Source organism: Pavona decussata, unplaced genomic scaffold (assembly GCF_977016875.1).
Source record: "Pavona decussata unplaced genomic scaffold, jaPavDecu1.1 SCAFFOLD_276, whole genome shotgun sequence".
NCBI lineage: Eukaryota > Metazoa > Cnidaria > Anthozoa > Scleractinia > Agariciidae > Pavona > Pavona decussata.
In genome coordinates, this window is record NW_028145678.1 from 110,001 (window position 1) to 240,000 (window position 130,000).

Sequence of the window (130,000 nt, forward strand, 5' to 3'; positions counted from 1 at the left end):
CTCGTATTTTCTCTATCGTTCTTGCTGTAACTTGTATTGTCAAAAGACGGACTTGTCCTGGTAGTACAGCGACGCAGCACGAAGCCTGGTCCTCCTTTGCAATACAGCTTATATCCACCACCACCATCTCTCAGGTGAATGACCACAGCGGAAAACTCTTCACTCGGGGGTACCCCCCTCGGGCTAGTACGTTTGTACACCAGTGACTCTTCAGGGTATTCATCCCTCCATATTTGGTAAGTCTCACCCATCTCCAGAACAAATTGTAACAGGGCGCCATCAGTGCTTTCACCAATATGCTTAGGAAGATTGTCCGCTTCTTCGCTCTAAAAACACGCGAATAGGAAAACCTCAGCCGTTTTTGGATTGTGTTAGAATAAACTAAAATTGTCTATAATCATAACAAAATTGGACTAGAACTTGCGGAATTTCAACAACACTGAAGAAAAGGTTTGAAGATTGATTACCGTGGAAACCGGCGTCGCGACCAGCCCCAGCCCTCCCCCTAAGAGGACAATCCACAAGATATTTAACAATTATTGATCTTAGTGGAGGTGGATAGTGGTGTATATTGGCCGCAAGGCAAATCTGTATCACTGTTCGCCGAAACTGAGGTGAAATTGTTTTTAGTGAATACGGTGGATTACCAGCCCCAATGAGTGGAGTTTGAGTGGCCAATCAGAGCACTCAAAAATAAAAATACAGCAGAATGGTTTGATATTGTTAAAAAAAAATGAATTTAAAATGAACATGTGCGATATTAAAAACAAACAACGTTTGACGATAATTTGCAAATGAAATTCAGGACTTCGATTTAACGCTTGGGTTACACTTGAATGTGAGTGGGTCGTCCTTTACCCTCAAGAGTCAAGTTTTCTAGTTTTACAATCTTTGTATGACATTGTTGGTTCGAGGGTTTTCTCCCCAACTAGTTCAGTTTGCTAAAATGTCCATGGAAACCGGGGGTCATCGTCTTCAGAGTATTTTAAAGTTCGTTGAACGGCTGGGCATCGAAAATTCATCAAACTAAACTATAGCCTGCGAGAGCGGACGCCTTTCCGACGAGTGAAACAAAAGTCGGAAATGGCATCTGCTTGCGCAAAATCTAGATTAACTAATAATAAAAAAACATTTTAAAGAGAAAAGTCAAATTTACAGTGAAACATTTGTCTGCTGAATCTTCTGTATAAATGCGGCTGCAGTCTTAAATGAGGTAACCATAAATGCAAACAGTTCTTCGTAGAAAAGGGAGCCCTTGCACATCGGAGACACTAGACAACATGAAATGAAACTCAGTACTCAGTACTCAGTATAGCGCTCGCACACGCTTACCTGAATATCAGATGAATAACTCGTGTTCACAGCGATTCCTCTGCAGAGTTCATCAACAAAATTCGGTTCTTTGAAGCTTCCTTCTTTGTACTTCTTCAAGTCCTTAAAGTTCTTAGATGCCTTTTCTGCCACTATTCCCTCCACCACGCGTTTTCTGCTTTCAGACTTTTAAAAGAAAAAAGAAAAAGAAAATGCATTTGACTGCAAAATGTGGTAACGTCAATTTTTATACGTAATTTTTCCTCGGTAATCGTTTTTCAAATAACTTACTTAAAGCCGTTTTTGAATTTTTAATTAATTATCTGTTTTCATAACTTTAAAATTATCATTCACTTGTTTGTTTGTTTGTTTTTTCAAACCAACCCTAGTATGTTGTATAAAGCAACCATATTTGTTGGCACTTCTTGCGGACGTACTTTCGGTACTTACAAATTCATCCACTGTCTCGATACCCATAAGGCCAAGCAAAGTCATTTGTGATGTCACGTCCTCCTCGTTCTCCCACAGAGGTATTTTTGGTCCCGCTACAAAAGCGAAAAAAGAAAATGTCTTGGCTACTTATCATTATCTTGTCCTACCAATCTTATCAATCTTGCCTGACAAATAATGTAGCTTAATGTCATTGTTAATCGCCTTGTTTTGCCAAACCTAAATTAACTCAAAGCTTGTAACTTAGCCGTCACAATTTTATTTGAGAGCTTGTACAGTCATCTGCAATGGCTTACCATTAGGCCATCGTCAACATTAATTCTCTTCATTAAAAAAAAAAAAAACCCGCAAATATTTTGGCTAAATAGAAATATCTGAAAATCAGTGATACCTTTCGCGACGATCGTTATCGCCGCATCTTTCGCACCCTATTTTATCTTTTCTTCTTTTCTGGACAAAAAGATTCAGTTGCGCAATCCACTGAGATTAAGACTTACGGAAGAACATACTGCTAACTAGAGGGATTTAACATGCTAATAACCATATCACTTACCTAATTGTTTGTAAGCAAGACACATGACTTTCAATTGACTTTTTTCTTGCATGGTTTTGATGACTTGATCGATCCCGCCTGCATCCTCAGGAAATCTTCCAACAGTTCCGTCCTGCAGCACTATCCCTGAACACCGTCCGAGAATAACCTCTGGTGCTCCTTTGGAGTAAATCTTGAATCCTTCACCATCTTGGATCACTGTGGTCATCGATTTACGCTCCGCGGAGAAGTGGAACACCTTAACAAATGACTCCTCGGGATGATCTTTCCGTACGAAAGGGTAATACTTACCCAAGTCAAGTACAAACTGCAGGAGGGCACATTCCGTCCTGTCACCGATTTGCTTTGGGAGACACTGAGGGCCTGACATCTGAACATAACAAAACTGAGTTAGTGTATTCTTTTAATGAAAGAAAGTCAAACCACGTGGGAACACATGTCCCTTTGTGGCTATACGAAGGTCCAGGAACTATTCTTTGATATTTCATTTGATCCCTACAACTCCCCTCTCAGGCTATTAGCGCGGGCTGGTCTTTACAGACAGTCCGCCTCGTTTGTATGTGCCAACTGAGTGAGATACAGGTAATTCAAACAAATAAACAAACAAAAAAAGCTTTGCCGAAGATAAACAATGTTTTAGCTGGTTATAGATTAGTATTATTCTCCCACAAATCTTGAAAAAATCGGGAAGTAACTGTGCAATGAAAGCATGACACAACACCGTCTAAACACAGGGATAAGTTGATCAATGACAAAAATAAAATGCAATCAGTGTAAACAGGCTTATAAAGCTTATAAGCAAAAACAACAACCGCAACAACAAAAAAACAAAACCAAAAGGTGCATTTAAGGGACTTTTAGGAAAGAGATTATCGATGCTTCCGCGGAACGAACGGATTCTACGCCAATGAATCACCCGGAGGGTGAAAAATGTGGTAACGTCAACTGTGGTAACGTAATTATACTAACGTCAAACCTGCACAGTCACACCAGTATTAGTTTTCCTATTGTGTGTTCAACAGCCCCCTCCCTTGGCCCTTACCGAAATTAAATCACTTGCCCATCAGGGTAAACAACAACAACAACAACAACAACAACAACAACAACAATGTAACCATGGCATCCTAATTACTGCTGCTGGGTGTTCCTAAGTCCAAAAAAATTGGGTATTTTATCTTTTAGGGTACGTATAAACCACGACTGGAGACTATGTTTCGTAAACAGTCATTTTTTGCAGTTGCAATGAGTCTCCCCCCCCCCCCCTCCCTCCTCCTCCCACCAGGTACGTGAGCTTGACCTGAATTGGTGAAAGACCATCGCCGTTATGCACGTAACTTAGGCAGGTGCGACAAGAAAGCCGAAAAAATCCAGGCTTGAATAGGATTCGAACCCATGACCTGTGCAGTACCGATGCAGTGCTTTACCAAGCCCGGGTACCAGGCCAACAGGGGGCGACCATTTTACCAGTTCGTAATAAATCCGCGAAGGAATAAATAAGAGTGAATTAAATGAATAATCACAAAGGTGCAGACTTGGGCGTGAATTATTTTCAGGCTCTCTTTTCTCAACTGCCTAACTCAGTTGCGGACATACAAACTGTGATAGTCTTTAAATGATTACTCACATATTGCACTCTGCAATGAACTTCTTGCCTGGACAGGAATTTTTTTATCATGTTATTTTTTCGTCCAAAAACATTTAAAGAACTCAAATTATTGTAATTATGCTTACAACGACACGAAAGAAAATAAATAAATTATGTGGCGTGATCAACTGTCGTCTAAAACAAAAACGGTTAGGCCTCGGAAGAGCAGAGACCATAAAATTTTCTCGTTTGTTCAGTCAGCATATTTTAATTTCAGTTCTATTGTTGTGGCAAAACTTCGAGAATACACTTTCCACCATTTGTTGACGAGAAACCTTGAACGCTGCTGATCTAATCCAGACAAAGAAATCTAAAACGATTCAAAATGAATTAAAAGTTAATATTCGCGTTATTACTAAATGCTGAAGGGTTTAGCTACTTCATAATGTTATCACACCTTAATTGCAAAAGCAAACAAACATTATGGTAATTGTAGTTCTTGTGTAAATAATTTATAATCATCTTACCGTTACAAAGGAAGAGTAACTGGTATTGATAGAGATGCTATCACAGATTTCGTTGACTAGGCTGGAGGGAAGCTTGTCCTTGTAATACCTTGGATTGCCCCTGTAAACATTTGTAGCTAAATAACATTCCGCCACCTGTTCTTTGACATTCATCTTGCTTAGCTCAGTCAGTACTCCGGTCTTACCACAGCATATTGTGGTCAGATTGCCCATCTTCTCCACTGCATCAACATTCCTGACCAGTATATTGTTTGCGTGCATCTTGTCAATACAGTAAGATAGTGATATGGTGACGGCTAAGGTCAAGCCTTCTGGCTCAGCAATAATGATGATGACTATACCGAGTACTATTGCCTGCACAAACTCAGTCCAGTGAGCCCAATCATAGCTCTTGTTATCAAGCGAGTATGTTTGAATTGTGAAGCGCAAAATGATGATCGCAGTTACTAGTAAACCGAGGATTATACCTATAAGCCCTAAAACAGCCGAGGCTTTGTTTAACTTTCCTTGAAGAGTACCGCTCTCGTCAAACTGTCGGGGTTGAGGCCCGCTCTGAGCACCTTTCTTATACTCTTGCGTATCTTCTCCAACTGCAGTCACTAAAAACCTTCCACTGCCTTCTCTAACATAGCTCCCACGGAACACCAATGGGTCGTCATCTTCTCCTTTTACAACACTCGGCCCTCCATTGATGACAGTTTCATTGGTAATCATCTCATTGATTTGAGTAAGCACTCCATCCGCTGGGACAATTGCCCCAGCTTTCAGCACGCACAAATCGCCAACCTTGATGTCGATAAAGCAAATGTTCTCTTCTTTGCCACTTCTCACGACTGTGCAAACACGGCTTTTCTCGAGCCTTTTCTGCATAAGATAAAACTCATAATCTCGGAAATAGTCGCTAATGGCCGAAATCAACATGATGAAAACCACTGTACCGAGAATGCCGCATCCCTCCATCCATGCAGTTTTGGTCTGTTCAACTCCTCCGCAAATTTCCGGATGAAACCATCCTAGAACGAGAGCTGCAATGGCTCCCACAGCAAGAACAAGCAATATCGCGTCGGTGAGCGAGTAACAGAGCGATCTCGCAAAGCTCTGAGGTGGCTTGACAAGAGTACGAGATGTGATGTTTGTACCAAAAACTTCCACTCTGCTCGCGAGACCATCTTTGATGCCAATGACGCCTTTTTTGGTGGATGAATGCAGTCGTTTAGCGAGTCCGTTAACACCTCCAAGTTCTCGTTCCAGCCGATCTACTGCTTGTTTTCCTCTCGTATCCATCAAGCTCGTTAAACTCGCACGAAGTCGGTCGTCTGAGAAGTCCGGAGCACAGTTAGGTTTTTGTGGGCCGGCCATGTTGAGGTGTTTAGTTAGTGAACCGAAAGCGAAACTAACAACGACTGTGTTTACAAGGGATTAGATTACCGTCAATGTCACGAACTATAACCAATGTCTGACCAACTTTGAAGGCAATAATATATTGAAAGTGCAGTTATATTGCCCAAGCTTGTTTCTTTTTTCAGTCATGCGACAAGAAAGTTTTTGATACTTGTTTGGAGAGCACGAACCTTCCGAATCAAGCGTGATCTAAACCCAACTTTTTGCAGCGAGGAACGCGAAATAATATATTTCGTGATCTCGCCCAATAGCTAATTAAAATTGAAAAATGAAAACAAAAGAAATCGTCGCCATAGCAGCTCTGACAATAAACATCTTAAAATGTTTGGATGCAAACAACAAAAGTGCTCTCTCACGCTCCACTGAGTTCACCACAGGGAAACCTGATAAACCTACATCAACTCGTCCTAAAACACTTTGTTCCAGACGCTTTACTCATTTTAAAAGATTGTTTTACTGCATGGCATGGTTTATTTAAAGCCAAGGGTGAAAACGTAATAAAAGTGTCGTAAAAAATTCTACAATAATTGCTATTCAATGTACAGCAATTATTTTTTGACAGACGTCACCAACAATTGTCAACAGAACGGTACAAAATCAGATAGCTGCGTGTCAATATCACCGCAAATCACATAGGTACAGTTAATAGTAGGAACAGGCAGCTTCCAGAAGAGACACATCCTAATACTCGGCCGTGCTAACAGACGGAATAAGGGTTATATAATAATAGAATTTTAAATATTTTACTGTTTGTTGGCTTTTTTCAAATACAAATTCCATATACAGTATTCAAGCATCTGTGAAGTGAATGCGTTTTTGGCAAATTACGTCAAACAAATTCTTAACCCGCATTCTTAACATTGTGCAGTGCATTGTTCCATGGTCAGCGGTTGGCACTCATTTACAGAAATAGTCCTCGGAGAAAACAGTGAAATGTCTCCATACTATGCAAACAATTTTGTTTATGCTTTGGTTGCTGAACGTATTCGTATTCTCGCTATTGAACTGCAACAAGCTTGCACACGAGGCTTAAGCCGCGGAATCTTTTCAGATGCAAATATATATTATCCAGCAATAACCTCTATTGCAAGCTAACTCTTGAATGATGCAAGGACCACTTGTACAAACAGTAGCAAAGTGTAGCCGGATCTTTGTGTAGATCAAGATCAGCAATGTTGAATGAAACGTAAAATCGAATGCAAGGCTGATCGGACAGCTAAAATAATTTTATTGTCCAATATTTCAGTTAGACAAAACTAACCTTCTTCAGTGGCTGCAAAAGGTTACAACTAATGAAATGCTGGAGTTGATAAGTTCCCATATCTCAACTTTTCATTAGTTGTAACCGTTTATTTCCAATTTTTACTTAGCTTTTCGCAGACCTGAACCCGTGAGGTTAGTTTTGTCTAACCGAAATATTGCACAATAAAATTATTTTAGCTGTCCGATCAGCCTTGCATTCGATTTTACGTTTTATTGCGAGCTAGCCCGATCCAGTTCAAAACGGAGAATACAAATACGGTCTATTACTTACTGACAAGACTGCGATCATAAAGAATCGATCACAAGACAACGCCTATGATGAGCCACGACAGCACAGCGCTAAAGCCAGCAATATTGAGATTGTTAGCAATCATCTTCCATAGTGCTGGTATTTTGCGAGCTTTAAGAACAACAGGGAGGATTGGGGAGAGGCTACGTTCAAATTCATGGCCAATACTATTAGAACAACACCCACACATTTTTTTAGCAGACGTTTCCTTTTTATTTGCACCTTTGCAATATGGTTTTACGAAGCGACTGTTACAGTTAGACACGTCATACCGTGGCCACCCAACAAAATTTTTTTTACAAAGTAAGCCAACTTGTAAAAAAAAGTTTGTTGGGTGGTCACGGTAAGGCGTGTCGCACTGTAAACCATTTTAATGGTTACAAAATGCTTGACTTAAAAAAAATCAGAAATTCTCACAGAATTTCTATCTATAGTTTTAGCAGTTTTAACACTGAATTACAACATATCTTTGCAATTTAATATTATCAATCTAATAAGGCTCCTCAAATAGCCACGTCATAAACTTTTAAAGTTTCATTCTTAACCTAGAATAACTGTAACGCATCCAGCTAATCAAGCGATAGTGAACGGTATGTAAGTCACAGTGAAGTGTCATCCTCTATAGCAGACCCATTTGGGACTGGCTCAGACAGCCAGTCAAGGACATGGGTCTGTTGACTAGGAAATAAAAGTAATAAGAAATATAACGGTAGGATGAACTCCACATTTGCACGAGACGGGAACTCTTATTAAAAAGTGAGAGGGGCACTTATCAGAAATTACCAAAGGAACCCTAGATGCTAGTAATTTTTTTAAACAAGAAGTACCAAGGCAAACAGAGGGCACCCTTATTTACGACTAAGGGCTTTATTGAAAACGTTCCAGCTCATGTTTGATATCTCTGACTTGTTTGTTTCCTTTAAGCCGGTTATAGTAGGTATGTTCCTTTTGAAACTAATTCCCTAAGATGTTATGATAGTTTTTTGAACCCTTGATGTTACAACAAGCACCACAATCACTTTCACACAGGAGTTCTCTCTGTAACGTTGACGCGTATTAGTCTGGTTTTAACTGCAAAATAAGAGCGCGTTAAGTTTAACTGGCGGTTCATAAGGAACTTGAAACATTCAGCTTGAGAAATTTTTAACACCAAAAGGCAACTGAACGGGTCGGGAAAATCGCGAGACGCTAAAGACTTGTTTGTGTAAAGGACGTTCCTTTGCTTAAACTTCCACAAGAATATTTAATCAAACTTTGTACGTTGCAATAATCTGTTCATGTTGTCCTTCAGCAGCATGGTTAAAAATATATAAAAACTGTCGGTTCAATTGAGGCCTTACACTGCTGTTTAAAAACTAAAAACTGAAATCCAAGCTTTCGCCGATCGATCCTGATGCCGTTGATCGGCGAAAGCTTGGATTTCAGTTTTTAGTTTTTAAACAGCAGTGTAAGGCCTCAATTGAACAGTTTTTATATATTTTTGTACGTTGCAATGCGTTTTTGTTAACTTCTTATGTAACTTCTTACTGAACAAAAACAACTTTTAACCTTTAACTGTAGCATGAAAAGCAATAAATAACATACACAAAATCATGAATACTTAGCACTGCTGGGTTTATAGTGCTACAAGTAAGGTTAAGGAATTAGCACAAACAAGTAAGACCCGCTAGGCTAGGGTCATTTCACCTAACTCCTCTATACAGTCTTATTATAGAGGGCAGCTAGATTTAACTCAACACAAATACAAAGGACAATGAATTGAATGACTGAAGTAAGTTTTGACTGATTCTCATTCACTGACCGCACCGCCCTGTATTTGTCTGTTATGCCTCGCTGGTTGGTGATTCTGTTATATCCCTCTTAACTGAGCCTATTTCAACAATTCTGAACGGATTATTTTTGCTAATACAGAAAAACAGCAGTATTTCTAGGAAGTACTAATGTTCAGCTTTCATTTAAATAGGCGAGAGTTCAGCAATACGTAACCTCATCTTAGTTCATTTTTTACCACTATTTTTTACTTTTTGTTTTCATATCAGCTCTGGCCACTCAAACAATCTCAAACTAATGCTTCTGGAGCTACTCCATTCTTCACTCAAAGGCAGCAATACAATTCCCAAATAACAGTTTCCTTTGATGGTTTGGATTGAGACTGTTCTACTATTAGAAAACGAAGCTGATTTAAGGATGGTGCCTACTAATATCAAAGTTATTTTGCGCGGTTTATGACTACATGGGAAAAGCAGATCTTAGAGAGGGCTATTGGAGATAATGAAGCAACAATAATTCTAAAACATGCCAAAATACAAAACAATGTATGGAATTTTGTTCCCAAATTGAAGCTTAATTATCTCTGAAAAATGTATGGTTGCCCCAAATTTTCTTTTTGGATTCCAATAACCCTTGCCAAGATCTGCTTTTCCCGCGTAGTGTTTTAGCAGGCACCACCGTTATGAAACCCGACTTTCTTGGACAATCACGAGATGTGAAGAATGTATGCGCAGTAGCAAAAGTAAGCACCGTCCTTAAGGCCAGTATGAATGCAACAGAATCACCAATATAGAGTGACTTTGAAGTACTACCTTCCTTAAGTGCTAGTAAATCTTTACTCAGTGAATGGAAGCCTCTCTTCATTGACTTCAGCAAACTGTGGTTCTGATGGCAAATCCTCTACTGGACTCAGCAATGATGCCTTTATTCCACTATCCTGTTGAGCAAAAAGACCAAATTTTTCAAAATGATTTTTCAATTCTATTAAAAGCCTGTCTGTTCATTTCCAAGGCATCTTAATTAGTGGTGGGGGGGGGGGGGGGGCAGGAATGCATACCACATAAATCCCTAAGGTGGACAACCCCAGGGAAAAAAGCCAAGGAGGCCAAAAACAACAGGGTAGAGACCTGTGGAATCCAAACTGGGAGAGGTGTGTCTAATGTGAGGTCAAGCTCAGAACAAGAGAAAAGATTGAGAGAGACAAGTGATACAGTGCACACTTCCTGATTACTCTACCCATCAAACCTGCTTTTTGCCCCTTTTTCAACAAGGTTACAACATTTCCTCCATTTCTTCCACTCCTTTCCATCCTGGGTATCTTGCTTGCCCCCTCTTTTCCCAACACCTCCCCCTTCTATTTCCCTGGGTTCTATCCCCCTAATTTATGTCTGTTTAGAGCTTCAAGCCTGGGTGGCTAAAAACTACAATTTTGAATACTCAATGATCTCTGGTAGCCAGGGTGACAATCCATTTGATCTGAACTCAAATATCCTTAAGTTTCAGCTTGTGTAGCAACCATTTCCTTAAGTTTTGCTTCCACACCAACTTTGCACAGCAAAACCTACATTGACACCTGCTACACAAGTAATTGAGCTATGTACCGTCTGTTCAACACGGGAGCAGCTCCTGATGTAGGCAATTCCTCTTCCTTGTGGGACGCCTACAGCAACACAGCGAAGTCCACCAGGAACAACATTTTTAGGGATGGTGAAGATCACCTGACCCCAGAGGAGCTCTGTGAAACCAAGAAACAAGCACCACATCCACTGATCCCAATCCATACCAGCCACATGGAATGCTGTATCAAAAAACTGCACTATGATGATCTAGGCAAGGTACAAAAAAAAAAAAAACAAAAAACAAAAAACAAAAAACAAAAAAAACACTAGTATGTTAAGAATAACAAGTTTCTTTTCCCATACATCATCAAACTGTAACAATAATAGCCGGTTTAAACACTTGAGAAAAACTCAACAAAAGGCAGAAATAGCCAGGCTTTAATGAAGTAACAGTACGAAAAAATGACTTCTAAGATATGCAAGGTTTTTCAAACTCAAACATCCAGTTTCAACTCAAGCAGGACTCCATCTGTGCTGACCACAAATTTTGATAAATTTGTGTTTCCTTGTTAACTACTTACTTATTTGTCGCAAGTTCATGATGCTGAAATACCAATTTTTATTTTGGACACACACCTAAACTCTGCACCTATTCGTGTGGACCATTCATACACTGATACAGCAATGGTGATGGCTTTGGTCAGAAGAATGCAACCAACACCTGAAGGATTTATATCTTTTATATATACCTCATTTTTATACTGCTTCTTTGGTGATAAAATAATTTTTTGTCAAATATTGTGAAATGTCAGCACACTCCTTACCCTACCCCCACATGGGGACAGGTGGGGTGGTGGTACAAGAAAATGCAAATGTTTCAAACTTAATTAACCCTTTAACCCCCAAGGCAAAACGACATTTTCTCCAGATCCAAGACTACAGACTCAATGTGCATGTATGATATACCATCTTAAAGCTACTCATGAATGTAGTTTATAACTGATATAATTATGAATGAGAAAAGTTATGGCTTTGAGATAAATGGCCTTAAAACGTAAAAATTTTAAAGTTCAAAAACGTCCCAATCCTTGTGTATATTAGGTATACCTCTAAACTATAGCTCATTTTGCAGCTCTCAACACGTTCATTAATGTGAGAGATGTACTAAGACCCACAACCTCTGGGGGAAAAAAGTTGAAAAGTTATGGGGGTGGTCAACATATCACATATGGGGGGGGGGTTAAGATTTTATCCTTTTAATGAGTAGATCTTCACAAGATCATCTCTGTGTCAAAAATTCATAGAAATCTGTCAAATATTGAAAGAGTTATGGAATTATGTGCCAATTGGCACTCTTGGGGGGTAAAGGGTTAACAATAATAATAGGCAAGACTGAAAAAATCCACATCAACAGCAATACCTGCATGACAGCTTGTCCAAGCCATATGATCAGGAAAACATAGTTTTTGTGGATTCCAGTGAACACATTTCTTTCCTGGAGCATTCGTGCATTGATTTCGTTAAACAGTTGCATAAACACAAATGTTGTGAACACGATAGAAGTGTGCTGGGTTGGCATGCAAAATGTGTCAGAATGGAAGCCATCTACAATGTCAAACAAATCATCCCCCTTGAAAATCAACAAAAACATAACAACCAGTTGGTAGATACTGTGACCAATCACATTGCGAAGCAAGGTACGGGAGATTAGAGGCTTGTGACGACCGTATGGTTTGTACTTAAGTAGGTCATCAATTGGGATATCTCTTGTTAAGGCAAAGCAGGCCAGTGTGTCCATAATCAGATTGATCCACAACAGTTGTGTAGCTACCAGAGGACTCCTCTAAAAAAATAACAGCAAACTCTAGTTAGGCAACTTGATGGCATGTTTTCATTTTTTATAACTGAAGGATAAGATAGGATTTCATCAGCATGTTAAGGCACCTACAGTGTATTTCAACAAGCATGATAGACACTCCACCCAGCCTAATCACAGAGGAACGTACACAGATCACTTGCCTCTCCTACAAATTCAGCATGATGAGGCAGACGAGACAAGGCCAGCAGAAATGGATCTGACCTGATACAAGGTGTTGAGTACAGCCACTATAAGCTAAACTAATTATTTTATTGGTTGGTAATTTAACTTGGATTCAAGCTCACAACCTGCAAACCATTTGGCAGGCTGGCAACTAACTGAGCTAGCCAGTCAGGGCAGGGTTTAAATGCCAAAAACTAATGTTAGGAAATGCAATTGATAGAAATTTGTTGACGAAAATATGTGTATGAAGAGAAATGTACAAAGTATATTCATTTGCGAAAAGTGCAAAAAGTGAAAAAAAGTTATGATTATGCAGCTAAATGTAATTTAGGCTAACTTAGACTAGTGCCAATGCTGGTCTGGGGTGTTTGGGCGGTCATGTGCATCTGGGGTCTCATACGGGGTTTTGCAGGGCTGACATGTAGCGTTCCAGCTCTGTGAGCATTGAATCTGCTTGTGGTATGCTTTTGATTTCCCTCCCCTCTGTTGTTCATGATACGTATGTGGGTTGGTAAGTATCTCCACTGATTCTATCAGTATGATGGTGACTGGGTGGTTGCCACTCTCAGGGTTGCCATGGAAACCTGCATGCTCTGCTTGTTGCTCGTATCTTGCCTGGCGCCATCTTCTCCTCTTAGGCACTTTCCCCAAGCTCATCTATTGGAGATGAGTTTAATTGTACAAATTATACCAGTATGTAATGTTGTGTAAGATCTATGAAAAACGAGTGAGTTGTTCTAATAAACTGTCTTGAACACCAAACAGTTGAGTTCACCGTCTATCAGCACAATACAAATTAATAACACAATCTTACCCCCACAATGCAAGCTCCAATTATAACCACAATGACAGCAACCCAGCACGCTGTGAACTGAAACTGCAAGAACTTTAGGATTGTGTGGTAAATATGGCGGCCCCACTTGATGGCATTTACAATGCTGCTAAAATCATCATTCAGGAGAACAACATCAGAGGCTTCCTTAGCAATATCTGTTCCTGCAACACCCTGCAAACGTTGGCATCAAAATGTGTTAGTGTCAGTAGTAACCTGAAGGACACAAAGACTTTCTTTTCAGGTTTTCAAGGAAATAATATTCATCAAAAATACCTAGTAACCATTTTGATTTATTGCTCATTCACACTGACTCATGTATGAAAGAAAAAATAATGTATTTGCCATCCTATCCTAAGCCCCAGCCAAATTATTTTTTTGCCTTGAGTAAATTTGAGAAATATTACCGAATGTTGGAAAAGCTAAAATAAAATGAGACAGGTCTTATTCATAAAGCTAACTATCAAGGCTTATTATGTTTTTTGGCACACATATTGTTGGAGAGAGCTTTCATTCCAAAATAAGGGAGCAAATTATTGGAGTCAATGAAGGTATGAAATCAAGGAAAAGTAGACGTAACTTACATAGCTTTCCACCCTGTGAACCAAGTGAAAGATATGGAAAAAACAACAACTAACCATTGTGAATCCCACATCAGCCATTCTTAGGACTGGTCCATCATTAGCCCCTGAACCTGTCACAGCTACAATCTCTCCAGCAGGTTTGATATGACTCTCTATCATACCCTTAACCAATGTGAACTTATCTGATGGCTTTGCTCGTGCAAGGACACAAAGCTTGGGCCACATGGCATTGAACCGTTCAGCATTAATCTAAAACAAACAAGAAAGTAAAAAAATATATATAATGAAATAATAATAATAATAATAATAATAATAATAATAATAATAATAATAATAATAATAATAAAACACAAGACAAGGGTAACCCTACAATCACAGAATGTTTATAGAAATAAATAAACTGCAAACTGCTCCAGAGCAAACTCTAGAGCAAATGAATAGGTAGAGTGGGGATGGGATGGCTGCCAAAAAGTATGCACTTTACTTTAAAATTCCCACTTTTAGAGAAAGGAGTACATACACAAAATACATCTTGTACTACAGGATACAATTTTGTGGATGTCCCAAACATGGCCTCTGTCAAAATATTTGGAGGGGTATTAGGACCACTGACTTTTATCATTATTTTGTTTAATTTGGAAAACCAGCAAATATTTTAATTTTGGTAATGAAATGGATATTAGGAGTTACAATTTAATCTATATCAAACTAACTATAGGTACTTAAAGCAGAATAAGCAGACTTAAATTATGAAGATTTATCGAAACAAATTTGTAAACAAATTTGTGATAGTTATATAAGATAAACGATAGACTGAGTAGATTCATCGTGTCTTTAAATTTTGACAACAAATGAACAAAACCAAGATCTCAAGTGACAGTTATATTTCGGGGTATAAACTATACCATCATCAGACTAAAAATGCATACAAAATTAGGAGCTTAAATAGTTACACAAGGTATACTCAAGAGAACAGGCACAGTTCCCTGCTGGATTTTAATCCTTTGTTACGTGATGGCGATTGGTGCTTGATGTGGAAGGCCTCTTTATATAATAGCAGATTCCAATTGTCGTCGTAATCTAACGTCGTGGTGTTATTCTGAACTACATTGATTGCATATTCGTTGTTGCCGGAAATAGTTGGTGTAGTGATGTTATTTAAAGTATCCAGTAAATTAAATAAATTATGGATAATGGTTAAATGTTCGCACGTGCGTAGATGTTTGTAAATTGCACTCTCTTTATCAGTTACAGGGTGTTCATGCGTTCGGGTGAAAAGAGTTCTGTCAGTTTTGCCTATGTATGATGACTGGCAGCCGGGACAACTCAATTTGTACACGACGTGCGATTTGCTTAAAAGTGGCACTTTGTCTTTGTTGTTGGTGTAGAAACACAGTTTTGTGGTTTTCTCGGGTACCGGTATTCTGATCTGGGTGTTTGGGTTGGATGAATCTACTCGGTCTATCGATTATCTTATTTGTCCTGAAATTATAATCAGGTTCTGGCTTTTGGAATAATATCCGAAATACTGATGAACAAGCATACAAGTTAGCCGTCACATTTGAAAGGCTTAGCAAGAAGTTACTGTCAGCGGAACTCGCTTTAAAGTTCCTGTACTGTTGCCACGAGGAAGATGTCCATCCTAAATTCACTCGCTGGAAGAATCTCAAGACGAAAGATAATAAAACGAAACATTGCTGCTACAGAAGAATCCTTTTCGACAAAATCAATCACAAAATCAGTCTCGTCAAGCAGTTAAAGAATGACACCATCTCTGCCGAACGCAACCTATCTCAAATACTGTGGATGAAAAGATTTATCATCAAACACGCTATCAGTAATTAAGTCAAGAAGAAAAAAAGATTCAGCTCCGCCACCAGAAGAAGTTCCAACAGCTCCTCTCCGAAAAACATCGCTGGAATGGGACCCAACCAAACCCAAACAAGCTTGTATTCAACCTAACTGATGTGGAACTAACCAACGATCAATATTCCGCTCTCCAGTTTGGGCTGAAACATGACATCGTGATCGCTCCTCGTGAGTCAGATTTGTTCGCCTCTGCGGAATCCGTCTGGGAACAATTAACTCGTAACAGCTTACTAAAGAATAATTTTCACTCAATCGAACGCGCCAAAAACGCCATCCGTGCCTTGACTTTTAACATCCTAGACTTTGATCACAAGCGTATATCGCAAGACAACAAGCAGATAAAAGTCTTCAAGAAGCTAGTGTACAAACCACCACTGCTATTTTAAAACCAGATAAAGGAGGTGTAGTCCTGATCTGCAAAGATGACTATATGAAATCAATGAACAGTCTGTTTTCTGATCATAGAAAGTTTAAAACCATCAACAATAATCCAACCCATCATCGCCTTACCACCATCCAACGATATCTCTGCACCCTTGTTAAAGGTGGCGAACTGGACAAAGACACGTACAAGAAAATCCACCCACGGAATGCTAGACCCGCTCGTGCTCATGGCCTTCCGAAGATCCACAAACCGTTTGATAGCTTACCAAAGTTCCGCCCTAAAATCGACACCACGGACAACACACACTACTCAGTCAGTAAATACATAAGCAAACTCTTGCAGCCACTCACCCAGAATGAATTCACTTTAAAGGATACTTTTGATGCAGCCAATCGCATCAAATCAATGCCTCCAGATCTGTTTAATTAAGGCTACAAGATTGTCTCCTTCGATGTGGAATCGCTTTTCACGAACGTTTGTCTCCAACGGACTTTCAATATTATTTTGGACAGAATCTTCAATAAGAAACTGAACGACACAAACCTCAAGAAATCTAGGCTTCGGAAGCTAATTTTTGACACCTGCACCAAAACTATGTTCTTGTGCAACAACAAATTATTTGAACAAACTGATGGAGTCAGCATGGGTGGCTCTCTTGGTCCAGTATTGGCTAACATTATTATGACGGAGTTTAAACAGACAGTCATCAAACAACTCATTGACCGAAAACTGATAACATTCTATTGTAGATATGTTGATGATACGCTACTCCTAATTAAACCTGACATGATCAATGTAATCTTAGACCACTTTCATAAGTCTGACAAGAACATACGCTTCACTTACAACTTGTTTGAAAACACCACCCTGCACTTTCTGGATATTAACATCTCACCCAATGGCATTGGAATCTACCGTAAAGACACCTTCACTGGTCAATACACCAACTTTGACAGCTTCATTCCTTGGCGTCAGAAAATTTCCTGGATTAGAGCACTGGTCGACCACATCCATAGAATATGCTCACCCAATATGGTTAAATTAGAATTAAAACAACTAAAAAAGATCACCTCGTGGAACAACTTTCCATCACACATTGCTCACTCGCTTATTCGCCGCTTCTCATCTAATGCCCTCAACAAGAACCACACAACGGACAACAACACAAAGACAAGGATGAGCCTGTCACCATTTGGCTTTCTATTCCCTATATTGACGAGAAAACGTCACAACTTCTTCGTTCCTTTAAACGAAAGCTGTGGAGATGCTTAAAAAACCCAAACACCCAGATCAGAATACGCGAGAAAACCACAAAACTGCGTTTCTACACCAACAACAAAGACAAAGTGCCACTTTTAAGCAAATCGCACGTCGTGTACAAATTTAGTTGTCCTGGCTGCCAGTCATCATACTGTTACATAGGCAAAACTAACAGAACTCTTTTCACCCGAACGCGTGAACACGCTGTAACTGATAAAGCGAGTGCGATTTACAAACATCTTCGCACGTGCAAACATTTAACCATTATCCATAATTTATTTAATTTACCGATACTTTAAATAACATCACTACACCAACTATTTCCGGCAACAATGAATATGCAATCAATGTAGTTCAGAATAACACCACGACGTTAGATTACGACGACAATTGGAATCTGCTATTATATAAAGAGGCCTTTCACATCAAGCGCCAATCGCCATCACGTAACAAAGGATTAAAATCCAGCAGGGAACTGTGCCTGTTCTCTTGAGTATACCTTGTGTAACTATTTAAGCTTTATTTGAGAAAGTCTCTGGACTAAAGCTAAATGTCACAAAAACTGAGGCAATGTGGATTGGATCTCTTCGGAAGTGTGAAGAAGAACTTGGAGTTAAGTGGCAGAAGTGTGTGAAATTTTTAGGAATTTTTATTACTTGTGACATACAACTTCTTGTCGAGAAAAATTTTAAACAGAGATTAAAGAAAGTTAAAAATACATTGAATCTTTGGAAGTGGAGAGGCTTATCACTTCATGGTAAAGTAAATATCATTAAGACATTGTTACTCCCAAAAATGATCTCCGTCCAAAGTTATTAAGGAATTCAACACAATGGTATTCTAGTTTTTATGGAATGGGAATGATAAAGTCACTCGTCGGGTAACGGACGCACCCTATGAATTGGGTGGTCTTAAAATGATTGATTACGAGAATATGATTGAGGCATTGAGGTTAAGTTGGTTAAAGCGGATAGTTGATGTAGACTGTACCGGCTTTTGGAAGTCCTACCTAAGACTCCTTCTAACTAACCAAGGTGGATTTTTCCTTATTGAATGTAACTATGATGTGAAGAAACTAAATATTTCTTCACCTTTTTACTATGAACTATTACTGTGGTGGTCAGAGCTAAGAGACATTGGTGATCCGGTTAATAATCACAGATACATCATCTGGAACAACAAAGAAATTTTGATTGAGCGGAAAAGCGTGTTTTATAGACAGTATTTTGATCATGGTATTAAATACACAAAAGACAAAAGACAGGGATTAACAAAGTCTAATTTCCTGACATGGACAGGTCTAAGACAATCAATTCCACAAAAGTTACGCACATCAACTTCACCTAATTTTAAGGTGGGTTCTTAATTTGGAAACGTTTCAATGCCGCGATTGTTACAGCTATTTGATAAAACATGTATATGAAAGGCCTAGGAAATGGGTGAGGTTGGGTGAAGATTTTGATTTGGGAGATGACCAAATTTCTGACGTCTACCTGCTACCGATAGGAGTTGCAAATGAACATTATATACGCTCCTTTCAATATAAGGTTTTAAATTATTTTTTTTGTACACAAATGATATACTTATAAAATAGGCTACGTTTTAGCCCTCAACTGCTGTTTTTGCCATGAGAAACTCAAAACTCTAAGTCATATCTAATTTAGTTGCTCTTTTTCAAACTCCTTTTGGAACGAGGTTATTGCTAACATTTTAAATAAGCTTTGTGGGTGCAGATGTCTCGTTGCATCAAGTTGTTATTGGATTTCTAAAGGAGGAGATGGATCTGGTTAATTATATAATTATTCTAGGTAAAAACTTTCTGTGGACCTGTAGGTGTAGGAACATAAACCCTTCTTTCATCCACTTTAAGAGAATTTTGCTTGACAAAGACGAAACGGAAAAATACATAGCTTTTAAACAAACAAAAATGAATATGTTCAACAAAAAATGGAAACCATTTGAGGACCTTATTTTATTTTAGGCAGTTAAATTTTTCCATCCTTATTGTGTAACATTAACTTACCGACCAATTATGTAATTGTACTTTTCGGTGTCAAGCCAAGAATTTTAATCTATCAATGTTATATATATACAATCTGTCACAAGCATCAACCGTAGATAGTAGTCTTCGGGTAAAAATATACTAATCACAATTGAAGACAACCAGTGTTTTCTTTAAAGCCTATAATTCGGCTGCATTGAACAGCCTTCATCAGGGCTAAAACAACGGTTACAAATCCGTGCCATTACTATTTTAAAGATAACTGTATACAAAAGTATGCGTGAACTAACGCCTGTAAATGTGCGCGTGCGATAACAACTATAAACTGAAGCGTTCTAGCGTCTTGCACGCCTATTTTGGACCCAAAAAAAATCATCCGTATTCAAACCATACGGGCTCAAAGTATTGAGCCTGTATGCCCATTGTCCCTCCTTGTCTCTCAGATCTTCTATCTTGTTGACTCTGTCAATTAACTGTATTTTCATATCATGCAATCCATTGTGTCCGTCACTCCAAAAATGCCTATACAACAAATCATCTTGATCTCGCTGAGCCTGATCTAAATTTCTGTGGCGCCTCATTCTAGATTTATGATTATTAAATCTCGTTCTAAATTTTGTGGTAGTAGATCCAACATACTGAAGTTTACAAATCTTACATGTCAACAAATAAACTACATTTGACGAGTTACAATTAAAATTATAGTTAATAGAATATTCCCTTGCAAAATCAGTGCGCTTAAAACAACTGCTTTCATCTAAATAGTCACATACTTCACATCTAGTTGATCCACATTTATGTGTACCACATTCTCCACCCTCTCGCTGTCCGCCTTTTACTCTCGCATGAACTAGATAGTCCGCCAAACATTTAGGTCTCCTGAAAGCTATCATAGGAACATCAGCTATGGCTTCTTTGCATCTGTCAGATGACTGAATGACTGGATGTACGTCTATTAAAATCCCTCCGATGTTCCACAATCCTGGATGGTATGTAACAGTGAATGGCACCCGTTTATTCCTTTGTCGTTGTTTGTCCCGTAACACCCCTGACCTCGTTATCCTCCTCGCCCTAGCTACTTGACCCTTCACGAACTTCCTCTTATATCCTCGATTCACCAGAAAAGTGATAAGATCTGTTGCTCTTTTCTCAAAATCGCATTGCTGTGAACAAATTCGCCTTAAACGCATGGCCTGAGCAAAAGGTATGCCCTCTTTCCACGCCTTTGGATGACAAGAACTAAAGTGCAAATACTGATGACTGTCAGTTGGTTTAACGAACAAATCCGTCTCCAGCCGTCCATCATTCATCACTCTTACATCATCATTCATCACTCTAACGTCTTAAAACTCAATTTCACTCATGGACCATTTAGAAGTAAACTTGATGGTATCATGCGCATTATTCAGATAATCAAGAAACACCTTAAGCTTTTCCTCGCCTTCCGTCCATATGATAAAGATATCGTCTATATATCTCCACCAAGTATGAGGTCTAAACTCTGCTTCCCGCAATAAACGACTCTCCAGTTAATCCATGAAAATATTTGCATATGACGGTGCCATCCTTGTCCCTATTGCAGTCCCCAATTTCTGAACGTAGTGCTGTCCGTTAAATTCAAAATTGTTACTTTTTAACACCATATCTGCAAAGGCGACCACGTGAAGCGATCCTTCCCACTCTCCACGTTGTAAATCCTGAGAATTGGAAAGTGCCTCCCTTATTGCTTCCAGGCCTTCATTGTGGGGAATATGGGGGTAAAGTCCAACAATGTCGATCGTGCATAATATGACATTGTTCGGTAGCCCGCGTACCTCACCAAGCTTTCTTAAGAAGTCATTAGTGTCCTTAATGTAGGACTCTATTTCAGGCACTAAAGGTCTTAAATGATGATCCACAAACTGAGATATTTTCTCAGTGGGTGCATGATATGAAAATACAGTTAATTGACAGAGTCAACAAGATAGAAAATCTGAGAGACAAGGAAGGACAATGAGCATACAGGCAGGCTTTTAGCCAGGCGGCCGTCCAAAGGACGGCCACTTCTCAGAAATGGGAGATTTTCGACGGCCTGTTTTGGGCGGCCATTTACGAACTTCTGTGCTTAATGTAACAAAACATTGTCTATAAATTAATAAAACTTACATTCCTTTTTGCTCTCAAGAGTTGTTTTAGTGTTGCTGTCATATTTTTCTTCTATATTAACACTTTTTTTTAGCGAGTTTCCTTTCTGTTTTGATAAAATGAATCAAAGTTGAGCGAAGCGATTTCACAGGCAAAGCCGCTGTTCAGTGATATTGGCTTACCAAGTCGTCTCCAGGCTACTTTGCCGGCTGCTATAAATAAATACGCGCGTTGGTGATTAGTTATGAGGATATACGTCTTGTCTACGCCGGATTCCAATTGAAGACGTCCACTACGAGGCAGCTAGAGTAACTTTCAACCATCAACTGCAAAGAATATAAAATCCAAATAACGCACAATTTAGGCCCATAAGCAGTTCAACAGTTTAGGCCTTATATTGGTTTATTAAACTGACTTACAGTTGTAATTGAGTAGATTTGTTTTCTTCGAAAAGGTCTTAGGCTTTGCACTACCAATTGTCTGAATGTAAATGATGACTACACAACACATAAATTTAAGTTCTTTACTGAAAATAATAAAAGATGTTGCATTTCTGAGAATTTGGGAGACTGGCACTTGTAGACCAGAATGCAGTTCGACCAACAAAGCCACGCATATCTGTTCTTTCGTGTAAATCATGGCTTGACAACTTCAAATTTCAATCACTCTTCATAACAACTGGAGCTCCTTTCCCAAATATAATTCAATCTTAAACAAGGTAAGTTGAGGAAAGGATAGATTAGTAAAATTATCAAGGAAAAACAGCGGTTTAATAGGTAAATTGAAAGACGTTTACAGCTGTCAGAATCGCGGAAATCACATCTAAGAGGCTTCAATTTTTCAAAATTTTCTGGGAGAGCATGCCCTCAGACCCCCCTACCAGCATGGCGCCTGCGGCACCATGCTATGAAGGCCCACATAAAATTTGGACTCCCACTTTCAAAATCCTGGCTAAAAGCCTGCATACAGGCTCAATACTTTGAGCCCGTATGGTTTGAATACGGATGATTTTTTTTGGGTCCAAAATAGGCGCGCAAGACGCTAGAACGCTTCAGTTTATAGTTGTTATCGCACGCGCACATTTACAGGCGTTAGTTCACGCGTACTTTTGTATACAGTTATCTTTAAAATAGTATGGCACGGATTTGTCACCGTTGTTTTAGCCCTGATGAAGGCTGTTCAATGCAGCCGAAATATAGGCTTTAAAGAAAACACTGGTTGTCTTCAATTGTGATTAGTATATTTTTACCCAAAGACTACTATCTACAGTTGATGCTTGTGACAGATTATATATATAAATCAACATAAATGAAGGTACACAAATTGATGGTCCTGTGTAAGTCACCTATATTTCGGCCAGATAAACCGGCCCTCATCAGGGTGAATGGCCGTAAAGCGCATTACACGCCACTAACGTACAAGTTACAATTTAAATTTAAAGCGGTAGCGTACAAGCGCGCTACGTAAATTAACGACTCAAACTGTAAATTAAGCAGCTTAGGCGCGCTAAAAGCAAGAGCGTGCGCAGAAAATACAACATGGCTTTATGAGAGACTGACCATTTAGTTTTTACGCTTTCGCGTACACCGGTTTTGGCTATAAAAGAAATCACTTTCATTGAGTCCATGGGGCTTTAGGCATTTAAGCCTGTATGCCCACTGTCCTTCTTTGTCAAGAAGATCCTTTTCATTGGCCACCTTGTCTATAAGTTGCGCGCTTACATCATCAAGACCATTGTGGCCTGGGCTATTAAAGTGTTGATAAATAAGATCGTCTCTTAATTTCTCATTAACTAGGAGTCTACTATGTGCTCTAATGCGACCTTTATGATTATTGAAACGCAAACGGAACTTAGTACTCGTTGATCCTACGTACTGAATGCCACACACTTTACAATTTAACAAATAGATAACATTATTAGAGTTACAATTAAGCTCGTAATCTATTGTATAGGTCTTTTTAGTGGTGTTTGATGCGAAACTGCTCCCAGTGGTGAGATGCGTGCAGACCTGACAGCGTCTTTCCCCACATCTGACGGTTCCTGGTGGCTGGCACCCTCGAGAACGTGCTGGTTTTAGTCTCGCGTGAACAAGATAGTCTCCTAGACTTTTGGGCCTCCGGAATGCCACCATGGGTACATCCTGCACTGCTTTCCAACATTTGTCAGAGCAGTGCAGAAGTGGTTGAAGGTCTCTCAGGATACCGCCAATATTAGGTAGATTGGAATGGTATGTCACCACCATAGGAAGTCACGTGTTGTTAATTGCCGGAGGGCGTGGTGTTAATGCCTCTTCCCTAGTTTTGGATGTAGCTTTCCTTATCTGTTCCCGCACAAATCTTTCTTGATATCCTCTTGCCACCAAACTTTTTCTGAGTTCATCGGATCTTTTATTGAAGGCTGCCTCTGTAGAGCAGATTCGTCTTAATCTTAGTGCTTGAGCATATGGAATGCCTTGTTTGCACCCCCTGGGATGACAAGAAGTGTGAAAGAGATACTGATGTTTATCTGTCGGCTTTGTATAAAGGTCCGTCTCAATCTTGCCTTGGTTATTGATAACTTGAACATCCAAATAGTTTACTTTCTCTTTAGACCAACTCCACGTAAATTTGATGGTCGCATGCGCTTCATTCATGTAGTTCAGAAATTCGATGAGTTCCTGTTCACTACCTGTCCACATCATGAAGACGTCATCAATATACCTCAACCATAGATATAGTTTGATCCTTGGCTCAGAAATTAGTGTTCTTTCTAGTCTGTCCATAAACAGATTTGCATAGGCAGGCGCCATTTTAGTACCAATTGCCGTCCCCAGGATTTGCAAATAGTGGTTGCCATTAAACTCAAAGTTGTTGTTCTTAAGAACCAACTCTGCCAAGTCAACAATTAGACTAGTAGGTATTTCCTGATTCAGTCTACCATTTAACGCGTGTCTTATAGCAGCTAAGCCCTCATCGTGAGGTATGTGAGGGTATAAACCCACCACATCGATTGAAACCATAATCGCACCTTCTGGGAGTCTGTCAATGTCGCCAAGTTTATGAGGGCAATCATTCGTGTCTTTGACATATGATGGGATAGAAGCTACCAATGGTTTAAGGTGATAATCTACGAATTCTGAAATCTTTTCTGTCAGTGTATTACAACCCGAGATAACTGGTCGGCCCGGGCAGCCCTTCTTATGCAGCTTTGGCAGCAAATAAAACCTTCCTGCTTTCCCCGTACTATTTACTAACAAATAGTACAGAGCACTGTCACTTATACTTCCCTCTTCATGTGCCCGTTGAACCCTATTGTTAACCATTTTAATCATATCAGTATTTGGATCTTTATCCAATGTCACATAAACCCCCACATCACTTAGCTGACGTATAGCTTCATTGATATACCTTGCCCTGTCCATTAACACTACAGCTGATCCTTTGTCTGCTTGTTTAATTACGATGTCATCGTATTTTCTTAAATTCTCAAGGGCTTGCTGTTCTTCCCTTGTTAAATTCCTATAAATTTTTGCTGTAAGGTTGTTCTCAAAGATCTTTTACAAGTTACAATTTAAATTTAAAGCGGTAGCGTACATGCGCGCTATGTAAATTAACGACTCAAACTGTAAATTAAGCAACTTACGCGCGCTAAAAGCAAGAGCGCGCGCAGAAAATACAATATGGCTTTATAAGAGACTGACCATTTAGTTTTTACGCTTTCGCGTAGACTGGTTTTGGCTATAAAAGAAATCACTTTCATTGAGTCCATGGGGCTTTAGGCATTTAAGCCTGTATGCCCACTGTATTGCTTATAATTGTATTACTTATAATTGAGAAATGTTCGGGACTAAATTGTAATATCTAAGGTTTTTTTAAGTGTTAATAAAGTTGTTAAAAAAAAACTATTTAAGCTCCTAATTTTGTATGCATTTTTAGTCTGATGATGGTATAGTTTACACCGAAATATAGCTGTCACTTGAGATCTTGGTTTTGTTCATTTGTTGTCAAAATTTAAAGACACGAATCTACTCGGTCTATTGTTTATCTTATATGTCCTGAAATTATCATCAGGTTCTGGCTTTTGTGATAGTTACCTTTCTGTCAGGGTCTCTGATGTATTTATTGAACTCTTCACCATCATACATGAGGCTTTCCTCGTTTGGTTTGATGATGCCACATTTGACTGCCACTGACCTAGCAGTAATGGCGTTATCTTCAGTCACCATACGCACAGTAATCCCAGCCTTCTGACACTTCCATATTGCATCAGGCACCTGGAAAAACAGCATAATTTATTAATTACAGAACATACCAAAATCATCTCAAGTTTCCTTGCTTAATCTAGAACAAGGTGGGCTGATCTAAAACCAATCCATTTAAATAGAAGGCAGATTAAAAAAGGAAGACTTTCTGGATCGAAAGGTACAATTTTTGTCTGAAGCAACAGGGCATAGAGACAAGGCTTAAAATGTATTGCTAACAAAAGACATCATTACAAACAATTTCCACCTAGAACCTGCCAATATTAGGATATGCTATAACATCAAAAGCACTGTACATGGTCTCTAACTGGATCTTCTATGCCAACGATTCCCTGGAGTGTCAAGTTTTCCAGGATCTCACTCTCTTCATTCCTGTCCAATATTCTTTCCACATCTGAAAGAGACAAGAAAATTCAAGAAATACATTTTCACATCAGTTAGGTTGAATACAAAAAATTATTTGTTGTTTGTTTCTCAAAAATTTTTAAAATATGCAATCATGGGGTATATGTAACCGTATGTATAGTTCAATGTTATGTTTTAAACATTTGTGTTGTCTGTATATTAAATGTTAAATTTGTGTTATATCAAGGCTCTATTCAAACTAGCTATGCTAAACTGGATGATCCTGTAAAAATATTGATTTAAATAAATAAATAAATAAATAAATAAATAAATAAATAAATAAGAAAACTAGAGTAGACACTCTTTTAAATGCCTAACCAAAATTTCAAGGAAAATGGTCTCCTAGGAGCAGTGATCACCTGCCATAGGTAATAAATATTGCCTGAAGTAATACCACTATAAAACAGTGTCAAGGAATTAAGTGGTAAAATAGATAGGTGGTGACTTACGATAATCAGTTATTAGGATGACCACTTGGGAATGTATAATAGTTGTTGATTGTCCATTTTTTATCAACCTTTTCTGGTCTTAAGAATACTGATTAACAATCTAATTATTCTTCTGTCCCCTGATCTTACCATCAGATGAGATATCCTTTGTGGTAAGACATAGTAAATGTAACCCCTCATTGTTCTGCCATGGTTCAATCACGTCCCTTGAAAGATTTTCCATATGTTCCTTAGTTAATTCCATTGGCTCCCCTGAGGTCCCCACAATAGAGGTGCACAGTTTCAGCAGCACATCAGCAGCTCCCTTGGAATAAACCTTGAATCGTCCCTCTCCATCATTTACGATAGTTGTCATGCACCTGCGATCAGGAGTGAACTCAAACACCTTGATTAACTTGTCTTCAGGAAAGTCATCTCTCCATGTCTGGTAATACTCTCCCAACTCAAATAGATACTGCAACAGAGCAGCATCTATCCTATTTCCACCCTGTTTTGGGATGTTATCTTTACCGTCCTCCTACAAAAGAATCAACACACAATGTTAGATATACATTAGAGACTGATTAAAAACTCATTCAAGCCTTTCATCAACTATCCCAAGTATTTTTTAATTATTTCAAACCCTGTGTTCAATATACATTACAGCTTAAATTATGAAAGCTAGCAAAAACTGAAAAAGAAAACTCTTTGTGACACTGGCATAAATTAAAGAGTTATATTTTGTCTTGTCTTCCTCTACTGTTTTTCTCTGCACATCTTCTACCTTCTTGAAGGCTATTGCAATTCTATGCTAGCCCATTACCACCCGTTAACACTACCAAAAATGTTCAGCCTGACAGTGGTCATATTACATAAACTTTGTTTGAATAAATTAGTTCAAACAGAAAACAAATACTAATATGAAAGAGATCATTGGTCATAATAATAATACTAATACTAATACTAATAATAATAATAATAATAATAATAATAATAATAATAATAATAATAATAATAATAATAATAATAATAATAATAATAATAATAATAATAAAACACAAGGCAAGGTTAATCCTACAATCACAGAATGTTAATAGAAATAAATAAACTGCAAACTGCTCCAGAGCAAACTCTAGAGCAAATGAATAGGTAGAGTGGGAATGGGATGGCTGCCAAAAGGTATGCACTTTACTTAGAAATTCCCACGATTAGAGAAAGGAGTACATACACAAAGTACATCTTGTACTACAGGATACAATTTTGTGGATGTCCCGAACATGGCCTCTGTCAAAATATTTGGAGGGGAATTAGGACCACTGACTTTTATCATTATTTTGTTTAATTTGGAAAACCAGCAAATATTTTAATTTTGGTAATGAAATGGATATTAGGAGTTACAATTTAATCTATATCAAACTAACTATAGGTACTTAAAGCAGAATAAGCAGGCTTAAATTATGAAGATTTATCAAAACAAATTTGTAAACAAATTTGTGATAGTTATATAAGATAAACGATAGACTGAGTAGATTCATCGTGTCTTTAAATTTTGAAAACAAACGAACAAAACCAAGATCTCAAGTGACAGTTATATTTCGGTATAAACCATACCATCATCAGACTAAAAATGCATACAAAATTAGGAGCTTAAATAGTTACACAAGGTATACTCAAGAGAACAGGCACAGTTCCCTGCTGGATTTTAATCCGTTGTTAAGTAATGGCAATTGGCGCTTGATGTGGAAGGCCTCTTTATATAATAGCAGATTCCAATTGTCGTCGTAATCTAACGCCGTGGTGTTATTCTCAACCACATTTCATATTCGTTGTTGCTGGAAAAAGTTGGTGTAGTGATGTTATTTAAAGTATCCGGTAAATTAAGGTGGCTGAACACAGTATGATAATGATAATGATAATGATAATGATAATGATGATGATAATGATAATAATAATACAATATAATAACAGTACAATAATGATAGTATCAAGATCTTGCAAGAGAAATTCAAAGAATGTGAGGCATGAGGTCAAAGGTGATTCCGGTGGTAGTGGGAGCATTGGGATCAGTACCATTGAGGTTGAAGGACAATCTGAGGGTCATTGATGTGGGCATTTCTGTTAAACTGATCCAGAAACGTGCATTGTTGGGGTTGACAAGGACCCTTAGGAAGGTATTGGAAATTTAATAAAGGGCGTGTCTTGGTCTCCCGAGACAACTTGTTGTTGCCCGGAGCCAATGAAGAAACCCAGCTTCAACATTCTTAGCTGTGTGAATTCACAATAACAATACTACTACTCATGGTTTTAGATAATATTCATATCCCCTCCAAGGGAGGGCTGGGATAGGGGACAAATTCCAGGAAAAGAATAGGGGGGAGAGGGATTAAATTAGCTTTTAGACGGTCTGAGTTACTGACAGAGTCAGTTGAAAACACAGAAAGTCACATCTATTAAATATATTATTGTGTATTCTATGAGAAAACTCTCCAAGAAAGCTATTCCTGAATTACACCTGAAGAAATAAAATAATATCACTGAAAATCATTTGCAGTAAAAATTAAGGTGATTCCACTGAATTGCATTGCGCATCCTTGCTGCGAATAATTTTTCGCGTCATTTAGCGTGCGCACGCACAACATTGCGGGATTTCTTTGAGGTTAAGCTTGGCAAGAAAATAAATGGTCCTTTTCTTCTAAACGAGCACGGTGACCCCCATTTTTTATTCAACGAAATTAAAGAAAATACGACTCTCTAAGCCGATATCCCAGTTTCAATTATTTTTCATTATTCAATTTTGAAAAATTGTTGTGGAATCACTACTATGATCAATTTTGGATGTTTCGCGGGAAGTGTACAACAGCTTGAATGTCCCCTATTATGCTATGGGATTAATTTATTTAGCCACTTTATGGCGTTTTACTACAAAGTTACAGTACCATTATAAGAAAAATGCTAGTATTTCATTGTCAGTACTAACTTTCTGGAAGTAGTGGGCACTTCTCGCTGAAGACTAGCTCTGTTAATATTGAGGTCACATGCCTAGAAAATAGTGAGATACTACAGCCCTCCAAGGTGAAAACAAGCACGGTGACCCCCTCTTTTTATTTTTCTGATGAACTAGATGTACTTAACATCTGAAGAGATTTTCAAAAAATTCTCATTACAAACGTTCTTTCGATGGAATCACCTTAAACAGTTTTCCGACATAATCAGTTAGACCACTCTCACGAAGTTCACTTTGACCGTATTATAACTACCTTATTAAAGGAAATTAACAATGCACTTTATTAGCACGATTTTACAAAATTCGCGTTAATTTAATGTATCTTGAATTAATGTTGATGTAAATTTAATGCACGCTATTTTAAAACATTGTTATTTTAAAGCACCTTTATTTCATGACAAAACCTTATTACTTCATGACTCCTCTATTGGATCTTCAGGGTCACTATCTTTTGAATTGATAGGGTCTAGTAAGGCTTCAAAACCAAATTTTCGGCTTAAAAAAAAACTTAGAAACACCCGTGCACTTGTCTTGGAAAGTTTTATTGATGTAAGCCAAAACGCAGTTTGGCATTCAGAAATGTAAAGTACGAGTTTGCAGAATTATGAAAATCGCAGTAAATAAAGCAAGTTGCTTATCAAAAAATTTGTGTTGATTTTATGCATGTGAACCAAACTTTTGAAAAATTCATGTTAATTTGTGTAACATAAATTTTCTTCACATTGTCAATGTGTTTTGCTAATTTCCTATAAGGTAATAATATTTTTAAAGCCTGTTTGTTTAGTCTTACTTTGTTTAAGCTATGGTAGAATTGGAATAACAAAGATCTATATTAATTAAGCTAAGTTGAATAATTGAACATTTTAAGATAAATATTCACAATAATTTTTAGAAGTTACCTTGTCACAAAAATTAACATTAACACTTAACAGATAACTATATTTACTACTAAAACTTAGGCAGTTTCTGCCTCTCAAGCCCTTGAACTATGCAATGACAATGGATGCCTAAAGAATATTCTAGAGAATAACAATGCATGCATAATTTCATCTCTTTTTTCCGTATCATGTAAAAGGGCTAGTTTCTTAAGCTATAATTCAGAAAAAAAAAAACCAGCAAATAATCCGCGATAACTTTTCAAAAGTAACACAGATCGACGCATTCAAAATGTTTTGCAGAATGTGTGAGATAGGAATTGGCATAAAAAAAAAGGATGAAACCCTTCAACAAAAGGGCAAAATGCCAATATCATCCTAAAAGGGAGTTCAAAAACACAAGAGCCACAAAAATCATAAATAACACCCACTGAGGCACAAAATGATAGAACTGTAAGAACAATGCTTCATTCCTCATGTAGTTCTTCAAAATTAGCCATATGATATTTGGGATACTGCAAATCCTTTTGTACCTTGCAGAATACTAAAATAAAATAAAATAATATGTAAAGTTTGATCAAAACATACCAGAATTTGTGAAAAATAACTTGTGTTGATGGAAATGGCCTTGCACAGATCAGTGAAGAGTATTTTTGGAATACTGTTTTTGTACTGCTGTGGTTCTCCTTCATACAGCTGTTCACCAAGGTAGCTCTTTGCCACCACCATGCGGTTCTGAGTCAGCACTCCTGTCTTGTTACAGCAAATGTTTGTTATGTTACCCATCGTTTCTAACATGTCAACATGTCGTACTAAAGCCTTGTCATGGTACATTTTGCGGACACAGAAGGCCAGCGATGTAGATATCACCAGGGATAGTGCTTCTGGGACAGCAATGATGAGAACAACGATGCCAATGATCAATGCTCTTATGTACTCATTGACATGGCTTGGATGAAAGCCTAATCCTAGTGTTGAGAAAGTATCAACACTGAAGCGGATGATTATAACAACAATAGCAACCACTGCCACAAACACACTTATACGGCCAAGCGCAACTTGAGTCTTGTTAATCTTCCCCTGCAGCAAAGCATGGTCTTCCTTGTGTTCGAAGGTAATGGCATCTTCATCAACATCATCTGGTTGGTCAGGGAATGCTGGTTTAAATGAAACAATCGAGGGTGAGGTAGGAGACGGAGCTGTAGTCCTGTGCAACTGGGTGTTAGCTCCCACAGCCATCACTATCATCTTACCACTTCCATCCACGACATGAGTGCCGGCAAACACCAGCGAGTGCATTTCCTTGGGTAGCATCATTGTTTGGCCTGTTAAAGCTGACTCATTAACAACAAGGCCGTTCTGATGCACAATGATTCCATCAGCAGGGATAAGAGTTCCGACATCAAGCTGACACAGGTCTCCTACAATGACATCCTTGGATAAGATTTCTGATGTCTTCCCACTGCGGATGACGTTCACTTTGCGCTCTCTGTTGATTTTGGAATGTAAGCTACGGAAGTCAGTTTCTTTCAGATAGTCACTGAAAGCTATCAACAGAATCATGACCACCACAGTGCTGATGATGCCAATTCCCTCATACATAGCTACAACAAAGGTGTCATGGCCTTCACACTTCTCAGGATAAACTGCACCCAGAATAACAGAAATCAAGGCTCCAATAAACAGCACCAATATCACCCAATCTCTCATGGCACATAAAAGGTAACTCAAGATATGTTTACGTGGATTTAGAGGAATGAAGTTGCTTCCAAAGATTTCTTGCCTGTGTCTTATAGCCTCATGTATACCAATTATTCCCTTGGTGGACGAGGTGTGAAGCTCGTGTATGACGTTATTAACACTTCCAAACTTTTCAATAATAGCTTCGTAACCCCTTTTGTCACTCAGTACATCAACCAGCTTTTCCTTCGGGGCGTTCCTGAGGTCAGGGAGAAACCTCGCGTCTACCTTGTCAGCCATGTTGGAAAAAGACCGTTGAACGTGCTAGAATCTAAATGGTGAACGAAAATCACAAGCACAGCGTTGAATAAAGAAATGCTCTCTCTACGACTATACCTAGTTTAGGGCTCGGCGACAATAGGCTTAATATATATAATAGGACTATTGTCTTCGAAGGTTGATCTGTTGGGGCTGATCACCTGATACAAAAGAAATAGAAAGAAACAATGAAAGCAAATTTAAAAATGATTTGTGACGCTCTAGCTATTTCAGCTTAATTTATGCGAGGCAAAAGAATTAATTTTCAGCTTTATAAGCTTTTGCAGACAACGCCTCGTGGGCGACTTGACTGTTTTGTAAACACATCATGTATCAGTAACGACAAAAAATTAACAAGATTGTTGTCAGAGAAAGGATTTACAACCTCAAAAATCTAATACTTGGCTCATACAGCTGAATGACCCTTAAAATCGTCGCCAAACTGTTAAACACTCACGAACTCTGACGAAGCAATAGAACGAAACTTGCAACAGTAAAGCTCGGTTGGTGGTTACTGATAATAAATTACAAAGACTTATAAAAGGAGTTTTAATGACTTACCTTAATTTCTTGGATTTAGTTGGACCGTTTTCAACACACACAAGACAGCGTGGCAGTACTTATTCAAGAGCTCTCGTTGTTTTCCCGAAAATTCGTTCGCGCCCTCCTGCCCGGCCCCTTCCAAAAAAGCCGAGGAGAGACTAGGTACTAACATGTTTGCGTTTCTTCCCGTCGTTTCTTCAGCTTCAGGCAAAATTTATGGGAAAAAAATGACGAGTCCGATATATTGCACGTTTGGTTTACCAATGCTGAAAACATACTTGTTTTAAGATTAAGATCATTTTTTTTTAAGGCGTTTCATATCTTGCTTGCGTGACAACAAACTCTGACGTGACAGATCATTTTTTCTTGTTTATATGCAAATCACGCAATATACTCATCTGATACTCAAGGATGTTCTTTATGTACCCAGGAAACCAGATACAGTGTATACCATGTTTTCCTATTTTCTCCAGACGGAAATTAAACACAACTTTTTTTAACTCTCGCATTTATTGACAATGGGGACTTAGGCAGTAGATATTACTGGCCATCAAGAAATTAAAAAAAATTTCAAAAAACCATAATGCGGAACTGCGTGGCCTGGGCAGGAATGCACGGCCATTTAAATTTGAATCAAACATTTGAAACCTTAGTTATTGTTGTTGTTTCTTTATTTATTTATTTATTTATTTTTTATTTGTTTGGTAACGCAGTCAGTCAAAGCCCGAAGTGTCTCCATCAACTATCCCCTTTACAGGCCAAAGTATCCTACCTTCGAACAGTGAAAAATATACTCCACGGAGTGTGGGCACGGCCGCCATGTTGGAGGACTAAAACAATAGAAGATATTTGCATAAAAATATAATATATTTCCCAAAGGAAAATCATTGTATTGTTTCGGTCCTCCAACATGACCGTCGTGCACACACTCTATTTGACTAAAATGGCTGTAGTTATACCCTTTTAAGATAGGGCATGTGACGGTTGGGGAGCGGATATGACTAACGTATTAAACATTTGGTCAACAGATTGTCCACTAAAGGAGAACATGGCCGAAAGAACGCGCGTTTGTAAGGGTATTGTTAGAATTAAAGCTCTGTAGCTTGTGGGGTCGAATAAAAAATATACACAGTAAAATCCTCACACCCTTGATCCTATTTTGAAATTCCCTATATATAATTAAAATCCGCGTGTCTAAAATTGGATGTACTGTACAAACTCGTGTTCGGAGACATTTTGCATGGGGTTGAACTGGGATTCCTTATGGAGGTCAAGAATCTTAATCAATGGGAAAACTACTAACCAGCGTAAAAGGTGCAGAAATTAGACGGACTTCAAGTTTGGTGATAAGACGGAGAAAGAAATACAATCTTGGGGAGGTAGATCTGAGAGTCTGTTAACGCTTTTATAAACTTTTATAAAAGTATTTTCACACGGGAATCGGTTCCGGTCCCAAATGGAACCGTCACCCCGTCCCACCGCAATTCTGGCTTATACGCTCGTTTTCAATAACAGGGTTATCACGCACGAGAATAGAAATGCTTCCCTGACTTTTCACTTACTAGAAACAAATTTTCACCAAACTAAGCAATGCCAGCGATGGCGCACAATTTTTTTTAACTTTCCCAACAAGGGAACCTAGTGGCTGAACAAAAAATAGAAGTCCCTAATTCTTTTAACCAACTTTGGTAAGAAATGTTAAGAATAGTAAGAAGTATTAGAGATAGAAAAATAAAGGTGTTACAGTAAAAATCCGCATATAAGAACCTAGTGATATACGAACCTACAGGCTGAAATTTGGCATTTAAATACCCAAAAATATAAGAACCTGTTCAGCCTGGCAAAGAAAAATAGGTTCTTATACAAAAACAATCACTCCAATTTTGATGGCTTCTGACAAAGAGTTATTGTGTATATGTTTTCTTTGATTTATATTTGTTTGGATTTTCACTAGAAATATGTTTTCCATAGAGCTACAGTGCAACAAGGCAAGCATTTTTGTTGTTGAAAATACAAGTGCTAAACCATTTTTTATTAGTAGTACAACTACGACAACCTCTGAAAAATAAGAACCTATTAAGAACCTAATCAGCCGGAATTGTAAAAAACTACCCTAAAATATAAGAACCTGTTCAGCCTGACCTCGAAAATTCTAGGTTCTTATACTCGGGTTTTTACTGTATTACGAATAAGGCAATTACCCATCCCTCAAATGGGGAAGCCATTAGTCATTAGTACACAGGGCCCCTTTGATAACAAGTGCCGTTAGCACGATGGGTTATCCTGTCCAAATATTCCTCGTCATCATCAAAACAGGCGCCCGAGGCACGTAAACAACCTTGTTGCTTTCTGCACCCGATTGACTGGTAAAAACAACTGAAATCTAGCGCGAGCTGTTGTTACAGTTAACCTTAGTTAACTGGGGCCAGAAAACGCCACGCAGCGTTCAAGCAGCAGGTTTATATTATCTTTGTCCCCTGTCAAAGTTTTGATGCCTCTTCCTCCACTTGTTAGACGGTAATGGCTATCCACCTTTTCATGCTGTTGTTCCGTCTTTCCAAAATAATCAAAGGTTAATTTAAGCAAAACCAAGACAAAAAAAAAAGCAATACATTTACATGTAACCACTCTCCAAGCCCAAGTTACGCTGCTGATAGCAAAGCGAACCGAACTCGTTGTTTATTTGCTGCCGCTTCAATTTATGGCTGGACTGCTTCAAAAATTGGACCTGTTTTTTTTTGCGGGTCGATTGGGACCGCATAGCACTTCCATGTTTGAACTGAAGGACTACCGGGTACAATCTTTTGGAATCGGTCCCGTGTCTCAGTTCTCACTACACTTCTTTTCTCCACCCGACATATGCACTAAGCAACAGTCGGCTTCACACGCACACTTGCCACAGCATCCGAACATGGGGCGGGGTGATGCTTGGCGTGAACAACAAGTCTTGTTATCGTTTAGCTTCAGGTTGTTACGAAACAACGTGTACACAAACTTCCAGTAAAAAAAAAAAATGAAACAAAAGAAACTATATTGAGGTTCTTATGTACAATTAATTCCTTCTGTTTGATTCCCCTTAGCATCGGAGGCAAGTCAGAATTTTAATACATCGAAATCGGTCGAAATTCTGTCATTGTCCAAATCGCGTTTTTGTTCCGCCAAAGGCAACGAGTAGAAAATAAACAAAGCAACATGTGCAAGATTATAATCACCTTTATTAAGCTCAATGAATCCAAGCTCCCTACACTAATTCTTTTTGGCTAACTTCATATTTTTATCTATAATGCTGAAGATCCTTATACAGATGCTAATCACAAGTGTTACAAACACTTGACTTTCAAAACAAATATATATCTGTGAAGACAACTCAAAATTACTCGTGTGGAATTTTGAATTTAAAGCCTTCAAAATCATGACACACATAATAAATAATTACTAAAAATAATTCTCAACCATGACAGCTTAACATGGAATGCCCGTTTGAAATGAACTTTACCAGAAATACTAACGTTTAGGTATAACTGCACCCTAGTTACTGGTGATGAAAAGCTTACAATGGGACCGCTTAAATACAAATCAACCAGAATTTCTTAAAGAAGCAGATTTCCAGTTAGCCTTAAGTAAAACCCAGCACACGGATGTTATTATATTGTGTAAGCTTCATCAAATTATCCGAAGTGATAGACATCATTGTCTTTTTTTATAGCAACAAAGCTTCTACAAAAAGCAGCATTTGCAACCCTAAAACGAGGTCAGCTGTCACGTGATGGGGCAATTTAAGAGGTCAGAAGAAAAACTTGACCCTATCACAGCCCAACACTCCCCTGACACCACCACTAACCGAAAGCTGTAACAAAGTCATAGAAGGTAACAATGTAATGTACACTGGCAGAAGGGTCGGCATATAAAAATGAAAATAAAACAAAAGGAGAAAATGATCCTAATTCAGACTGTGTCAGGTATTGTTCACTTTAGTCTGTAGTTTCAAAACAAACATTACACGATAACCATTTCCCTGTCTTTTCCACTACTGAACTTGGGAAAAACGGGTCGCCCGAACTTAATTCTTGGCGCGTTGGTACAATTTTTGAGTCGCGGTTTGTCGTAAGAAAGATTTAACCAATTTATTTGATTTTCAGCATCCTACGTGGAAACCGTCTGATTTTTACGACAACTATCAATATCATCAAGCACAAGGGTTTTCATTGCAGTTGAAAAGCGGGCAGTTACAGTTACTCGTCTAAGCGGCTTTATTTCTCCTCAGAAAGGGAACATGCAGTGTTGAAAACTGGCAAGACATTTCGATGGATGTTTTGTAATGGAAAGGTTGTTTTGGAATACAAAGGCACAAATATGTGATAAATCAGATGTACACAATATAATTAATTTCAGGTCGTATGCAGCACAAACGTGTCCTTCTTGTAACGCTGACTATTTGCCGTTGGTTTCCGATTATCACGTTGCTTTCAAGAAAGCTTTGGGTGGCATTAAGTCTTGTACTTCAGCTAACACAAAATAGCATAGCATTTTCTGAGTAAATGTAACCAGCACTTTGTGCAGCGAGTTGTATGAGACTTGCAGCTGTAAGGCTCATTTGATGAAGATAGGAAAAAAAATATGTTGTTGGCTTTCAAAATCATTGGCATTTATTAGTAAAAAGGAGGTTTAAAAATAGCCCGGCATCTCAAACATTTTGCACTAACAAAAAGACAATTAGCATCGTCGTAAAATTCCGACAGTTTCTATTTAGGATACTAAAATAAGAGAAAACCGGTTTAAGTCTTTCTTACGGGCCACCTTAAACTTACAGTTTTGTTATGCAAATCCCTGGATATTGCCACTTTTATTTACTCCACGAAAGACAACTGAACACAAGTGACAGAATTTATACACCTGATGAAACAATGAGTTGATAGTAATCCATTGCCAATCATGTGCCCAAGGATATGACCATGTGGTTCACAGCAGAGTGAAACATATCAAAGTAGTAATCATCAAGGGATTTGTAACTGATACCTTTTGTTTATAGATAAGAAAACTGACGAGTGACAAAAGATTCCCAGCAGATGACGAATCAGTTTCGACAGAGGCACAAATTTTTCAAGACTATTGATGATTATAATTCTCCAAGTCTGATTGGTTCAAACTGATCATGTGACATAACAGTTCATCCGCAGAAATATGCTAGTAGAGATGGGGTCCAACAAAATATTTTAGAACATATCTGCAAAAAAACTATTGCACTTCCTTTCCTAATTCATCTATCAACAAACAGGTTGCTTTCATTACAAGATTTGTATCTTGCATGCTTACCAGTCTCTTTTTGTTTCCACTTTTAAGATCAAAGGCAAAATCCGTAAGCAGTAAATTTAAAATGCCAGTTAAAGAGTTTTTCTTTGGAAAATTGTGGTTCTTTTAAAACACAACAGACTGCTTCTTTCTTATCACAACAAGTCATAGTTTCCCTTGGAAATTTCATGTTCCTAAAACTAACACATATCCTCCATTTCGCTTCTTGGGTTGTTACTTGCTTTAAGAACATCAAATTTCTGTAGGAACCGACAGTCTGTCAACGGAAATACTGTTAATTAGACAGTATAAACCTACAAGCATTCTATTAGAAATGCCACCATCAAACTGGCTACATTACTCAGCATCTATTCTGTGATAGTGAGTAGACAAAAGGTGTCCGACTGGCACAAATTGAACTTCAAATAACAATGATATAAAGCAAACGCTTTCAGTCGTTTTTTTAGTACATTATCAATCAGCTAATTTTTAAGCACATAAGTACACAAACAATTACCACTTGTGAAGAAAAGATAGCAAAACTGTTTGTTAGTAGTTATGAAAATATATCAAAGAAGCACTGGTCTTTTTTCCTGAAACTTAACTGCAAGAACAAAAACTGAACCTACATGTGTTTGAGAGAAAAAGGTAAGGTGAGAAGTGGAGAAAGAAATAGTTATTGTAAAGAAGACACAACTCATACTGACCCAAGTTACACTAACATGTAGCTGACCTAGTTTATCAATAACTAATATGCAATTAATAAGTTGCAAGTTCCAGCATATACTTAAATACAAGATCTTATAATGTAAAATATACACAGCAGAGAAAACAGCCGACTCCCGTTCATTGGAAAATTAAGAGAAATCAAAATTTGTTTGAAAAACCAGAAAATAATCATCACTGTAACCAGTGTCTCAACGAACACGTTTATGTGCAAAGAAGAGAGATTTAAGAGGAGAGTCAACTGTATTTCACCTAGCACACGCATCAGCAAATGAACAAGATTGGCACATGCAAAATACAAATTACCCAAACTTAACAACAAACCTCTGTAGCAATGTTTGGCTAGTTAACTTGTCTGCATTTATACAAGCAAATTCTTATTTAATGCTTGCTCACACTTGCACTCTTCCTTCTAATAGATTCTCAAGCAGCAATACACAAAGAACAAACATTCAGAGCTGTTGAGAAGTACTACAGTCCGTTCAACACCGAAGTGACTCCATAACACAGGCAATGTTTCACACAGAAACTGTCTGTAGTAAGGAGATTGGATATTCTTGTAACCGAATGTACACAAAAGACAGCCAGAATTCTGAATGACTGTATTCAAACAAGAACCATTAATGATCATTTGCTGGTGTGATCTATCATTGAGTTCAATTAATCTCTACCTATGTAGATACTACTAAAAAAGAGTCTTTATGGGACAAGAGAATTTAAACTCCCTGTAGGGACTTCCACAGCAATCATGATCACCTGCATAGATTAAGAAAATGTTAATTGTTTACATTTATTCTAAGGTTAGAATAAAATTATTTGTGCAAGTTAATTTACTCTACCATAAGGTGCAATGAGGGTGATTAACAAGGAATGAGTAAAGTGCATAGTTGACAACAGTTGGGTGGCTGACGTAGCGTTGCACTGCATATTAGTTGACTTATTGCATGTAGGATCTGCTTAATTCTTGAACACAGTTATTTAAACCACCCAAAAATTCAAAAGTCACCTCAAGTGGAAAGTACAGATGATCGTGATGACTGTTACAGAATTTACATGGCATTACATGAAAACATGTCAGTAATGGTGCTAAATGACTGCCAAATAAATTATTTTCAATCAGGTTACTGTGTAAAATTTGACATATGACTTTTTATGTTGTGCATTACAATAATATTGTAATGTATAACACTGTACAACAATAATTGTTATACAGCGCTTTCCACACTTGCATACCGCGGTATTGCTGCCACAGCTCCTCCATCACCACCCTCCCTGGCAGATGGATACTCTGCATCATCATAAACCATTGCTGTACGTACAGGAGCTAGAAGTGAGTTGAACACTGCAGGAGATGCTATTGCCCGCTGACTGCGTCCATCAATCACGCTTCTGAATGCATTCACCACACGGATCTACAAAAACAACCACACAAAATGATAGCATGGATAATTTCTTATATAATAGGCACTCAAAAATTCTGGTTGTTCTTGTTTATGCACATTTAACCATGCAAACATATCAAACATTGCAAAATCTTTTTATGGAAAAAATTACAGAGAGATTTAGGGCTCGACGTTTCGGAATCATGAACGCGGATATTTAAATAGGATAGAGCCCTAAATCTCTCTGTTATTTTTGCATGTCTGCTTCAGCAAATCCCTTTTGATTAATATTTTTATTCTGTTCTAAAAAAGAATGAAATATTAAGGTTTCACATGCACCTTTATTTTCAAAATGTTGGCTCCTGTTTCTACCCTGTATAAAGATTGAAGACTTTAAATATCTTTGACTACAATTATCAATTTTATTACAAAAGAATGATCTTTACACCTGCAAAAATTTGTCAAAGAAACCTCATTTACATGAATAATAATATTATTCTTACTTAAACTTTATGAACAGCACTGGATGGAAAATTGTGGCTTGTAAAGATGTGTGATGTAACGTGACTGGCAGCTTCACTTATATATTTATTTTTCATTTCTAGTAATTAGTGCTGTAAATTATTCCTATCATCCAATTTTTTTACTCCTATTAATGTAAACCGTTTGTGATTGTACTAATCGTTTGCAATTACCATTTATCATTATTGCTGTTTATTTGTATCAATAAAGTGTATTAAAATTTTCCAAAACTCATCGATACTGCTGCCATTCAAAGACCAAAAGTCTGCTGACGTCTTAAGAAAACAACTCAACAACCTTAGCAACAGAATCGGAACACCTCTACAGCCCATCTTTACTAGTCGAAAACTGGGTGATGCACTTGGCATAAAAGAACAAAAGCTCTCTCTGATCAATCAACACAGTGTGGTCTACAAATTTTCATGTCCTCTGTGCAATGCAGAATACATAGGCTTCACAACTTCACGCCTTTTTCAGAGAACTGAAGAACACCGTCGCAGTTCTTCATCCATTTGCAGACATCTTCAACAAGATCATGATACCAGCCCTAGATCTCTTGACTTAGCCAAGAATTTTGCAGTTCTGAGAAAATGCCAAGAAAAGATGGAATGACTGGTATACGAGATGTTCCTGATTAAAAAGTACAGACCAAGTCCTAACATCCAATCAGACTCAATACGTGCTAAATTATTCACTTGACTTTGGTTTTCCTTTGGTCACTTGATGATTCACTGGCTTAGAACAATAGACTATTGTTGTCAGTTTAGTTTTGTCTACTTACTTATGTAAATTTTCTTCATTTTCTTGATAATGATGACAGGATGTCATCGAAACGTCGAAATCTCCCTGTGTTAGTTTTTCTGATTAATTTGAAGAAAGGCTCTGCTACGAAAAGAGAATTTGGACATGTCCAACAAAATTTGCAGGGTATACGGAAAGGAGTACGCCAATAAGGGTTGGTAGCACTTGTTCTAAATAACGCAGTTTATGTGTGTCAAGTCTAACACAAGGTGGCTCTGTTTGTTTACTACAGATAATACCACCTACCTGAGGTACAGGTGAAACAGACGTTTTATTTTATATCAATAGAGTTTCTGATTATAATCGATGATCAATCCGATCAGTTCTGATGATCGATGATAAAATCTCAGCTGATTCCCATCACTACAGTGAATTGGCAGTAATGAGCATCAGCAAAGAAGTAAAGAGAAGGTTTACAAATAGTTTTGAGTGGTACTGTTTAATTTTAAACTCCTTCACCTTGATTGAATTCGTAAGATGTCAGCGAAAATTATGACCATGAGGTCTAAAATAAGATATTTTACTTCAGTAACATACTTGATGTTGCAATCTTGTGAGGCTACGTATCCACAGTAGTCGAGCCTTGCTGTCTTTTGCCCCATCAGGTTCTACAATGGTAGCAAGAGGAAGCTCTTTTGTGCCAAACCGACAAAGTTTAGGGAAGGAAGTCTTGGGAATTGTAAGGACAAGCTGTCCCCACACCAACTCAGAAAACCCCAGGAAGACACACCACAGCCACTCTTCCCAGCCAAGGCCAGTCACATGGAATGCCTTACCAGTGAACTCTATAATCAGTATCTGAAAACAGATAGGAGAAATCATGATTTGACACAAAATGACACAATATCCCTTTAACCCATTATACACCAGCCGTTTCCAGAGGTTTTTCAAAATTCAGCAAAATTGGCGAAGTGGTTATTTCCTACCCCATGTGCAGTAAAAATACATAACTTACAGGGCGAAAAAAACAACATCCCTTTAGTCTAAGATAGTTAAATTTACTAATTATGGAATAAAATACACCAGTTGCAAATTCAAAATTTTCCAAAAAACAAACTTGAAGGTAAAAATTTCCGAAATTTCGATGAAATTTGATCCGCGCGTCACATGGATGCAATCTGATCCGTGTCGAGAGCATGTGTTTGTTTAAGCAAGATTACACAGTTGTCACGTTTTCTCAATGAAAATAGAAAGAAAAACACACAGAAAGCTTTCCTAAATGAAAAATTTATTCAGAAAAGTCTTTGTTTACACCTTAGAAAGAAACGCGTATTATTATAAATGCGAGACGAGCGACGCGCAAGCGATTTGAAGGAACAACAACTCCAATTCAAAGCGAATTTATCGACCCGTGCGGGGCACATTTTTCAAATATTTCGCAAAAACTGTTTAGAGTACAAAGAATCGGTCAATAGAATAGTATTTCAGTACAAATTCACAATCAAACCTGTAATTTTTTGGCTGTTGCATTCCCAGAAGTACTCTAAATTTTCGCAGAAAGTCCGTGGCCTGAATAATGATTTGAGCTGTCCGCTCTCCGTCGCCTGGATAAAACAACAATTCATACTCGAAGCGCAACTTCTTTGCCGTTATTTCTCGGATTTTCGCTGTCGAAACTGTCCAGTATTCCTTAGCAGTTCTTCTTTCGATTTACCATTTCGAAAAGATGTGTTTTCGTTCGGATAACGCGAAAATCGGCGACTAAAAATCTAGCCGCGCGGCCCACGAGGGAAAAAAAATTGAAATTGGACACTGCTTCTAAAGACAAAAAGCTCTTTTGTCTGGGCCCCCCTAAGATCAAAAAATATATGCGCAGTAAGTGGATTCTGATTGGTCAGTCCTTTCTAAAGATAATGAGAACAATAGGGGACAAAAAATTCCCTTCTAGGGGTGGTAGGCTCAAATCGTGTAGTGCACGCAGATGAGCCCGAAATCAAGGCCGGTTTTGGCCCGCACTGTGCGTTATGGGTTAAGGACTCTTGCATTATGTATTACACTAATGTGGTGCAAAAGCTGCCTAGAACAAACTGAGTTTACAGTATCAGTAACTAGCTTAACAGAGATTCACTGTCTTTGTGTTTCATACTTGTTACATTCATGCTTCAGACCAGCTAAGACCAGTTTTTACCTTTTGCAACAGAGATCATTGGAATACATGTAGTGGTAGGATATAATAATAAATAAATAATTACTGTTTGTTTCATGATGTAGTCACTGAAGTTGTAGATTGTGGAATTGCAACATTTTGACTGCTTACTACTAGTCTTCATCAAGTGATGAGGCCAACTGATCATGCTTAAGTATTTATATCACGGTGGTTGGCTGTGATTGGTTGGTTTTGATCCTCTCTGCTTCAGGAAGAAACTGTTTCCTTAGCAGCTGATCAGTTGATCATTGAGTGTCCAGGCATCCAAAATTTCTATCTGTTATCCTTGTTGATGTTGTTACGGTATAGCCTGATGTAATGAGAGTCTCGATCAATAAACTTCACCTTCTTCTAAAGTGGATGGTGGCTAGTATTGTTTGTATGCTCTGAAATGGCAGAGGTCTGGGTGCAGCCCAGTTGTATATCCCTCTTATGGTCTTTGATTCTTCCCTGGATTAGTCTCCCTGTTTTGCTGATGTAGACTTTCTGCATTTGCAAGGAATCATGTACACTATGGCATCTTCTTTAGATCACACCAAAGACACAGTTCACCCGTCTAAGCAAGATCGTGTATGTGTATAAGAACCCTTGCGAATGTGGCAAAGTCTACACCAGCAAAACAGGGAATTCAGTCGTGCACAAAGGTGGACTAATAAAAACCAACAATAATATTTTAAGTATCGGTGCCGATTATAATACCTATTATTATAAGAGATGCATTTCTTAAGGACGGTGCCTCCTAATACAGAGGTATTTTTGTGTGGTTTATGACTATGCAGGAAAAGTAGATTTTAGCGAGGGCTATTGAAACCCATAAAGAAAATTGGGGGTAACCATGCATTTAATTCAGCAGTAAAATACAAAGAAATGTATGGCATTTTTCTCCAAATTGAAGCTTTCTTATCTTTGAAAAATTCATGGCTACCTCAAATTTTCTTTTTGGACATCAAGAGCACTTGCTAAGTCCTGCTTTCTTCGCATAGTTTTAAACTGCGCAAAAATATCCCTGTATTAGTAGGCACCACCCATAGGAAACCTGAGTATCTCAAGATGCGCAGAATGCGTGTAGTAACAAATAGGCACCGTCCTTAATTGTTCCCCCTCCTGGAACCCTGTGTAACCCTGGCTATCGTCAAACTTGGTAACTATTCTTAATGTCTCCTACCTGGACAACAAAGGTTCCAACCATGATGATAATAAACACAGGGTTACGGGTGATGCCTGAGAACACATTCCTCTCCCCATGTACTTTACGTGAGTTGATTTCATTAAACAGCTGCAACATCACAAATGTATTAAAGACAATGCTTGAGTGAACTGTGGGTTTACAGCGTGTGGTCTCCAGATAGCCGTCTTCAATGTCAAAGAAGTCATCTGCCATGAACACAAGTACAAACAGGACTATCAGCTGGTAAACAGCATGACCAAGAATGTTCCTGATCATTGTGCGGGAGATAAGTGGCTTGGTGCGGCCATAAGGTTTACGCTGTAAAAGCTCCTCTGTTGGGGGCTCTGTAGCCAAGGCCAATGATGCAAACGAGTCCATAATAAGGTTTACCCACAAGAGCTGTGTGCCAGTCAGAGGACTTACCTACGATTTAAACATGACATGCACTCAACATCTTGGTACCATTAGATATTTAAAGCAGAAATTGGTAGATTTCATGCTTCCAATGAACTAATAGCGGGGACTATATCACATCGTTGGCATGCACAGTGCAAATGAATTAAAAATGGCCTACTTTTTTTTGAAGTTCTTTGTAAAAACAATTAGATTGGGACATCATTCAATCCTGCATAACTCTGTTGGCCACAAGCCTAAGATTTGCTATGGGGTAAAATGCTACAATTTCAGTTTTCGGTTGATTCCCAACCTTTTCTAGCACTGAAACGTTGGAGTGTGATTAAGTCATGTCCCCTCCAATTTCCACCTTCAGTTGAACATATCAAGAAACAATATGATTTCACAGATTAGGAAAATAACCCAACCACAATCATAGAAAACAGATACTCAAGCTAATGTTTTCATATTCTTGAGGATCTTTTATGGTTACTCTCTTCTTCAGTTCTGAGATCACTTTTTCTACATCTGCTGTGAATATCTGGCCATTATGTTCGTTATTATGTATTACGAATGAAAGGCCTAGGGCATAACTGATCATTCTCTTTTTGCTGTTTTGACTCATTTGTCAGATATTTTGCACAAGGCCTCAATTCCTTTGGAGACGGTATCACTCCATGCAAGACTTTGTGCATACATACATAACTTTATTTTCCTTTATGTAAGTTACATTGAAGAACAAAAGAATGTTGACAGATTTCATTGGACCACACATTTAGGTTCACCAGGTGACATAGCCTTTTAAAACCATGCTGGTGACTCATAATTTTACCAATTTCCAATCAAAGATTCTTCTTGTAAACTTGTGAATGTTTCCTTCAGAAGCACGCAGTAGTATTTTCTGCTCTTACCTGAACAACACAAGCTCCAACAAATGCAACAACAATAGCAACCAAGTTAACTGTCAACTGAAACTGCAGAAACTTTGAGATACTGTCATAGACATTACGCCCCCACATCACAGCTTTTACTATGCTTCTAAAGTTATCATCAGTAAGAATGATATCAGATGCTTCTTTAGCAACATCTGTGCCTGCAATACCCTGAAAAGGAAACAACACAAAAAATTCACTATTTGGTTAAACTGAGTTCTGAATCTGATCTCAGCTACACTGACCAAAACAACATCAAAATTAATAATAATGAACCGGGAATCAAGGCTACACGGTCCTCAGACATATACAATACCGTAGCACTCCAAACCAAATTACTAGTCTTGTCTCATTTCTTGCATGACAACAATACAGGATTCTTGTATTGACATGAGAATTGGATTTTGAGAGAATGACGGGTCAATTTTGGCATAAATAGGCCTTTTGCAACAACTGGTCATAATTATGACGAATTATCAAAAAACATATTAAGTACATAGGTGTTTTTTCTGACAGATGCTCAGCTAGTGGACTGTGTCGGGGGCACCGTGGATACCTCACTATTTGGAGATATTGAAAGCAGCATACCCTCCACCATGCAGTACCCACCCCTAACGATAACCTAACTGTGACAAAATTAAATATTCACTTTCACACAGAAAGTTTTGGAAAGGAACCAATTATAGATGGCATCTTACCATAGCAAAGCCAACATCAGCTTTCTTCAATGCAGGACCATCATTGGTACCATCACCAGTTACTGCTACAATTTCCCGTGTTGGATTAAGCTTACTATCAATGATTCCCTTGACTAGAGTGTACTTGTCCTGTGGTGACGAGCGAGCAAGTACACGCAACTTGGGCCATACATCATCAAACTTTGACTGGCTTACCTGCAGGCAGCAATCAATTGAATTTTGTTTATTTACTTGCAGAATTTCAGAAAGGAAAACACCAGTGATACATGTATACTAGTGATTTCAATATGAAAGTGGGTGCTGGCGAAGGGGGATAAAGTTGTGGGGATTTAATTAAAGAGTAAATGGGTTTGGAAAAGGGGGTCGACTTTGAGGGTAGGGAGAGTAGGTTTCAGTTGGATTAGTTGTAAAAATCATGACTACAGCAAGCATTGGTTTTGAAAATTGGTCATGGCAGGTTTAGTGATTTGTATAACCCACATTGGGGAAGGAATGTTGAAAATGCTTCTTTTTTGTGGGATGGGGGTGTTGGTGAAGTGGACGGATTAGCCGCCTCAAACGGCACAGATTTTGAATTATTTGCCTCCACGAGCAAAGAACTCGAGTGACAGTGCAACGAGTGGTTTGATTTCAGAGTGAAGCAATCATCTGATTTCACAGTTGCACACAGTTCGCTTCGACGAGCGATCGACATGTATTCAATTCTTTTGCCTCAACGGACACACTTACGGACCGAAAGAGCATGACTCAACGGTCGAATTATCCTGCACAAACTACACAGATTTTGAATGATTGGGCTCCACGGGCGAAGAACTCGTGTGAAAGTACAACGAGTCCTTTGATTTCACAGTTGAGTGGTTCGCAGATTTTGAATTATTAGCCTCCACGGTATTTTTTCTATTTGCTGTCTTTATTTGCTTCTGTAATCATTCATCAAGGTCACGAACGGAAAGAGATCAATTTATTTGTGTTTGGCTGCTTTTATAGATCCACCGCTTGAGAATTGAGATCACTTTCCACGGGAAAATTTTACCACGATCTTATGCACAGACGGTTTCGAGGCGCAGTTGACTTTGCCATAAAACAAATAGGTAAGTATTTCTAAATATTTTTATTTGCTGGATGTCTTCATTTGCTTGTGAATATTCATCAAGGTCAAGAAACGGATCAATGATGAATCCCGTGGAAAGTGATATCTTTCCGTTCGTGACCTTGATGAATGATTACAAAGCAAACGTCAACTGCACCTCATAACCGAAAGCGTCTGACAGCGTGCGATTCTTAAGTGCAAAGTGAGGTGTGTATCCCGGATTATATGTCAGCCATGTGATTTGCGCATGATTGTCGTCTCAACCATCCCGGATAATGCTCTACTGCGCAAGCTTCGAGTCTTACATCCGACAAAATTTTGGATTTTTTCCCCTATTGACAAGAATAGTGCGCTGTCTCGCTAACGCTCGCCAGCAATGAGAGTGTTCACTCCATTTACCCCTGAGACATCATCTGTACAGATTTTATTAAACATTTTGATTTTAAGTAAAGATAATAAAGAACAGCACTACTTGAAACTAACAATCTTTCTTTCAATCATTCTATGAACTGCCATGGGAGAGGAACCACACAAGCAAAATTACGTCTACCATAAGAACATACCTTTCCAGACGAGTCACGGATTCGTTTGTTAAATTCCTTGCCTTCCAACACCAGAAATTCACTGTTGGCTTGTAGAATTCCACATTTCAGAGCAATAGACCTGGCAGTGTTTACATTATCACCAGTAACCATACGCACTACAATTCCAGCACGCTGGCACTTAAGGATGGCATCTGGTACCTAATGACAGCAGAACTCATTTGATAAAATACAATGCTACAACAACAACAACAACAACAACAACAACATCAACAACTCAGCGAAACACAGGCTCTGATTAAACGCATGCATTTCAGTTTCAAGAATGCACCATTAAAAATAAAAAAATTTTGCAAATCTCTACTTTGAAAACTGGTGTCAAGCTCCCTCATTTATTTTAACTTTTACCTACAAGTGCTTTTACCCACACCCTCACAGGATGACTTGCTAGAGGAACAACAGCTTGAATTTAAAGGCAATTAAAACAGCTGCTGGTCTTACCTCAGCTCTGACTGGATCTTCAATGCCAACCACTCCTATACAAGTCAAGTGAGACAAGATTTCACGCTCATTATCCCAATCTGGCTCGGATTCTGCACTGACGTCACCTGCTAAACAAACACAGGACAATTTTCTATGCATCGCAAAATTAAAGTTTTGTCTATGCTAACAATACACTGAGTCACTACAAAATAAACTAGGTGGTAGTGGTAGGTGGTAATGACCCAATAATTATTAATAATTCCTGCTAGTGATAGTAAATTTTCCCATTTCCCCCAAAACACCACAAAAGTGTTATTTTTCAATATGGCCAGCCCTCAATGATGAGGATTATCGGCTGGGAAGTCAGCAGATGTCTACATATTTGAAATTTGGGTTCTAAACAAATCTATGTTTTTTGAAGCCTTAAAAAATACAGATTCAGGTAAAGCATTCCATTGTCAAACAGTCCTTGGAAAAAAAAAAGAGTCTGCGGTAATCTGAATAGGATTTTGAAGCTGGGTTTGTCACCAGGTGGGTACATTAAAAATTATTTGGAAATACAAATAAAGTTACACTGGTGGATTTAAAGCGTTCTGAAATTATCTACAATAAAAATGTTCCTGACGTTTCGGTCGGATGGATGCAAAACAAAGTGTCTATTTATATATTTTTTTAATTGGATCTGAGTAGCTGGCGTGCCCAGGACGACTAGCCGGCGATTTTCGCCGGTCGCCGGGGCTTACAGAGAACTCTGGTATCCATTGGACTGCAGTGTCGATATTACTTGTTGTTTTTCCTTAATTTGGTCGGATTTTGTTGTGGGAATTTTTGCAGAATCTGTACAGGGGTATAGCACAATTCCATACGTTAGCGGGACCTCTGAGCCAATTAAGAGAGTTCTGGAAAACCATGGCATCAAAGTGACATTTAAACCCTATCAGACAATTAGCAAAATGTTTCCAAAACTGAATAAAACCAAATGGATAAAGAAGATACTCGTGATCCCGTTTACGAAATTCCACGAGCTAATTGCAGCAAGAGTTTCGTTGGCAAAACGCAGAGAAAATCCATAACAAGAAAAAGGGAACACCAAAAGGCTGTCGCACGGCGACAAGGCGAAAAATCAGCACTTGCAGACCACGTGATAAAAACAAATCACGACATCGCGTGGGATGAGGCCACAATTCTCAGGACAAGCAATAATTGGCACCAAAGAAAGATTCTCGAGGCCTGGGAGATTATTTCCGCCAAAGACCCACTCAATCAAGCTGACGGCGCGTTACTCCCTAAGGAGTAATTACACTTGACTCTCGCTAACAAGAAAAAATGACACATATCCTGAATTTTAATCAGCCTCTTGTTTATAACTGTGCTTCTGCATAATTTTTCTTTCACTTCCCCTGAAGAAGGTCTGTGATTGCGACCGAAACGTCGGGAACATTTTTATTGTAAATAATTTCAGAACGCTTTTAATCCACCAGTGTAACTTTATTTGTATTTCCAAATAATTTTTAATGAGTAGCATTTGATAGTTGTAAATGAGTGAAGTACACTGAAGTAAACCTCAGATATTTTACTACTAAATAAAATGACAAGGGTATTGTGAGAAGAACCTTCATAGAAAGATAACATGACAGTTCTTTGGTCCAAAAACCATTTACCCCTTTAAAAAATATCTACCTCAAATGGCTGAAAACTTAACTGTCCATTTAAGACTGTTCCTAAGAGTAATGGGCCAGGGATTTTTACTGGCTAATGTAAGGCTGGACTACTTTGATGGACACTGACCACATCAAAACAAATTATCTAAGCCTAATATTATCTCTCTGTCTTTCACAATTTGTGACAGCACCACATTGGAAAACTAATAAAAAAATAATAATAATATAAATCACACACCTTTATCAGGAGGAACTCCATTTGCAGGGAAATCTCGATATGCCAAACTGATAGTCCTCAAACCATTACAAGCCATTGGTTCAATTACTTCCTTTACCATCATCTCAGAGTCAGCAGCTGTGAAGGGCCTGATTTCACCATCTTTGCCAATTATTGATGTGCAGCGGCCCAAAATAATCTCAGAAGCACCCTTGGAATAGATGCGAAATCCACCACCAGGAAGTCGCACAGCAGTTGTCATGGATTTTCTCGCAGAGTTAAATGTGTACACCTTGACAAAACTTGACTCAGGGTTGTGATCCCTGTAAACTTGGTAAGTTTCACCAATTTCAAGGACAAAACCCAATAAGGCACCTTCAGTTTTGTTGCCCACTTGTGTTGGAAGGCCATCAGCTGTTGTTGAAGGCTGAAACCAAAGAAAATCGGACATCACATGAAGGTAAGTGAAAATGAAAGGATCAACACCTGATTTCTCATTATCTCATTTATTTATTTGTTACATCAAGTGAACATGTGATAAGAAAAATAGACTATTCATAAACTAAAATAGAATTTTGACAGAAATTATCACACTTAAGGTTTATTAAATTTTAATTGCTTTTCTACCCATGTCAAATGAAAAGCTACTCTAACAATAGTTTGTAAATTAATGTATATGCAATTGCCCACCATCACCTTAATTGAATAACCTTCCGTTTAGTTTCAATATTTTGCAATAACAAATGGAGCACGCTAGTCAAACCCATTAATTGTTCATGTCCCACACTGGTTTGAGAATTTTCAAAAAAATGCAGGTCTGCAACATTTCAAGCTGCCAGTAGCCTGGGTCTGTCTAACTACTTCTAGTTTATCTGAAAGAGGCATTCTTGTAGTTTAAGGGAATGTTGCAAGATCAAAACCCAAAAAAATAAAAAAAAATAAAGAAATTCAACAATCTATACAGGAGCACTGCAGTCCATCAGGACTAAGCAAGGAAAAAAGAAGAAGGAATACTTAAGTTTCTGAACTTATTACACATTCTACACCAACTTCCCCCCCCCCCCTTAAAAAAAAAAATTTCCACTAAATAAAGCAATTTTTTTTAAATTTTGTTTTCAATAACACAGACACACACATTACAATTGTATGAACAAACCAAAACAATCAAAACAAGAACAAGAAAAGATAGTAACAAGGGTGAGAAGACAGAAGTAACCACAGCATTTGAATATTCTCTGAATGACTACTTGCATAGCCATAGCTTAATGCTCATTATTTCACCAAAACATTTCAGTTCTGTTTGGTGTATCAGATGCAGCACAACAGATTCAGTTTAAGCTGGAGTGTTCCACACAATGGCTAACATAATCTGATTCTTCAACAAACTCAGTAGGCACACAAACAATGAGAAATAAAAGACACTTTTGAGTGCAACAAACTCAACCGGGGCCACCCAACATTGATCAGCCAATCACAGGTCAGGTTCACAATAAAGGGGTCTGGCTTTTCGTAGTTTGCAAACCAATTAAAAAAAAAGAAGAAGAACATTTCTTTAAATTTCAAAGTGTCGGTTTTTTCGGTGGCCCCGGTTGAGTTTGTTGCACTGCAATATTTGTAGTAAACTTACAGTGATAGTCAAATGTAAGTTGACAGTCTTGACTCTTGATCCTCAAGAATTGAGTTTTTCATGTTTCGAAACACTTTTTTTTAAGAATTTTTTAAGAATCTCAAATAGGGATTTTGAGGGAACAATTTCTTCAAACCATGCATGTTACATTAGCAGGAAAGAAAAAAAAAGAGAATGTCGCCTTGAAGGGCAAAATGCTGATTTGGCTCTCACCCCCAAAAAGAATTTTAAGGTGTGTCAGAACTTGTTGCCGTATGCAAAGTGGAAAAACAGTAATCTAAGAAGCCAAAATGTCAAAACAACAAGAATCAAGATCACATTACTTTTACAAGAAAGTAAAAGAAATGAATGGACCTTGAAAAATACTGCTAGTAAAAGTGAATGGCCTTTTCAACTGCCTGATTGACATGTTGTGTGCTGTGAGCCCATAACATCAAATTTCAATGTTTATGCCTATGTGAAAAGCTCAAGATATAGGTTCTCGTGCCCATAGACTCTTACAATGGTTGATGCACTATTGATTTTTCTTTGTTCTGTTTTCATTCACTGAGACTTCATCTAATTTGTATGCAGAAGCATTTTCCCATTCTCCACTAAAAAGCCTCCTTAAAGAAGAGATGACGCTCTTGTCTCACTGAAATATTCATTTCCTGACCCCTTTTTTTCTTTGTCTTGCCAACAGTGCAGTAACTGCTCAAAAAAATCACCTATGACATGAGATTGTTTAGAAGATCTCTCAGTTGATTTCAGTCGCACAACAGAATTAAGCATCACAAAGAAGTGGCCCTTTTGAGAGGTGATCATACATTCCTGCTTGCCTGCCCATTTGACTTTTTTCAACAAACACATGCACCCAATGGGTGTCTATTTTAACAACTTCGGGAAAAAACAAGAGAAATTCTGAAACAAAACCTGTAACAAATGCTTATCAACTCCTACATGTATTTACCTAGGTACAAAATATATGCGTCTTGTAACAATGTGTGGTTCCAGAAAATATCCATACCCCTCCCACCCCCTTGGAATTTCCGTTCCAGAGGGTTTATGATGACCCCCCCACCCCTCCGGAATTTCCTGGTTTTTAAAACCCTCTTCCATGAACCCCTCAGAAGTTCAAAATCCATTTAAACTAGGAAAATTGACTACTCACACTATTACGATCAATTTTTTTATTATTGAAGCGATGTCGGCGTCTCTAGTTCAGCTATTTTAAAATTTACAACACTGCGCTATTTTACTTGTTTATCCTTTTGCTTAAACTATATCCGGAAAAAATTGGATAGAACTCTAAAATGGTCGATTTTTTTTTCGTCAAAAAAAAAACCACGGTTGTATTCTTTGTTGTTGCCTAGTTTACGTTTATAACTTTCTCGAGCGCTTAAGAAATTATCCCTATCACGTTACAACTTTTCTTTTTCACCTAAAATTACGACGGCCTTGCAAATTCCATTTTCGTAATGACCTCTGCAGAAAAACATTTGCTAATTTACCGTGAAGAAACCACTATGAATACAAGTTGCACATCGAATATACGATGCTGGGTGTTTTATTTATCAAGTAGAATTTGAAGAACTTTGAAAACCCAGTTGAAAACTGGCTGCATGCACAAGAATTAAAAGCCGCCTTTGAGAACAGTTTCAAAAGGTTCTCCATTCAAAACTTCAAAATTAATTAGTCCGTGGCAATTGGATTCACGTCTCGGCACTTAATACAAATAGTTATGTCTGTACTGAGTTCGTGAATGAAATGAGTTTGAGAAAGAAAAAAGTTTGTGTTTTTAACGTTTTATGTCAAGTTTTTATCAAATAAACGTCGCTGTTTCACGTCCCATGGGATTCAATCTTGAACAAAATTTGCATACATCGAAAAAGTTGTGCATTTGATTCAGTGGCGGATCAAATTTCGACTGCAATGTACATCAATATTCACTGGATGGAAATATCTCTGCAGAATCTTTTCTCTTTCTTCCAGAAATCTTTTTTGTGAAAGATTGCATTGAAGAAATGACACATTTTGTGGCCGCGGAAAAATAATTTCCGTGGGAAATAAATAAATAAGCGCTGCACGCCTGTTGTACATTAATTTCGCCGTGTCGGAAATAGATTTCAACCGCAAACTAACCTGTGGAAATTATGCGAAAGGCCATGCTCATCAAAAAAGTCGCTTTGTTCAGAAACCTTTTAATCTCACTCATTTGATGCTACAATACGAGTTAAGAGGGCTTTTATTTATTTCAAACCTCGATTTTCAAACGATTGTGAAATCACAGCCATGCTCGGGATGATATGAGGCTGACTGATCGCACCGCGAAGTCGAACTTCAAAGAAAAATACCTGTCACGCCGCCGTTACTTTCGCTTACCGGATAACACTTCTACCAAAATGATTTTTTCCAGAATGATTCATCATTTTTGCTGCTTTTGTTTCAAAACAATGTACGTAAATATCTTTTTGTGCTTCAGATCGGTCGTATGTTGCTTTCAATGTTTCGTACATGGTTCGTGATCCTTTGGAAAACTAGTTCCCCACGAAACCCCCCTACCCTTCGGAAATTACTGCCCTTTAACCCCCCCTCCCCCTAGGAATTTCCAAAGGTCTTCCGTCGGGGGGGGGGGGGGGGGGGGTATGGATATTTTCTGGAACCACACAATGAACTGAATGGTCGACCAGTACATAAAGTGCATCTTAAGATCTTAACTAAGAACAGATACATACAATAAACCAGACAACTGGGCATGCATGAAACTTCCATCCAATTGTCTCAACAAAAATAATAAATCTATTTTAAAAAGTGCTATTTCACTAATTATCTGAGGTGTGATTACAAAAAATTCAAATTTTTCTTTACATTATGTAAATTAAAAGGAAATTGCAATGAAACTATACATTTCATCATTATCACACACATGACATCTTAAATTTTTTTTTAAAAAAAGTAAAGTCTCTTCCTAAAAAAGATTATACAAAATAAAATCATTGCTTCCTGAGAAAACACATTGGTGAATATAAAAAAATCAGCGCCATCTCCCAAAAATGTCTTAGTAGATGAGAAACATCTGCTACAAAACACAGTTAATTGCTTTTGCTAGGTGATGGGTTTTGGGGTTAACCATTTTCTCCAGGATTTATTTCAATATTAAAACATTGTTCCACATGAATAATGGAAAATGTTACAGAAAGAAAAACAATGAGTAGTTTTCAAAAAAAAAAAAAAAAAAAAAGAGAAAAAAAAAAAGGAGTGAGCTGTAACTAGAGCAGAATGTTTGCTATGCATTAATTTTCTTGAATATAAAACTGAGATTTGATAATGTGCTTGGTAACACTAAGATTCAATCTTATGTTTTTAACAAGCGAGGCCACTGATGTGAAATCCAATGAATCACTGTTATTTTGAGTTAGAGTATGTTCAAGGCATTGTACCTTGGCAGTGCTCCTCCATTTTTTCAGAAAAGTAAAAGCCAACCAAATTAACAATCCCTGGGTTCACTTAAGAACAAAACTAATAAAAAAAACTCTGAAAAGGCAATTTGACAAGACAATCCCTATTGTCAACCTCAAAAATAATTTGACTTTGAAGTGCATCTGACAGATGTTACTTTCACAGTCCAATTTTTGTCATGTTGTAAACTAAACAAAATATACACCTGTATGGAATTCTGTCATTGTAATTTCAAAGTTCCTTTGTTGTTTCACAGTAATCATAAAAATTAGCCATCATACTGAGTATTCTAATATGTGCAAACAACTGCAAATTTATAGAAAATGCAAATAATATTGGCAACTGACAACGACATTCATCCATGGCAAGAGAGGCTTTTGCCAAAACAGCGCTTACAGCAGCAAAACAACTGCTTCATTGAATGATAACAACCCTAAAGTAAAACTGATGTACAGATAACTACTAGGCAACTATTTTGAATTTTCAGTGATTTCATGTTGCTGTACTTCCTATAAAAAGATACAAATTTGTAACTTTCCTGTTATGTCCAAAGTAAAGTCGATGAGAGTGAGGACTATCTTTGAAAAAATTCTGTACCAATTGCTCACCTTTAAGACACCTAAACTTATTCCAAAATGATACAGTACTGTTTAAAAGTAAGTCGACAGTCTTTTTTGAGTCTCTATCCTTGACTTGATCCTTTATATTCACAAGAATTGAGTATTAAGGATCGAGGCTAAGTAAAGGACAATAAAGATGAGGATTGAGTCTTGCAAGCCCAAGAAAATGAGCTTGTCGTCGCTTGACTGATTCCTTAATAAACTTAATGCACAAAACAATTAAACTTCACTCACACTATTCCTTCCAATATGCAAAGCAACGCAAAGATGGAGTTGTAAGTTCTTTTGATAGTTTTTTAGTTGTTGCCAATTGACAAAACATTGTGACTAAAAATAAAGTGATCCAGGGTTTTTTGAAGGGCTTAAAATGGTTCAAGTAGCAAATGACTGGAAAGGCACTGCAGCTCATGTGGTAATTGAATAACAAACAGCAAGGGTGCAGTTTTCCTTCCAAGAACCACTGTAAATTTTGTTCCTTGCATCATGCTGTTGCCGAATGAAACTTGATACAAACAATGATTTTGGTTGCCTAGCACTTGACCAAAATCTTGCTGGTATTTTCAATGCAGCAGTTCTTTTCTACTTCCAAACAACAGCTTCTGTCAATGCCTTGTAACATTGGAAGGGGCTTAAAAGTTTGCTTAAGTTGGCATTTTGGCTTTATCCAATGCAAATATAGAAATGCGTGAAGTGTGCAGTACTCAGTTGTCGTTGCTATGTACATGCAAATTTTCTGTCTTTATGTTTGTTCCGGTGAATATATCTTTTTGCTAACAGTCAAACCCGAATGAAATTTATTGCAAGGGTTTAGTTTCCTATTTTACCCTCAACTTTTCACTCATGGGAAGTAGAACGATTACATTTTACAGCGAGAAATGTGTGAAGCGTTGTGTTGCTTACATTGATGGACTACATTTGACGCTGAATGATATTATTCCATTGTGAAATTTTCTTTTTTACCTTTATTCTTTCACTCATGGTATTTCCTCAGATTTTTGGGGTTAGTTCTTTTGGAGGTTTTCATGTTTGTGCCAACAATCCACAGAGGCCATTCTTGTTTCTTTTGCTGGCTAACGTTTTGCAGGCAAATTGATTCCATGTAGCCTGGTCTGTTGCATTGGCCTTTTTTCAAATTTTTCTGTGCTCGTGGAGAGACCGGCATCTGGAACTGTTCACTCCTCAAGAAACAAATCATTTTCTCGAAACTATGAATAATCATGAATGTTTTGGTTCAGTGATTCCTGTGAGTATCAAGTATCAAGTTGACTTTCTAGTAAATCAAGTCTCAATTTGATCCTTGCTACTTGATTCTCACAAGGATCAAGTTGAAGACTGTCAACTTAAGTTTTAAATGGGACTGTACCACAGACGTAATACACTGAATTCCCCCATAGAGAAAAGCAGGACACAGAAAAAAAAAATCAAAACTGGCAAGATCAAGAGCCCTGCTTCTTTTTTTTTGCTAACACTTCTAAAGGTGTAAATTTCTTGGTCTTGTTTCAGAGACATCAGCAGACAAAACAATATTATTTCAAACTGCCTTTGTTGTTCAAAAGCAAAATGTTCATTGCTAAACACCAAGAATGGTCAAGTTTTATTAGAAGGCTACCTTGTTCTAACCTCTAACTGCACTCAGAGTAGCTTTCTACTTTGACTTTATTTTCATGTCTCTCTGTCAGCTAGCTGATTACTCTCATCTGTGAAATGTAGCTCTAACAACCACAACAGTATAAACTACTGCTAAGCAACTGCAGAAAATTAATATTAATTCTTTTCTTACCACATTTGATTTCACTATCCTACATTATTTGCTAAAACATGTCCTTTTGTAAACACAAAGGACCCACTTTAATCTTTGCTGATATTAATGCCATGATTAACATATAGGAATGCAATGACAAATACAACTGCACAAACATTGTGTTTACTTACCAGTATATTGGAAGCATAACTACTGTTTATTGCGATTCCTTTACACAGCACCTCTACCAGTGTCTGGGGCAGCTCTCCTTGTTTTGGAACATCTTTATAATGATTGTCAGCTAAGTAACTTTCAACTACAGTCATGCGGTTTGTGGTAAGAGTTCCTGTCTTATCAGAGCAGATGGCAGTTGCATTACCCATGGTCTCACAAGCATCAAGATGTCTGACTAAGTTATTGTCATCCAACATTTTCTTTACAGAATACGCCAACGATATTGTCACTGCAAGGGGAAGGCCCTCTGGAACAGCAACCACTAACACAGTCAGACCAGTTATAAATGCATTGACATAAGCGTTAAGATGCTGATTCTGCCAGGAAGCTTTCTCATTGACATACTTTCTAATACTGAACTGCAATACCATGACTATGATTGTAAGAAGAGCAGCAGCAACACCAAACCAGCCAATACTAACGGCCAGCTTGGTCAGTTTCCCCTGAAGTACAGACTTCTCATGCTTCTCTTTTTTCTCTTTTTCATTTGCATCTGAATCTTTTTCATCATCCAAGTTGATCTCCTCAAACTCATCCTGGCTGGCTTTAATCATGGGTGACTGGGGTGTACCATCTTGCTTGTCTCCACCTTTCTCACCATGTGATCCCAGTAATGAGAAGATTATTCCTGTTTGAGAATTCACGCCAACAGCAGTGACGACCATCTTACCACTGCCCTCCATGACATGAGTACCAGCCAACAAAAGTGGGTCTTTCTCTCCTTTCTTTACTAGATCAGATTCACCAGTCAGAGAACTTTCATCAACTTTAAGGTCGTTACACTGAACGACAACACCATCAGCAGGCAATAAGTCACCATATTTAACCTGGCAAAGGTCACCTACCACTATTTCACTGTTGAGTACTTCTATGGGTTCTCCATTTCTCACTACTGTAAACTTGTGTTCACCTTCGATTTTACTTTGCAAGCCACGAAACTGTTGCTCTTTTTGATAATCGTTCACTGCCGTGACCAGTGCTACTATAATCACAGCAACGATAATTGCAAATCCATCGATCCAGCCGGTGTTGTCCTCGGCGCCTTCACACTCCTCTGGGGCAAATATCCCTAGCAGAAGCGACACGATCGCTGCAATCGTGAGAATTATGAGAATCGTATCCTTGAAAGCATCGATTAGAAACTGGAGAAAGGTTTTAGGCGGTTTTGGGGGAATATAGTTGGAACCGAACACGTTCTTACGGTTCTCGATGTCCTCAGGAAAGCCAACAATTCCTTTCTCAGCTGAAGTCTGTAACTTATGGACTAGCTTCTTCGATCCTCCAAACTTTTGAATTAGGTAATCATTTGCTTCTTGTCCTCTGTGCTCCATGAGCAACGTAAGATCTTTGACAGTAACAGTAAAGTTCGCGATGGCGGTAAAATCCATCGAATCCATTGAATGCAATGACTGCTGTTCCTCTTTCTTTATAGCGTCGTCGGCCATGATCAAAACTAGTTCAATTACACCAAGTCAAGTTCTATTTATGTTTAAAATATTACATGTATACAGCCCTCGAAATGCAAGCCTCGTGGGATATATCTTCTAATTAAGCTCACAATGGAAAGCTCGTTCGTTCCACCTCGGTCCGTTCAATGGCAGTCGCTTCAAAACCAGTTATTGTCCGAGATGTCCCGGTCAAGGTTGAAGTACTGCTTGCGAAGCCTTTGTGGACCAAATGTTTCTAAGCAGGTAATTCACTAGAAAATGAAACTTTTCAAAAGTTTCCTCCTGAACAACTGAGCATATATAGGCGGCCACCCTCAAATGCTTCCAGGCCAAAGCGTCACTCCTACTGGCTGCTAAAATAACAAGAAGCTGCCGCTCCAATAACTTGATCACATCACCTTCACATCGTTCCAGAGCAGGTTTTGTAGCCTTGACACGTTTTCTGATCGACAGCAATGCAATTTATGACTAGCAAGCGCCTTTGAACAATAACAAAATGGAAAAACACCAGCCCAGCACACGGGGAACTCGAGCACCACAGGTCGTATAAAAGCTGGCAGTATCTGGGCAACCTTCTCAAGTTTTATACCTTGAAAGAATCTGGATTGTCGTTGTCAAAGTGAAGTTGATCGCTGCTTTGCTTTTGTACACCAAAGAACAAACACAGGTAATTTAGGAAACAATCCAGGAGTTCACTCCTTTCACGAAGGCTTCTCAAAAGCAAAGCAAAGTAACTCGCCTCAGGGCACGTGATGGAAACTCAGTGATTGGTCTAGTTTGAATTCTCGCATGTGATTGGTCAATCGTCGCTATGTTACATGCACGTCATTCGCCGGTCGAGCCATATTTCGCCGCGCCCACCGAAAATGCAACCGCTAGGTGTATTCACAAGCAAGGGAGACAATTGTCTGCGCATGCTCGAAATAACTCGAGTTATTTAACATTTTTTTTAGTTTTTCGTGATTCGAGGTTTTCGCGCGGTTTTCGACGCGGTTAACTTTGACAACCTAAACTTTAAATGAAAAGCATTCAAAAACGGTTCCTCGGCAAGCTAATTGAGGCATGTTGCCACAAAAAGCAACTCAAGGCGGAGACGGAAAACCTTGTTTGACATCACCTGTGGTAATTTTCGGTGGACGAAAGTCCCTTTTGATTTGATGTGTCGACAGTAAAGATGGCGGTTTGTCTGCAACGAGTATTTGGCGAGTCCAGTGTCAATGCATTTTTCTGTTTTCCGAGGTTCTACTTCACATCTTATCCAACACCAAGCGAAAGAAATATATCTTTTCTGGTAAGTACAACGTATTGTTTGTTCCTTGTATTTATAATTTTAGTTTTCATTCGCTTCCTTTCGCTGCAATAAAGAAACTGTGTTGTTGTCATTCTAAATTTCGTGGTGTCCTTCAACGAGAACAGCCTGCGTTCTCTGTTTTCATTATTTTTTCATAAAAATCGACTACAGCATTGAGGTGAAGTTATTTTTCCATTTGAGGGTTGTAATTACCGTTTTAAACCAGTACTTTTTATTCTTCGTCGAAGTGAATGTTTTGATTGAAAAATTTAGTTTTTATTTTACCGCGTATTAAAATTTCTCATCATACCCCCGAGACTTTTGTCTCCCTTCGTGATATGGGAATTCCCATGAACAGGGTGTCAGTCTATTAATATACTACTTGTTGCCAAAATTTGGTGTATTTCTGAGGTGTACTCCCAATACACTCTTGCCGAACAAAGCTGCGTTGATCGAATTCCAATTTGAAGATATTAGTTTTCTAACATCATACTTTCTGGCCTTTCCAGATTTAGCAAATTATAATTTACCAGTAATATCAAGCTCTCACCAAGTCGTACTAAGTTTGAACTTACTTTGTACCAAATGTCAATTCTGTGGACGTTTTCGTTAATTTTTTTTGCCATTTGTTTTCAGAACGGTAGTTCGCAAGTGAAATTAAATTGTTCGAAAATATCTGAACGCCCCTACATTTCTGTTTATATCCAAAGAACGAATTCGTGATATGGGAATCGGCTTGGGTGAGATATTTTCAAGGAACAGCTTAATAAATTGCCGACATCAAACAAAATTTTTAAGGTGTACCCCCAATACACTCTTTCCGGTCAAAGTTCTTCTTTGCGCGCGGTCATATTTGCTTCTCTGTTGATGGCGTGACACATTTTGCATCACATTATTTTGTCAAACAAGCGTATGGATGTTTAACAGAAGTTGAATAGAAGCAGCATTCAGTTAAACATTTTCAGTTTATCGCATCCCTGCTTAATGAGGTATTTGTACAGATTGTTGTGGTAGTGTTCTATAACATCATTGTTTTGAAATCTTGATCTGAACTGTCAAGCAGTGGAACAATTTGCCCACAGGGGCCAATGCAACAACTCTGACAAGTCTATTACGAGTGTTTTAAGATCTGCCACTTCCTGGGCACAAAAGCCATGCACAGAGGGTGTAGCCTTTTCTGGTAGATGTAGACCTTGTGTTTTAGCTGTAATTTTAAATAAATATTGATGTAAGCTTTTTATTTACCATCACAGATCATGACAGATGGGATGAAAATACAGTATGGCTCAAGAATCACTTTGTTAATGGAAGTTCTTGTTGAGGCAGTGCATAAACTTGTAAATTATGCATTCTTGTGTGAAACTTTCTGTGCACTAAGGGATAGATCCAGTTGTGTATCTTTCCTTTTGATAAATGTTTATGATGGCAGAAGTGAAGTGCTTTTTGACTCATCAGGGCATATCAATAATCTTCAGAAACGAAATTGGAAGGCACTCGCTGAGCATGTAAATTTTTTCTTTAGCAGTAAAGATTTTGATTAGTTGGCCAGGTAGGGCTATTGCTCTAGCATGGTGTGTACAACAGAGATTGGCTACTGGATGCCTGGGCCTAGCTGTGAACATTGTGTTTATGAGCAACAGAGCATTGTCACTCAATCACTTTTATAACTATTCAATTTCAAGAGGCTACAAAAATAGGTTGAGCAGGGGGCAATCTCTTTATACTTTAAGATAAAACCTTACCTTACATTTAGTTAAATATATTTTTTTTTCGTAAAGCCTGAAATGTATCAGCTGTTTTGCGTCACTTACAAATCATCTGGAGAGTAGATGGCTAATATTCAGGCGAGGATTCCCATGTTTAATGCAACCAGACCCTACCTTCTGGTGATAACAGTGATTACAGATCTACTTTTACTTAAAAGAAAAATTCAAAACTTTGAAGTGAGTAATGAATTATGAAATATGTACACTACAGTTATTTATTTTTACAGTGCAATCTCATTTGTTTGAACCCTCAATTTTTCAACTCCCCCAATTCTTTGAACCAGTAGTTGTTCATTCTCTTGGATTTGCTTCAGTCAGATTTTTACCTCTTATTTTTTGAACAAAATTCAGTTTCCCTAGGAGGTTAAAAAAATTGGTACTCCACTCCACTGTAGTGATTTATATAACATTATTATACAAATGTTATACACCAAGTCAATAATATTGTTTTTGTTTACTTACTTTTGATTATCAAACAATAACTGTTTATTTTTCATGGGTTTTGTGACATCAGTGACCAGTGTAACAGTACTTTTCTACACCTAATCACAAAGTCTGGTATAACTTTCAGTAATATAAGGAAAAACACTAATAAATATTTCCTTTTCCATTCTGTCCAAGGTTTATGTAAAATATTCTTTATTGATATAAGTGATAAAATTCTTTTAATTTGCAATATTTCAAAGTATTGTACATCATTTTATGAATTCAGAAGAGGACTATTATACACTCAACTCTCTTTAACACTCTTGTACCTTCTACTTTTTTCTCTGAAAAACAGGATGATGAAATGTAATGTAAGGAATATTTTACAGAATGCTTATTAAATGATACATGGTAGGTAATTTATTGTTTAAAAATGAACGCATTGGGACTTCGCAGATGAGGTGCGATCCAAAATTTATTAAGCTGGAGTTATGAGGCTGCAGCAGTGTAGTGATTAGCACTACTGATTTCTTCAATTTGGTTTTTGCGTGTAAGGACAAAAGGTTAAAGTGGGTTGAAGGAAAGCCCCTGTCCTAATTGAAAAATCAGAGAATTAAATCTGAAGTGTAGATTTTTGTGGTGGAAGGAAATCCTTTGCAGGGGCAGATGACATTATCACCAACTTGGCAAAGGAGAGTGATCTTAGGATCAAGGTCTTCAAATGCACTCCCTAATCCAGTTTTGACTAGAAATATGTGACTCTCAAAACCTCAAAAAGGTAGGGCTGGGTGGACAAATGATTTAAAGTGAAGAAATCTGCTAAGGCAGCTAGAAAGTATGAATTGTCTCATTCTTTATGATAGCGATAGAGAGGATAGTGTGCCCTTTGAATAGCCTGACCCCTTGTGCAAGTTGTGTGATCACACCCACTCTGTGCGATGTAATCCACACAGACTGTAGGAGTGATAAGCTGTAATTAGCAGGATGTTGGGGATGCACCATGAGAAATGTGAAGGGGGGGGGGGGGGGGGGAGTCCATAAACAGCATTATTTTAAATTCTCAGGACTTATAATTTTAATACACTGTTGAGTCACTGTCAGGTCATAATAATTAACCCAAAAATTAATAAGGGGATGGTGTTTTGCTCTGACATCAAACTCTCAGGAAAAGCCAACAAAGACATCAATATTAATTATTATTACTTAGGAGAATTACAGTAGCTGTAGCTTTCAGATTTTGGTAGTGAAAGGGTTAGTAAAAGTGGACAATACTTTGCAAAACATATTTAACAGAGACTTCTCAGAAGATGGAACACATACATGTAGCTCATCTTTTTCCTCCCCCCCCCCCCCCCCCCCGTTCTTTCCATTCTGATCATTAATTGAAACTCAGGAAGTACAACATTTGTTATAGTTGCAACTGCTTTATTTGCATAAACAGAATATGTACTGATTACATGTGGGTGTGGTTGCTTTGAAGAAGAACATTTCAGTTGGCAGTATGGGAAGTGATTGTAGTTTTTCAGTGATCTAATTTTCTGTTTGTCATCAGTGGTAAGTGAATAGTTGCGAGGCAAGACTGGGGATAATTGACAGGATAAGAAAATACAACTTTGCAATATCAAGAATAAGAGCCAGCCAATTACCGCTGTGGTTTCCCTGAACAAAACAGTATCAGTTTGCACTCTCAAAACAAAAGAACAAGTGTGGTTAACAGGAAGTTATGAAAGGTTCATGTTTTTCCTATCCCTTCCAAAACAAATGGAAAAATTATTATAATACTTCCTTGATTTAATTTAAGAGCAAGAAAGACATTTGACTCTCTTACTACTAATTCAATATCAGTTTCATGGAACTGAGCACCTAGTTTGAGTTTACAGAAAAACCAAAATAAACAACTTTAATGTGTACAAGAATAGCTGTCAACCTGGGAATAACAGAATGTTTTAAAAATGAGCTTTTCAATCCAATTTATTGAATTAATGAGCTACAAGTGCAGTATTAAATGACACAAAGCTAACTTGCAACTGACTTGAAATATTTCTCCTGTATTCAAGCATTTCCAATGTGCATCTCTCTCAAACAGAACCTAAACATCAACAAAAAAAAAAACTCTTTAATTTGACTAGAAAACGATGAAATCTAAAATATTTTGTAAATTCCTATAATTGCACTGTAAGGAATCGTTTTGGTCCGCGGTGTACAAGTTTGGAACGATATCTTTATTGTGCATATTATGTTACCGACCACATGAAGTCACATAGCAACACTGGCCTACTATCGTCCGTATTAGCTTGTAATTTGAATATTATCATGATTAAAGATTACTTTAAGAAAATTGCTCCCTCCTCAAAAAACAAAACACACTACAAACTGTTTAAAAGTATGCATGCATACATAAAGATTTGAATTCTCTTACCTCCTCGATTGACAGAGCCGTCGGAACTTTCGCCCTCCACCGACAGAGCAAAACCCTTTCTACTTTTAACATTTATCACAGTAAAAAATTTTCTTCAACCTAACAAATCTGCTATTAGAGCGGAACATTTTCACAATGAGTCGCAAAGGATCGAAAAAATAAGATGGTGCGTAAGAAAAATTCGATCGCTCCTAAACTTGAAAACTTCTGCAAAGTTTCCTAGCGCTTAAAAAAATCATTGCTATTTCTATACGCCATTCTGATACAGGAAGACGTATAAACACTGCTATTTTGATCCAAATCTCTAGAACAAAGCGAAGACAACTACATTCGCCCCTCCGGCCGCCATATTTGTTTGTAACATTTAAGTTCGCGCGTGTGCAAGAAGAATCTGGGTACTAGCACAAAGATCAACCAATCAGACAATTGTCTCCCTTGCTGTATTCACAGCTTTTTCGATTATATAATTCCCACCGGGCCATAGGTCGGAAATGAGGAAACAGTCGAGATTCAGCCATATTTTTACCTAGCCATTTCTTCCAGAATTTTTTGCGGTAGAACTGAGAATAGATTGGAAGTTTTTGACGAAAATCTCTAACGTTATCAAATCTCTAAACCTGAGGCTTTCTCTCCCCACTTTTTGGTTAGAAAATAATATGCTTTGAAAACAAATTGTTATTTCCTGTAGGTGTATGTGGGTCGTCAATTATGTTTTCAGTAAATGTCCAAAAAATTCCTTGGGTAGTTCTGATATTTTAAACAGTGATAAGACAATCCAGCTTCTTTAAGAAAAAAAAAGAAAACTAAAATAAAAACAAAACTCGCTGAGATTTGCCCTTGATTATAAACAGAGGCGTCGAGACATCCTACAAAAATATATTAAGTAATTATTTTTATTTCCAAATTTCTTGAGAGAGAAAGAGTTTAATTATGTGGGTGAATTATTTTTGAGTTAAAAGATTTGATGTGCTTTACGGAGGTGTAGAGCTCTTCGCTGAGTGGCCCGTTTGTAATATTTCATTGACACTGATCCGGGGATTGATCAGTTGCCGATTAGTGAATTATTAAGAATTTTTATGAAACTTATCTTCGAATTGCAGTGCCCATTTATTTCAACACCGTAAAAAAAAAAAAAAAAAAGCAATGACACGACAGTCCATATATATCATTCTTACTCTTGAAAAATTGTCAAGCTCCAAATGATCACATCTCACACGTGTATATTTCCCTGTAAGTGGGCAGAGGTTTGGCTTGGCAGGGGGTCATTGCCGCCTTTTTTGGTCAGCGGATAACTGCTTGAGAGCGGACGATATCCTCCTGCATCCAATATGGCGGGAGAAAGACTTGTTTTCAAGGAAGTTCTTCCTAAACAAGGGCTCCTTTTCACTGAACAGACGCCGATGCCGGTTCTTTGCAAGCCGAAGATAATGCCCATGAAATCTGTCACGCTTGAAAAGTTGGAAACTATGCAGAAAGAGGCACAAGAAGCGGTAAAACGACAGGATCAAGAACAGAAATTACAAGGTGGATTCACATAGCAACATGGAATATTCAAAACAAACATTACCGCTGCCGCTACATGAAGTTGAACTTTCAGAAATTATACAAGATTCATTGTTTCATCTATAAAACTTCCTTCTAATCCAAACTTTGGCGGAATTTCAACAGGAACTTCAGCTGAGAGAGTCTTAACTTTGGAACATAATAAACAGGCAGGAAGCGAAAAACACCTGAAAATACTCGCGTGTTAATATGTAAACTTATAGGTTGCGCAGTTTGTTCAGAAACAATTAGTGCGTTTTGGCAAGCATTAGCTTGTTCCACATTGCGCATGTATCATCACAATACGGCAAAATAGAAGAGTTTATAGGTGGATTGCAATGCCGCCATGTTGGTGTAAAAACAAAAGAAAATTTGCTCGTGAACATAGTTTGCATAAGAAATGAATGGAAGTTAACTCCCTGGGGAAAAAAATTTGATTGTTCCTATCCACCAACATGGCGGCCATGACATCACATGCAATCAACCTATAAGAATAAATGGGATGGTAGACAGGCTAAAACTACAGAATACAGGGCCACTTATTTGCATCCACTGAATTACAATAGTGTCCATTGTTATATGCTTTGTTTTACAAAAGCCTTAAACATCTGTAAATGAAGTTGACCAAAGTGGTCCTGTCAACTGGCCACACTTACCAAGCCAGGTGTGTGTGGTTTGACAGTCTTATACCCATGTCAAAACTGGAACCAGGCTCCAGTTTTTCAAAGGCCGGATAACTTTATCCTGTGGATAAGTCACTATCCGACAGTTTAAATCTGTGCAAAGATTTCAGTATTTCCTCTTGTACAAGCGAATATGCACGCTCTAACCACAGTTAAGTTTGGGAGTGTAGGAAAACCTTGGACAATGTTTAACGTGAAGTATATTTTAGACCCTGAATAGTGCCTTATCCAGGGGATAAAGTTATCCAGCCTTTGAACAACTGGGGCCAGGTGGACTGCTATTGTTGATGTTTACACTGGTGGAATTTTTTGGGTGAGTTCAGTTGTAAATTTTCGTATTTCAAGCATTCTTAGCATATATCTGTTGCATTCCCATACACATGTATGGATAGCAAGGAAAAAGCTTATATATTCTTGAAATACACAAATATAGTGAAAACTGCAAAACCTAAAATTTGTTGGTCCTGTGACATGCTTGTGACCTGTGAGTGGATTTTTCTCTTGTGCATATCTGAGCTTTTCTTAAGGAAATTGTTTTGTCCATTAAAATTTGTGCGTACACAGCAATCCATTATCAGCAATACAGCCGACAATCAAAGATCACTGTTATGTATCATGTTGCCATGGAAACCACATGCCATAACAGTATGTAGTTGTTTGTTACACATTACATGTACTCATAGGTCTTTTACATTATATTCTGTAAAATTTTTAAATCATTACTTGGTGACTCATGAAGGTCACTGGAGTTGTTTTTACTGCAGTTTGGACAATCAAGCAAAGAAAATAACCACAGAGAAGTTAACTTCACTTAAAGCTGCTGCTTGAGCAATTGATGGCTTCTGCCTCATTTATTATTACTTCAAATTCTGGGCGTTTTACTATTCACAGGACTTTATGGGACAGTTTTGGGGAGGACTAATCTGTGTACAGCCACCTGGGGCCCGTTTCTCGAAAGACCCGGTAACTTATCGGGCCCGATAAGTATATTTTGAAATGTTTTTTCGCCGATCACACAGTGATTACGGACGTAGTACTTGGCGAAAGTTTTCATAGAATTATAAGATCTTAAAATTTAGTATTCAAAGCTAACAAAAATTGACTTCTGTTAAGAAACATCACCAAAGACACTTACCGGGCCCGATAAGTTACTGGGACTTTCGAGAAACGGGTCCCTGTTCTCATAAAAAAAAAAATGAAATTGGAGTTGGGCATCTATGGGCTAAAATTGATAATCATGTACTGCTCCCTTTTGAAACTGCAAATGAGTCACCGTAATGGCTAAGTAATGCAGGCAACATACGTTGTATTGGGGATATTCAGTGGATTTTTGGGTGTGGATGTGCCGCTGGGATTCTGAAACCCTTACTCTGTACCAGACAACGTTCAGTCGCATTTTGCCACCCTATTCTAGACTAGAAACCAAAAATCCCAATTCAATCCTAGACTTGAGTCTTACTGTATTTATTTGCCTATAAGCTGAGAGATTTTTGCACCAAATTAAACTGAGAACTGGTCAAATCTTAACAGGATAGTGGGTTCGGCTTATAGCCAAGTATTTCTGCCCAAAAAAAATTGTCCCGGTGCTACAGGAGTTGAAATTGAATGTATCTTCATCTATAAGCCGAGCGATTATCAACAAACACAAATTAGGGTATGTAGGTAAATCATCCTTGGTTATTAATGAAGTTTTCATTCGTTGTTTTCTTGCTTGTTGTTTGCTGATTTCTGTCAGATTGTTTTGCAATGGTTTATCAACCTGTGGAACGACCGTCTCTGATTGGTCAGTTTTTGATGTCAAAACAAAACATTTATTATTTATAATATTTGTTCCTGGGGACCTGTTCCAGGCTAGATTTTTCTCAATGATACCCTATTCTTGATCAAAACTTTCTGATTTGTATACCCCATCCCAGACTAAACTGCTGGAAAAAACATACCCTTCACAGTGGCACATACCTATATAGCAAATATATGGGAGTACTCCCCTCTGGGTTAGACTCTGGCATTATGGGCCACTAAGGTTTGAACTGTGACTTTACCACGAAACCAAGAGCTGAAACTTTAAACAATATTGGTCAGCTAGTTTCTCTAGTTTTCTTTCAAAGGTTTTTGTTCTGATAAGTAGCAGTTTCAATTTTTAAAAAACAAACAAAAAGTTGCCACACTAACAATGTTGGTCTATGCAAACATAATTTCAATGGAGTTGTGTTTGAGCAATTTCCCACATGATTTTGAGGTATGCTTCATTGTTCAAACTCGCCTTGAAAAAATGGTGCATGTTGTGATGTTGTACAATTCTTTTCAAAATATTAACATCACAAAAGGATAGTTAGACTGCAGGGAATTCCACCACAAGATTATCATCAGGGTGGCAAAATATCAAAACTATACATGATTACACATTCAGTTTAATCAATGAATCATTTTTTTATGCTGACGAAAATTGTTTCCCGGTAACAAGGGCAAAAGGTGTAAATTGAATTTGTACGTTGAAATTGAAGCTCAGAGACAACAGCTGGTCGTATAAACTGCTTTTATTAAACAGTAAAATGGTGTTGGTTGAGTATTATTTAAAGTGGATAACACCATAGTCCGTGCTGTTTTTTGGACATAAAATTCAAGGAGTATTCAAGGATACAAGCACTAAAAAAACTGAGTTTTCAAGGAGTATTCAAAGCAAATTTACTTTGACTTGCACTATGTTTCAAAATGTTTTCATTAGTAAATAGCAACTTTAAAAAAGCTTCCCCGGATACAATCTGTCCCTGATTTTGAAATCTGCGCTCAATCCCTCAATTGTTTTGATACAATCTTTCATTATTTCCCATCCAAACAAAAATTCAAGGAGTTTTCATTATTTTCAAGCATTTTTAGCAAAAATTCTTCTTTTCAAGGGCTTTTCAAGGACTTCAAGGAGAAGCACGAACCCTGTAACACTTCCAAAGCCATGATACAATTAAGATATAACATTTTGGGAAAGACTGATTTTCACAGTACTGCCACCAGACAAGGACAAGTGATTTCTTGTTTGCTCAAAAATGCCTGAATTCTTAAATGTGACTGTCAATTCAGTCAGAGAACATTACCCTGTTTTTTTTTCTCAAAAAAAAAAAGGCCAAAATATTAAATCAGTGAAGGAAAAGCAAAGAAAAAAGCATGTGATGTTCTTTGATTAATGCATCAGTCAATTCCAGCTGTGCCCACCCCCCCCCCCCCCCCAAGCAATAGTGGGGCATTTTCCCATACTGTCCATCCTGGGGGCGGGCATTGGGCATATTTAGCCATCCAACCCATAAGCCCAGGGCATTTGACCATCTCACCCTTTTCACCTTACAGTTTTGTCGCTTCTTTTAATGACCAATCCATCAGCAAATACAGTGAGTTTCGTTTTGAATACTTCTAGATAGGACATAAATGGGATGCTAGATCTGCAGAATGACTGTTTTTTTAATACTACGGGAGACAAAGATTAGCTTAGATTATATTGAAAATAAGACGAAAAATGAAGAAAACAAAACATTTTTGAGCTGCCACCACAGGAAATTTGAACAACTAGTTTGTCCAGGATGTCAATGTGGAGCATTTTCCAGTTAATTTTCAAAACATCCTAACTCCAAACCAAAAATTGACCTAAAAATCAACATATGACAGTTTTGCTCTCAGCCTGATGTTTAAATCAGTCCTAAACCAGAGGAAATTTCTCAAGATGGCAGAAAGTATAAATGACACTTTCTAAAGAGAGTAAAACGCGTCTCATGTTCGGAGTGGAAGAAGCTTTAGTCCATTATATCAGGGTGTACAATTACAATCTATCTTCAAGACAGAAGTTGACTGTGATTGCTGTTAACATACTATACACTCCCAGAATTGAAAATTCTGGCTATTCGATCTGCCTCTGACATGGAGATTGGCGGTTTTTTATTTCTCCTTGCCTTGTAAACTGGTTCCCGCTCAACAAATCTCTCAGTTAACTTTCCCCTTGTCTGTTGCACACTTTGTAAATGATTTGAGCGTGCCAACAGTTTGGATTGTGAACTGCTCGTATTGTGATGTGACAAGCCCAATCTAAGTGCCCTCATAGACTCTGCTAGCTGTTCTGATGGCATAAAGAAATTTGGCAAATTAACACTTGTTGGATGATAACTTGACAATGAAGGCTGTCTTGGGAGTTCTCTGGATTGCAGGCTGTCATAAGAAGTACAAGGGCTGTGTTCATTTTCTTTACCATCTTCAAATACTTTGGCCTTTTCGTCCACTGGACTGTTAACAAATCCAGAAGTCCTCTCAGTGGTCAAGCCTGCTCTACCATTACAGTTTTCAATGCTACTTTTTATCAAGTCCTCTTTACCAACATGACTGCCTGTTGCAGGATAATGCTCCTCACTGTTACCTGCACAATCACCAACATAGCCAACATCATCATCAGAATCAACATCACCTTCCTGATCAAGAAACTTTGACTCTGCAGCATTACGTAATTTGGAGACTGTTTCACTGTCTTTATTAAACACAGAAGGAGGAGTTGACAATCCCACAGGCTCTTCCACCTCATCCACATCTGGTGTGGTATCATCCTCTTCACTACTAAGCCAGCTGTCTTTAATATTAGTAAACCTTGTGGCTTTGGTATTGTCCTGAACATATCCACTTACAGAACACTCCCCAGAGATATCACTGATGTCACTGAGCTCACTATCAACAGATGGTCGTCTATTTTCAAGTACTGACCTATTTTTTTCCAAACCAAAGAAACTGTCTACTTTTGCATCATGCTGTAGATGTTCTTTACCATCACTGAAAGGGAAAATGTCTTTGGAATTAGATGCTTCTGGTCCTCCAGCTAGGATGGCATCCCCAGTTTTTTCATTAGTGTAATCTGTTTCCAGTGGTGTGACATGAGAAGCAAACAAGTGCCCATCATCCTCGGGCACACCAGAGGGTTCAACACTTATTGATAGTATCTCATGCCTGACGTCAGTTTCTACAAATCCAGTTCTTGGTGGCTTACTATCCATACCAAGGCCTACCACTGGTGTAAGTTTGGTTTTCAGTGTTTTCAAAGTCTCAACAGAGGCTTCTACAGTTACACCTGTGTCTAAGAAAAAATGCCTTGTTGGTTCAACAACAGATAACTCTTCTTGAGTGTGACTGGCATCATCCCAAACATTTCTTGGTCTTAATTTGAGGTTTAAATTTTGTTGTAGAGTATCCAGTTCCTTCATGTTTTGCCTAAAAAAGATGACATCACAAACATCAAATAAAGCTGCTTCAACAAACACGAAATGACCACTCTTGAACCCAAAATGGAGCATTTACAATGCATTACTTTTATTAACCAACCGTCTGACTCAATTAAGGATTGATTTATACTAACTTTAAAAAGATGACAGGCTGCCTGACTGGCTGATTGAATATTCCATTTATTGGTTGATCAAGAATCATTTAAAAATCCCCTCAATAAACCTGCAGGTCAACTGTTTAAGACTTGACCTAGCCAGTTATCTGTCCGTAATATCTTGGTGAACTGTTGGTAATCTGTTGGCCAAGCTGGCCAACAGCTTTGTTGGTACCTGTTCTTCAAATTTTTACATTTATAGGAATATGAAAAACAATGGTTAATCTAAAATGTAAAAATAATATTTTTGGTGTCATTAGTGACATATCAGGGCAAACAACTCTGTGTTATATGGAAAGAACTAAGTCAAAGAAGTCAATGAATAGATCACTAACAAAGTAGCCAATCAGATGTTATTACAGGTAATAATATATCTTCCAACAAGTTAAGTAAAGGACTCCATTTCCTACAATATCATAGACAGTTTGTAAACTTTGTTTCGTTTCTTATTCCTCCATTTTGATATGAAATTACCACAGAATTTAAGCAAAGTGTAAAACACATGCAAAGTGTAATACACAAGCAGGAGTAGCTACTATCGATGTTCACATTTCACCCTATCTAAAAGATCTTCACTGGTTACCCGTAGAGTTTCGGATCGAATTCAAAATATTACTACTTGTTTTCAAAGCGTTAAATGGTATCGCTCCACGTTATATCTGTGATCTCATCAGGGAAAAGGCATCAATCAGAAGCTCTTTGAGATCTAATGACCTCACTTTGTTAGAGGTGCCTCGAACCAAATGTTAGACTTTTGGTGATCAAGCATTCGCTTTTGCTGGTCCATCCAAGTGGAATAAGCTTCCTCTGGCAATTAGGACTGCCAAGAACTTAAAAATACTTTCAAGAAACACTTGAAGACATTTTTGTTTAAAAAAGCACATGACATCTGATTATTTTTTACTTTGTTTATTTTATTTCTTACTTTTTGTTTGATTGATTATTCTTAAATTTTATATTTTATTGATTTTGACTAAATTTTTCGTTTTTATATTGTAAGCGCTTTTGAATATTAATTTATGAAAAGCGCTATATAAATTGATTATTATTATTATCATGTAGTGCATTCACTACAAAATAAAGTAACTTTTTCAATGCATTCACAGTAAAACAAAATCTCAATTTGGTAACCAAAATCAGACCTGGCTCTGTAAGCCAGCAAACCAATGAGATTTGCACTCCCTTGTGTAAACAAGTCTTTGACATTAATCCTAAAAGCTGGTAAAGTTTGGAGGCAATATACTTTCTTTATTGTTCCCCTTTGCAGATTTTTATATTTTTATATCTTAATTAGTACTTTCTGTATTTCCAAAATGTTGTATTCCTTCAAGATTTGGAAAAATCAAGGAAATGATAATGTGGTCTAGCTGAAACAGGCCAGCATTATTGAGGGCAATGAATAATGCTTGTTGCTCCTAACTCGGAAAGAATGAGAGAAGATATTACAGGCAGGTTGATAGAAATGTCAGTGGAAAGCGGGACTTCTTTTTGAACATGCAAACAATTAAATATAGGTAGAAATGAACAAATGTAAAGAAACCAACAGAATCATTGTGCTTTCACAAAGAAATTCAATGAAGTTTGAGTACAGTAAATACCTAATGATGCCATTTTAAAGGGACAGTATTACGCTATTTTTAATAACACATTGAAAATCGGAAAGACGCTATTTGGTTGATAGCAGCCAAGATATAATGACAAAAATCCATTAAAAGACTATCAGAATGCAAAGAAACTATCCACAGATATTTTCGCTGGCAGATGACCAAGATAGAGAGGGGTTCAAATTTGAAAATGTCTGGCAGACGTTTTCAAATTTCGCTGTTGTAACGCACTAAAATCGCCAGTTGTACTATATTTTGGTTCAACGTTTCGTCTTAGAATCACTATTAATATTTCTTTAAATTAGCGACTGAGAAATTAATTAACACAGTGTTCAAAGTTTAAATTTAGCCAAAAATCATGATATCTCCCATGATACTGCCCCTTTAAGGTGTCTCCCTAGGGTTTTAAGCTTGAGCGCATACTGATGATGCAAGCTTTAGTAATGTGCATGCACAAACTGACGTAAGCTCAAGCAAAACAGTGAACCAGTTAATACAACTCAAATTACAGCCCTGAAGTAGAAACAGAAAGATTAGCATTTTAAAGAAAACATTTCTGGAATAGTTTTATAAACCAAAATATTGCTGTTCATTTCTTTGAAGATAACTGAGGTAAATTTCATCCAATTAGTTTACGCAAACAAGTCCATTGCTCTTAAGTTCACTCATGCTCAAATAGCGATCTTGATGAATTTTTTTTGTAAGACGCCATTACTGTGCATGAAAATGTAGACTATCAACTGGATTTTCTCGCGTTTCCTTCAGTGAAATTTCCTTAAAACTGATGCAGAGGTTTCAAATTATTTGCTCTAATTAGGGCTTGATTTTCACAAAAATTTATAAGACAAGTTTTTACGCAGTGGCAAAAACCACAAATTCGCAAAAAGCAAAAAGCCTGCCTCTACTTTTTTTGCTCTTAAAAGATTTTTCTGATAAGTTTCTATCCACTGTTAAAACAAAGCCACACACTAACAAATGCTTCAAGGACACAGTTTTTGTTCTTGATTATTACATTTTTGCCGATATTTTCAATGAATTATTGGTAGAAAGAAAACAAGAGAAAACTGGCTTTTGATGTGTAACACAGCGTGTGCCATTATTATAAGTGAAAAGCGTATGGAGCTACCTTAATACAGTTATGGTAACATATTAGTCTTATTTGGCCTCACGATGGGTATTTTGTTTCCACTGCACCTCACTGAAAAAACAAATGTTTTTCAACCAAACTTGTCTGATATGTGACCAGAGTATTATCAAAAAGGTATGATTAAGTAAATCCAATCTCATTTCTCGTGATGTCGAACATGTTAAATGCCTTCCAAATACACTACTACATAGTGTGTTTTCTACAAACCTTAACTGAGAAAAAAGAAGAGATGTGGAACAAACAGGCAAACCACCAAATGGCACGTCTGGATCTCTGATGCCAGCATGTCCAGAGGGCTTGAAACCAATGAGAACATCCTCCTCCTGCTGCCCTTGTAGATGACTTGACCAAGCACCATCTGGGTGGAATCTGTGCTCTAAACTATCTTGGTGAATAACTTTGTAAGTGTCACCAGGTTTAATCTCTATAGATGTGTCAGTTGAACCACCCTAAAACAAAGCACACTCAAAATAAAGATTATTGTAAGTTTTGTTGAAGCGAGCCTTACACAGTACTTGACAAATGACATGTTTTCAACTTGGGACTCTTGCTGGAGCCTTGGGTATAGGCAACAAAAGTTCATAATTTTGCAAATTAGGAATTCAATCCACACTCTCTAAGGCAGGTGTTCTTGTGGTACAAAATTACCAGCCTGATTGACCTGGCTAGGCCTCACCCACTGTAGAAAAACACATCTACACCAAATAACACGAGCAGGGGTAAATAAACTTAATATTTATGACATTATACTCACATCCTGCTTTGGAGTGGGAAGATTTATTGTTCTTGAAGCAGGTAAAGATCGAGGTGGAGACACAGGAATCACAGGTGAAACACCAAGCTGGAAACAAAAGGTTAACAATAATAATAAACACTACAAGTAATCACAGATTTATTTAGACTACAGTCGAACCTCCCTTTGTGACTACCTCTCATAAGCGACCACTTTTCCAAAATACCAAAAGTTTTCAAGTCAAATCACTAAAGATGGAACCTCTCGTAGGCGACCACCTCTCGTAAGCAACCACTCATTTTTACTAACCCTTATACTCAATACGGGTATGTGCACAGCACGGAATAATTCAAAATAGCATTGAAGGTACATGATGACTAACCCAATGAACAAAAGCACTGAAAATCTTTCCACTTCAGTTGGTAAGACAGGACAACCACAAAATCACACGGCACACACCAGATTAGCATGAATTAACTCAATGCAATCCTTACAGGATGAGGGGCTGTTTTCAAGTGAGATACTAACATAACCATGACTGTTGGTTAGAGTGGTTCTCAACATTTTTTGTTTGAATGTTTGAGTGCTTTCCATTTGCCAAACTCAGCCAGACTGGCCAGCCTGTAAATCAAATGCATAATTTTGAAAGGATAGTGCTGCAAAATCTTTAAAAATATGGTAATTATACTCTGAAAATGGTACGTGCTATTTGGAAGAAATTTGAATGACTAGGACAAGACTTGTCCTTCAAATTGGTAAATTCATTTACGAACTGACTGGTCTGGCCGGCCAGTTCTGACAAACAGAAAGTGCCCTTTGTTTTTCTGAATCTTATGGAGAGAAATTTAACACCTTCATTTTATTTTATCACTGTTTTCCTCTTCCTATCATAAAAGTTTACAGAAATACTGTGATGTGAACTTCAAGGTTACATGGCATGCAGACTGCAAGCATATTTCAACCCCACCCCCAATCAAACAACCATTCAACAACTGGAACTTAAATAAACTTTCCTTTACGGGCTATGTTTTGGTTTTTAAAATTACTCTTTATTTAAACATTAATGTCAAAGAGGAACAATAATATTGCAAGGAGATTGTTAGCTTACCTTTATCTGCCCTTTGCAGTCTCCATTGAAATCAGTGACATTGTACCATCCAATCAGCTGCCTCATACCAGCCAACAACGGTGACAGGTCTAATGATACAAACCCAATAACACGGTCTTCACTGGGGCTGTCAACCTTCCCTTCACCAGACCCTGGTACTTTGGTGGATACATCTGTGGACAGAGTATATTATTAGATCTCACAACTTGATCTTGTTTTCCTATTTGACTCTTATCAAGAAGAGAAATAAAAAAATGTCCTTCAACAGTAACTATTATTATTGAAGTGCTTGGTGGAGAAAGGGTGTACGTGACGACTGGGCCTTTAAAGATGAATTTCTCTTAATATTTGGCTTTAATTGGTTTACTGGAAGATTATCATGTTAAATGTGTTTCTTTGCTAACTTTATCTTAAGGTACAAATTTGGTGTGTTTTAAAGCTTGTTACATTTACTTGGACAAAAGAGAATTCAACGCTTGGCTGATTTCTCTTTTTTTTGTCGAAACTCATCATTACTTACTTGAACTACATTAATTTTAACGAAAAAAAGATACACTAATTATTCTTTGAATTCAAGCCCTTAGACCAAAGCATGCTTTTTACATGGTAACCAGTCTATGTTCCAAATTAAACCTTACTTTAGGTAAATTTGAACTATTATAAAACCAAATTGTCCCTTTTACCCAATTTCCACCAAGCTCCTGAAAGGTTGTTAAAATTCTCACAAGGCCATTACTGTATGTAGATCTACAAAACCTTTTCTCAGCAGGGTCCTGAAATACTAAGTATGTTTATGTCTTCTGTTAAATTCAGTAGTTTAGTCACAAAATATTCGTGACATAACAATAGCAAAGTCTGTTTATTTTTTGACACTAATATACACTAAAAAAGGCTAGCACCAAAAGATGGAATATGACTTGTACCACAATTACCAGTAACAACAAACCCTTCTAAATTAGCAATTTACAAAAGTAGGGTTAGTTGATACTGACAATTGTGGTATAAGTCATGTTCCATCTTTTGGTGCTAATATTTCCCCCTTTTTTTTTTTTTTTTTTTTGTAGTGCCAAAAAATAAATAAACAGTTGCTATTGTTGTGTCATGAATATTTTGTGAAAATGGACTTAACTACTGAATTTAACAGAAGACATGGGCGATATGAATGTACTTAGTTCAATTCCTTCAGAAAACATTTATCCCAGTGTTTTATATGTTGCTGTATATATGTTTCATTTGCAATAAAAACCTATGATTACGAGCAAGATTTGCATTTTTTTCAGTCTGTCAATCATCATAAAAGGAAGCACAAAGCAGTGTATAAAACATTGGGGCAACATTTCCTGAAGGAATGGAAGGCTGCATACAAAAAATTCAGTGAATCTGAGCTAAAACAACATGAAGTGGTCTAACAAGTACTATTAATAGGTGAGTTATGCACCAAGCCCTTCAACTACACTTGAACCTCCACCAAGTCTTGAGGACACCTCCTGGTAGTAGATGCCAAACTGCGGTACAAGTGATTTCTTCACTGAAACCCCATAACCTCCTATGTGCAAACACCTCAGCATAATTTGTAAAAACAAATAACTTTTTACAGGACTTTTAACCCCAACCATAGCATGACAGTCAAAATAACTGTTATATGTTTAACCCTTTAAACCCTAACATCAAAGAACAAATTCACCTATCTTGTGCCCATAATTTTCTTATAAAAGTACTGTGGAGAAGTTACTGACAAAACATACAAAAATTCACCTTGGGCGATCATATCCTTCATTTTCATGACCTCAGAGATTAAATAAGCATTGATATTACAAGGAGAAATTTGATGCTGACCACTGTTAGGGCTTAAAGGGTTAATGGGTTATTTTTATTGGTGTCAAATTATTACACACACTGGGTAAGTATACATGTCACCTGAGAGAAAGCCATAAGTAAGTTACACATTAAGATGTACTGTTATTAAAATGTGTAGTTCCAGAAAATTATCATACTCCCCCATGGTAGGAATTTTTTCCAAGTTCACCCACCCCTCTGTAAATTCCAATTTAACTTCTTTAATTTCTTTAAATGTTTGGGCCTTTGAGACCCCCTTCCCCCAACCCCTTGGAATTTTCATTTCCATCAGTGGGGGGATGGATATTTTCCAGAACTAAACAATACACTGATGCAGTTACCCTTATTGTGTGATGTGTGCCACACCTGGAAAGCAAGACCCTAAAAAGTGAACAAAATAATGACAACATTTGCCCAACACAAAATGAAGATTTTTAAATCAGGGATAATTTTTAGGTTTTTTCCCCTTCTTTACTTAATTTTAAACCTGTTCAATACCTTGTAACTTGATTGGTCACTCTTAAATTTCTTATTGCTGCCGCAGTGAGGGAGCCTGAAGCAACTTAGGAAGGCAGCATTCTAATCGGCACAGAAATATATGTATGGAGCCTTGCGAGTGCTTTCTTGCAAAAAGCAAAGGATTGTGGTCGTGCAAAGATCAACGGCACAAGGCATTGCGGCTAATTTTATGGACACCACAATGCAACAAGCCTCTCTGCTCTGCTCTACTGAAGAAATTAGTATTTTCTCGCTTTTAATGCTCCTAAATTTTACGGAATGTTTCTACTTCGTTAATATTTTCTTAACTGTATTGCTTTTAATTTTAGAATGCAATATATTGGCGTTTAAGGTTAAGGTATAACCTCTAAGTAAGAATAAATGAAGGCAAATTCTTGAAAGTTGTGTTGTTACCCGGGTTGATTATTCTTATTATTCGCTATTTCTGTATTTCGTCTCAAATTCCACATAACGCAATGCCTGCCTTCAGTTTATCCATTACAGTGGTAGCTAATAAGTCGTACAACCTGTCAATTTCAAAGAAACTTGAGAAGTAATATTATTAAAGCACATGCAGTTTCCTTGTAGTTAGAAGAGTGATTTGCTCCTATGGGAAATGACTCAGGAGACCCCATTAAAGTGCCAGGATTCTAACATGGTCATTTTTAGTACAAAACTTAGGCACTCAGGCTACACTACAAAAAATTATTTGAGGACTACCTTATCCGAAAAGCAAAGAACACGCGCATATGCAAGGTTTGTAGAATCAAAGGCTCCTGTGAGCCAACTTGTGAATGCAGATGACACATAGTAATTGAAATTTAGATGGCTACGGAAACTTCCTTGAAAGCTAAAAGAAATTATATCTTTGCCCGATTATGTAACGAAAAATAACCATTCTTGTACTATAAAAATGATTGTCAAACTGTTCTCTACAGATTTAATAAGATTATATTGATGCGCCGATTAAAAAAAAAAATCACGTGTCTTTTTTTTTTTTCAAAGTTCATAGAAGCACGCCATGTGCAGCTACGTCATGCAAATTCGTGTCCCCGATAGTCCGGGGCTACTGGATTTTGCGATCGGGCTAGTGGATTCTGACCATCACTTGCCCGGCAAGTGAAGTTTTTTTGGGAATTAAAATTACAAAATTACTGTAGGGCAAGCCGATCTCACAAAGGGAAATATGTTCAACAAAGTATCGCATTACATTTCATGCCCGACATAAATGCGTGAAATTTTTCCTTTGGAGTTCAGTCCACGCAATCGTCAAGTAAAAATAATGAAGTATGGCAAGCTCTTGCTAAATAACAATTATTTATCGACTGCGTCCTTTTGCTTTCCCATAAATTACCAGTTGTAAATTTCGAAAATGAAACATTTTTTCCCTTTGAAACCTCTATGAAAGCTGACAAGATCTTAAAGTGTTCATTTGCATAATTTTGTTTACGACGTCAAAGATGCGTGACATGGCACGTTCCACTTTCGCGTGAAAACTGACAAATTAAATTATTTTTTAATTAAATTATTTCTAAATTAAATTATTTTTAATTCTTAAAAGAAACCGCACTTTCTAGAAAAAAACGAAAAAACCTATAACTTTGCTCAGATTCAACGAAAAATCTCAATTCTTACACTAAAATGATTGTCAAATTATTCTCTACAGAATGAATGAGAGAATTTTGACGCGTCGTGAAAAAAAATTTTCACGTTTTTTTTTTCACTAATTGAGTTTACGACCCCGGACTTTCTGAAAAACTAAAAAAAACTCTTAACTTTGCTCAGATTGAACGAAAAATCTCCATTCTTGCACTGAATGATCATCAAATTATTCTCTACATATTGAATAAGAATTTCCTGATGCGCCGTGAACAATAAATGTTCGCGTGTTTTTTTCCACTAATTAAATTTAAAACTCATTCACTGCGCATGCCCGAAAGTTAACGACAAAACCGACCAACCGACCAAGTCAAAAGTCACCTATCGCTAAAACTCGTTCATTGCGCTACGCGCATTCACGAGTTAAAAATGGTCTTACACCAGAACTTTGGCAGCCTTGATGAACTCTGGCTACCGTGCCGAAATTGATGAGCGTATTTCCAATCATGCAATCTTCCATATCATCTCTGATTCGAATTTTTTTTCAGCAGGGCAAAACTGCATTTCAGCTGAACTTAAACACTTCAATATATTTGAATGCTATGAAATTGAAATAGATGAAGAGTACACAATGAAGTTTCTTGGGAAAAAATTCTGAGAATTTTCATTGTGTAATTACCATCTATTTCATTTTCATAGCATTGGGTGGTTGGCTGGTTTGCTAAATATTTAAAGGACACTTCAAATGCTGGATATAAATCGTTTTGAAATGACAAGCTTGACATGACAACATTTTATTTCATTTCAGTTTCTTTTTCATTAAATGACGTTACGCACGCTTTGGGTTGTTAAACACGTTATTTGTCCATTATACTGAGTTTTCTGGATTCACACAGGCACAATGGGCCACTTTCAACCTTCCCTTCCTATTCTAACCTCCCTCCCCACAGCAGCATTTAATTCACTGCCTTTCCAGTATACTAGTTTAATTTTGTATCTTATATTTATCGAGGGCCACCCTAATTAACCATTGTGTTAGCTTTTCTGGTGTTACCCCATTAAATATAGTCTTTATTATTATTATTATTATTATTATTATTATTATTATTATTATTATTATTATTATTATTATTATTATTATTATTATTATTATTATTGTTAATTGCTTTGTTTGTTCTTATCAAGAGTAGGAAACATTTCTCCTTCAGCAGTTTAGAATGTAGGCAAAGCTTCATTGCAAGAGGACTATTAACCAGTGGGGCTGACAGTGTAATATATTATCCAAAAATTAATTACCAATTGAAAATTCTGTGATCAACTGTAATTACTGTTTTCTCGAAGCCTATAACTCACCTCTGATTGAAGTGATGTACAACTTATCCTTTCTAGTTTCTGAAACTCCCAGCTGGGGCTAGTTGAAGACATGACAACTGATGTATGTGATGGAAGTAAAGAAGAAAGTGTTTGATAGGAAACATACACATTGGGCATTGATCTGCAAAAGAAAATTCACAGTTCATATCTAGCTAGTAAAAATATTAACTGATATTGTGTAGAACTAGCCTCTGATTACCTTCCCTCGTCTAAACAAATCAAAACAGTATGTACTTCATACAGCTATACTGCTATTGCTAACACGACTGCTGCTACTAGTCTACTACTGTACTAACAAAAGGTAGAAGAGAACCTGACAAAAAAAAAAATGTATTTTGGTACTGCTCAAGTGTCATTATATTATTACACAAAATGAAATGGATGGATGGATGGATGGATGGATGGATGGATGGATGGATGGATGGATGGATGGATGGATGGATGGATGGATGGATGGATGGAAGGAAGGAAGAATGGAAGAAAGGAGGGATGAATTGACTGAGCAATACCTTTCACCATCACTTCCCGGAACAGTGGGAAGATGAAGTGCCTGTTCAATGATAACATGGGCTGTGAAAGTGTCGTCATCAGACTTAGTGTTTGGCAGCTGTACTTTTGAGCTGTGTGGTGTGGGTTTAACTGCAGTGCGATCCTGACTGGAAATCATGGTACTACGGTCTGCATCATGGTCCTCCACTGGGGAACTAACATCAAGAGATTCATCTGAACTTGCATGCCGTGTAGGGTCCAACTGAAACCAAGATAAGACATACATGTACAATATCATGGACTAAAGGGAATACAGTCAACTCTCTCGTAAGCGACCACCCTTGGGGCACGACAAAGTGGTCGCTTACGGGAAAGATCTACAAAATAAGCCTGATACTGGATTGGTTAATTAATTACATAAAAATATTACCTTAGCAGCTAAAATTAGGCAAATAGAAACTAATTTATTTGATTTTTTTTTCACATCTATTCATTCTTCTGATAAAACTTTGTATAACATTTTGGAACAGATCACTGTAACAATTCCCGTTTACCTACAGATCTAATTTTAGCCATCTTCTTTGTCTGTAAACTGTTATTATCTGTCAGCATTCCGGGGTAGCGTCATTAAAAATTGAACTTTTGTCACTTCTGGAGTAATGATTTACTAACGATCATGTATGATTATGTTGGGTGGTCGCTTACCGGAAACAGAAAACCAAAAGAATATGTGTAATTTTTGGCCTAAAAAGTGGTCGCGGTCTCTTAAAAAATTTGAATGTTGGTCGCTTACCAGAGAGCTCTTGAAACAGTATTTAACTGACAAACAAAACTGTTGTTTATGATGACAGAAGTGGTCGTTTACGGGAGGTGGTCCCTATGAGAGAGTTGACTGTAATTGCATAGTATTGGTTAGAGAGTTTTGGGTATAAGAAATATGTTAGGTCTCTCCAAATAAATGAACTTTTGTCTGGTTTAATGTTTGGCTGTAATCATAAATTATTGAAAATAATTATTAAAAATGAAATCAATGGTTTATTATCATTATTTATACAATGAACAGTGTAAAACTCATGTTTTGATTGGTCTAGAGGAGTGTGCGATTGGAGTATAGATGGACAATTGATCTCAACGAGCGGTGTGACCAGCGCATGTGATCAAAGTCTAGAGTCCAGCCAGAGCGACTGGTCAACAAGTTTTGCAAACTTTTTTTGCGAGTAGCGGACAAACACAGGCAAATTTTCACAGGAAAGAAAACTGTCCAATGAAAAATTGGACAAAGACCGTTGAGAGTGACCTCAACCAGGAACTTTGTTGTGACGTGACAAGAAAGGAAATATTTGTCCAAATAAGCTTACGTCGCCAATAGAAATCCAGTGATGGTGAATAATCGATCATAAATCACTGTGAAGCGACTGACATGCTGTAATATTTTGGAGTCAGAAATTCCTTCTGGAATAAAGGTTAGTTTTGAAAATATTGTTAAAGAAATTCTTTCGGATTAAACTCTAATTTAGAGGATCACAACTTTGTGTATAAGAAATGGTCTAAAAGTTTGCTTGAAAGCTTTTGGAATATGGTCAAAAATCTTGTTTATTGTATAAAACAAATAGATTTTTTTTTAATTTTGCACAGAGGACGTCAAAACGTGGTGAGAACATCAGTCACACTACTCGCATGCGGCTCTTGGCGTACTTCTCTGTTCTCACCACATTTTGACATCATCTGTGCATTATCAGAGTACAGACACACAGCAAAATGAAATCCATTTGTTAATTCCCAGTGCAACTGGTAAAAGAGAAAATAACACATTAAATTCTTTCATTGGCCTGCAGTAACAATAGGACATGAAGTGGCCCAAATATGTGCATAAAGGATATTTGGCATAAGAGCCTGTAATTAAGAGAATTTCAGATGTTGTAAGCCGTATGTAATTAATCCAACCTTGAGATAAATAATACAAACATTATTATTCTTACCCTAGGGTCACTAGGACTGTCTGAGCACAAGTTAAGAAATGCCTGTGCATGGATGTATGCACCAAAGAGATCACTTGCTCCTGATCTGAATAGAGGATACAGCCCACTAGAAAATAACACATCAGTTAAAACAATTTTATTACTTTTATATTGCTCTAAAATAAATCATCTGCAAGAACATCAAAAAGAGTAAGTGAAGGCCTTTGAGTTACAAGAGGGATATAAAATCTTTGAATCAAATATTAATTAACCAGTGTTACATGAATAAAATGCTGTTCTGCATGTTTTTCTTTTTAAATAAGTGGGAGTGGAGGCAAAGCAGGTGCTGAAGGTTTGCTGTCTACGAATGTTTTCAAAACTACAGCTAGTACTTATTAACAGTTTTACAAACAATATTTTTCGCTATAAAACAGGCCACAGTATGTAAGCCTGTATTCACACCTGATTTGCCTGTGTTTCCTCTGGTGGCTGATGAGCAATGGAGACAAATCTATAAATGCAGAGCCCAGTAACTTGTCTCGTTTCCTTGACTTGTTGTCAGCATCATGCCTCCTGTTACTGAGCCATAACTGGATCTCTAAACACTCTTCTCTGATGTACCAGCTCAGTGAAGGTGAGGCTGATAAAATGTTCTCTTTGGAATGTTTTAAGTCGCAAATTAGTTTACCATCATCAGAATCTTTTACAGGTGACATTCTTGAGCATATGGGAGCTACAGTAAAGAACAAACACACCAATATGCTGACTTACATAACAGAGTACAGCAATCATTATAATTCCACTTTAAAATAACCTGACTGGCTTTTTATATCCCTTATCAAGCAACCAAGAAACAACAAATTATTTGCTTCCCTGTTTTTTTAAATTAATGTGGTCCATTGTGTTACTAAGCAGCTTATGAGCAATGGAGATGGATTTCCAAAGTTTTTTTTGTTCATGTTACTTGGACAAATGCAATTACACTGCTTAGAGTATCTTACATGCAGATGGAACAATATAATATACCTTTGTTGCAGAGCTTGTACCTTGCATACATCTTTACACCTTTGTCCATTTTCTTTGCTCCAGAATAAAAGGAATACAGTTGTGAGTGAGGAATCCAAGCCTTGTTGACTTTCAAGCTGAATTCCCAGTGTCTCTCCATTGACACTTCGTCCTTATCAAGCCAGTTGTCATCACACTCTAATCCAGCTGGTGGTGACCAACCAACTCCTCTTGACACATGAATGATGTGATCTCTATCCTCTGCTTCAGAGAAATTAAGCCTTAATTCCAATCCTCCAACAACCTTTTCATTATCATCATAAGAGGTTGCATCATGCACATCACTGCCATTAGGCAGGTATATGGGGTACCAGCCTTTGATTCCTGTGAAACCACAATTCTCACATCAACATTTAAATAACATACACATTAAACTTGTATATTAAGTTGAATCCTTCCACAGCAGTACAAAGCCCGGCCTATTTATGCTTCTTTTCGTAAATTAATTGACCCAAGGAGAAAAATTATAAACAATCTGCCCCAGTACAGGGTTAGAAGGCCTACTAGGAGGTTGCAAAAATCTTTAAATCAAACTAGCTGTCAGCCCATGTGATGCTATTTTCTTTTAAGCTAAAAGGGCACTATGCTTATCTGTAGTTAATAAATTTATATGTGCAGGCTATGACGTTTGTCATACTAAGGAAATCATATACAATTTTTTCTACAGTGCACATGAGCACTTTTCCACAGATAAGAATTTACCAATCCATAAACACGTCACTTCTTGGGACACTTTCTGTCATGGAATCAAAGATCAAAGAGGCATTCCACATTGTCCAGGAATAACCATCCCCTAATAAACAGGTTTTACTTGTCAGTCTCATTCTTGTTGGTTAATCCTTCACCCTTAACAGTTTGTTAATATTTAATATGCTGTTTGACATACATTCTTTGATTCTCGTACATTCTTTGATTCTATACATACCTCTGGCATGTCAGCTTTTACAACTAAAAATGGTTTTACTTTGAACAAAAGGTTGCTGATGATGCTGAATGATGGAGCTTATGGAGACTAACCTGTGTTATGTGTGAGAAGTGTAACAAGAGGCACTCTTCCCACACCAAGAAGAACATCTCCTTCTGCTACACCCCAGGCCTCCCCACTTGATCTGATCATCTGACCACCACTCATCCCTCGTGACATTTGATGCCTGAGAGGATATTAAAACACATGTTGAGTTACACCAGCTTCACAGATCCTTCATCAGAGTGAATCCTCTGACAAAGGGTTAGTGTTTGAAACATATCAGCTCTCAAATCTCTTTAAGGTGATCAAACTGCCTTATTAGCTAAGTTGATTAAACAAAATGTTGTTAACTTTACTGTTTGGACTGACAGCTTTGATAACAAGAGATATTAGCTTTTGATGTTATTAATCTATTTACGCCAAGCAAGATGAATCAACCAAGCATCAAAACCTGTTGTTTTCAGATGCTCAAATTTAAAGCAGCAAAAATCATCCTTGACATATTAAAACAAGACGTCTGTCTGCCACTTAGCCCTAGAAACATTCAAATGGAAGCGTTTAAGTGAAAGAACATATGCAAATCACGGGTGTCTACAAACTGAAGACCGAAGACTACAAAACGAAGACCCTCGCTAAAACGCTTTATTTGACGCTAAAACATTGAATTCAATGGGGTCTTCGTTTAAGTAGTTTTGCCCACCTCAAACAATGAAACAGAGACCCTTGCCAAGAACGCTTTATTTGACCCTAAAACATTGAATTCAATGGGGTCTTCATTTTGTAGTTTGAGGCGGGCAAAACTACAAAACGAAGATCTCAAACATAAAGAAATCAAGCCCAGGTTGATCAAAGAACAATCAGTTGTTTTACAAATTTGAATGTGGCTGGTGTGATGCCAGCTATATGTTGGTTACACGCATCAGCATCTTTACCAACGAATCGATGAGCATAAAAGATCTGGATCAATATTCAATTACAGCCAAAGTCAACGTCCATCGAGAACAATAACATCTAATATGTTTCACATTCTTAAGAAATGCTCCGGGAAATTTGATTGTCTTCTGTACGAAATGTTCCTTATTCGTGAGCACAAACCGTGTCTAAATACAGTCGGACCTCTATTAAGCGGCCACCCTCCATTAAGCGGCCACTTTCCAAAGTCCCGAATTATTATTTTGTCAGTAAAGTGCTGTATTCGATACCTCTATTCAACGGCTAACCTCTATTAAGCGGCCAGTTTTCAAAGTCCCCAGGGTGGCCGCTTAATAGAGGTCCGACTGTATTCAAAGTGACTCGATAAAAGCAAAACTCTTCACCTAGCCTCAAGGGACTAAGAACTTGAATTTGAACATTAATATTCTTATATCTGTTGAATATTACATTTTGACCTGATGATGGTGTCATGAGGACACCTAAACATTGTCTTAAATATGATTCTACCCGTAATTTTCATCATCAATTATTATTATTATTATTATTATTATTATTATTATTATTATTATTATTATTATTTATTTTTTTTAGTTGCGGGCTTATTCTTTGATTTCAAACCGCAATGTCAAAGACTAAAATTACATGTATGGAATTATGTTTTACATGATAACCATGATTCCATCTGCTAAAGAAGAGCCACATGTTTAAACCAATTTAGATTTCACACTAGACCAATGTCCAATTATTAGCGCTGCTTTTGACTAAGCCCTTCAATAACTTTCTTTATTGCAAATGGTAAACTTACCAAACTTCAAACAACATTTCAGAATCCTCCAGTTGTTCTGCCAAACTTAAATTTCCTTTTCTTCTGACACCAGATGGCAGGACTACAGCCAACAGGATATCAGCATTATATGAAAACTCAGGGCTGAATGTCCGTGCCACAGTCCTGGTCACATGCTTATGCTTCTTTCCCAGTGGAAACTGGATTACAATGTATGTATTAACACCAACCTCTGCAGGATATGACATGCTTGGCTTGGATTTGGCATGCAAATGTGCTGCTGCCTACAAGTAACAATCACAGTCTTATCAACTGTCAAACCTCACCCATTGGAGGCCTGAGGCCTAACTATATATAATTATTGAAGGGATTGGTGCTTTTTGTTGTTTTAGCTTAGATCACTGGAGTTTTTTGCATGTGGCCTTGAATTCCCTCAGGAAATGTTGTTCCAATGTTTTATCCACTGCTTTGTGCTTCGTTTTGTGATAAAAACAGAAATCTTGCCCATAATTAGGCTTTATTACAAACAACGTGCAGAGCAGTGGTTAAAACATTGAAGCAATGTTTCCTGAAGGAATTCAAGGCCATATACTCATGCAAAAGTTCTCAACTAAAACAACAGAAAGCACCGAACCTTTCAATTATTATTATTATTATTATTATTATTATTATTATTATTATTATTATTATTATTATTATTTTATTATTATTATTATTATTATTATTATTATTATATTTTCTTCTTTTTTTGCTTTGTGTTTGTATTATTGTAATGTGTACGACATGTAGGTGTGGCTAATATAAATAAATCTGGACCTTGATTATCTGGACTTTAGTTATGCAATTTTTTGACTAACTTATTAAAAAAAATAATTTTAAATAAGTTATTTTGTCTGCTCTAGAACCTTATGAAATTAAAGTGTCATGTGTTTTATTAAATGTAGTTCAGATGTGCATTATGAGACATTTCTATTCTTTTCTTTTCTTTTTCTGTAGGGCATTTTAAAATATATCCTTTTAATACTTGTCACCCTGTTTAGATAAAGAGTTTCTTTTTATTTTACAAACTGAACACACCTTGAGTCCACAAGCTTGAAGCACTGCAAGGGATAAACGCACATGGTTATGTTCTTCTTTCTCTCCTGCCAGCTGACCTGATCTCACTTGCTGATACTTAACAGTAACATCAAGCAGTCCAGTGTCATGCACTCTGTCCTGCCGCATGCCATCCATCTCATCACCAGTAAGAACTGTCAGTGGTAAGGAGAATGTCTGTATATTGGCTTCTTCTTGCCTTTGCATTGTTACCATTGCACAGAGCTTTGCAAGAGGAAGACTGGCCTGGGTGAGAAAGAGACACATAGCATTGGAAATGAGACAATCTATAAATAAAATTCCAGGAGGTTTACAAGTCCTTTATGGTGCATCTGAGCTGTTAAAAGGAAGCTTTACACGATTATGTTTTATCTGTGTGAGATAATGTCGGGCAAGACAGTTTGTTGCCTTATAAGAAGTTTGGCAAATAAATACACTACATTCAGAGGACTGGGATTGCCTGGACATGGATGCTTCATTTACCTTAATGCTACGTAAGTGGGCAATAAAAGTTTGATGGAAAAAGATGACAATCATCTTGAATACACAATCCATGATCATCACCATTTCTCACCCATATACATGTATCTAATATTTGAAGTATCACCTAACATGCACACACACGTCATTCGTCCACCATACAAGAATTCTAGATATCACATGACCTACAATGACAATTGACATTCTGGCTAGCACCAGCTCCCTCTCAGCATGTGACAACTTCATACCCCTTTCAAAAACCCAATTATACAGTATAATCAACAAGAAATAAAACGGGGAACATCTTCCTTTATTTTATTGGATCCAATCTTTTTGTAGGCTTCTATAAACATTTAGCATTGTCCTCAAACTGGTTAGATGACAATGTTTTATCTAACCTTAGCCACCATCTGATCTCTGATGTTTGGATAATAGTATCTTCTCCACAGTTCAAAAGGAACTCCACCTGACCCTGGCACAGATGGAGCAGCCACCCAGGAACCAGTAAATGCTGCCAGTAGGTGTTTCTGAACTGGAAATCCTGGAGGAAGCTTGAGTGAGTGTCTTGAAACATCATGGAAAGCTGGATCAGGCAGACACAGGGTGGTAGGAGTACGGTGAGGCTGAAGCTTGGGAATTTCTTGTGGAAATGAGAATAAGGTTAAATTTACATACAGTGAGCAGCTCCTCCTCTTGGAATAGGCCCAGAGGAGGAATGGGTTCCCGCTGGTGATGAGGGCTGCCAAGCAGTGTAATGTGGCACACTGTGTGCTGGTTCTAGTTCTTAGGATTGCACTATTGTTCCTTCATCCAACAATTGTATAATTTGCATTTATAGGCCATTAACGTTGGAGTGCATCCAAAAACTGTGCCTTCTAGAAGCTTGAGGGACAGCTGTGAATATGATGTATGGGGAGCCCCAGCTTCATTAAGGGGGTGCAGGTTTTATTAACTAAATTGGTATGTTTCCCACTAAAGTTGTTGAGAAAGAAACAAAAAAGCCTCAAATGCAAACATAGGAACAGCTTTTTTGTCACAAACAAATACAGCATGATGCCCACTACACAGTTATCTTATTTGTCTCTATGCTGCAGCAAAACTCAGAACTGAACATAGGCTGGATGTTAGGAGTAAGGTTTTTATAAACATAAAAACCCAAATGTATTACTAGAAGCAAGCTTGCTCCAAGCCACCAACTTTTTACCAAATTGGCTTCTCCAAAAAATCTACAGTCTAACCTTCACTTGTATCACTAGATTGCTGAAGCCTTTGGAATGGAAAGTGGTATTGCACAAAACAATCTGTTTCACCCCACACAGTACTGCCAAATACTGACAAGCCTCTGACATCTTCAACTGTGATCTCAAACTGGTGTTCCACTATATAATATAAACAAAACATTCCATCATCAACCCCTGTACAGAATTGTAGTATGCTGAGACTCATGCTTAAGTAATTTTTACCCACTCAGTCAGAAAAAGGTGCTTAGAATTACAAATCTGATAAGTAATGCCTGATGCATAATCCACTGTTTGTTAATAATAACAACCAATTATTTTAGCCTTCATTTCTAAACTCAGAGCTTAAAAGAAACCCTCGTCATATCAACAACATTCCTTGAATGACTCAGTGTTGGGGAGTGTCATATTTTTATAACCTAAATGGAACATTTTAAACTTATCTACAATCCTTACTACTTTAACCAAATATGGCACTCACATACCAAGTTCTTGATTTCTTGACAAATGAACACCATCTCTGCCATCATCATCTGTAACTCTATGAATTAAACAAAATAAAAGTAAACAGCAGAAACTACCAAATGCAAGACTAATGAAAAATAGTGAGACAATGACTTCTAATCTTATTGGTCTTTATGCAGGTTATCCCAATTAAAAACCCTCTATGAATTGAACTCCCTGTGTAAGTACACTCACGTGAAGATTAATTTTGCACAAAACATCTCTTACATTACTGCAGAACTACAGTACTTAGGACCCTGGTTACTCGAACTCGGATAACTTGAACTCCCCCGCTAACTTGAACTGAGTCTCAATTCCCTTGAATTTGACCCAACTTTTCAGTCATTTTTACTCGGTTAATTTGAACTCAGATAACTCGACAATCCCGCTAACTTGAATTAAATTTTGTTTCCCTTGATCAAAATTTACCCTGATGACTCGAACAGTTTTTCGTTTCCCTTCAGAGTTCGAGTTTCCGGGGTTCTACCGTACTTAGTAATATAGATATAGATGTCCACCACTGGTGATGAAGTCAAGGATGAGTCAAGGATGAGACCACTATAGTATTGTTTCATCCATAAATGCAAACGTTACAGCCATGCCCAATTTGCAAAATAACAAACAACTGACCACAGAAAAGTACTTTTTAATTTGCTTCAATTGAAAGAGATGGTCACATTTTAGGATTTTGTTGACAAGCTCAAAAGGACGTAACACCACATTTACTGAATCAATGTTTGACTCTAGGTGAAACGAATAACTGAAGTAACCATTGAAATACTGCTACATGTAAGGATTATTAAAACCAAAAAGGGTCACATATGCTGTTGCTTTCAACACCTGCGACCCTTGTTGGCTTCAGTGTGAACCTTTGAGTATCAAGGTGATGATCTGGGCGTGGCACTAGTCCAACTGGGACATCTCCTCCACATTTCATCTTCAGAATGGCTGCGATCTGATATTGATAATAATAAAATATATCAAGCTATCTGACGTACTGTACAGACCAGTGAGGGTAAACCTGCCGGAATATGGAAATGAGGTATTTAAAAGTGAGTACTTTTAGTGGCCTATTAATTTATTGATTTGGTACAAAACCACTCAGTGCCACTAAATAAATTAATTTTAATCCAAAAAGAACTACGGTAAATCCTTTCCCTGCCAAGAAACATACATATACGTCCTACGTGGCATCACGCAACAACCAAGGACATATGTATATTTATACATCCTCCAACAAATGAAATTGCTGAGAGTCCAGTCACTCAAGATGGCTTTTATAAATGAGCTCTGGTTGTTGAGAAAGGACTAGCACTAGTTAGGCTAGTTAGACCAGATGTGATCGTTTTTTAAAATAAATTTCTGTTCAGAAATATTTCAAAATGGCAGCTCCTGCAAAGAAAGCCAAATATCGGGAGAAGCTAGAGGCTCTTGCTAAAGCTTTCACAGATCCAGACTATAATGTAAATGATTTTGGTAATGGAAGTGATTTGTAAAGGCAAAGGAATAATTCTGCAGAAGATGACAATTATGAACACCTGCTTTGATATAAAAACACAAAATACATATGCGAGGATCATGAAGTAAGAGGATAATGGGAAAGAAGAGGACGGGCAAATCACTTTTTACTACTAAATCTACACATTCAGTCCCAATTTGCTGTAATGCTTCACTAACCACCTGATAAATCACAGTCTCCCCTCCCCCTCTCACAGTGTTGTGTTCACAACCTCTCTTTCATTCCGGCTTATTGAAAATCAACATGGCAACATTGAAGGAGAGATGGGGAAAGAGGGAAGGTGACTGTTTCAATATTTTTGTAGGTGCAGGACCACACTGTACAAGATTTTATCTACAATGATGACATTTTAGCCTAATGTTGAAGTTCCTTAAAAAATTATTCAAAATGGCCACTGGTTGTTGGGGATGTAAAGGCATGGTGTCCTCTGGTAGAAAAGGGGTTAAAATCATTCTAAAACCATCAAAATTGTTAAAATGTAAATTTAATCAATAAATCTTTGAGGTGGGAGAAAAGAGTGACGCATTACATTGTTGCCAGAAATACAATTGAAAGCAATATGTGAGAAAGAGAACATATAAATTATTATTATAAAGGAGAATTGACACAAGCTATTGTGTGACTGCAAATCCATGTACAACTCAAAAATGCCCTGGACTTTGAGATGAGTTACATTAAGGGATATGTAATTACCTGCTCCTCTGAGCCCATGGCTAAAAGGACCCTGAGGTGACCATGCTGGGTACGGGTAAAAGGGTTGGTAACAGGGCTCCACTCATCCACAGCTACAACAGGATACTGAAACAAACAAAAGATTATGATTAACAACTCTCTAAATCTAACAACTACAATTTATTCCATGAACTAGTTGCTAAAAGAACAGATTCATAAAAGGAAGCCTAGTATAATAAGTCACCTAGTGCACTGAGCAGGTGTTAAGTTACACCTACACTTTCAAAACCACAGGCAGTGGCGCTCATTAAAATGTGTTGTTACTTAGTGTCAAATTGTATGTACTCACTTCACTCTTGAAAATGATCCAAAGGAAGAAGACTGAACATTTTTAAGGCAATCTAGATTAAAAACTATTTAAATTTTCCAAGGTTACAATCTTTAGAATGAACTACATATCAAGGAGTTTGACTAGTACTCTTCATCAGGTGTTGCTGTCAGTCAATGGAACCTGATAAAGAGTATAGTCAAACTACTTGAAGAGTAGTTACTTTTACAGAGTTTAACCTCAGAAAATCCTATTTCTAAGTGAAATAATTTTCAAAAGTAATATTTTATCAAAACAATAACAGCAACAAAGAGAGGAAGGTTATGCATCCAACTGACCTTTGATTTGAGTAATGTTGTAGTAATCTTGGAGTCCCTGAATGATAAGTACAGTTGGTGTAGTGGTAACTTGGCAAGTCCTAACAGCTAATCAGAGAGCAACAAACTATCTTTATCAACAGCTAAACAACTTGTTTAAGAAATATAGTTTTACATATTATGTTCACAGAACCATGAGGTTAACTTGTGTTTTATTGGTTGGTTGGTTGTTGAATAATTAACAATTTTACTAGTTAACACATTTACAGAGTCCAAGAGTCGAACATTTAAAGTGTGACCATACTTTTCATTCAGTGCTGTTTCTTTCCTGAATTTAAACTATAAATAATATTCTGTTTCTTGTTTCAATTTTGATGACGTCTGGTAGAGAAAGAGCTGGTAAACAGTTCTCTCACTGATGGAATACAAAGCTTAAACATAACAGTTATAAGAAGATGTCAAAGAAAAGCACCTGATCTGCACAATCATCTGGGCCAATCCTGTTCCAAACCTCAATGACCATGAAATTATTGCAGACTCTCTGCAGCAGAGACAAATTAAGCATCACTGGAGCAACCTACAATGTATTAATCACATCAGTTGGTACTGGGAAAATCTCCCCTTGTTGCCTTCAACGTTGATATGATTTGTGATTCAGAAGAGAAAAAGTGAGATCAACTCTTAAATAACTCTAGGAATTGGCAACAACTACTGTGGGCTGTTTTAGACAAAACAGTCTCATAAAGTACAGGAAAGAGAGACCCACTCCAGTCAATTGAACTAACCTCAAACATTTGGTTTCAGCTAAGGAAATATTCTTGATGGCTTTTTTCACCGAAAATCTTGTGTTTTCATGCCAAATTTTTTTGACAAAAATTAATTACTTGATGAAATATTACAAAGTTTCTGCAGAAAAGTGTTAAAACACAAGTTAACTCTAATGTAAAGCCATATAGGACAAAAAGTCATGATCTATGGTCTACCTTAGGGACTCTAAAATGGTTATTATCATTATTGTTGTTATTATTTATTACTACTATTCATAAGCTGGTTAGGGATTAAATTAACTGACCTGTTTGAAGCCAAATGGTGGATTTGTTGAACCCCAGCATACTCTTGATTTAGACACTTCATCACACCAGAACATGCGGCAAACAAGGTAAAGGTTGTTCTTTATGACAAGTCCTTGGAAATTATCTTTGTGGCCTTGATTACCAAGCTGCATTAGAGTGTTGCCCTCTGGTATCCATAACAGTGTGTACAGAGTGATAGGATCTCTATCATGATCAACAACAACATCAAATTTGTCACTTGTTTGAGGCAGTGATTTGTTTGAGGGTTTGACAACATTAGCTGTTCTGTGCGAAGCTACACCATAAACCTGACCAACCGACTGAGCTGGTTTTGTAACTTGTATGCGTTCAGTTGTCTTGGTGGGTGTTGTTGGTAGTGGAGGTTTCCTGTGTATGCTTGGTTTAACATGAACCTGCTTTCCATCTGTCATCAGCTCTACTTTCACCTGAAAGTTGCAGAATAGACAAATGCAGGAAGAGATGGTGAGCCAAGTCAATACAGGATTGACGACATGTTAAATTATGAAAATGTCCAACAAATAAGAATGAACTTCATAAACAGGCAAGAGATGGTTAAAGCTCATTAAGTGAACTGTCAATGTACAATTGCATTCTGACTACAGTCTAAAGCTAATTGGCTGGGCAGTATATTGGGCTTAATTAGGCCTACATTACATCTAAGCTTAAATGCGGTGTTGGACTTATCCAGGTTATCTTTAGCATTATGCTTATTGTTAGGCTACAGCATAGTAAAACACTAGGTGCACGATCGGATCTTGTGTCTTATAGGGGGCCTCGATCGATGGTAACAGTCAATATGTCGGTCGACTCACGGTTGACTGACCATCGATATCTCGGTCAAGCCTCGGTCGACACTCGGTTGATAATTGGGAATGACTCAGTCAATGTTGTACCGCTATGACGGTCGTCATATCGGCTGAGGTGGCTGTCGGCCGATATAGATAGCAATACACTGACACTTCACGATATCGATATGTTTTTTCGACACTTCGTTCTCGATCAACATTCACGTACATAGCGCACCGCTATGTCGGTCGTCATATCAATAACGACCGATAGTCGGTCGATAGTCTGTCATTTTCTCATTTGATTCTTCGATTATTGCATCATTTTACCACATTAGGTCAAGAGAGCGCGCAAAAATATACCAGCGTATTACATTGCAGTGTCTTGGTTTAACCGGTTTAAAACAAAGCAAAATCCTCGTTCATTTTTCGTGTCGACCGAGGATCAGCCGATGCATCGACAGATACTTGACCAATACTTGACCAACGGTTCACCGGTATATTGCCGACACACTGCTGATGCTATCGCAACCGACCGTCGGTCGAACTCTCGACCAAAGGTGATCCAATGATCAGTCGATACGTCGCCTATATAGCAGCTGATGCTTGACCGACACTCGCCCACTACTCGACTGACAATCGACCGATACTCTGTGGATACATCAACCGAGATATTGACCGTTACCATCGACCGAGGCCCCCTATAAGACACAAGATCCGAACCATCCGCCTTACTGAATGCCTTAAAATAATAAATCAAGACAATATCCCAAGTTGATGATCTCATTAATCCTTGTTACTTAAACTTCCTGCTTGAAACTCTATTTTGGAGTGAAATAAGTGAACTTAATCGCAGATGTTCCTGAGCCTCGGAAAGTAACTGGAAGTTAAATATTCTCTTGGCTGGCTTGTTTTAGTTTCCTGCCAAGGACTGGAAAACTGATGTTTTGGTTTTCAGTGGACTGTCATTACGGATGTGATGTTGTGAGAATCAGTCAAAAAGAAAAACAGTACAACTTTTAGTTGTCATCCATGGCTGCGCACAAAAGTTCCCTATTAGTATTATTGCCTTACCAACAGTGGGCCACATATATCACTGGCATATTGCTGATCGTCTGAGCCAGACATATGATGCACTGATAATGAGCTGGCAGATTGTTTAGAGTCCAGACTTTGTTTGATTTGCAGAGATGCTGATAGGCTCAGACAATCAGATTGGAGCACTGCCTTGAGTGGAAATGTTGCTAATCCAACTACAACAGGCTAAAACAACATTAGTTTTATTAATGATTCTCTTACCATTACACAAGGGGGGGGGGGGGGGGTGATGTGGCCAACTGGCTGGGTGATGAAGTTTTTTGCTTAACACTTACACCACTAGCAACCACTGTCTGGTTAGCCAGGGTTTCCATTCATTTTTGTGATAGGACGGTTCTTACTGGTGTATAGACAGGCACCACTCCTTGATTTGCCTGCACTTGAATCTCAGCTTCTAGTAATGCCTCTGGGTTAGCTCAATTAGAACGGCACCAGACTGCTTAAATCACCTGACCTTGTCATTGGGCAGTGATGTTAAGCCGATGATGGCCTTGTCTATTGCACCTACTCCATAGTAGGGAATGTTAAAGAACCCACATCACCATTCAAAAAGAGTAGGGGATGTGATCTTCAGTGTTGTGAAATGGTCTACTCATTTTGTTGTGTGATATCAAATTTCATTGGTGGTAGTGTCAGACAGAAGCACTCTTGAAAGCTGACATCTGATCACACTCAAGCAGTCCAACGAAGTACAACAGACATGTTGTCTGTTGCTACAATTTATTATATATATATAATAAATTGTAGTTCCCATTGTACCAGTCAATTGAACAGTCTTCTGTCAGTTGAAATTCTTACCATCCTTTCTGGTTTCTCATGCTCAGGGTTATTCAATTTATATGTCAAATGATAATAAATAAATAATGAATAAATAATAAATGACTGTTTCACTATCATTCTGTATACCAGTCTAAAAAAATCATATAGTGTATAAATAGAACTTTTGAATACACTTACTGTTCTTTGCCCTGATTCTCTAAAGTAAAGTCTGAATGTCAAAGGTCTTCTCCACCAGTAGTCTATCACAGCAGAGTTAAACAACACAGGAAACATGGAACGATGGTTGAATAACACCACTGTAGAATGAAACAAGACACAGACAGGTCACCAATTATGACTGTTTATCACTGGCTTCAAATAAGCTGCTTTATTACATAATTTAAAATTTGGCAAACTGTTTTCTAGCTAGGCCAGAAAAATTGAAAGAATGGAAATTAGCATGGCATAAAATCAATCAGCCTTGAATTTACTTACCGGTAAATTTACATTGATGAATTAATAATATTTGTATACATATTAATAATAATTAATTATTAATATGTGTACAAGCAATAATTATTATTGCTTTCAATTGAAGGTTTGAGAACTTAACTGTCTTATATCGAATTACAGTAACTAGAACCAGTTTCCAGCACTTAAGGTGTCATGGATCAACGCTACAACTCTTTATTTATTTATTTATTTATTTATTTTTTTTTTTTGATATAACGATAATGGAATCAAACAAATGCCTACTTAATGGTGAACAAGTTAAAGTTGTGTTCTGCCTTTTAAGGATACCTTAGAACAACATCTAGGCTCTTAAAAAGAGCCCTAAATTTAGCTTTAAATGATTTAACTCAAAAACATGCTCAGTGACTCGCCATTTTTACTATCAAATTGTAATTAACATATTTTTTATAAGAATAACGACACATTTGAGTTTACAAGACATGTTTCGGTCGTGCAATGACCATCTTCAGTTAAAAGTAGAATTAATTTGAAGTTACATTACAATTTATGATGTAATGCTGAACAAAGATAAATAACAAACGTGCAATAAATTAGGAATCTAACAAAATAGCCAAAGGTAACAAAAGAGTGTACAATAGAACATCCCGTACAGTCAATTTCTCCGCTTAAGACGCATCTGCAGTGACGAGAGGGATTTTGATAGTAAGAGTAAGGAAATGACTGGTTTTTTCATTAATCGTGGCTATCCACAACAAATTATTCAACAAGCTCGAAATCGCATGGCAGTCACACCCCGTCAAGCAATTATTTCTGAGCCTGTGGATGCAGTCCTTGACCAACCTACCATCCCTCTGGTGTTGACATACTATCCTACCAACACACTGGTCAAAAGCATCCTTACACACAACCTCCATTTATTACGAAATGACCCAGACACCACAGCGATTTTCCAACCTTTGCGCATTTTATCTGCCTATCGTCGCAATAGCGATCTCTATGACTCTCTGGTTAGGAGCACCCTTCATGACACGACCGTTGTCAATGATGACCGTGGAACATTTCCTTGTGGCCAATCCTGGTGTAATACTTGCACTTATACGAACATCTCAGCATTTGTAGACAGTCCTGGGAGATGTATAACCATTAGCCACAAATTCACGTGTACCAGCAACAATGTGGTCTATGTCATCAAATGCCGGGCTGGTAACAAACTATACCTTGGCGAGACCTGTAGACGTCTGGGAGACAGATTTCGTGTACATCTACGTTCAACTAGAACTGCTAACACAGACCTCTCAGTTGCACGCCATTTTACATCACTTGGCCACTCCACCAAGGACATGCTTGTTTCCGTGATCCGGTCAGGCTTCCAAAGCACCTTGGACAGGTGCCGTTTTGAGGCCAAACTCATCTTTAAACACCGCACTTTGCATCCATTTGGCCTCAACACTGACTTAAACTTTATTTAAGACTCTCAAATTGGCACGCGCAAGTTACATCACGTATCAATAATTAAAACAAATTTAAATTGATTCAAATTATTTGAATCAATTTAAATTTGTTTTAATTTAAATTTGTTTCGTATGATGCATGTGTTTTATTCAGTTGCAACATACCACTGATGAAGAGTCAGCAGCCTTTGAAACGTCCGGTATTTTATTTTATATTTTGCGCTAGAATACAACTTACCACTATTTTTATCCACCAAGTGCGCAACACAGTCTAAACAACATTTTGTGTAGTTTATTTACAATAGAACATGTTGATTAGAACAAGAGAGTTAAATTAACATGGTATAGTTGCTTGTTTAAAGAAGGTTGCTCCCAGATGATCGCACTGTCCATAACTTTAAAACATTCAGCAGAGCAGGAATTGCGGCAACCCTCCGATTGTTGAAGGTGTTGAAAGATATGTGGGGTCCTGTCCCTGTTTACGTGTTTGCTAGTGCGCGTCGAGAGGTGTCGGCTGGTTTCGCCGACATGGCAAGAATTACAGCTTGCACAGGTAAACTTGTAGACAACATTCGAAGTTGTCTACAATCCGAGGTTTGCCGCTATTCCTGTTGTGCTGAATGTTTTAAAGTTATAGACCATGCGACCACAAAATTCCAGGTCAAGATAAAAGAAGCGTTACACATCTCCTGAATCTCCTAGGAGCAACCTTCTTTAAACAAGCAACTATACCACCTTAATTTAACTCTCTTGTTCTAATCAACATGTTCTATTGTACACTCTTTTGTTACCTTTGGCTATTTTGTTAGATTCCTTATTTATTGCACATTTGTTATTTATCTTTGTTCAGCGTTACATAATAAATTCTAATTTAACTTCAAATTAATTCTACTTTCAACTGAAGGTGATCTTTGCACGACCGAAACATGTTTTGTTAACTCAAATGTGTCGTTATTCTTATAAAAATTGTTGCTAGTCTGCTTCTTTCCAGATCTTTTGGATAATTGACATATCAAGATGCAACTTTTTGCAAAGCTTAAAAAAAATTATAGGGAGAGGTTCAGAGGCAACTTTAAATTTGAAGTTACTCTGGACTCTTCCCGCAATACTTTTTATTATTATTATTATTATTATTATTATTATTATTATTATTATTTCAATTTCCAAGACATTATAAACCACCAACCCTCAGTACAATGCTGTACCCCTGTGCCTCTACATAAATGTATTGTATTATACAATAATGTTTCACCAAAATCCAACATATGTTTGTCCCTTTATTTCTCAATAACATACTTTTAATTTTACTTTTCTTTAGTCTCACCCCCTTGATGGAGCTTTTTGGAAGCAACTCTAGTTAACTCTGATGCCATTGCAACGTCTTCCTCTTGACTATGTGCTGGTGTTGAAGAAGGAAAGCTGTACTCAACAAAGTATGTCCTAGGCAAAGAAGGGTTACTAAACTTGTTAGTGTAGATAATAAAGGAAATAATTGTGTGCCTGCTTTTTAACTACTTGCTAACACTGCAAGAAAGTGCAACATTAATGTTTTCAGTGATGTTTCTGCAACAAATGATTGACTCATTATTGTCACACCAATTACTTTACAACGTGGCTACAATAAGACAGGGACTCAACATTAGTAATAGTTCCCCAGAAACCATACTATACAGTAGAAAACAAACCTGTTTTGAATCCTGCTAGTATAATGAAATGCAGGTTCCTATTCCTTTTTTACAATTTTCCACAACTTTTCCAGGACTCAAGAAGATTTACCATGTTTCCAAATTTGACAAAAACACCAAATTGATACTTTGTATGTAGTAGCTGACTGATTCTCACATTGGCCTGGACTGTACCACTCATGCATGTTACCTCACTTTACAATGCACAACATACAAATCTTGGCAATCCCAATTCCCAGAATACTGTCAATTCCAAACTGCATGAACACCAAACAAAGAAGAACTATTGCCGCAGTGAATCGCATATTGTGGTGAGCCATTTACACCCCTATACAACACACATATTCAACAGTGAATGCAATAACTGTACCCTGGTTTCATGTTGTCTCCATTGATTCCAAGACTGTCCACCATGACACGGGCAGCATCAACTCTTCCCAGAGCTGTTAGTTTCTCAGGACCAAGGTTATCAATGAATTCATTTGGGTTTAGATGTGATGCCTGGGGCTTCCTTTCTGAAGTTGACATTGAATCAGTAGAAGTACTATTTGGACTGTGTTGACCTGTACAAGGAACAGCAAATATAGTCATCAAAATGATAGCATCTATTGATCAGTTGGTAGAGCACATGGAGGTCATGGGTTCAAAACCTGAATCTTTTCAAGTGTTCTTTTCACAACTACTTATTAATAATTTGGTTATTCATCGTGCATACTGCTAGGATTTGAATGTTGATAAGTGGTATAGGTGAAAGAGATTTGATGTAATGTTTTACAGTGCGACTACTATTACCGAGGTTGCTTAACACTGCCCAATCAGATCACAGTAGGGTATGAACAGTGAATAATTCTAAACTTTTGGGTTTTAACTGTTGCTTTCCGTCTACTCGTGATTGATTCAATCAGCTTTGGCTGAATTTCACTTGTTCTTGTCCTGCAATCTGATTGGCCAGTTTTTTTTTAAGTGACCCCGGTAACAGTGGTCGCACTGTAAGCCTGACAAATAAAGTATTTTAACAATCCTTATTTTAGCCTTGACTGAACAGTTATCCAAACATAAGCCAAACATCATGACCAAAATGTAAAAGCTGAAATAAGCTTTATCCATCTTGGTACAGAAAATCAACCTTATGAATATATTTAGCTTATGTTCTTTATGTTCTTGTCTGAAATGGAACGGAATAAAAATCAGCAGATCAGTATGGTCAAACACTCATAGTTCTTAGAAGAGAGACCGGCATTTATACAACCTTAGGAGTTGCAAAAAGAAAGCCTGAACAAAATTCAGGCTTGAACAGGAATCAAACCCATGACCTCTCCGATGCCAGTGCAGTGCTCTACCAACTAAGCTATCAAGCCAAATAGGAGCTGGTCATATTGTGAGTTAGTAATTTACCTGTGAAGGATGAAAGATTATATAGAAGAAAGATCCTCACAGTTATTTACACAACTTAAGCAGCTGTGAACATCTTTCATCTGCAGTTCAAATATATTTCATATAATTATTCATATTAATCAGAACGTTTACTACTGGATGGGTACAAGCTAGTTTAGCACAGACAGACAACATTTTACCTTAATCCACTAATATCCAACAATATCTGGACACAAAAACACTAACCAATAAATTACCACATGTCACTCAAAAGTAAATAACTTCTAACTAAAACAGCTGCTCCTTGAAAAGTTGTCGGGGCTTGTAAACACAGACATTTCATAACAAAGAGGTCAATTTTTATGTAATGAGTGTCATAACAAACAATAATTTTTTTCCAAAAATCAGACAAAATGCAGCAAGCACCTGTAGGATTAGGAGTTTTATCACCAGCGCTGATTTCCTTAGGATCAAGATACGCCTCACTGGATACTGTTTGCCTCTCCTTTACATTGTCTTTACCAGCCTGAGTAATCTGTGTGGAATGATGTTTGTATTTGGCCTTGAGGGATACCTATAAAGCAGAAAAATACACATGAAAAAATGGTATATCACAGACAGCATTCAACAGTTCCATTTCTCAAATACCAGTAATTATACATTATTATAAAAAACAAAATATGACCATTTCCAACCCAAGATTAACTTTTAACTAAGGTTAATGGATCTCTTGTTCTGCAATACACACCTGGAAATACTATCAATTGAAAGTAAATTATAAGAAGTCCCTTATCTCAATTACTAATTTCACCCCACCAATTTATTGTTCATTTGTATGCTCTGTATGAGAAGTTGAAATATCATGGGCCCCTTAAGAGACAAAACCTTCTAAAATCTCCAAAGGGGCAGACTGCTCCACCCTGAAGCATTGTATTATATTGAGTTACAGCTTTAAGGGGCAGGGTACAATAACTTAACAACAACGCATCAAGAACTTTTACTTATTATAGAAATACATGTGCAAGTCATGAACCTTGCTCTCCTCCTTTGTTTCTGAAGTTCCAGTGTGTGTGACAGTTTGATCATCACCAGAGTCTGTGCTGACTGTCATGTCAGAGTCTGTATCTGGCTGCATTGCCTGGTGACATTTAAATGATAAAAAAGACACTACATGCACTGCTAACTTTAGATATATAACGCTTCATTATTCGTCCCAGTCCAGTAAAGCCATATTAAATTAAGTGACTCCAGAAAATATCTGTACCCTACCATGGGTGGCATCATCATTTTACCACCACCACCCCCCCCCCTCCCTTTGGAAATTCCAAAATGCTCAAACCCACCCCCTTCCATGCCCTCAGAATTCCATTTTGCTGATCTCCCTTCCCCTTCAGAAATTTCATTTTCTCTTCATCCCTTTTGGAATTCCCTGTTTGATCTCCTAACATCCCCAATGAACAAGAAGTTATGCTCTTTTTCCCTCTCCCAAAATTCTGCTCATAAAGTATGCCACTTTAGTCATATGGTTTCAAAAGGAGATTCTTGACTCTCCCACCATGTTGAGTGAATTATTAAAGCAGCAACATGGGCATATAAATTATGAGCGGATTGACTTAGTCTTGCAAAAACTCAATAATATTTTCTGGAAGAGTACTTGTCAAGATTTTTGGAATACCATGAGGCTCTTGATCTACAAACTGATCTTTTGATGTGTTGTTGTTTATTTTAAGGTTTCTACTTACAGTTGTACAAGCAGAAACTTTTGATGTGCTTATCTCAACAAATTTCAAGACAAAGAGTTCAAGAGTATTTCAGATTCTTTTCTACTCCAACCCCATTAAGAAACGTTTTTTTGTCTGCAATACAGCCTTCTTGAATGCAATCAAAACTACAGATTGAATGGTAGGAAACATTCTTTCTTTCAGGATAATCCTTAGTTTTCATTGACTGATTTCTATACCGTAAGTCCATCAAAATAATATCTAGTTTGCAAGTGTCATAAAGAGATAATTGAATCTTCTTTACTGGATTCACTCCCATCACAAAAATTAAACAGGTAAAAAAAAATAAAATCAAACATCAAAGGCCATGATGATTGCAAAGGAGTTGGAGAAAAATTAATATTAATAACAATTTTTATTCTTCTTTGGATTTATTTTTATCGTGGTTCAAAAAGTATTGTGCAATTTGCATAACATGCAGTGTGAAATAAGTCTGATCGGTTTCATGTAAACACAGACACTTATTCTGTGAGAAAAAGTGGAGAAACAACTTTTTATGACATTTGCAGTACTCTATACAAGCAAAACAATCATTGTCAAAATGTTTTCAAGTTTCTGTAACATGTACTGAAGTACACTTTATAAAACCAGCCAAAAAAATAATTATGCATTTGTGTTAGGCCAATGTCATGTCTGAAAGCCATCAAAAATTTCCCATGGAATGTTTACAACATGTTGCCCAATTTTAGTTCTCCACCATATCAGCATGTCTACCACTAAATCTTTGTTAACTAGACAGATGAAGTGTAACCCCCAAAAAAATTCATTGTCCTGACTGCCGGTTTTGAATCGACTTGTCTGTTTGCCATGTTTTGTCACAAATTTTCTCACATAAAAATATTTGTTTTGTTGTACAGAAGGCTGTAGTAGGACACCTGGAAATCCAGACCTGAAAGACCCCCCAGGCCTCTGGAATTCTTAGCGTAAAGACCCCCTGCCCCCAAATGCCTTCAGAATTGCAGTTCAAAGACCACTCCCCCTATCCACAGGGCCTTGAAATTCCAAGATGCTGTCCACCTATGGTTTGGTACAGATATTTTCTGGAATCACCCATTGTCACTAAGCACAGTTTTACTTACCGGTGTAGTGTAAAACAGATCTTTCAAAAGAGACTCATCATATAGTGGATCTCCCGGCTCACTAACTATACTACTCTCAGGGGAAGACACAGGAGATTCCTCCAGGTAATGCATGTGCTCTTCACCCAACACTAAGTCCACAGCCTTGTTGTTATGTAAGAACACTGATTCAACCACAGCACTCTCATCCATGCCAGACACATCAGGTCTGTGATCAGTGTCAGATGAGGTGAGAATGGCTTTGAATAGTTTACCCGGTGGTGTATTCCTTTGAGGGACAGACACAAAGGATAAGTAATTAAAAATGGTAACATAGAGCAGTAAGGACATAATCGCTGTCAGTGAAAATGTTTTATATTGGAGTTCAATCTACATTGGTCAATCTTGGACAGAATGTACTCCTCTGGAACTTGTTTTTGAGAACTGGCCAATATGGGAAAGTTTCAATAAAAGTATTAAGCAATGGATGGGCACTTGGGACTAGATAAAATGAATGTTGTGGACAAGTGGTGTTGTGTGGAGGTAGGGATAAGCAGACCTTAAATTCTAGTAAGCGTCAAAGACATGATACTATACACTACTGGCTACTAGGAAAGCTAAGTAAATCCTGTATCTAACTGAGTATGGAGGACTTTAATGACCTAATGAGTGAAATTAATGGAGTGCTCTGCCAGAGGCCTTAAGTGGTAACTGGAAAGAGAAGGTATGAGTCAAGAAATTAAATAAATAAAAGTAAGTAAGTAAGTGAGTGAGTGAGTGAGTGAGTGAGTGAGTGAGTGAGTGAGTGAGTGAGTGAGTGAGTGAGTGAGTGAGTGAGTGAGTGAGTGAGTGAGTGAGTGAGTGAGTGAGTGAGTGAGTGAGTGAGTGAGTGAGTGAGTGAGTGAGTGAGTGAGTGAGTAAGAAAGAAACGATAAGTATTAAAGCTATGCAGCTTGTGGGGTCATGTAGACAATATAAAAGATACATAAACAATGACTGTAATAAAATTTTAAAGTAAAATAAGACTTATGCCTTCTTATATGTATAAACAAAACATTAAAATTTACTATTTACAATAAACAAGTCATCAATAATTGATGGTATTGTATAACTGCTAAAATCATAGACCTAAAAACTCCTTTCAAGGGGGAGCTATCTTCTACAGAATAAATTAGAAAAGTCCATGTCTCTGACCAAAGTAAGTTTGTTAATCATCCTGGGGAAACTTTTCACACCATTCGCTATACGACACTCAATTGGCAAATGATTCCACAAAACTGGACCTCTAAAGATATAGAGCATACCAACTAAGCCATTGATCATTTTAAATTTTAGATCATAATTATTATTAATTAAAAGAAGCATGCTTTCTGTCAGTTTGTACAATACACCCACAATACATAAGGATCAGACCTACATATATTCAAGGCATGATCCCAAATTTTTAAAAAGTAGTTCTGTAACTCAGTGGAAACAAGAGAGAGGGGAGTATATTTGTCGTTCATTTAACAAAAACAGAAAAACATTTTTTTTTTGTATATCCAGTATTGGTTTGTAGCCATCAAAGTGCACATAGTGCTTATAGATGGATATTTATAGATGGAGCAATACCTCTGCAGCATGCACCCAAACCACACCAATACACATGAAAAGCTTCTTCTTGACAACTAAGTAAAATTACATTAAACAACTGACCTTTCCATAACTGATGGCAGCCCTGCAGGATCATCCAGGTCATTATCTTCATCAGCTGACATCACCATTGCCTCTCTTAGCTTTTCTCCTCGCTGAAGCAATGCACCAATCAAATCAGAAGATACACTGGTGTCCATTTGGGCTTGCAGTAGACTGCCAGGTGTGAGTAGGTCAGACCTTGATGCCCTTCCTTTATCATCTAATAGATATAAAGAACAAAATAATCTGTCAAGGCCCCAATGGTTCTTGAGGTTGGCATAAACTTCAAGGCAAATATGAGTTACGAGTTACGTCTAGCAGACAGCGATTAAATTGTCACTAGTATATTTGCTACTGAGTTTACAAATGACAAGTGAAGCAGTGATCATTGCTTTCCCCTACTCCTGTTATGCTATATTAATATTAGGTCTGTACGCAGTACTTGGGTTGGCAGCTACAGTTGTTACTGCAAGTTTTACAATCAATAATTATTTATTATAATTGCTGCTATGTTGTTCCAACAGCTATTTTTCAGTATTTACCAATAAATACTCCTGGGTGGCAAGTGGTATTGAACTGTAAAAGCCAAGTGTATTTTCCAAGAGTTCATACATCGTAATAATATAGGGCCAAGACACAGCCAGACTCTCATTAAGAGTCATAACCCATTATACCAATGGCAATAGGAACTGTAAGTCAATGGCTGAATTGGATAGATGGGACATTGATGCTATGAGTAAACTGTCATTAGTTACAGTGTTACCGAAACAAAATTTTGCATTTTGAGTTTCTTCACTAAAGGCATTTAGTTTATACCTTCCCCAGCACCATAATCAACTTTTGGGCGAATCCGGTCACTGAAGGTGCTGTTTTGCGAGCTTGAAAATGCCTATCTCAGGCCAAAACTGGCGACCAAAACGATCTTGTGACATCACTGGTTGTATTAGTCTTACCGACACGGAGCAAAATACAGGAAAAGAGATCGTCATGATTGTGTACAGAGTGCACTCAAATGAATTTAGTGGTCCAGCGAAGACAAGAGCACTATGCCTGATACATTATTTAAGAAGAACAGGGATTTTGGATTGTCTTCTGTCCCTAGTTTGTGTCATTTCATATTTATAAACGCCGGTGGACGACTGGACATGACGCATTTCCGAGTTCTGAAACTTTGCATTCTCTGATACACAGATTGAGAAGACAGCCATGTTTTCAGTTCACCGGTTCTTTTAATAAACAATTTTATAAGATGTGAAGCTAGAAGTTCACCTTGGGAAAGTGAATTTGGAGTTGAAAATCCTGTGGAGAACGAGTGCCATTGATTTAACTACATTTGAAACAGGCACACATCTTTTCCAAGACTGTTAACGTACGTAGATATTATTTTTTCAGCTTTCTTCAGACATTTCTATCTCAGAATCAAAGAAAGGTAACCATTTCATTTAAGTTCTGAACACAAAATTTCTCATGTCCTTTTGAATGTTTTTTGTCTCTTTGTGTGATGACCTTTGTGTCACTAAACGCTTCAGTTTGTTTTTGGATTACAGTACTCTTTGATAATTTTTTTTGTGTTTACAGCCTTCAAACAACAGAACACACAAAACTGGTTGATTTAAGAGAATTTGGGAAGTAAATAAGAGCGCTCAGTGTAAGTAGTTCAGTCAGCCATTTCCCTGTAATAAGTACAACTGATCGGAGATTGCCGAGAGCCTTCATCACGCCATTGTATGCAAATTAGATTGCTACAGAGAAACTCTCTATTTTGGCATGGTATGCAAATTTGATTGAGGATTTTAATTAAATCTCTTGAATTCAATAGCTTTAACTATAGCGGTTGTATACAACTTCGACTAATCTAACATCGACCACAGACCACATTCTGAACTACAAATGGAAGAGAAAACACAACAGTGTTTATTGCTGTAAGTACGCGTGCATTCCTATTACATGTAAACATATGCATTCAAATCTTTGTTTACACTTTACAGACAGTCGGTTATAAAAACTTTTCAACAGCTGAGGGTTAATTCACATTTACATCAGCTCTTCCTGAAATAACTGTCTTGTGCATTAAGATTTTCAAAGGATCATAGCTTACCAGTAAAATTCAAGAGAAAAACATAGGCGGATTCCAGGGTGTCGATTCAAAAGAAGTCGACTGAGATAAGAACATGACGAGGCGTCTCTCCATGTTTACGGGGTAGAATTGTCCTGGTTCTTAAAAAATAAATGTAAGGGCAGTGCGGTAATAATTCCAGGCTTGAAGGATACCAGAATGTGCTTGTTACCTCCCTATTTCCGACGCCAATCACCAATGTTGCTATCCCGTTTATGTCCAACCGAGTACTAAACTATTAAACTTGTGTTTTCTGCAGCAATGGTTTCTCAAACTAAGAAAATACCCTATGACCTTCTCCAACATCTGCACTACACAACTGTGATATATCAGAGCAAAAATCAAGTGAGAGAATCCTACCATTTCATAGAAATATGAATGAGGAAAGTGCTGAAAATAACAGAGCATTTCCTCTTCTTTCCAACATGGATAAAGCCAGTGACGTCACAACACTGTTTAATTCGGTCCCAGTGCCCGGACATCTGTTTGGCCCAAAAAGTCATTTTCAGTGGCGAAAAAAACATTTTTCCTTTTCGTTTCTTTAAAAATAAACTCCACCATCTTTATAAGCAGCTTTCAAACTATAAATTGAGGCCATAAAAGTGTATATGAAAATTTTGTTTCAGTAGCACTTTAAGGACGTTTGTGCGAAAAAGTTCTGCCCCACAGATTTTTTTCATACTTTAGGTATGGTCAGCTAATAAGTTATTGATGTCAGCAATGCAAAAAAAATTGGGGGTCACCGACTTCGTTTCAGAGATACAGCGCTGGAAAAATACCCTGATTTTGAAAAGTTGGGCCTTCGTAACTCAAAATGATCTCCACAGTTTTAAGTTTAAAATATTCAAGATGAGTAACTGGAGACAAACTATTTTAGTCAAATTTTATCTAAGCGTATATGTTTCGTAAATTAGTCCAACTGGTGTCATCCTTGTAATTAAATGTAGCCCTTAAAGAGGACATTTGCGACCGTCACACAGACAAAAATGATGGCGTGTGGACAGAAAAATAGAAAATAATCAAACTTCTGCCCCATAGATTTTTTTCATTTTTCTTTAAAACGTAGACAATCGATAAAGAAAGTGATCAATTGAAAAAAAAGTGGGGGTCACCAGACATCTAAGAGAGTTATAATGAAGACAAGCTAGCCGCTGTGGTGACAGATTCCAAAGTCACGTTTTTGCGTGACAGGTCAGAGAAGCACTGGAGCCTAAACAGGGATATCTATCCCATCATGCACAGCTCACAATGATTGCTCGAGTCAATGTTTTTGTCCGAGTGTGCTGTCAAAACTCTGATCGTTTGAGTTGTTTATTGTTATTCTACCTTCAAAACTTATACAGCTGTTTAGCCAATGCCAAGAAAATGCATCTATAGCCGTTAGCGAGGCGAAAATGTGAGAAGTAAGCTTATTTATTTACCTAGAATGGGTATGTGGAGATTGATTGTACAATAAAATTGCTCTTGTAAGGTAAGACTTTCTTGTTTACTATCAAAACTTAAAAAGCTTAAAGGTGACTTCGTTTGACGAATAAACTACATAAAGTATTGCATTTCAATTATTTTGTTATATCGAGAGTCAAGTAAATATATAAATCTCTTCGCGCGAAATACCCGCAGGACAGTATCAACGCCTTTACTTGGGCTTTTTGTTGCAACCTTAACCCGTCTAATCGTTTCACGTTAAGTTTTCGTTTTTAAAACTGTGCAACGGATATGAATTTCCCCCTTTTCCCCTTTTTAATGCTGTCACATCGGCCGACATGTGTGTTTACCTCCGTGTATCGTCAACCATGAATTGCGCGTGACATTGCGTGGCGTGTGCGTTACTTGCGCACTAAAGATGCGCATAAACAATTAGCGCGAACGTCCTTAAATTAACTACAAAACAACAAGTTTGCTATTGGTGTTTAGGCCAGGGCAAATATGCAGTTCATGGCCTTCCACACTACCACAATATTGCAAATCAAAATTATTTTACTGATGTTATTATTGATTGTTATGAACCTTGTTTCTCTGCATTGTCCACTTCAGGTTTGTCTGTTGCTGATGTTGACAATGAGTGTTCCGCAGTGTACTCTATTCTTTCAGGAGAACTTGGAGCAAACTTCACTGCCTAAAACAAAATGAATTTTTAGCACAGTATTACTATTGATGAGAGTTCAGGAACAAAGCTTTGAAACTACAGTTCAAGTAGGAATGACACTGAATGACACTAATTCAGCCTTCACGGGTTTGTTATGAACTCACCATATATACTTTTTTTAATTTTATCTTTTGTTAGAAATAAAACATGAAAACGTTTTGCATCAAAATTGAAACTCAGGAAAAAATCAGAGCTCCAGACCCTCCATTATCTAGTCGTATGCTCTAACCACTGAGCTACTGGAGACTCCATGGTGAGAAAGGGTGAAATGTGGGTCTTTGACTAGAACTGCATCACGCAGTCACATAGTCAAATCAATATAGGCCCATATGACTCATAACTGCATCACGCAGTCACAATATGGCATGTCAGAGATGCAACCATCCAACCACCCAAGTGAGTCTTTGTTAGAAATAACATCATAAGTTTTTGCATCAAATGGAAACTCAGAAAAAAATTATCCAAGCTCCAGATGGGATTTGAGTTTTACCATTCTATGAAAATATGAAGCCTGAATAGTGGAGTTTCTGCAGTGGGCTGGTTTCAAAATAAGAGACAGATTCAGGAAGCGAGACCATCCATGAGAAACAAAGGTGACAAATTGATTGAAGTTTAAATCAGTAGTATTGTGAAAACATTAATTTTATAAAAAAATGCAAGATCCCTTACCTCTGTACAGTATGTTAAAGGTCAAAGCTCAAAGATCCAAAATCAGAGAGATGCCTTATGAAGAGGCTCCAGTCTTTACGACTCCCTCTAATATGGTTTTCAATACAACCAGCTACCAGTTGGCTCAATACCTCAGTTGGTAGAGCATTGAACCAACATCCCAGAAGTCATGGGTTTAAATCCCATTTAAGGCTTTCTTTATGTAATCACTTAAGTTGCATGAATAACTATGAGGGTCTTTCTTCTATTACCTCTTTCACCCCAGTTCAAATATATGTTTAATATATTCATATTCAAGGAATTTTAAACTACATTGAAATGTTTCATCACCTTAGGGTGAGCTGCAGGAGACACAAAGGGGTCAGTCTCCTGTGCCATCTGTCTGGGATTGACGATGGGTGTGGAAGGGTTCAAGGGGAGAGAGAGAGGTTGAACATCATCATCATCATCATCAGACACATATCTTCTTTGTGGATCTATTTCCATGTCTACTGTAGGGATGGACGATGATATCTGGCTGTACGCCGCTGAAAGGTTGAAAAAGTACCACTGTAAATACTAAATGCAGCTACAAATTTTATCAATGAATAAATAAGAAATTATAATTTGACCTTGTCTTAATAAGGGAAGTTAAGACTGCAGCAGCATTAGGGCAGACCCCAAATCAAATTGGAATTAAAATTTTGGTTTTAATAAAGGATAGGAAACCAAAGAAAAACCTCAAAACAATGACAAGAAGGTGTTATACCTGAAAGTTCATGTAATTAGCAGTGATTTTATGATTTAATTAAAGAGGGAAAAAAGACATACACACACCCAAAATTCCGCTAAAAACTTGGAGGTATATCAGGTTGGCGGCAACTGCTTGGTGTTTGTGTGTTAAAATATTAAACTCCAAATTTCCCCTTCTTTTTAAAATCACCCCAAAACTCTTAGCTGTTTATGGGACCACATGCTACAAACCTATGGTGGCATTTTTGGATTGCAGCTTATGCTTGAAATCTTGAGAAAATATAAACAAAACCAACTCTCAGTGATGATGCTGATTTTGGAGACACTGGTGGAATGTAGGTGTTCTTTCAGTGACTATGAATCACCCAGAGCAACTAAACCTGACTTGTGGTTTAATGTTGTTTTCAGGGCAAAATTTTCAAACCAGTTTATTGCTTATTTTCCTTTGCCTTTGATTAACAACAACTTCGCTCTAGAGTACTCAAACAACGACAAGACAGGTCTGGCAGTAAATGGGACTATGGACACTGGGTGCTTCCTAGGATAGCAACAAGCGTGGGTGGTAGCGACACACCCAGGAAGGTGTAAATGGGTGGTTATAGCGAACACACCCTGCAAAATAAATGGGGCAGTAAGCAGACACAAACCCCAAAGCACCACCACTAAGTGGGGTGGTTAGCGGACACATACCCCAATGTACGAACTTGGCCTGTCGGCGGACACACCCAGAGATAATGAATGGGGACAGAAACCCTTAGGCGGTAGCAGACACCCAGTGAATGATTTGGGGTGGTAGAAAACTCACCCAGAGAACGAAACCCCCCTACCGAGTACTTGTAGGTAGCTAATGATAAGGCGGGATAAGGGACCCACCCAGCCTGCCATGGGCGATAGCTAAGTGGAAGGTGTGCACCCAGGCCAGTAGTTCAAATTTATTAAAAGGGGGGAGGGGGGGGAGGGGAGGGGAAGAAAAGCAAAGTTACAATGGAAAATAGATAGTGTGTGTGCTACAAAGACTGGCATAGGAGAAATACGTGCACATAAGTGCTGTTCTTTGAGACCTGATACGCCACAGATGGCTAAACTGATAAAATTCGGATAAGCACATGCACGCAAATCTAAGCGATCTAGGAACAATGACATGGGCATAAGTCACTTAATTTTCAAGGTCCAAAGTGTGTTCTAAAAGTTATACTTTTCAAGAAAAAAAAAGCCAGAGATCAAGCCAGCAATACCCTGCCAGGAGTTATAATTTAAACTTAATCAAGCCTTTTGCCTAATGTCATAGACATGTATCATCAATTGAGTTGTGAGGGAATGGCCTACCTGATATTGACTCAAATCTCAAAACTACATACAGCAGGGCTATCTTTTCACCAGTTGTGGAAACAACATCAAAGAAGCTACAAACAGAAATAAATGGTAAGCTGGCAAACAGCTGATGGTTTGTCAGTTTTTAGTCTAACAGCTGACTGTCTTCCGATACACAGCAATCAAGCTCAGGGTAGATGGGTGAAACACAAGCTTTCTATTAACAAAATATAGCAAAAAAAAATGGATTACAAGAATACCATCAGGAAACGTATTTACTGGTAGGCAAAATGGACTTTGGGTGTTAAATTGTCTAATATTTAATAAGTGGCACTATTGTTACCGAAAATATACAGAATTATCAAAAACCATAGCCATCTGACAGCTTCAGAAAGTATAATAAGAAAGCCAAACCAAGGAACTGCACCTTGGTACCTGATATTCAGCCCACAATAAGAGCCAAAAAATAACTACAGTTAAGGCTAATATTTTGTAGGTATTACTGACACACATCATCAAAGCAAAACAAGAGCTGTTTACACTCAATATAATTATTTTTGATACTACTTGTAAACTGTTATTTTATCTTTTTGCTCTTACTGTAATCTTAATGTAAGGTAATAAGATGAAATTCCTTGGTTTGCCTTTTTGACTCAACAGATTATTTCCAGGTTATCTTAACAAATACTGGTGGAAGTCAATTAAGTTTTCATCTAAGAAGATTTCCCTACAAGGGGTAGAAGGTTGGCAATAATATTACTGCAAAAATATGTTTACATTTCTCTCCTGAACAAAGTCAACTTACCCCTCAATAGGAGCACTTGCAGAAAGCTGTGTGACATCAACCAGTCTAGCTTGGCCAAATAATACCAGCGATGGACCATGAACTACATCAAATACTAGGGGACCCATGTCTAACCAACAAATTAATTCAACCATGAAGTCATGAATATTATAACATATAAACTAGCAACCAAATTTCTTAGTAAAAGAGTGGCTGTCAAAAAAAAAGGAAAAAAAATAATCTCTGCCACTTGACTGGCATAGACAGAATTAAGTGCTGGTGTTGTGTGAAGATGAAAGTATCTTTGTGAACAGGTATAAAGCACCTTTTAAATATGCATTAAACTGTCTTGGACCACTGCACACAGCATAATGCACACAAGTCAGTCTTGGAGCATCTGTACTTTGGTCACCTGCTTTGTCATCTGTGGGCCTACCAAACAAAATTACATTGATGAAAGGGGTCAGGGAAATAAATAATATTAATACCTCAATATTTAGGGGGAAAGGAACACAAAAGAAAAGGTTCCTTAGGTTTCAAGTTTTAGTGTTACTTTCAATAGCCCAAAAATATATTTGTATCAATAGAAATGTTAAGCAACTACTGGGCTAACACTCCTTACACTGTGTTGTAAAGTGTTAACGTTGGTAACTGGAATGAAAATGGATTGCAACTTGGAGTTCTTTCTATTAATTTTTATACTGGACAACTTCCTATTAATCTTTGTAATGGACAAATTGCTTAAAACTGATTTTATGTACTATTCCCTTGAAAAGTCACTTAACATTTTCCTCTTGCTACTCTAAGAGCAAATATTGCGTTAAACAAAAAGTACTTTTCAAATGTTTTGTGTTGTTTTGAACAAAACACATGGAAATTCCTGTGACAAAAAATGAATAAATGGTTGGTTGATTGATTGATAAAATTGATTAACTGACTGACTGACTGATTGATTGATTAATTGATTGATTGATTGATTGATTGATTGATTGATTGATTGATTGATTGATTGATTGATTGATTGATTGATTGATTGATTGATTGTTTCCTTTATTATGTAAGTCACATAAATTTTCAAATACTGGAGTTCTTCAAAACATTAATAGGAAGACCAAACCATCCATTAACATAAGCAGTTATAAGCACTGTTGGGCCATAAAATGTGGGTTTATTGTTCAGAGTCTAAAGAAAAGGAAATGACTGCAATAGAGATTTCTGGAGAAAAGTAAACGGGTTGTAATGAAGAGTTAATAGTGTTAAATGAACACCATACCTAAATAAAACCCCATCACTATGGTCCTCTCCCCACCACTTGAGTTGCACTTGAACATCAGAAGGGTACTTGTGAATTGTCCAGTGAATTGTTGGTACTGACACTCGCAGAAAACACCTCAGATGGCCATCCACAGCAGGGGGAAGGCTAGTTACCACGGGAACCTTCTCATTATCAGAGATGACGCTAGCAAGAGTACTAGGGGCTAAAAAGAAACATTCGTGGCTCAACTCTTACAAATGCGCAAGTCTTTCATACCAAACACCAACTTGCAATAAATGGTGAAACGGTAACAACTTTCATCAACTTGCACGAAAATTTGGGCATGTACAACGAAGATAAAGATCGTCACAATTGACCTTCCCATATTACTAGTTCGGATGCTCTACCACTGAGCTACAGGAGATATCCTACATAATGCTAGGATTTAAATGTCGAACGTGTGGTATATATAAAAATGAATGTGATGGTATATTTTCAGCCTGGTAAATGACTGAGAATGATGTATCATTCTAGAAAGTGAAAGTGCCTGTGTCACCTTCTAGAATAATACATCATTCTCACGTTGAGACATGTTTGCAACTTGCAGCCCGGCTGTCGCAGTAGCTGCAGTAGTATTAGCTTAAAGCTTTATTATATCATCTGCTTGAGCGTCGATGAAAAAAAAAAAAAAAAAAAGATGACTACGTTGTTTGTGGCCATGTTTGACGTGTCGTGCAATGAGTTGCCTATAACTTCTAACGTGCCAGAAGATTTTACCCCACCATTCAAATCTACATAAAAAGCAGCATATAAAGCTCACCAGTTATTCGTTTGCCTTTCTGTCTGGTGTTCGAGGTCGATCTCGTCCTCTTTGCGGTTTTCTTCTTATAGTTTACCATTTCACGTCACAACTGTAAGCCTCATCTAAACGTATAGATCAGTTAACCTTACAAAGAAGGCCAAGGAATGACACAAAAGTGCACACAAACAACCCCTGCCAAGAGAACATTCTTTGACTTTTCCCGCCATGTTTATTTCCCAGTATTCATTGCAAGACGAACTAATAAATCACAACGTGTAATCACCACGAATTGTCCATAAAAATTAAACCACACTTCATGTACCTGTGCAGCGCCCAAATTATCAATTATTCCGACCCCAAATATGACCAAATGATCCCCAGCCCCACACTGATCCCCAACTGATCCTGAAATGATCAATCCGATATAGCGTCGAGTTTGGCCGGCCAGGCCATTTCTGGAGTGGCAGTCCTTCCCGCACTGAGTGTAGGTGAAATTTTGGGCCTCTCTCCTCAGTCTCTTCTCCTCAGACTGTTGTACAAGCGTCTCTTCAAACTTGGAGAGACCTTTCTGCACTGTCTGTCACCGGTTGCCACGAAAGCAAAGACCCCGAAAACTAAGACCCTTTTTTTTTCTTGATATGTCACTTTTCCGGTGGGGTCTTAGTTTTCGTAATAAACTTTCGTAATTACGAAAACTTAGACCCCATCATATTTTTCATGTTTATTCATTTTATTGAAGATGAGTCGGGGATGAAAGAAGCAGTGTTATTTTTCCTTATTTTTGACTTTACTGCAACAAACTCACCAAATGTTCAGTTGCTCATTATCGCATGTGATGAAAAGCCCGTCGAGCATGTAACTGGTGTTTGCATACCAACACGCACCAAACAGTACCCAAGCCGGTCGTTCTGAGGATTCCCATGTTTTTCAGCTTGATGCTCATGACCCTCAGGTCTCTGTTACAGACGTCTGTGTAGCGTAGTCAGGTTGGGGTCTGTCTGTGGAACGTTTTCCGAAACCAGGTTTTTTCTCCGTAGAGAAGATCCTTAGGGATCTGGCCGTCATCTATTCTTACTACGTGACCGAGCCAGCGCATGAGTCTCTGTTTCAGTAAGGTGCTTTCTTCAGAATAGTGTTGCTTGGTACTTTGTCCTCCCAGGTGATGTCCCATTCATATCCTCCTTCTTTATTAGCGTTTTCTGTTAAATTGTTAATTTTGGGTATTATTTGCTTCATAAACTCGTTACAATTTTATATCCTCTATTAAAAAGTCCTTAAAAGGATACCAGTTGGGCCGATTTGCTGGATCAAGTTACGACAGTTACCATGTTCTTTCCCTAATCTTCCCGTTTTACGTTTGATCATCACAGGAAATTGTCAGACCTTCAAAACGTTTATATTTATTATTTTATTTTTTTGAATAAACCTTTATTTCAAACACATACAACATTTAAAGCCTAAAACGTACAATACTGACAACACTTTACAATCCTCTTTGATAAGTATTACAATATAAAAAGAAGAGGAGCATTCATTATATATATCTTAAATAATCTTTTCACTTTTATACTTACATTTAATTTTTTTGATAAAGTCCGGGAGCAATAGAGGTGGTGAGTCATTCTGGAGCTTTTTTTTAATAAATAAAATAACGAAGGAAGAGGAGGGTATAATTTAATTTCTTTGTTGGTACACTCAACACAGAAGAAAGACCAAAAAGAAAATCTTCAGTGTTTAAATTAAAATTACAATTATTTTCTACATTAAACCATTGTAGCACATCCTGAGTAAAGGACTTTGTACATTGGCAATCTAAAAAGGTGTGGTCTATAGAGTCTGGTTCTCCGCAGTATATGCAATTACTTTCTGATTTAATATTAAATCTAAAGAGGTCCTTTTTAGTCACGACAATTCTGTGAATGAATTTGAAGTTAAATTATCTTAATCTATTTTATGTACACGTCTTTGGAACCAATTTAAATATATTTTTCCAGTTTGTTTTCTCCATTGGAATACAGTCGAACCTCCCTTTGCGACCACCTCTCGTAACCGACCACCTCTCATTAGCGACCACTTTTCCAAAAATATATACCAAAAGTTTTCAAGTCAAATCACTACAGATGGAACCCACCTCTCGTAAGCGACCACCTCTCCTAAGCGACCACTTTTAGAGATGATTTTTTTAAAAAAACAATTGTTCTTAACCTCCCGTGGGCGACCACTTGACATACAATCTGCTGAATATCTCACGGACGGAAATTGAAAAGTGTGTCCGCTGAAACATGTTGGCCTCATCAATGGAACGGACGCCGTAAAAATCTCACAGTCGGAGCTACCGGAAGTGTCTTCCGAAATAGCTTAGCATTAGCATAAAATACACATACAATAGATATGTAGTATCCAGGACTACTGTTCTTGTTCGTCAAAAAACGCAACGCAACTGACACACAAGTATGGAATTGTTTTGCAACCTACAGGTGTTTTAATGCTTGTAATGCTTGTAACCACGTACATCACAGGTTTTATAAAAGAGTTGTTAAGTTTTTGCTTATGTTCCGTTCTCTGAAAAGTTTAGACAGCGCCACCTGGAGTAACAAGAAGCTGTTTCCAGCTTATACTCGGGCCATATTTGACAGTGTTTGACATGTTTGACTGTGTGGTGCGTAAAGCCTACAATCTTTTAACAGTGATAACCTCCAGCATCGCCAATTCCCCCAAATAGATAGCCTGCGAGCAAGCTCTCTTGGGGGTGTATCCTCTTTCCCCCTCCCGCCCCCCACCCCCAAGAGAGCTTGCTCGCAGGCTACCAAATAGATAGATACAGAAATATAGTGAGGCAATAAGTAACCACTAGATAGAATTGCATTTCTTGCAGTCAGAGTGAAATACAGGGGAAAACGACATTTGTCATACCAATGCTTTTTATAACCCCCAGGCTTAAATCCTTACGTTTTCACCTTTTGTTTAGAGACAGAAACCATTTGTAAGGTCCTGAAATGTATGTGACGCCGGGGCAATGACGGATCGTAATTTTCGGTATGATCTAGACCCGGGGGGTACTCCCTTATGTTACCTTAACGGGGACGTGCGGCCCGATAGGGTATGGTTTTCAGGGTGTTTTGTCTTGAACGGGGTATCTATTTCATCACTTTTCATCACATCCCTACATGATCTAATGGCTTAAACAGATTGTGATTGCCAATGCATTAAAATACAGTAAGAAACTAGTGTATTCTTATTTCATTATAGTCTTAAACAGGGTGTGATTTTGGGTTAAATATCTTAGAAAGGGCCTGAAAATTTTGAATTCTGTCTTAAACGGGATAGCGAAATCGGAGAATTGTGTCTTAAACAGGGTCAGGGTTTGAACGCCCGGGCTGCACCTCCCTACTCAAGCATCTGTTGAGTACCCCCCCCCCCCCCCGGGATCTAGAGTAACGTTACGCCTCACGCGTACGTTTATATCCTTGTACGTTCTTCAATGTTTCACTGTTTATATTTTTTAAATGAAATTCAGGGGAAAGCATTTGTTATTCACCCTTCATTTGAAGACAGAAACCGTTTCTACATTGATTGTTTTTCTATAGTAAACGTGAGACATCTTTATCTATCTTGGCACATGCATGGCCCACGAGGTCATAGACTGATTTAGTCGCCAAATTTTCGGTTACACAAAACTAACCTTGAGGCACTCAGGTTAGCCTAAAAAACACTCCGGTTAGCCTAAAGAGCACTCCAGTTAGCTTAAATAGCACTTAGGTTAGCTTTAATAGCTCCCCGGTTAGCTTAACGGTTAGCAGTTTATGTTGGGGTTGTTCATGCGTCGCATGCCTCGCATGTCTGGCTCGCATATTGTAAACACTCCTCACGGCCCGAAAACAAAGAACGCGACCGAGAATTTAAAGAATTTGATAACACGACAGAAAACGTAACTCGTACCAGCCGAGTACAAAAAACGAGACCGAGAACAATAACTCGTCGCCCGAAGTCTTATCTCTCGGCCCATCGCGACCCCAAAGAGAAAAAAGAATTTGATAATGCTACCGAAACCTTAACTCGGTCCGCCTTACGGCCCGAGTAATAAAAGAGTCCAAGTTTCTTTCACAAAAATTGTCTTAATCGGTAATTTGTGAGACACAAACAACAATCACCACAGACCCTAAGATGTTTTGTCTAGAATAATTTTGTACCAGTCTTAATATACTTGTAGCTAAGAAAAGCTATTACCGTGGGTTTCGATAAGTACTGGCAAAAGGGTTAGGTCTCCGCAATTACCAGATATAAATTACCCGAAATTTATACCCCCTGTGGTCTGACCTCTAGTAAGCGACCACCTCCCGTAAGCGACCACATATACTTGACATTATGGGTGGTCGCTTAAGGGGGGTTCGACTGTGGTTTTATTCCACCGCTTTGGCCCTGTTTGTTCATCACTATACTTCCTATCAATAATTAGCCAGTAAAAGTCTTTGGATTTGGCTTTCAGTCGTTTAATAGTTACATTTTCATCTCAGCGTAAAGATTCTGGATCCTCGATGTTTATCGTTTCAGAGTTGAATTCTTGTATTTTGGCTTCTGTCAGAAGGGGAAGGTGACTTGGAAAAGCCGAAACAATCTGGTAATAGTGAAGAAAGGTGGTCTTTTGTAACGAATATTTCGACTGGAAAACAGGAAATGGTAGAATTTGTCCATTATCATCCAAAAGATCTCTAATCGTTCTAATACCTTTCTTATACCATTACGTCCAGAAAAAAGTTTTGCCATCGATGCGTATGTCCGTATTATTAAATAAGATTGTATTCCTTCCTTGTTGGCATCCGTGCATACATGCTACATTGTACTAGTTGGAGATCAACTGTAATACTTATTAAAAATTGAAGCAGTGGTTTCTTTTATGTGGTTGAAAAAATTAAAAAAAACGACTAATCGTACAGCAAAGTTAGAAGTTCGTAAAAATTTTGCCAATTTTGTTACTTTTTGGTCAATCCACAATCAGCTGTTTAATGATTTGGGAACACATGCTGTCGTTGGCGGTTGCCCCTGACGACCGAGTACTGTCGGTGTCACCACAGGCACGGTTGCTTTAATAGGCCGCGGCAACGTAGCTTGAGTATCAGGCCTTCCTGATACTCAGGCTAACGGCAACGAAAACTGCGGCACTTGAAAATATAACTTTATTTTATTCGTGTTATTTCGTGATTATTTCAACTCATCCACCTTGTACAAAAACAGCGAACTACCCAGAAACCAAATTGGTAGGAGTGGCTTTCGAGTTCAGAAAGATAATAAAAAATTCCCTTTCGTGTGATCATGTTCTCCACAAAACCTTGAATAAGGACATTTCGCGTTGTTAGGGAACTTAGCAGCGACGGCGGCGACGTCAACGAAAACGTCAGTTGAAAATATAACTTTATTTCATTTGTGATACATCGCGATTATTTGAACTCGTTCAACTTCTACAGAAATGGCGGACCACCCAGGAATCAACGTTCAAGTTAGGAAAGAGAATGAAAACGTCACCGTCGTGTATTCACGTTCTTCACAAAACCTTAAATTTGGTCATTTCATGTTGTTGCTTTGCACGGGACGGCAAAGTAATGTCACGGTACCAAAATTTAAAACGCATATGCAGGGCGGTAGTTTTCCCTCATTAAACCTATTGTTTTGCGGCGTTGTCGTTGATTACACTCTGTTTTTTTTATAAGAACGTCTAATTTAGGAGCTGAGGCTGAACGTTCTTATATTTTTTTGCGATTTGAGGCTGAAAACGTTCTTGAGAAGTTCTTAAATTACATGGTATACACTACATGTATTTCAGTAAATCAATGCAGACGTGACCAGGAAACTTATCAAAGTACATTGTCTGCTGAGATATGGTATCAAGAACTGCTGATTATGACAAACCGAGATGTGTGACACCATTGTCAATGTTATACAAAACATGTCCCTTAAGTATTTTGGTTAATTTACATTTGTAACCTTGATTTTATATGCAGATTAGCAAAATAAAAACGTTCTTAATCGACTCTCAGGCTGAGGAATGTTCTTAATACGTTCTTAAAATTTTGGTTAATCTCAGCCTCGACGTTCTTATAAAAAAGGTTCTTATAAAAAAAAAAAAAGGGTGTGACTGAAGTTCCCTAATTTGTTTGTTAAAATGAAAAAAATTGAAATTGTTCCTCTTCTTAATGCCTACGAAACAAGTAGTGTCTGAAAAGTTCCAAATGTCAGTAGCTCCTGAGCATAGCATCTATGCTTCAGCCAAAAGAAACCTCTGTCTAGCTTCTGTCTGGTTTGGGGCCCAAGACTTTCTCAACACCTGCACATCTTGTTAAAGGGTAAATCACTAGCAGGATTAGTGCCTTTCTAGGAAATCAGGGGGGAAATAGTGGAGCTTGAGGATACTAAATTGAACTATCACAATACATCTTCTCTACAATAAAAATTGCTGAAAAAAACAACAACAACAACATTTTATATACACATCGTTCTATTGAGAACTGGCTACAAACCGATTAAGGAATACAAGACTTTCCATTATTTTCAAAATAAAATTATACAACACAAGCGCCTACTGTTCGTGCGTATATCGTCAAGTTTCATTCAAGGAAACTCTCATTGGCGTTTTCAAAAGACGGACAACTTTTAGACGGACAAGTCAGTCTTAGTGTGAAAACAGAGGGGAAGGGATTGCAGAGGTTAAAGTGTCTGAATTACACGATGTAGCCCCTTGATTTCGATGCATTTTAAAACCTGTCAGTAGCCGCTCAAACTGCTTGAAATCACATCTCTGAGGACATAAATGTCAAAATTTCCCCAGGATGTATGCCTCCAGACCTCTCAGATACTTCCATCGTCTTAAAATCCTAGATCTGCCCAGCGATTTGTCCGCCTGTTAAGACGGTCCCGAAAATCAGGTAACTCAAAAATCATCTCGCTTTCACACCAAGGCGACTTCTCCATCTGAAATGATCTTTGTCCGTAAGTAGTTTGTGTTCTTAAATTAAAAAAATATATATTTATTTATTTTGTCACTATCACCGTTTCAAAAAGTTTCTATACAAGGTACGGGGAGGGGGTGATTATTGGAGAGAATGCGGTGTCCATGATACTGGGATTGATCTTTCCGCAGTGCAGTTCGTGGTGAACTGTGATTTTGTAGAAGTCGTTATTACAGCGAGAACAATGGCGTTAATTAAATGACCATCTTATTTTCCACCCAGTCAAATATCACTTTTTCAATCGCCTTCAGCTTCACCCAATGTTGAATAATGACCCCTCTTTAAAGGTCACTTTTGTGCTCAAACAAAAACTGGAGCACTTCCTTCATCAGAAAAACCTGGGCCCAGTTGCCCAAAGCCCGATTAAGCCAATCCTGGGTTGATGTGAGCTTTAATTCGAGTTTAATTACCAATCAATAACGATTTTTCCAAACGATTTTTGTCCCTCAGTTTTGACGTAGACTTTTCTTTGCCATTAGTTTGAAATTAGCATTCAAAAACATTTTTAACGAGTGTGCTGAAAACTTCTGTTTGTTTTTAATCGTGAATTCATCGGCTTTCGAACAACCGGGCCCTGGTTCATGCATCCCCCGTAATATCAATCACTGAAAACCTGCTAAACCACCACAAACAGACCATCAATATTGGAGCAGTAGAATTAAACAGGCCTTTTAGATAAGGAACTGATGGCTCCAAAGCCGAATACGAGTGATGAATTCGCGAGACTTAGGAGTGACGCCAAAGACGTACTTTAACAAAGTCTCCACTGGGAGATTTTGCGTTCCCCGGACAAAACTCAACCAGTTGGGTTTGAAATTATATGTAGCAAAGAATGGTACTTCCTATGAATAAACTGTCACTTGAAGTCGTTCAACCATACATGTCAGCAGTTGTCCTATCTTTCAAATCCTGTGTCCATTTTCAGTTGATAGCATTCAAACCAATATTCTACCCTTTACTTACTTGTAAACTTGATATGTAACAAGAGAGTAACAGTAAATCAAAAACCTAATCATCATTCTCCGAGCTGCTGTCCAGCCTCCGCCTTTTCTTTGTGTTTTCATGACTGTCCTCTTTTTCAATAGTTGTGGTCATCGTTTGTTTTCCTGACCTTTTGTCGTCCTCGGATTCGCTACCATCATCACTGTCTACTATTCCCCTCAGCCGACTGAACACACTGGGGGCATCTGCTTTAGGTGGGGCTGGCTGGCTGTCTGACCCTGTACGTGTGCTCCTAGTGGCACGGCGGCCACCATCTACAAAAAGAAACAAAATAGATTGTGCAGTTGAAGGTTACCTCTCACTTCAGATGTATTTTTGACATCTGGTCAGCACACCAAAGCCTGATAAACCAAGCAATGGAGTGGTAATACATTAAAAAAAAAACATACCTATGGTCTAGCGCTGCAGAGACCGTATGGTTGATTCCCTAAAATCACCCTATTTTCCTGTTTGTTGCCTGAGTACTCACTTAAATGCTGTATTTATTAGTGTCTTCTTCAGGGCAAAACTACTGGGGGAGAAGTGGGGATTGAGAATCACTTTCCTGTGGTCCATCAAATCTTGCTCACTATCTACTACACTTCCTGTCCCTGAGCAGTTTTGCACTCCCCACAAATTTTCTTATTCAAGACAGCAACTCTTTGATTCATCTCTGCCAAAATACAGGAAAATAGTGGAATGTGAACAGTGTGGAAAGTAAATGCATTGATTTAAGGGGTAATTTAACCTAAATTTGAATGAAATTTGAAGAGGTTTTAAGAAGAGATAGGAGAAAGAAAATGATTTTTGGAACACTAACAGACAGTTAATAACCATGCAAGAGCACCCCAGGCTGCTAGTGGACTAACTTGGTGTCCGTCTATTAATTATTAACTACAAATCCTAATTTTAAAACTTCACTAAATCCTTAATATTTCTTTTTTCTCTTAATTTTACCAATCCTCCTCCCAAATATACCCAAAAATCACCCAAAAATTCACAAAACACCCCACAACACAGATTCACAAGATGATGATAGAGTTTTTTTACTTAAAACATGAAGGAGATATTTCCGTTAAAGCCATGTGTCAAGTGGCGAAATAATGGCATTTAGGTGAAATTCCCCTTAAACCAGCACCGCATTATCTGACACAGAACCGTTTGTATGGAACAAAGTGAGGCTCTGAAAGAGTGTGGTGTTATTAGGTAAGCCACGCAATGGCTAACCAATCAAAAACACTGGGGCACAAAAGCTCTCTCTAACTTATATAAGCACCTGATTAGGATCAAATCTAAAGACAAACTAGAGGAGTCACACCTGCAGTGATGATGTTTCTGCAGTCCAGTTCAGCCACTTCATCAGCTTCATCTTTCTTCTTCTTATACTTCTGGCACATTTTAAGTGTTATTCTCCCTAAGGTAAAACAAAAAAAGTTGAAAACAAGTAGTTTAAAAAACAAAGCCAAATGAATGACATCTGACCAATCACTATGCAGTACTCAAAAACTGGTATGAGTCTGAAGAAAATACATCACGCAACAAGATCTCAGCTTGTTTTCAAGTTTACTCTGTTTCATTTAACTACCACCATTGCCATAATATTCACAACTAGACATATTTTGAATCTCCTTTTATACTAAAAACCTTGCTATAAAACAAACAAAACGGCCTAAGCAGCACTTTGTTCTTATAAGTATGCAAGGAAGTGTCAAAATCACTAAAGAAGTTGGTGGAAATGTGCACTCAGTTGCCTAGCTGCAGTCAGTGTTATCTTACACCTACACTTTTTTCATACTCTTGTCACTTTCCTGCCTTCATTATAACAAAAATAACTGAACAAGGCATAGTTGAGGCTCTGTATTTGCTAATAAACAAAAAATAGTCCTCAATAAAATTAATATTGATTAGATCAGCATTAAATGCTATCATTGTACATGTATCATTGTAAAGCTGAGAGCATAATAAAGTCTTACATCGATTTTCGCTGATTCAATACTATGGCCTAGTTTTTCTCAAAAAAGAAACTATGCACAAACTAGTACAAAAAATACCGAGTAATGTTGTTGGACTAACTTGAAGGTCACATGCAAAAATTCAGACACTTCTGAGCAAATTGAAAAATCAAACTAAAATTTGTCGTAAGACAGTTGTGTTCTCAACCCTCCAATTATATAATAATTTACCTTCAAACCCAGTCTTGTCTCGTATCAGTCTGTCTAACACTCTCTCCTTCTTGGACATTGACTTACAATCAGCAAATATATCAACATATTTTAAATGCATTCCACAGCTTCTAGCATATCGCTTCAAGTTCCGTAACTTTGCACTATCTTCAGAAGGTGGTGAAGACTTTTTCTTCCTACCATTAGAACTATGACTGGTCTGTATGATTAAAAAAAATGAAAGAAAAGAAAAATACAACAAGTTAAAACTCCAGATTTGCTTTGATTAAAAGACAATTATTACAGAAAACTTGTTACAAGTAAAACTTCAATATGAAACAGAACATCCATATGTCAACATTTTCTCTACATCAGTACCAATGTTAACTTTTCAGATGTGTAATCAACTGTAAATAAAAGATTAAATGAAATTTTTTCTTATATGTAATAGTGATTTCAGTAACGCTGTAAAGTTTGATGCTGTTGCACATATGCAGTACCAGCCATAAGGACTATCCAGCACCTCCTTTTGCTACTGCACTTTTTGTCTGTGCATCTCCAATAAACTTGGGTTTCTT

General features: G+C 37.7%; 6 protein-coding genes and 1 long non-coding RNA gene across 15 annotated transcripts in view; 1 reads left to right on the forward strand and 6 right to left on the reverse strand.

Moving 5' to 3' along the window:
* Window positions 1-6,064, reverse strand: part of LOC146455393 (plasma membrane calcium-transporting ATPase 2-like) — a 13,521-nt gene extending 7,457 nt beyond the window's left edge. The window contains exons 1-5 of the mRNA XM_085094374.1: window positions 4,427-6,064; window positions 2,315-2,684; window positions 1,762-1,856; window positions 1,333-1,497; window positions 1-326 (exon numbers count right to left, since the gene is read on the reverse strand). The exon at window positions 1-326 is cut by the window's left edge and continues 83 nt beyond it. Of these exons, the coding sequence (XP_084950500.1) occupies window positions 1-326; window positions 1,333-1,497; window positions 1,762-1,856; window positions 2,315-2,684; window positions 4,427-5,785 (2,315 nt within the window). The 5' untranslated portion in view covers window positions 5,786-6,064. The remainder of the gene's footprint in view (window positions 327-1,332; window positions 1,498-1,761; window positions 1,857-2,314; window positions 2,685-4,426) is intronic.
* Window positions 6,065-7,568: 1,504 nt separating this feature from the next.
* On the reverse strand, window positions 7,569-33,470 carry LOC146455394 (plasma membrane calcium-transporting ATPase 1-like). Of its 3 annotated transcripts, none has more exons than XM_085094346.1 (10): window positions 33,318-33,469; window positions 31,347-32,769; window positions 27,030-27,417; window positions 26,343-26,440; window positions 25,879-26,058; window positions 14,220-14,414; window positions 13,564-13,755; window positions 12,129-12,551; window positions 10,751-10,975; window positions 7,569-10,086 (listed from the first exon to the last, which is right to left on the reverse strand). In XM_085094346.1, the coding sequence occupies exons 2-10, from the start codon at window positions 32,736-32,738 to the stop codon at window positions 9,985-9,987; spliced, it is 3,195 nt and encodes a 1,064-aa protein (XP_084950472.1). In that variant the 5' UTR covers window positions 32,739-32,769; window positions 33,318-33,469; the 3' UTR covers window positions 7,569-9,984. The 3 variants fall into 3 exon arrangements, with proteins under 3 accessions (XP_084950472.1, XP_084950473.1, XP_084950474.1); XM_085094347.1 differs by having other exon boundaries at window positions 31,347-32,917; window positions 33,318-33,429; XM_085094348.1 differs by lacking the exons at window positions 7,569-10,086; window positions 10,751-10,975 and adding an exon at window positions 11,003-11,601 and having other exon boundaries at window positions 12,084-12,551; window positions 33,318-33,470.
* Window positions 33,471-36,494: 3,024 nt separating this feature from the next.
* On the reverse strand, window positions 36,495-61,197 carry LOC146455395 (plasma membrane calcium-transporting ATPase 3-like). Of its 3 annotated transcripts, XM_085094379.1 has the most exons (10): window positions 58,967-61,196; window positions 51,371-51,776; window positions 49,490-49,599; window positions 49,010-49,189; window positions 47,357-47,551; window positions 46,638-46,829; window positions 45,331-45,756; window positions 42,557-42,817; window positions 40,548-40,726; window positions 36,495-40,070 (listed from the first exon to the last, which is right to left on the reverse strand). In XM_085094379.1, the coding sequence occupies exons 1-10, from the start codon at window positions 60,452-60,454 to the stop codon at window positions 40,067-40,069; spliced, it is 3,441 nt and encodes a 1,146-aa protein (XP_084950505.1). In that variant the 5' UTR covers window positions 60,455-61,196; the 3' UTR covers window positions 36,495-40,066. The 3 variants fall into 3 exon arrangements, with proteins under 3 accessions (XP_084950505.1, XP_084950504.1, XP_084950503.1); XM_085094378.1 differs by having other exon boundaries at window positions 36,495-40,726; window positions 49,490-49,596; window positions 58,967-61,197; XM_085094377.1 differs by having other exon boundaries at window positions 36,495-40,726.
* A 218-nt stretch (window positions 61,198-61,415) lies between these two features.
* On the forward strand, window positions 61,416-65,702 carry LOC146455396 (uncharacterized). Its single transcript, XM_085094352.1, has 2 exons — window positions 61,416-61,748; window positions 63,002-65,702. The coding sequence occupies exons 1-2, from the start codon at window positions 61,632-61,634 to the stop codon at window positions 63,287-63,289; spliced, it is 405 nt and encodes a 134-aa protein (XP_084950478.1). The 5' UTR covers window positions 61,416-61,631; the 3' UTR covers window positions 63,290-65,702.
* LOC146455397 (uncharacterized) lies at window positions 65,345-66,755 on the reverse strand. The gene is made up of 2 exons (XR_014859037.1): window positions 66,360-66,755; window positions 65,345-66,029 (listed from the first exon to the last, which is right to left on the reverse strand). It is a non-coding gene; the product is annotated as an uncharacterized LOC146455397 (long non-coding RNA).
* Window positions 66,756-71,103: 4,348 nt separating this feature from the next.
* Window positions 71,104-119,510, reverse strand: LOC146455398 (C2 domain-containing protein 3-like). Of its 4 annotated transcripts, none has more exons than XM_085094365.1 (36): window positions 119,297-119,510; window positions 118,495-118,699; window positions 117,547-117,653; window positions 117,243-117,351; window positions 116,453-116,529; window positions 114,725-114,918; window positions 113,587-113,695; window positions 109,485-109,683; window positions 107,811-108,078; window positions 105,984-106,088; window positions 105,377-105,524; window positions 103,947-104,139; window positions 103,216-103,331; window positions 100,165-100,283; window positions 99,184-99,372; window positions 97,303-97,749; window positions 96,703-96,807; window positions 96,252-96,338; window positions 95,607-95,711; window positions 94,264-94,349; window positions 93,376-93,431; window positions 92,891-93,031; window positions 92,051-92,292; window positions 91,155-91,418; window positions 90,099-90,361; window positions 88,411-88,544; window positions 87,355-87,717; window positions 86,791-87,061; window positions 86,350-86,455; window positions 84,391-84,632; window positions 83,861-84,002; window positions 80,752-80,791; window positions 78,575-78,747; window positions 77,488-77,574; window positions 76,941-77,182; window positions 71,104-73,816 (listed from the first exon to the last, which is right to left on the reverse strand). In XM_085094365.1, exons 1-36 carry the CDS (start codon window positions 119,373-119,375, stop codon window positions 72,439-72,441), a joined length of 7,191 nt encoding a protein of 2,396 aa, XP_084950491.1. In that variant the 5' UTR covers window positions 119,376-119,510; the 3' UTR covers window positions 71,104-72,438. The 4 variants fall into 4 exon arrangements, with proteins under 4 accessions (XP_084950491.1, XP_084950492.1, XP_084950490.1 ...); XM_085094366.1 differs by having other exon boundaries at window positions 96,703-96,771; window positions 114,725-114,921; XM_085094364.1 differs by having other exon boundaries at window positions 114,725-114,921.
* A 5,923-nt stretch (window positions 119,511-125,433) lies between these two features.
* The window catches only part of LOC146455399 (uncharacterized), a 15,194-nt gene continuing 10,627 nt past the window's right edge, over window positions 125,434-130,000 (reverse strand). Inside the window, exons 4-7 of one of the 2 annotated variants that reach the window (XM_085094369.1) lie at window positions 129,444-129,642; window positions 128,579-128,674; window positions 127,243-127,535; window positions 125,434-125,597 (exon numbers count right to left, since the gene is read on the reverse strand). In XM_085094369.1, coding sequence (XP_084950495.1) covers window positions 127,288-127,535; window positions 128,579-128,674; window positions 129,444-129,642 — 543 coding nt within the window. In that variant the 3' untranslated portion in view covers window positions 125,434-125,597; window positions 127,243-127,287. Of the gene's footprint in view, window positions 125,598-125,750; window positions 127,536-128,578; window positions 128,675-129,443; window positions 129,643-130,000 lie in introns of those variants that run through there. The other variant, XM_085094368.1, reaches the window with a different exon arrangement.

Bases quoted from the DNA above. Each gene is read 5' to 3' on its own strand.
- LOC146455394 (XM_085094346.1), bottom strand. From the start codon at position 32,738: ATGGCTGACAAGGTAGACGCGAGGTTTCTCCCTGACCTCAGGAACGCC. The intron at 26,441-27,029 runs GTAAGATCAGGG...TGTCTCTTTCAG, and splicing joins AAAGGATATCTCATCTGATG to ATGTGGAAAGAATATTGGAC. The intron at 10,087-10,750 runs GTACATAGCTCA...TTTGCTCAACAG, and splicing joins GCTCCCGTGTTGAACAGACG to GATAGTGGAATAAAGGCATC.
- LOC146455395 (XM_085094377.1), bottom strand. From the start codon at position 60,454: ATGGCCGACGACGCTATAAAGAAAGAGGAACAGCAGTCATTGCATTCA. The intron at 46,830-47,356 runs GTAAGATGCCAT...TTTCCTTTTCAG, and splicing joins CTGATGTTGGCTTTGCTATG to GGTATTGCAGGCACAGATGT. The intron at 45,757-46,637 runs GTAAGAGCAGAA...TTTAAATCGTAG, and splicing joins TTGGAGCTTGTGTTGTTCAG to GTAAGTCCTCTGACTGGCAC.
- LOC146455396 (XM_085094352.1), top strand. From the start codon at position 61,632: ATGGCGGTTTGTCTGCAACGAGTATTTGGCGAGTCCAGTGTCAATGCA. The intron at 61,749-63,001 runs GTAAGTACAACG...TTACCATCACAG, and splicing joins AAAGAAATATATCTTTTCTG to ATCATGACAGATGGGATGAA.
- LOC146455398 (XM_085094364.1), bottom strand. From the start codon at position 119,375: ATGGTAAACTATAAGAAGAAAACCGCAAAGAGGACGAGATCGACCTCG. The intron at 105,525-105,983 runs GTTCATGACTTG...TCTGCTTTATAG, and splicing joins AAACAAAGGAGGAGAGCAAG to GTATCCCTCAAGGCCAAATA. The intron at 93,032-93,375 runs GTATGTGAGTGC...TATATTATATAG, and splicing joins GTCAAGAAATCAAGAACTTG to TGGAACACCAGTTTGAGATC.